The 116,601-nt window shown below is 35.0% G+C and overlaps 10 protein-coding genes across 15 annotated transcripts; 5 read left to right on the forward strand and 5 right to left on the reverse strand.

Annotated features, from left to right (window-relative positions):
• Nucleotides 1-15,364: 15,364 nt before the first annotated feature.
• DIC2 (dicarboxylate carrier 2) lies at nt 15,365-16,766 on the forward strand. The gene has a single exon (XM_022047878.2). It carries the CDS (start codon nt 15,566-15,568, stop codon nt 16,553-16,555), a length of 990 nt encoding a protein of 329 aa, XP_021903570.1. The 5' UTR covers nt 15,365-15,565; the 3' UTR covers nt 16,556-16,766.
• Nucleotides 16,767-17,562: 796 nt separating this feature from the next.
• On the reverse strand, nt 17,563-40,213 carry REN1 (Rho GTPase activation protein (RhoGAP) with PH domain-containing protein). Of its 3 annotated transcripts, none has more exons than XM_088221618.1 (24): nt 39,779-40,213; nt 39,568-39,644; nt 39,340-39,423; nt 38,883-38,919; nt 37,526-37,602; nt 30,789-30,859; nt 30,614-30,692; nt 28,916-29,060; nt 28,389-28,508; nt 27,317-27,394; nt 26,913-26,968; nt 26,753-26,822; nt 26,039-26,123; nt 25,214-25,457; nt 23,997-24,215; nt 22,385-22,657; nt 22,107-22,159; nt 21,282-21,342; nt 21,114-21,197; nt 20,464-20,577; nt 20,227-20,390; nt 19,883-19,949; nt 18,750-18,950; nt 17,563-18,354 (listed from the first exon to the last, which is right to left on the reverse strand). In XM_088221618.1, the coding sequence occupies exons 2-24, from the start codon at nt 39,601-39,603 to the stop codon at nt 17,902-17,904; spliced, it is 2,871 nt and encodes a 956-aa protein (XP_088077744.1). In that variant the 5' UTR covers nt 39,604-39,644; nt 39,779-40,213; the 3' UTR covers nt 17,563-17,901. The 3 variants fall into 3 exon arrangements, with proteins under 3 accessions (XP_088077744.1, XP_088077746.1, XP_088077745.1); XM_088221620.1 differs by having other exon boundaries at nt 18,750-18,947; nt 39,779-40,211; XM_088221619.1 differs by lacking the exon at nt 39,779-40,213 and having other exon boundaries at nt 39,568-39,772.
• A 3,795-nt stretch (nt 40,214-44,008) lies between these two features.
• Nucleotides 44,009-47,598, forward strand: LOC110825978 (RING finger protein). 2 transcript variants are annotated; one of them, XM_022056536.2, is made up of 6 exons: nt 44,009-44,556; nt 45,618-45,708; nt 45,970-46,127; nt 46,895-46,922; nt 47,108-47,216; nt 47,324-47,598. In XM_022056536.2, exons 1-6 carry the CDS (start codon nt 44,311-44,313, stop codon nt 47,403-47,405), a joined length of 714 nt encoding a protein of 237 aa, XP_021912228.1. In that variant the 5' UTR covers nt 44,009-44,310; the 3' UTR covers nt 47,406-47,598. The 2 variants fall into 2 exon arrangements, with proteins under 2 accessions (XP_021912228.1, XP_021912227.1); XM_022056535.2 differs by having other exon boundaries at nt 44,015-44,556; nt 45,967-46,127.
• A 1,455-nt stretch (nt 47,599-49,053) lies between these two features.
• Nucleotides 49,054-61,619, reverse strand: LOC110825972 (pesticidal crystal cry8Ba protein). 2 transcript variants are annotated; one of them, XM_022056529.2, is made up of 23 exons: nt 61,333-61,619; nt 61,097-61,161; nt 60,261-60,866; nt 59,519-59,790; nt 59,300-59,371; nt 59,056-59,190; nt 57,813-57,931; nt 57,424-57,726; nt 56,857-56,944; nt 56,662-56,767; nt 56,468-56,581; nt 55,241-55,404; nt 54,982-55,102; nt 54,300-54,524; nt 54,035-54,225; nt 52,715-52,882; nt 52,535-52,640; nt 52,054-52,191; nt 51,691-51,852; nt 51,406-51,606; nt 50,693-50,887; nt 50,314-50,385; nt 49,054-49,535 (listed from the first exon to the last, which is right to left on the reverse strand). In XM_022056529.2, exons 2-23 carry the CDS (start codon nt 61,136-61,138, stop codon nt 49,383-49,385), a joined length of 3,753 nt encoding a protein of 1,250 aa, XP_021912221.1. In that variant the 5' UTR covers nt 61,139-61,161; nt 61,333-61,619; the 3' UTR covers nt 49,054-49,382. The 2 variants fall into 2 exon arrangements, with proteins under 2 accessions (XP_021912221.1, XP_021912220.1); XM_022056528.2 differs by having other exon boundaries at nt 61,397-61,618.
• A 1,672-nt stretch (nt 61,620-63,291) lies between these two features.
• PGI1 (phosphoglucose isomerase 1) lies at nt 63,292-76,028 on the reverse strand. The gene is made up of 14 exons (XM_022056534.2): nt 75,333-76,028; nt 74,714-74,836; nt 74,108-74,206; nt 73,859-73,942; nt 72,729-72,872; nt 72,587-72,652; nt 66,377-66,445; nt 66,167-66,274; nt 65,417-65,469; nt 65,093-65,231; nt 64,798-64,954; nt 64,565-64,643; nt 63,698-63,764; nt 63,292-63,620 (listed from the first exon to the last, which is right to left on the reverse strand). Exons 1-14 carry the CDS (start codon nt 75,879-75,881, stop codon nt 63,489-63,491), a joined length of 1,869 nt encoding a protein of 622 aa, XP_021912226.1. The 5' UTR covers nt 75,882-76,028; the 3' UTR covers nt 63,292-63,488.
• Nucleotides 76,029-78,139: 2,111 nt separating this feature from the next.
• Nucleotides 78,140-81,717, forward strand: LOC110825970 (Chaperone DnaJ-domain superfamily protein). The gene is made up of 5 exons (XM_022056527.2): nt 78,140-78,497; nt 78,586-78,663; nt 78,776-78,851; nt 81,089-81,162; nt 81,288-81,717. Exons 1-5 carry the CDS (start codon nt 78,393-78,395, stop codon nt 81,357-81,359), a joined length of 405 nt encoding a protein of 134 aa, XP_021912219.1. The 5' UTR covers nt 78,140-78,392; the 3' UTR covers nt 81,360-81,717.
• Nucleotides 81,718-82,007: 290 nt separating this feature from the next.
• LOC110825973 (Pentatricopeptide repeat (PPR) superfamily protein) lies at nt 82,008-84,361 on the reverse strand. The gene is made up of 2 exons (XM_022056530.2): nt 84,223-84,361; nt 82,008-83,640 (listed from the first exon to the last, which is right to left on the reverse strand). The coding sequence occupies exon 2, from the start codon at nt 83,578-83,580 to the stop codon at nt 82,054-82,056; it is 1,527 nt and encodes a 508-aa protein (XP_021912222.1). The 5' UTR covers nt 83,581-83,640; nt 84,223-84,361; the 3' UTR covers nt 82,008-82,053.
• A 397-nt stretch (nt 84,362-84,758) lies between these two features.
• On the forward strand, nt 84,759-87,287 carry LOC110825974 (14-3-3-like protein B). Its single transcript, XM_022056532.2, has 4 exons — nt 84,759-85,335; nt 85,758-85,880; nt 86,809-86,925; nt 87,017-87,287. Exons 1-4 carry the CDS (start codon nt 84,838-84,840, stop codon nt 87,035-87,037), a joined length of 759 nt encoding a protein of 252 aa, XP_021912224.1. The 5' UTR covers nt 84,759-84,837; the 3' UTR covers nt 87,038-87,287.
• A 1,532-nt stretch (nt 87,288-88,819) lies between these two features.
• Nucleotides 88,820-91,224, reverse strand: CUTA (Nitrogen regulatory PII-like, alpha/beta). 2 transcript variants are annotated; one of them, XM_022056533.2, is made up of 6 exons: nt 90,945-91,221; nt 90,732-90,844; nt 90,251-90,313; nt 89,698-89,729; nt 89,437-89,531; nt 88,820-89,143 (listed from the first exon to the last, which is right to left on the reverse strand). In XM_022056533.2, the coding sequence occupies exons 1-6, from the start codon at nt 91,130-91,132 to the stop codon at nt 89,062-89,064; spliced, it is 573 nt and encodes a 190-aa protein (XP_021912225.1). In that variant the 5' UTR covers nt 91,133-91,221; the 3' UTR covers nt 88,820-89,061. The 2 variants fall into 2 exon arrangements, with proteins under 2 accessions (XP_021912225.1, XP_088077747.1); XM_088221621.1 differs by lacking the exon at nt 88,820-89,143 and having other exon boundaries at nt 89,433-89,531; nt 90,945-91,224.
• A 6,542-nt stretch (nt 91,225-97,766) lies between these two features.
• LOC110825979 (cyclin-D4-2-like) lies at nt 97,767-100,926 on the forward strand. Its single transcript, XM_022056537.2, has 6 exons — nt 97,767-98,491; nt 98,931-99,017; nt 99,118-99,216; nt 99,327-99,531; nt 99,836-99,963; nt 100,065-100,926. The coding sequence occupies exons 1-6, from the start codon at nt 98,186-98,188 to the stop codon at nt 100,284-100,286; spliced, it is 1,047 nt and encodes a 348-aa protein (XP_021912229.1). The 5' UTR covers nt 97,767-98,185; the 3' UTR covers nt 100,287-100,926.
• The last annotated feature ends 15,675 nt before the right edge of the window (nt 100,927-116,601 follow it).

The following is a 116,601-nucleotide window of genomic DNA, read 5'->3' on the forward strand; positions in this document are numbered from 1 at the left end:
GATCTTCATGAATGGCTTTTATAAAATTGTCTAAAAATCAATTAAAATTTCAATTTGTTTTATCAAAAGTCATATATGAATTATAAGAATGTACTTATACACCTTGATGATATTTGGAAATAATAATACTTCTTCTTCTTCTTTTTTTTTATTTGTTACTTTATTTTCCTTATGTGGGATCCACTTCAGTAGATTGACGAAATAAATATGTATGCGTGTGTGTACATATCTTATATATATATATATAAATATTATACCTATATGTATTCTCTCGTAATTAATAGTGTGATTATGCACATTATGATCTGTATGTATATATGTATACTAATACTGTCAGTTATCTATTTCCAATTATATATATATATATATATGTCTGTAAATTATATATACGGAGCCCGTTAATTACAACCCAACCCAAATATAAGCCTCATAAAACACAAAACATAGACTACTCCTTACAAAGCCCAAACCCGGCCCAGCCGAACACCATCCCCAAAAATCTAGCTTCACTCTCCTCACGGACGACACCGTTTTTGGGAAGGGAGAAAATCTCTTTTCTGATTGACCTGCCAAATGAAAGGAAGTAGAGAGCTGGAAAAGCTGAAATTGACATAGCAGAAGAGAGGAGAAGGTTACACACATTACATGCATACACTCATTAATTAATTAGTTAATCAATTGCTTAAACCCATCATTAATAATTAATCTAATTACCTGCCAAGGTGGACTTTCTCGACTAACACAACGGCTTCGCACCGCTGCAGTGATGATCATGCAAAGAGGACTGACTGATATTACAAACACCGGTCCCCTCTTCCTGTTTAAAACTCCTTGCAGGTAGTATGCCCTTCCACAGTACACCACCCCCTAAATTATATTATTCACCTTTAATAATTAATTTATGTATGCACACACATATATATATATATATACGTACAATTTTATGACAGAATATATTGTGATAGCTGTACACATATATATATACACACCCACACACACTACTCAACTGAAATGGAATCATTACTTAACAACGCATCAACTTGTTTACGTATACACTTGCTATTATTAGATGCTCGCTTTGGCAAATGCTGTGTGTGTGTGTGTGTGTATTCTTTCGGTCAAACGGTGCCGTTTAACGTTAGGGTTTTAAAAGGGATTGTTTCGGTGTACGCGAAGTGTTGGTGCGCCTCATTTAACCCTCGGTGTAAATTCCTTGTATCTCGTTTTCATTCATAGTAAGAAAAAAAAGAGGCTCTGCACTTAGCGCCTCAAGGATTTCTGCCCTTCTGCTCTCTTCCACGCTTCCCTCCGGTGGGATTTTTCATTCCCCGTCGTTTATTACAAGTTGATTTGCATAAACATAGTTTATATCCGTAGAAAACTTTATGGTGAGTGTCTTGCTGCCCCCGCAACCGCCGCAGGTGGATCCAATCTCCGTAGTCGCCCGCAGGTGAATCCAATCTCCGAGCTGAAGGGGGCGGGCTTTATTCTCCGGCGTCTCCTCACTGTGCTCCGATTGACACTCCACTCCACTACCCGCATTATCTCCGTGACATCCTCAACCAAAAAAGTCCGACCCGAGATCCGGAAACATGTCTTTGACACGCAAGATCGTCGCCGAACTGCTCGCGGGAGGGATCAGAGTGGTCGTTGGAAGCCCCGCGGACGCGGCCATGGTGAGGATGCAAGCTGATGGGTGGCTTCCATCGGCTCAACGGCGCAACTACAGCGCGTGGTCGACGCAATCACGCGCATGTCGAAGGAGGAAGGGATCTCTAGCGTGGGGTTCAAACGACGTCGTTTCCCTTTCTCTTCTGAAAACGCATTAGTTTGTTATTTTTATTTTATTTTTGAGACGACATAGTGTGGTTTATGTGGGTGGCTTTATCTATATAAAGGAGAAAAACTAACAACGGAAACTATTCAAGAAGTTGTGGGCTCTTGTTCTTTACCGAGCTCATCAACAATGGCGACTTATCTCATGAAATTCAGTAGTGGACACTCCCTGATGAACCAATTGACCGAAGTGCAAAAAGCTCTGTTCGCAAACCACTGCTTCTTCGAGTTCTCAATTCTCGAAGCTGTCAGCAGAGACTCCAGCAGTTTCGCCCATGGCCAATTCGTCCTACTAAGACAACCATACGAAACAGAAACACTCCCATTCAACATCATTTACCAAGATTATGCAGAAAGAGACGAACTCATTGCAACCTACCTCATCAACCATCTCCAACTCCAAACTGACGCCTATGGCCATTTCAAGACCGCGGACGGCTTAGGCGTTTTCTTGACACTCGAGGGTCAGCTAGGAGAACAATCCTTCAACGTTGACTCAATTTTAACACTGGTGAATCTTTTCAGGACATACTTATACATTTTGCTTTCACAGTTTCAGAGTATGAAATCCTATCAAAACATTGTGGTGATGTCGATAAGTTGCACTGTGGTGAGGTATTATAACTATGTCGACATGATTGATGCTTCCTTCTGGTGGGCATTGAATCCTATTGGCTTGCATGCAAGAAATCTGGTTGCGACTTATAACATGCAGCCTGGGCGTGACTCTTTATACAGATTGAGGAGACAACACGGATTTGATGCGATGATGAATTGGTACTTGTGTATTGGATGGCCGAGATCTTGTGGTGTTTGCGACCAAGTGATCCGTCTCCTGGACGTTTTTGCTATGCTGCAATGCGCGCATTGTCTTCACGAGGCGTGCTATATTGGGTGGTTCAGGGCAAATCTCTTTTGTCCTGTTTGTAAAGTAGTATATCTTTGATCTTCAATCTCTTCCATTTACTCTTTGGGTTTTCCTAGGACATATTTTGCAGGCTTAATCGTGAAGGTAGATACTATCATTGAAGGTTGGAGTTAAAGAAGATTAAAGACTGGTTTTCTTGAATGATTCCCAGACTACATAGCTATGATTGATTGATTGAATTGTTTAATTTCTTGGATGGATAGCTCTCTGTGGGTTTTGGGTAGAGGAGTAATCACTCACTCAATTTTTTTTTTTCCTCTCCAAAGAAAATTACAAGATTGGTTTTCTTGAATGATTGATTGAATTACAAGATTGATATATTGATGGGTATTTTTTTTTTGGACGAAGATATGAAATTATAGTTGTTGCACTGATCATATATCTTTGTTGAAGTTTTCTGATAATGGGAAAATAAAATTGCTGGGGAATAATGATTTCATATTTTTTATATGCTTGACTTTATAATTTCTTGGTCATGTTTTTTGTCTATGAGGATTTTCATACATGAGAATAATAAGTTTTTTAATTAGGAAATTAAGTTGCATGTTGAGAGATTAGACTGTCTCTCTGCGTGAGTGTCAACCTCAATTCTAGTCAGCATAATGAACTTAAAAACACATGTATGCACGTGTATGTGACCATATGTATACTGCCACACATATATATGAGTAATGTAACACCCACTAAAATTTCTTTTTTTTATATTATATTTTATTAATAAATATAATTTTTTAATTATTTAATTTATTTTATTATATTTTGTTTTATTTTAATTTTATAAAAAAATTAAGTAAATTGATAAAGTATTAAATTAAAAATAATTTTGAAAAAAAAAAGTGAAAATTTGGGTTCTGAGAATATTTTTGAAAGAAAAATCGAAAACCGGAAGTGAAAACGTAATTTTAAAAAATTACACTACGTCAGACGCTCGGTCAGCAGTCCCGACCAACCAGGATGCGCCAAGTGGTAGAGGCACTGACGCAGGAGGCCACGCGGGGGAAGCCACATGGACAATCCGCGTGCGCGTGATCGAACGGCTGAATTTCGTTCCTGCGCGCACGGACGGCCCAGAGTGAATCGCGCACGGATGGCCCAGATTGGATCGCGATGAACGGTATAGATTCACTCCCTATTTAATTGCGATCAGACGGTTCAGATCAAAAGTGATGGATGACCCAAATCAAAAGCAGATGGGTATAAATAACCCTATCCGCACCCAAACCCTAACCCTAGCTGCCAGAATCCCTTGCTGGAGAAGACAACCCAGCTGCAGGAGAGCCGACAGTCGCCACCCGCCACCGCATCAGAACCCTTTCCGACCGACAAAAAAGGTAAAAAAAAATTTTTTGCATGAAATTCAATTTTAAACCCACACATGGCCAAATTGAAGTGAAAAAACCGGCCAATTAGCCGGAAAACACCGCCGAAGCCCGGCGGCACTGCCGCGGGGAATTTCACAAATCGCCTCCAATGAGGCCATTCTCGATTCCCGTTTTGTGTGATTTTTTTACTGTTGTGATCACCGTTTTCCTCTCTATAGGTTGACCGAAGCGAAACACCCAACCGCAACGTGAGTCAGAGGAGCCGCCGCACCAGAGAGCCCCGCCACCGATGAGTTTTGGTTTTTCATATTTTTTCGGCCCACCGAGGTCCTTTAGCGTGTGTGCTCGCAGGAATCAATGTAAAATTGACCGAATTCGTCCGAAAACAGCCACTCGCTGCGTCGTCGCCGGAGCACGACAGAGCCACTATGCCGGATTTCTGAAATTGGCCGAGTAGGCATTGGGACTGATTTTTGGATTTATTGGGACATTTATAGGTACTATAAGCGCGTTTCAGTTCCCGGAGAAAAATTTAAGGAACCCAGGGATCGTCCGTAGGCGCAGTAAACCATTTAGCTTTTCGGCGTCGAATCAAGTAAGGACCTCTCACCATATTTTCTATCATAACATTGAAGTTTGAATAAATAATAATACGGTATTTTGTACAAATTAAATAGATGTGCATAATTAATTACGGATTACTAAAGGGGCCCAAACCGGATATTGTTCTCTGATGATTTCTGTTGATTTATTTTAGAGTCTAAAAGCATGATGGTATCTGGTTTATCTATTTTATGGTTTAAATGCATGTATTACTGCCTTACTTGACCATTGTTTGATTTTGAGATTTGAGACATTATTGCATTACCGGATGCATGTTTATTTGTTTATGTGATTATGTTTGATTTGGTAATGGAGACTAAGAGAAAACAGGAAAGAGGGGAGATCAAATAAACAGATAGAATGACAGCCTTACTAGATATCTTAAGAGATAGGAGACGGGCTGGATACATAGGGAACCTTACCGTGAACGTTGTCTCATACCGAACGGAATATGGAGACTTGGTAATTTGGCGCTCATACCGGACGGGGTATGGAGACCACCCGTTTCACCTTCATACCAGACGGAGTATTGAGGTTTAATGTCTTTGTTGCTTATACCAGACGGAGTATAGGGACGACCCTGTAATTGAGATTGTTAAGGAAAAGGGTTCACGTGTAGTAGGGACACTCCTATAAACCTCCATGGATACTAGTAGGCTGGTGAAATGAGAAATGGTTATGATCTGATTTTTTGTTAATGAATATGAATTTATAATATGTATTATGTTACTGATTATGCATGAAATTATGATCTGTATGGTATTATTGTCTCTATAGGTTGTTTTTATGAATTCTACAACGGTAAGTGAACGGTAAATGATTTTATGATTAATAAACGAATTTGCTAAATTTAGTGCTCATTAGTTGTTTTAGTTTTCTACCAACCTTTATTTCTATGCCGGTGATATAGTGTGATATTCTTACTGGGTTAGTGTAGCTCATCCTTTATTTAACCATTTAAGATCAAGAGAACCTAGTTTAAGAGCTCGATCCGCAAGAAGATTGCGAGTAGATGTTAGAAACTTTATATTTTTCTTTACTTTTCTCATTTCTCGTATTTTTTTTAGAGAATTTATTCCGTAATATTTGTTTAGTACTTTTAAGTTATTGTGTAAGGGATGTAAATCTTAACTTTTTATTTCGCTTCCATACTTAAATTATTATATATTTCCTTTTGGATTTCCGGAGTCATTACAATTGGTATCAAAGTCGCGTTCCTCAGACCCGTTCCTTACACAATAATACTTAGAGAAACACCAAACTAATGTATTATCACTCAACCCTTCCTTGTGAAATGCAGCTACAGAGAGATAAAGAGAGGAAGACCCCCACTAACCCGAACAGCCCGGGATTGTTCGCTTAGGGAAGATGTTGACCGGATATTTGAGATACTGCAGAGACTCATTGCTGCCTAGTAGGGCCGAGAGGAGAGGAGGGAGCTACTTGACCCTCCCCCGCTGCCGCAAGTTGAGCCACCATTGCAGCGAGAGGATCCCGAGCCACCCCGGTACGACCCTGCTCCTCCACAGTACCACCCGGCACCACCGCAGTATGATCCGGTGCCCTAACTATAGTACCACTCGGTACCACCACAGTACAATTCGGTGCCCCCACCGTATCAGCAAGTACCACCACAGGGCCCTCCAGTTTATCCTCAGCCTAGCCTAGTCCCTCTTCCACGATTGACCTAGGCTATATAGAGAGGTACAAGAGACTAAACTCATCTACTTTTGCAGGGGGATCCTTTTTTGAAGATGCTGAGTACTGGTTGACAGAGATAGAGAAGATTTTCTAGACCCTAGGGGTGACTTCTGAGTAAAAGGTCACCCTTGCTACCTACATGCTAGTGGGAGAAGCAGACTGCTGGTGGGAACTCAAGCAGACCACCCTGCCTGCTCCAGTTACTTGGGAACAATTCCTAGCAGCCTTTCATGCAGAGTACCTCCCAGAGAATCTCCGACATCTGAAGAAGATGGAGTTTGTCCAGTTGGTCCAGGAGGACATAACTGTGTCAGAATATACTCGTAAGTTTCTGGAGTTGGACCGATACTCCCTTGAGACATTGTTGGATGAAGGCAGGAAGGCTAGGAGGTTCGAGTGGGGCCTCTGCCCAGAGATTAGACAACATTTGTTTGTGTTGGAGCTCAGGACTTATTCGATCGTTCTAGCCAAGGCACAACTTGTGGAGAGGAGCTTCCGCACTCTCTCTCAAGCAGCAGAGAACCTCAGACCCTCAGCTCCACCCCGCAAACCAGCACCTACTGCGCCTGTTCAATAGAACAAGAGGCCCAGGCTGGTGATCCATGCTCCTCCTCAGGCTCCAGTGGCAGGACGTGGTAAGATTTATCAGGATTGCGGCAGGGATCATGGGAATCGACCCTGCTACCGCCTCAACAACACCTGTCGCATATGCGATAGTGCCCAACATTATGCGAGAGAGTGCCCAAGGAACCAGAATCATGACAGACCTCCTATCTAGGGCAGGGCTTACAATCTCACTTAGCAGGATGCTGAAGCCAACCCGGACGTGGTACAAGATATGTACACTATTTGTAACTATCTTGCTCATGTTTTGATTGACACTAGTGCATCGCATTCATTTATTTCACCTATTTTTGCATCAAAATTTAATATATTACCTGATAAACTTGATTCTATATTATTTGTGTCTACTGCTGGGAGTATGACACTATTGGAATAAGTTGTCTACAGGACTTGTGTCGTAGAGATAGCAGATAAAAAATTGAGTGTAGACTTAATAGAATTAGACATGGGGGATTTTGATGTAATTTTAGGAATAAATTGGCTAACGGCGTATCACGTTACCGTAGATTGTTTTACCAAGAAGGTTGTATTCAATCTTCCTAAGGAACCATTTACAAATTAATAAAATCATTTAGTACTTATTCCTTGATGGTAAATTTTCTTATTCGTCGAGTACTTTAACCCTACTATTTTCTCTAACTAGGCAAACCTAAGAAAGAGAATTGTATTCAAGAGATTCCGGTAGTCTGAGACTTTTTAGATGTGTTTCAGGATGAATTACCTGGACTGCCAGTGGACAGGGAAGTTGAATTCACCATAGACCTACAGCCAAACACCCAGCCTATTTCGGTTGCTCCTTACCGCATGAACTGCGTTGAGATGGAGGAACTGATGAAACAGATCACTGAATTGCAAGACAGTGGCTTTATCATATATAGTGTATCCCTTTGGGGTGCTGGAGTTACTTTTGCCAAAAAGAGAGATGGAACGTTGAGGTTATGTATTAATTATAGAGGGTTGAACAGAGTCACAATCAAGAACAAGTATCCCCTTCCTAGGATTGATGACATCTTCGATCAGTTGCAGGGTGCGCAGGTTTTTTTCCAAAATAGACATACGTTCAGGTTACCATCAGGTGAAAATCAGGACAAAAGACATCCTCAAAACATCATTTCGAATCAAGTACGGACACTATGAGTTCCTACTTATGCCATTTGGGCTAACCAACGCCCCAGCCATCTTCATGGATATAATGAACAAGGTCTTTAGATAATTCTTGGATTAATTTGTTATCGTATTCATCAATGATATCCTATTTTATTCAAAAAGTAGAGAGGAATATGCTCACCATCTAGCTCAGGTTTTGCAGGTTCTTAGAGGAAAGAAGCTGTATGCAAAGTTGAGTAAGTGTGGATTTTAGCTTGAGTAGACCACCTTTATAGGACACATCATATCAAAGGATGGAGTATCAGTGAACCCTGAAAAGGTTGAAGTAGTGCTCGGCTGGGAGAAATTGACATCAGTTAAGGAGATTCGTAGCTTTCTGGGAATGATGGGCTATTACCGCAGGTTTGTGGAAGGATTTTTTAGTCTAGCTGCTCCCCTGACCCGACTCAGAAAGAAGAATGTCAAGTTTGAGTGGAATGAGGATTGTGAAAGAAATTTTTCAAAACTAAAGTAGTGGCTGACTACTGCACCTATGTTGGCATTACCGAGTGGATCGGGAGGATATACAGTTTACAGTGATGCCTCATATCTAGGCCTAAGTTGTGTTTTAATGCAGTATGAGAATGTCATAACCTATGGGTCTAGACAGTTGAAGAGTTATGAGAAAAACTATTCCACCCATGACTTAGAGCTTATCGTAATCATACACGCCTTGAAGACTTGACGCCATTATTTATATAGAGAGACTTTTTAGATCTATACCGATCACAAGAGTTTGAAATACATATTCACTCAAAAAGATCTTAACACGCGTCAGAGAAGTGGATAGAATTTCTTAAGGACTATGATTGTGACATCTCGTATCATCCGGGTAAGGGCAACGTGGTAGCCGATGCACTCAGCAAAAAAAGTGCAGGTACATTAGCTCATTTAATGGTTTCAAAATGTAGGCAGATTGGGGCCACACAACAGGTTCGGCTTCAGGACTTGAGAAGAGTCACATGTTTGGGTCATCTGACCATTCAGCTTGAGTTAATCCACATAATAAGGGAAGCTCAATCCGCCGATTCCGCCCTAGTAGCCCTCAAGAAAGATGCAGAATAGGGAGTTAGCTCAGAATTTCGAGTCTCCGTCAATGGGTTGCTCAGATTTCAGGATAAGGTGTATGTTTCAAGTAACAGTAAGTTAAAGTTTATCATGCATCCGGTAAGCACTAAAATGTACCAAAGTATACATCCCCGATTTTAATAGAACGGGATGAAAAGAGATATAACTGATTTTGTTTCTAAATGTTTGGTATGTCAGCAGGTCAAAACAGAGCATCAGCGCTCAGGCGGACTATTTCAGCCATTACCGATCACATAATGGAAGTGGGAACATATCACCATGGACTTCGTGCCAGGATTATCTAAGGCACGCTTAGGATATGATGTCATCTGGGTGATTGTTGACCGACTTACCAAGTCTTCCCACTTCTTGGCCATCAGAATGACTGATCCCTTGGACAAGTTAGCAAGGATGTATATCTAAAAAATAGTCAGATTGTATGGAGTGTCAGTGACAGTGGTGTTCGACAGGGACCCCAAGTTCACTTTTTGGTTTTGCAGTAGCTTTCAGCAAGCCATGGGAACGAAGTTGTCCCTCAGTACTGCATTTCACCCTCAAACAGATAGACAGTTAGAAAGGACAATCCGTACACTTGAGAATATGCTCCGAGCTTGTGTTTTTTACTCCGGGGACCATTGGGATGACCATCTACCCCTGATAGAGTTTGTCTATAACAACAGCTACCAAGCGAGTATTGGCATGGTTACGTATGAGGCATTATATGGGCGCCTATGCAGATCGCCGATTTGTTGGGAAGAAGTGGGCGATAGAAAACTGTTCGGCCCAGATTTGGTAGAACAAACTACATCCAAAATAGTTAAGATCAGGAAGAACATTCAGACGGCTAAGAGCAGGTAAAAGAGTTATGCGGATGCCCGGATGAGAGATTTAGAATTTGAGGAACGCGACCAGATGTTCCTTAAGGTCACTCTTTTCAAGGGAATCAGTAGGTTCAGCAGGAGGGAGAAACTGAACTCCCGATTTATTGGACTATTTGAAGTCTTAGATAGGATTGGTACCGCCGCCAACAAACTAGTACTGTCTCCAGAACTTTCTAAGGTCCACAATGTATTTCATGTGTCCATACTACGTAAGTACAACCCGGACCCCTCTCATGTCCTGGCCCACGAACCTCTTCCACTCAATGAGGATCTATCCTACGAAAAAGTATCGGTCGGCATTGTGGATCAAAAGAGCATATTACTCCACAACCAGGAAATTTTCTTTGTAAATGTCGTATGGTAGAACCACACACCGAGAAAGGCTATGTAGGAGCTAGAATCAGACTTTAGAGCCTAATATCCCCAACTGTTCGATTGAGAGTGAGAGACAAATTTGAGGGACTAAATTTCTTTTAAGGGTTTGAGAGTTATAACATCCACTTAAAATTTCTTTTTTTATATTTTATTAATAAATATAATTTTTTAATTATTTAATTTATTTTATTATATTTTGTTTTATTTTAATTTAATAAAAAATTGAGTAAATTGATAAAGGATTAAATTGAAAATAATTTTAAGAAAAATGGGTGAAAATTTGGGTTCTGATAGTATTTTTGAGAGAAAAATCGAAAATCGGATGTTAAAACGTAATTTAAAAAAATTGCACCACGTCAGACGTCTGGTCAGTAGTTCCGACCAAGCAGGATGCACCAAGTGGCAGAGGTGCTGACGCGGGAGGCCACGTGAGGGGAGCCACATGGGCGATCCACGTGCGCGTAATCGAATGGCTGAGGTCCGTTTCTACGCGCACGGACGGCCCAGATTGGATCGCGATGAACGGTTCAGATTCACTCCCTATTTAATTACAATCGGACGGTTCAGATCAAAAGCGATGAACGGCTCAGATCAAAAGTGGATGAGTATAAATAACCACATTCGCACCCAAACTCTAACCCTAGCCACCAAAACCCCTTGCTAGAGAGACAACTCAGCTGCTGGAGAGCCGACTGCCGCCACCCGCTGCTGCACCAGAACCCTTTACGACTGTCAAAAAAGGTAAATATTTTCTCTTTTGCACGAAATTCAATTTTAAACCTACCCATAGCTAAATCGGAGTGAAAGAACTAGCCAATTGGTCGGAAAACACCGTCGAAGTCCAGCGCCGCCGCCGCAGAGAATTTCACAAACCACCTCCGATGAGGCCCTTCCCGATTCCCGTTTCGTATAATTTTTCTATCGTTGTGATCATCGTTTTCCTCTCTACAGGTTGACCGAAGTGAAACACCCAACTGCAACGTGAGTCGAAGGAGCCGTCGCACCGGAGAGCCCCACCGCCAGTGAGTTTCAGTTTTTCGTATTTTTTCGGTCCATCGAGACCCTTTAGCGTGTGTGCTCATAGGAATCGATGTAAAATCGACCGAATTTGGCCGAAAATGATCGACTCGAGGCGGACTGCCGCCGCGGGTGGCGACACCGTCGGATTTTTAAAATTGGCCCAGTAGGCTCTGAGACTGATTTTTGGGTTTATCGGGACATTTCTAGGTACCATAAATGCATTTCCGTTTCTAGAGAAAAATTTAAGGAACCTAGGGAACGCCCATAAGCGCAGTAAACCATTTAGCTTTTCGACGTCGACTCAAGTAAAAACTCACCACCCTATTTTCTATCATAGCATTGAAGTTTGAATCAATAATGATACGGTATTTTGTACAAATTAAATAGATTTGCATAATTAATTACGGATTACTAATGGAGCCCGAACTGGACATTATTCTCTGTTGATTTTTGTTGATTTATTTTACTGTCTAAAAGTATGATGATATCTGATTTATCTATTTTATGGTTTAAATGCATGTATTACTGTCTTACTTGATCACTGTTTGATTTTGGAATTTGAGACATGATTGCATTTTCGGATGCATATTTATTTGTTTATATGATTATGTTTGATTTGATAATGGAGACTAAGGAAAAATAGGAAAGGTGGATGATCAAATAAACAGATAGAATGATAACCCTACTGGATATCCTGAGAGATGGTAGACGGGCCGGGTACATAAAAAACCCTATCGTGAATGTTGTCTCATACCAGACGGGGTATGGAGACTTGGTAATTTGGCGCTCATACCGGACGGGGTATAGAGACGGCCCACTTCACCCTCATATCGGACGGGGTATTGAGGTTTAATGTTTTTGCCGCTTATACCGAACAGGGTATGAGGACAGCCATGTAATTAAGATTGTTAAGGAAAAGAGTTCACGTGTAGTAAAGACACCCCATATGAACCCCCATGGATACTAGTAGGCTGGTGAAACGAGAAACGGTTATGATCTGATTTATCGTTAATGAATATGAATTTATGATATGTACTATGTTGCTGATTGTGCATGAAATTATGATCTGTTTGGTATTATTATCTCTATATGTTATTTTCATGAATTTCACAATGGTAAGTGAACGTTAAATGATTTTATTATTAATAAACGAATTTGCTAAATTTAGTGCTCTATTAGTTGTTTTGGTTTTCTACCAACCTTTACTTCTGTGCTGGTGATATACTGTGATATCCTTACTGGGTTAGTGTAGCTCAACCTTTATTTTATCATTTCAGATCAAGAGGATTTGGTTTCAGAGCCCGATTCATAAGAAGATTGCGAGTAGATGCTAAATACTTTTTATTTTCTTTTATTTTTCTCATTTCTCGTGTTTCTTTTAGAGAGTTTATTCTTTAATATTTGTTTAATACTTTTAAGTTATTGTGTAAAGGCTGTAAATCTTAATCTTTTATTTCGCTTCTACATTTAAATTATTATATATTTTCTTTTGAATTTTCGGAGTCGTTACAAGTAATATGTATGTGTAATGTTTATATTCATGCATGCATATTGTACCAGATAACCAACAATATAAAAGCAATATCTCGTCAGCATAATGAACTGAAAATATATGTATGCATATGTATGTGACTATTAATTACATGGCCACATATGTACATGTGAATGATATGTAATGGTATCTCAACTGTATGTGTTGTGTTTGTATTCATGCATGCATATTGTACCAAATAACTAACAATATCAAAGCAATATTTGTTGTTGTGTATTGTTAATCGTTTTACAATAAATGGCATCATTAGTTTGATTCTGTATATATGCACATATATGTAGCTAAACGTATCCAATCCACATCAGTAATATGTAGTGATATTTATTGTCTGTGTAGTGTTTATATTCATGTATGCGTATTGTATACCAGAGAACTAACAAGGACGGAGCAAATTTTGGTTTGGGCAAAGTTTATCTTTTACAAGAAATGGAATCATTTATTAATGTGTTGACCTAATGTCAATGTATTTATTTATATATATATTTTTTATATACATACAAAATATGTATACATATTTAAAGGTAAAATACATATACATGTATGATGTGTGAAGTTCTAGATCCAGCTAGCCTATATATATGTGAGGTGCATTATTTGATTAAATATGTTGGCTAATAAAACGTGAGAAAAAATTAAATCAATTTATATCTAATATAATATATATAATGGTCATTTATTTCATTTAATTTTTTATGTGAAATTTATTTTATATATAATTAATGTATAAAGAATAAAGACCGAACTGTGAGTTATAGGATGCAATCAAATTTTTCACAAACAAGCTAATAGGATTCAATTTCCACTCAGAATGAAGCATCAACTCTGTCAACATAGTTATAATATCTCACAATATAGCAAGTCAATTGGCATTACGGTAATGTTTTGATACAATTCCAATTTATAGAAGTTCAAAATTATAATGTATAAATATATCTTGAAAAGATTCAGTAGAGTTTGACATTGAGTCAACGTTAAGGCATCGATCTCCAAGCTAACCTCTGAGTTTCAGGAAAATGGCGAAGTTGCCAATGGTCTTGAAATGTCCATTTGGAGTTGGGGATGACTGAAGAGGTAGGTTTTGATGGGTTTGTCTTTTTCTAGACAATCTTGGCAAATGAAATCGAGTTGAACTGCTTGTATTCTATACTGGTTAGCAAGAGGAATTTGATTACGAGCAAAGAAGCTTTCAGAATCCTTGTTGAGAAGTTTGAGACTCGGGGGTGCTCAGAAAACATAGTAGTTTTTTGCTATTTGGTCAATTGGTTTATTAGTGAGTGTTCACTGTGAAATTTAATGTTGATGTATTCACTTATATGTATATACATATAAAATATGTACTATATATTGTAAAGGTAAAATAGATCTACATGTATGATATTGTGAAGTTTCTAGAATCAGCTAGTTTACGTGTATGAGGTATATTAACTATGTTGGCTAATAAAACATGAGAGAAAAATTAAATCAGATTATTTCTAATATTATAGTAGATATATATATATATATGTATGTATTAGAAATAATGAATTGACATAGCCATGCAATGCATAAGAGATAAGAGTTACATTGTAAAATTGGACGACGACGTTTTTTCTTATTTTCTTTACGTTGGATTCATCTCCGTGAATTGAAAAAATAAATAAATATATATATATATATGTGCATACCTTATACTAATGTGTGTGTATATAATATATATATATATATGTTCATCCGTAGTTAATACTGTGATTATGCACTTTCTTGTGTGTATATATATATATGTACCTATTTCTAATTATATATATATATTTAAAAAACTAAATGATAAAATACATATTCTCTTGGCAGCCAAAGGATTAATTATTAAAATAACAAAATTATTTTGCATTATCATGTCGAAAACTAACACCACTAAAAGTAATACGCTTATTCAAATAATATTTAAAAAATGCGAATTGTATTCCCTTCAAAATAATTGGAAGAGTAATTTAGTCCATACACATTGGTATGGGAATATTTTTATGGTTAAAAATGAAAAAAATAAGACTAATATATATATTTTTTTATTTCTATTTATTATTTTAGTGAATATAATATTATTTTTATTGAAAACACAAATAAATACGCGGAAAAACAAACTTGTTCCTTGAACGTGGGAGAATTGGTCAATTGAATTGTTCCGACCAAAAGGGAAATAAAAGTCAAAAGTCAAACACAAAAGCGGTGTTGTGTAGTGTTAGGGTGATTAGGAAAGGCGAAACGCGTAAAGATCCAAGTCCTTCCTCCGCACATTCAATCAGGCCCACCATCCCGCAACTTTCCTCTTCTGCTTCAACTTCTTCCTCCCCAGTATATATATACACTAAAGCTTCTGGTCACTACCATAACCAGACGTCAGTCGGAAAAACCCAACACAGGAAGATAACTTCGTATTTCTCTTCTTCCTTAATTTGGTTTCTTATTGAAACCAGAGGAGCTTTTTTTTCTTTGTTTCTTGAATTGAAGCATAACCAGATTCAGATTATCAGACATGGGTGTCAAAGGTTTTGTTGAAGGCGGTATAGCTTCCATTGTAGCTGGCTGCTCAACTCATCCTCTGGATCTCATCAAGGTCCGCATGCAACTCCAAGGCGAGAAACTCACGGCTTCAAACGCCAACCCAGCTCCCACTCTGCGACCGGCTCTTGCTTTTCACTCTGCGAATACAACTGCCACTCTGCTTCCCCATGATTCAATCCGCGTATCGCCGCCGCCGCAACCGCCGCGAGTGGGTCCAATCTCTGTAGGCGTCCGCATAGTCCAAGCTGAAGGCGTCGCCGCTTTGTTCTCCGGCGTCTCCGCTACTGTGCTCCGGCAGACGCTCTACTCCACTACCCGCATGGGTCTCTATGACGTCCTCAAGCAAAAGTGGTCCGACCCGGCATCCGGAAACATGCCCCTGACACGCAAGATCGTCGCCGGCCTAGTCGCTGGAGGAATCGGGGCGGCCGTCGGAAACCCCGCTGACGTGGCTATGGTTAGGATGCAAGCTGATGGACGGCTCCCACCGGCTCAGCGGCGCAACTACAGCGGCGTGGTCGACGCGATCACGCGCATGTCGAAGCAGGAAGGGGTCACTAGCCTGTGGCGCGGGTCAGCCCTTACGGTAAACCGCGCTATGATCGTAACGGCGTCGCAGCTGGCATCTTATGATCAGATCAAGGAGGCGATTCTGGAGAAAGGAATAATGAAGGATGGGCTGGGGACCCACGTGACAGCGAGCTTCGCGGCGGGATTCGTGGCTGCGGTGGCGTCGAATCCGGTGGACGTGATCAAGACACGCGTGATGAACATGAAGGTGGAGCCAGGACAGGCCCCACCTTATAGTGGAGCCATAGATTGCGCGTTGAAGACAGTGAAGGCTGAGGGACCCATGGCTTTGTACAAAGGGTTTATACCAACGATCTCCAGGCAAGGTCCTTTCACTGTTGTGTTGTTCGTGACACTTGAGCAGGTTAGGAAGTTGCTCAAGGAGTTATGAGAAGATCTTAGGGCTGTGTTACAGAGGAAGAAGAAGATGATGACGATAACTATCTAGCTTGATTTGGTTAATGATAAATATTTGTTTGTAGCAAGTCATGAACTGACGACTTTTATTCTTTTTTAATTTTATTTTTATCTGGAATTGATGCTTTTGCTAGAACAAGAATATATTCTGGTGGAATAGAATAAAGAATACGAGTTGTTGTTCATGACTTGAATTTTGTTCAAGTTGTTATTTACGTAGAAACTAATTAATGGTTAAGTTTAAATAAATTAATTTTTATTTCAAAAAATCGTGTCTCAATAATTCAATCTATGGGGGTCAGATTGAAACCCAAAACTTTTTTAACATGGCTAGAACTCAATTCCAAACCATTTCATTTGGAGTGGATAGCTCGAATACAGCAGTTCTTCTACCATCTATGAAATTAATTATAAATTAGTTGTCAAAATTACATCATGAAAAAAAAAAAAACATTATCTGTTTTATAACGACTTCATCGATGACATAAGACATCCTTATAAAAATGAGTTTGAGCCTCTGTGCCGGAGTCAAAAGACACACGACACAACAAACAAATTTGATTTTCGTGGGCGGGCGAGAAAAAGATAGAGGAACTAGCTCTTTATGACATCGAGAGGCTTGTGGCTGATGGACTGGCGGCACCTGGTCAACTTCGACAAACACAATAATACCCTGAAAGTCAATTACGGACTTTTCTAGCCTACCAAAAACTACCTCATCAGCTAACTAATATTGTAGACTATTCATCTGATTGGTTTACCTGGAAGGGGACATGTATAATTTCATTCACGGTCAGTGAATCCAATCACAACATATGGACTTCTTGGATGATCAGTCTTAAAATAAAAGGAAATTTTTGGCGATGCGTGCAGGTTAAAACTATAATTTGCTGGTTGGTCAGGTCAGTTTAAAGTGAAGGCTGCCTTCCTGGTATATGCCTTCATGCATTTAATTGCTACGACACTGGCGCCAAGCAGGCCTCAGCGGAAGTAAAGCAATTGCATTGCCCATAGGGAAAAGGACATGACTAAATTGAGACCACTATACAACCCTTGTGCTCTCTCTAAACCAGCAAAAATGTTCAGTAGCCAAGATTACAAAAAATTCATCTTACTACATCAAGGAGAACATCTATCTGTACATCCTAGACTTGAACTTGATCATCTCCTTCTGGAGATCTGTGCATCGAAATTAAACCTCATTGCATTTCCATCCAACAAGTTTCTTCGAAGCACTACCTGTTGTTCACACTAATGTCCATGACGTAAGTCAACGTCAATTGAAAAGACATCATGTACGAGCTGGTACCATCGAGAGTATCATCTAGAAAAAGTCCTTGGAGTAGAACGAGGATGACTTCCTGATCCCCGGACTTTGTCAGCGTTATAGGATACATGGCCTTCAGATTTTCCTCTATCTAGACTAGGGGCCTGTTGGTCTTCAGATTTTCCTCTATCTACACTTTGGGAATGTTGGCCGTCTGATCTTTTACCTCCATCCGGATCCTGGTGCAATTTGCTGTCTGATTTATTGGTTTTTTCAGAACTTTGAAGTGATTCACCTTCCACACCCACTAACTCTTTGTTTGGGCCCTGACTTGATTGGATACCATCTAATCCTCTACCTTTATCTGAGGTTGGTGCAGCTTGAGCTGAACTTCGGCTGCCTTTATCCATATTTTGTAGTTCATTTGCAATTTGACTACGCCTCTCCTTCAGAAAATGTAGTCTTGTTGTCAACTTTGTCAGTGCAGAAGATGTGGAATTTGTTCCCTGCTTGCATATAGATGAAAAGCGATTAGCACAAAAATTTCCAGAGATTTAAGGATTTATGAGCAATTTGATCTCCTGAACAAAAACCGACATCTGAAGCTGCAGTGTCAGAGCATCATGCCTCAAAAGAGTCCTATACCTAATAAAAAATCTAAATAACAAGAACCTTCTATGGGTTTGGGATAGGTGTTTAGCATCAGAAACAAGAAACTGATACTAGTTATGCAACAAAAATAAGAACCACTCCAGGTTCTCATGAGTCATGGGATGACAAGAAAGCTCCCCGCACTCACTTCAAACACTAGACTTGGTGGCAATAGTGGTGGTTGCTTCAAACTCCATTGGATGAATCATTTGTTAACAGACTTTGGAATCCGCAACCAAAACGAACTTACCTCAACCCTTGTGCCAGATTTCTTCGTGTTGGTTCTAGCAGATGTGTCCATAGCAGAAGAATTAGCAGGCGTCGCAGCAGATCTGGAGTTATTATTGCATGTTGGATTTGGCTGTTGATTTTTAAGATGTTTACTTTGTAAAGGTGTTGATTCCTTCTGCTTCTCATTATCACTTCTGGGTGCACCCAAGTAAGCATCCTGCTACATACAAAAAGCTATATAAGACCCAAATGAATCCTATTAGAAAAAAATTCTAAATTTGGAAATGCTGTCACTTTATAAATCGGGCTCAGCTACAAAATGCTACTTCAGCCTATTCAAGATTTCAATGAATCAATCACAACTTCTTGGTCTCGAGCTAACTGCCTTCAGAGAAATCTCAGCAACGAGAGGAAAGTTGTTATCAGGATAGTTCGGTAGATGATTGCTTAACATGCTACCTTCTTGGAACAGTAAAACTTTCTTCGGTACATAAAAATATTTTCTAAAATTTATGTGTTTGAGCCTACATTTATTCATAGAAGTATCTAAAAGTTGCATACTTATGAAATAATTAAAGCACAAATAGAATAGTTTTCTATGAAAAGATAAAGATAACATTTTAAAATTTTCTAACTTTATCATCATTTTCACTATCACTCTCTTAATTGTTTACTAACTTATATGGTTTGCAATGAAAGTATGTATAAAGCTAGAAAATAAAATTAGAAAATGTTTTTATGGATCAAATAGAGCCCGAGACCCTTAAAGAAACAAACCCTAAAACAATCAAGAATGATAGAAAACCTACCAGAGCAGAAAACATTTATACACCTGCACTTGCAGGAGTCAAGAAAGTGAATGAGAAACTAAGTTACAGGCCAAGTTAGTCAACAGGATCTAGACCCACATTTACACAAACCTATCTTGTACACAATAACTTTGTATCAGCAAAAGAAGATGAACATTGGAAAATGAAAAAGTTCAAGCCAAGCAACTAATATACTAGAACATTGTACACCCAAGGTGGAAGCTGCCAAGTTCAGAATCTAAAACCTTGTACAGGAAATTCCAAAATGTGTCCACTTCACATATGTACTAGAGATTATGTAGAGACTATTCTTCTATAAAATGCCTCCGATTACAATGTTTACCTTGCTCTTTGACCTTTCAAAATCACTAGGCACAGCAGCTGCTTCAGTATCTTTTTGTTTTTCCTCCCTGCACCAGAAACAAAATATGCAAGCAAATTGATTAATAAATTAAAGAGAGGACAATCCCAGTCCACCACATACAAAAATATATTCTGGATAACTCTTAGGGAGTCAAGAGTTAAAATAAACAGAGAACTCTACATGAAGATAGCAAGGTAAGAAAGGTTCTATGAGAGGGAACCATAATAAGTGAAGCAATCCTCACAAAAATATAAGAAAAATACTTGAACAAGCATCTAGGAGTAATCCTCTACATGAGAAAAACCAGGTGAAAAAGAGTTTACAGCTTTGTGTGATCTGAAGTCTGTTGGGGTTCACTGCATGAATCATGCATGGAACTCAAGTTTTCATCCGATTGATCAAGTTTCCCTCCGAGATCATTGATCTTCTGTTCCAACTTGGTGATTTCCACCTCTGTCTTTGCAATTTCCTGAAGTTCTGCCTTTGTCTTTAGAACAAGAAAGTTAGGAACTTGACAGAGAATCATAAATAATATGCCAAGCAAATTAAGGTACACTAACCTCTTCATCAATTGTAAGCGGATAAGATGACATATCCTGTGACATGTTCAGTCCTGCTTCCAATGCTTTCCTCTTATTTCTCTCCCTCTCCAACTGATCCTGTAGTCTTGCCACCTAAGTATAATCAACGTCCAGTGTCAAAACTATAGGAGCTACCATACCCATCATTTCAGGCATGAAATGATAGATAAAGCAAAAACGTGAAGAATATTTCGTTGCTTGTAATTGTAACAAGATACAATGAAATATTTTAGTCAATGGAAAGAAACCAAGTTGTGGTCCACAAAAAGCTCCCCGTGAAGGGCAGGGGTGCACACAACGTGATGATGAATCACTAACTTATCCAACACAGTTTTGTGAGGATTCCTGTGGTCTGGGGCAAAATTTACTATGGGGATATTCTTATAGTTTTGAGATTCTATTCAATTCACTATGTTAAGGGATTATGAGATTTAGTTCCTTAATAGTAAAATTTGGGCGTGACTCAATTGAGTATTTTCTTCATCTCACTTATTCTGCATGTATGATTGGAGTATGTTCACCAGTGATATGTATAGAGAGGCTGCCACAGATAAATTGCAAGGTGTATATTGACTCCATAGATTTGCATGAAGGCTAGCAGTAACTTGAGGAAAGTCAAAGAGGCATACATCCTTTTCAAGAGCTAGTCGTCGCTCATGCAAGGCCTTCTTTCTTCTTTCAAGACTAGCTTGCAAAATTGCATTGCCTTTAACCTATAACACATGCGAAACTTGAATTCAATATTAAGATTTAAGAAGAATTCATAGCAGGCTTCCACAAATAAACATGTTTATTACCTCTTCTACGACTCTGTTTTGCAAGTCACTTTTAGTAGCCTCGAGTCTCAGGATTTCAACTCTGTCAATGAGCCAAAGATCAGATATGTAGGGCACAAAATAAGCCTATGTTACCTAGATCAAACAGCCTTAGGCCCCAGGATTTCTATAACAAGTTATAACATTTTTTCCGCATCTTGGAGCTTTGCCAATAGCCACCATCTTAATAAATCAAAATCTTTTCAAATGATCCTAAGCTTTGCTAATAGCCACCAATATTGGAATTGAAGTGTCACCGTAATCCAAGTACATTGAAGTGTCATCATAAATGGAAAGAATTTTTAGTATGAAATGCAGTTTTTATCCACAAATGTTTTTAAAAAATTAATATCTAATACAACTGAAAAGAGAGAACTGCAATTAAACAAGAGAGAGAGAGAGAGAGAGAGAGGAGAAAGATCCAAATTGTTTCAGAAAGTTCCTAATTTGACTAGCCTGGAAACTAATAAACAGGAAACAACTGCAAACAATTTTTAAAATAGTGAAGTTCATAATCAGTGCTCCCGTATGGAAAAAGGGAAGGCAAGAAAATGGGTTAAAATAATGCAAATAGTTGTTTATATGAAAATGCTGATAGTTTCGTGTATGCAAAATACACTCTTATGACACAATGGTAAATAAGTTCCACATGTATTACATATTGATACCAATTGTAGTTAATTGAAAAGTCAAACACGTGGACTTCCATCAGCATCTAGATAGTAGACAACAATAAAACAACTGCAGTGGATAAAAAGAACAAATAGATATGAGAATTGCTCTAAAGAGATGACATGGAGTACTTACTCATCTTCTTCAATAGGGTAATCGATGGATTCCATTGAAAGATTTTTCTTTGCCTGGAAAATCATGCCAATGAAGAAACACTCCTTAATGTTACGACAAAACTAAGAATATAACACGATAAAGTGGGCCTAAAAATTACATGTGAAAATCCCAAGCCCTGTTGTTGGGAGTTCAAATTAAAACACAATGAAACTTCATCTTGGAGAAAAATAAAAAAATGACCAATAAAGAAATCAAAAAGCATATAGCCAAATAATATCCTTAGAGTATATACTCACAGAGGTACGTCCCCACTGCCTAACATGGTGCCCAGGTCCATTTGATATAGTGGATGATTTTTGAATGGATGATATCGGAGGACTGGTTAATTTATGCTCCGTATTTGTCTCAGCAGAACATTCTGTTGACAGTTGCGCTTCTGAACTAGTCTTTTCAGTTGGAATATTCTCACTTGGTTTTACATCATTATGCCGAGGCACTGAAGTTCGACGTGAACTTGATGATAATGTCTTTCTGACGTTAAGATCATTATTTACTTTAACATCAGAATCCTGCACGAATATTTGGATACAAAACCACAAGTTCTTACATTTATATTAAATAAGAAATTACCAAAAGTTAATAGAAAGTAAATAAGCTGCAGATTGAGAGCACAGTACAACAATAAATTACAGCAGTTAAATAGTGATAAAGGTATATATTAGGAGAGTAGTGTCACAACCTGGGCTCAGGATAAGAAGGATGAGCATGAGGGCAGATTAAACAAAACCTTACTGGTGTATAAACGTGCAAGAGTAATCTGATATGGCTTGTTGTCCAGGTTTGAGAGAGAAATAAAATGATTTGTCTGACACAGAATTTAGTTATGGATTTCCTTCCCTGGTATAACCATTTTATTATGTTGAAATTTTCTAGCCGGAGTTCTGGGTAGAGGAATACATTAGCTATGTAACCTGATTCTCAGGTGATGAATTTTCAGCAGCTCTTGCCAAATTGCCTTCGTCTCTATTCTTCTCAATACCTTCTTTTTTCTCTCTTAACTCCCTTATTTATCTCATTCTAACTCTCACAGCCTAAACTGTTATTGAAGTACATGTCAAAGGCTCCTGACAGAAAACAAAAGGCTGAAATCCTCCGAGACAAGTTTGGGATTGCTTCTTCCAGAATATAATGTGGAAACATTGACCAACAGGAAAATCAAATAGGAGTTGTCTGGTCACTGTGGTCGAACTGCATTTTTTAGACTGAAAAGGATGAATTCCTTGAGAGAACAAACCTTGGAGGCGCAGTGGGGAAGGATTGATAATGGACTTAAACATTCAATATTTTATGGACCAAAGGTTATAAAAGATCATACTCAAAGGACTTCCAACTTTAAAGTAAAAGCACTGACATTGGGAATCAGATGGAAGGTAGAAGTAAAAACAGAAGGTACAAGGGCTTTATCCACACATTATTTCTGCAGTAAAAATAAAAATAAGGTAGGAGTAACTGATATAAAACAGATACTTTATCCCAAACAATAGGTATGCTTTGGAAGAGAATCACCATTTCATGATGCACTGAATTTTATTGCTTCTGAATACCTACTTTGCCTCACGAATATGTTGATTCAAGATTCTGGATACAATTTTGATACGAGATTCAAATATCTGAGACTTTGTAGAGTGAAATCCTTAACTCCTACCAAATAAATTCAAAAACAAGAGCATCTAAATGCAGAATTAAAGCCAGGTCTAACAATCTAGGGTTACCAAGATATCTATCCCGGAAATCAAAAGGACGCGTGCATTAGTAGTGCAAAAGCTATATGACCATATTTGATGTGTATAAAGTACAAGTTTGATAGGCATGAAGTATATGTTCATGCAAAAAAGTACAGGGATGCACCTTATGATAATTCAGATCATCATCCCCAGATTCACCACTTTCACTGCCTGTTTCACTTGATGCATTTTCATGATCATCCTCAGTATATGCCTCAGATTCCTGTGTTCCATCATCATTTTCATCGTCTTCATAGTAGTCATCATCATCAGTTGCCTCTTCACTCTCACTTCCACTCTCTTCTGTGTCTGAGTACAAGTCAGCAGTCAAGGTGGAACCCTCCTGCAGACATGGACCAATTAATGGAGCTCAAAATCAAACAGAATGCACTAGTCCAGGGTGAGGTATACATGGATAAATTAGAGCAAATAAGAAATTTGAAGATTTCCTTGGACATCTGTCTGGCCATGGTCTGATTACAGCCACCACTCTTCAGCCATGCCACAGCCATTGTCTAGCCAGTAAAACCCTTATTTTCTACTTTATTTAATTGGCTTTAATTGTCCTAAAACCTAAATTATGCTGGAGGTTATGTCTGGCACAAATTCCCACATAGAAAATTCTGCACAAACTAAAAGAAAATTCCAGCAAATTTAGATTGCCTATCATTTCAATGGAAAAAACTACTAGAACTAGTCGCAATTGATTCGGACCATTCTAAAAGGAAAAAGAAAAATCGGTCACATTCTCAGCACTGGACTGGAACCAGGAACCTAAACTTTGATGTATGGGATGAGAGGATTCAATGATAACGGTTTGGCTCTGAAACTCAATGACACCAGAGATGAGCAATACTGTAATGTTTTTACCCAATGCGAAAAAATATGAGATTCACTCAAAGAAACTTATTTCAAGATAAAAAATACAGCCCTAATGAATGATCTGATTATAAAAATTTAGTCAGCTAAATGAGATAAATCAGTCACAAAATATGTCAACCTATCAAAAAATTGGTGACAAGAGCTTGATCAATCGAAACTAATGAGTTAATCCAAGAGAAGATGTAACAAGTTAATTCATATCAGGTTCTACACGGTAGATTACATTGTCGGATGAGTCAAATTGTCAAAGAAGAGACAAAGAAGAAGGATCTCTACTTTGCAACAGTTATCAGCATATTAAAGACAGATCTTTTTGTTTTCTTGGTAACACCTTATAAATATTTACTTGATGTCCTGATTAAGAAAAAAACACCTTGCATACAAAGATCCAGAGAATGAGGGATGATAAGAAGCCATTTTAAAAGAAACTCTAGATAAGGAAGAAAAGTTATCAAATACCCCAAATATGCTATCGTACTCCTCCAATAATGTTATAACAATGGCTTGAGCATGATTGGCTGCAGCCGCTGCTTGGAGAAGTTGAACAGAACCATCGCCACCCACATCAAAATCGTTTTCAATCTCACAATCACCAGCTAGGAGAGGACGTAAAAGTAAGGGTGCCATGCAAGCTGCCACAGCTGAAGAGCTCATTCGATTCTCAGCTTTGTGTGAAGCCACAGTTTGCATCATCATAAGAATTCTGAGGAGAAAGAAACAAAAAGAGAAAATATTATAGAAATGGATAAAAGCTAGATCATTGAAAGAAAACAATACTGTAATGAGGGAGAAAATAGAAATCAATGCCCAAAATAATTTCTCAACCAAATAGCTACAACAGACCCTAATAAAAATTTCCTCTTCCTCAGATAAAATAACAGGAAAAAGAAAGTTATAATTAAATTTTCTATCAACAATTTTATCCACTTCAATCCTTTTTTTTCTTTTTGTTTTTCTATTTCTATTCTTTAAAAAAATATTCTCCACTTCCACCAATCTTCTGAGAAGAAAATTTTTATCGAAATTTTTCATACATCCATATAACAAGAATAAGTGAAGTTTTATTACTATTATTATTATTATTTTGAAATAGAATAAGTGAAGTTTTATGAAAATCTAGAGGATAAATGGCATAAAATGGCAGCAACGTTTCCACAGGGAATATAAAAACTGAAGGAGAAGATAACCTAAAAACAAGAGAAGATAAATCTAGTTTCATAATTTACTAGACCCAAAAGAAGTATAAGCACAAGGAAACTAAAGTTTGAGTAACCTAGCAATTACCTTTGCAATAGACGACGATTTGGCTCAGGAAATGTTTCACATATTGCCATACGAATAGCACTGAGTCTACCACTTCGCTCAGTTCCTGATCATTGTGTAATTTTCCAATAAAGGAAAAGGAAAACATGAGAAAGACCAAATTATCTAAGAAGATGATTATCTTACAAGAAGAGAAGCTATAGAGCATTCCCCATTTAGTAGCTTCCACTGCATAAGTAAAGTGAAATACAGACGCAGACTTAAAAAATATCCAAAAATCCAACTTTCATTACTTGAAGGGTAAAATCCCATATAAAGCTCAGAACCGAAAAAGCAGGGCATGTCATTAAATTAGTAAGAAGTTCACTTTGTGTTATATCTTCTAGTTCTTAACAATCCCAACCCACAAACATAATCAAACTGGAAATTCTTTGCCACCTTAAACGCATCAAAGTTAAATTAAAAAGCCAACTCAATTAATTTGCCAGACATCATCAAACCCAGTGCAATATCCTGATACAAAGTAATAAGGCTGTTTATATACCAAACCATAACCTTGGAATGGGCAACAGCAAGATCAGCTGCAAATATAAAATAAATGGTTATATTTCACTCATTTCTATTCAGATATTATTTCCACCAATATACTTAGGTTGTATATGCTAGGCATAGTTGATTCAAAGAGCAGCTCAGAAACAGATGAATATGATAAAAGAACTTCAACAAGAAACTTACTACAAGCTTCAAGAAGTGCCTTGCAGCAAGATGCAGGGACTGGAGATGATGGCAACTCCCGGATGACATACTGGAAAAATCCATTGAAGTATAAAAGATATTGCTTTCAGGACATAACAAAGTTTATGCAAAAATTTGTCTCGTCAGTAACGGAAGATACCTTCACACAATCAGCAATTACATGTGGATCCTCCTCTGGTGAAAATTCCGTTTTTCCTGAATTAGAGAATATCGGTAAAGAACTTTTAGAACATTTTCGGTTGACATTGAAAAGAGTGCTTCTATACTGTAAGAATCATGAAATTTCAGCAACCAAAATTGAAAAGAAAGAATGCTTGATAAATTCCCTTCTTAAACCTAGTTTTCAAAGATGTACAACAATCTTGTAATGACAACAAGAAACATTTTTGTGTTTTTGACAGTTTCCTCAAACTCAGTAGCGACTGAAAATTAATTTTGACTGTCTAAAATATAAATTGTTCCTAGAAGAACCAATAGCCATATGTACCCAGAAAACATAAAACTAAAATTAGTTATTCGAAGATACAGTATATATGAATAAACCTTGCTCATACTCCCGAATTCTGCGTTCAACATCATCAACATCTGCAGCTTGCCTTAAAATTCCTTCTACTTTGATTCCTGTGATATCACTTGCCTTGATCAGACTTCATTAATGAAAGAAATGGAAAATATCTCTGCTATAAACTAGTAATGCCCCTACTGGGAGCTTCATAGAGAAGAGTTGGCTCAGTATCACCCATTAAAGCATCTCTTTAAGCCTAAGAAGCTTAAATGATATACTAAAACAAGTTTGACCATCCACAACTGACAATCATCTTAGTCACACAGCTAGGAAAGCAAAACAAGATGAATGTTACTTTCTTTCTAGTTCTTGTCACAAGAAGGTCTAAGGCCTAGAGCCTACATACAAACAAGACATGCTCTAGCATTTGTCTAAAAAGATTTCTTTGAGAGATCCTGAAAAGATTTTCTTTAAAAGGATAGCTGACACCCAATAATTTAAAGAGAGACTAAAGGCCTTTATCAAGTATTGTTTTCTTTATTGAAACAAACAAACCTAATGGAGACAAAATATGCCTATGATATAGACCTGAAATGCGTAAGTTCAACGTACTGCAGCAACCAAATATATCTGGTTTTCTATATATCACAGACCTACCTCTGATGGGCCTCCTAAGTTCGTGCAATAATTCTTTTCCAGTTTGCCCCCAAAACTAATGAATAAACTGAATAAATGAGAAATATTTCATGGTCTGACATGTCAGCACATTGTTTAGCTAAGAATGTTTACAAAAATCTCCTTGTGATAAATTATATTCTGTTTATCATAGTATCCAACCTTCCACCAAGGTCAGAATGATACTGTAACAGCTTCTAAAGTACCATAACGTTCAGGTACACGTAACATCAGCATTCAGGAATTCTATTGCGAGAATTAGATTAAGATATCTGCAGAAGGAAAATAGAAGATGTCTTTGATAATGTTACTAATCTCGTTTAGTGTTTTTTTTAAAATATAAGTGTGAATGATATATTAATCTTGTTTAGTGGATTAGCTTGTAAAAGTATAGTTGAAATAAGATTGCAGAAGCTAATAGAGAAGAGAACTCACCATGCTCTTCTATAAATCTAAGCGCTTTCTCCAAAAAAGATGGAGCTCCATCAACATCCTCCAAAGCAAGTAAAACCGGCGTGCCAATAATTGTAGCTCTCACAGACACCTTATCAGATGCTAGAAAGAATACAGAATCATATCAATATCTCAACAAATAGAAGATGGAACCAAAGCATCTTAAAATTCCATAAACCAATACCCCAAAAGCTAATCCATTAAGTAACAGTTATAACTAACATACTTAATAAAATAACCCATGATTGACACCAAATACCCAAAAAGAAGATGATGGAATAAGGCAACAAGAGGAATATAACACTATTAGACATGTTACCCAGTCTATAGGCTAGTTTGGACATGTTACATTTAAATGAGACTTTATTTCCCAACATACCAATTCAAAAGCTGTTTAGTGGTTATTGTTATACTTATTCTAGAAACTTAGAGATACAGAGAGTATGCACCATTTCCACAAAATGGAGGAATGAAACAAAAAACATCCCTGAGTGCTAGGAAAAACATACACTTCTCTGAAGAGCCATTAGCTGCATCAGCCTGATCATTCCTTAAGATACCATTCTGACCCATCGCATGGGAAGCACTTGGTGCCTGTGATAAAGCATTCTCAAGAGCAGTTTTCCATTCATATAAATCCTCCAAAGTTTCAGCCTGCAGAACCAGTAGAAATAACCATATTAATAAAGAAAATGCGAGACTAGAATTTTTGGGAAAAAACTAGAAGGTACTAATTTCTGTAACTTTTGAACAAGCTACCACTAACAAGAAAATTATTTCCATATGTGCAGTCTCTTTCCCACAAGCCTCTTTGATGAAAGTAACTGCAGTTTTGCTAATCTCATTCCACTAGGTTCAGACATTATATAATCAAACTAGCATTTTTTGAGGCCAACATACTAAAACTAACTTCATTTGCTTTAAGACTGAATGAATTTCCAAGCTTGGGCATGTTACGGTATAGCTGAGCTTGCTGGTGCTGATTCTGATCTTATTTGCAACAACATTTCTATTTAGTAGGATTCTTAAACTAGTTTTTGATAAATAAAATTGTAGACATAAATCTAAATACCTACTTTATGCAGAACAATAAAATCAGCACTGAGATAAGAAAGGGGAATAATCAAGGAGGGAACTTCAACCATTCATTTAGAAATGCTTTTTGGTTTGAATGCTTCGTATGCCTGCTTACCAACCTATGTAATTAGAAATGCACGACTGAACTTCCATCCTCAGTTTTATACACAATAAGATTTTTGGTCCAGCATTTCTAATTGCTTTTTGTGTAAACAAGCAAACAGAAGATATGGTGCTGCATATAGGTTCCATGGGCTTCAGATAATTTACCCTTAATCATAGTTAATGTTAGTAATCCAAATTTACAGGTTGTTGGAGGATCAAATTATTGCGAAGGACAGGTGCAGAAAACTTATATTATGGGAGCAATTAATGGAGTAGGAGATTATTATCCAGTGATTTATTTCATATGTGAATACTTTTTTTAAGTTATAAATTTCCAATAGAAAACAAACTCAACGAAAACGTAAGTGGCTTCAACCATTTTGTGGTTGATTATTTAACTCTTTCTTCTTGCACAACCATTTTGTGGGGCAAACTAATAATCCAATTAAAAAAACTCCACTCTATGAGATAATTTTTCTTGGCCTACAAAGAAAACTGCCCGCTATTGAAGCTCCTTCCATGATTATAAGTAAATGTAGAAACCGCATAAAATTCTGTGTGTTCTTTCTATTTGTCCCTTTTACTTGGTCGTGTTGCATGAGTATGTTCCCTTCATCCACCTTTCCCAGTCCTTGTTATGACGAGAAGGAATACAGAGAAGGGGGGAGAGAGAGAGTCTGAAAGCATATTCAATTAGGAAAATAGTGAAGAAATTATGAAGCTATTTTGAGATGAGTTTTTCCTCTATTTTCTGCTTACTTTTTCCAGCTCCAAGGGAGCATATTTATACACAAAATGAATAACAACTTTTCTGCAGGAAAGCCAGATTTTGTGGGTTAAGGGAATATTCAGAATTGGTGAAGGTGACACACCACCAATCTGTTATTCTCCTTTCTACGGTACACAAGAAATGACAAAGGAGATGACAACTGTTTTCCTTCTAGAATAACAACTATTTTCTACATTTTTTACAAATAGAATGTGAATGTAGAGCAGGAAAAAGAAAAAGAAGCTGAGGAAGGCACCTTGAGTGTGAAGGCTCGACCATCACGACCATCAGGAAAAAGCACTGTCAAGAGCTTTTTATCTGCCTTGACAACCACACTGGAAATCATCCAAAAATAGTTCAAGATTAGTAAACTCCAAATTCCTTCATGAAACTATGAAAAGAAAGCTATAGCATGCAAAAAGCAAGCCAACCTGCCTGAATTGTTGAGGTCAATACCACCCAGGGTCAAGTTCACTTCATTGCCCTTCTGCGGAATAGCACTCTGAAAAATAAAGCAACAGAAGAATCATTGAAGGAAAATAAAGAGGAGAGGGGAAAACTTCTATCATTATAATAAAAATAAGCACTGTAAATGGATTAAGTACCAGTAACAATCAAGATCTTTGTATTTTCACTTTACCTTATAAATCAGAGTATTCTACAAACACCAAAATCCATGCATCAATAGTGTTACAGCTACTTATTTTTTGTTTTAGTTTGATCACAATTTTCTAAAATAAAGATCCCCTAGAATCATCTTCATTTCTCTTTAGGGAAATTCTTTTTGGTAGTGATAACAGCAGCATTCAACCCTCAACATAAAGCTTCAAGATGGGAGCACATGCCACTATAGCCTCTTTGAAGACATTAAATCAATTACACGTATATTGCTGTGATCTTTTACATTTAAGTTCACTCACTTGAAAGAACAATGAACAAACAAGCAAATCTGTATACATGCTAAATTAGAAGAAAAATAGCTTTCTCAATGCTGATATAAGGGTTAGCAACATTTTTTACACCCAAACTCCCAGGAAAAAGTGAAATTCTACTACGAAATCTTCTCTATTAACCCATAACTACTGCTGGTATATCAAAAATCTCTATTAGATAATAGAAAAGAAAATAGTAAATGGCGAATACAATTACGAAAATGTCAAATGGCTGATGCAATAAGAAACATACAGGATTAGAACTTGTACATTTGCACAAAGAGAAATAGATTTTTGTCCCAACATGATGGTAAGGCAATGTTAACAGAATGACTCCAAGAGCGCAAACCAAACATTCTAAGCATGAAGGAAATATCCATGCTAGTAACACCCTTCTTTCTTTTATCAAGAAAAATAATAATAAAAGATTTGGCTTCCCTCATAGCATCCACTAATGAAAAGATCTTAACTTCCATTCATTTCTCCTCAACATAACTTTAGCAACCATCCAAATCCAAGAAGCAATAAATGAATTAATATTTTAACTTCCCTCATGGTATTCACAGACGAAAAGATCTAAAGTGCCAATCATTTCTCCATCAATATAACTTTTAAATAAAGTCTTCATCAAATATTTACTCATAGCTGGATACTCTTGTAAAAAATCATGAAATGGTAGTTTAGTAATTTTGTGTAAATTTGTTGTGGACAGCTGGAGATACCCGCTACCACAATATTCCGTTTTTTTCTTCATTCTGTAGCATATTTTTTGGATGCCAGGTGCCTATATAATGACACCCTCCTTATTCTGCAATGCAAGGAAAATCAGAGAAAGAATTCTTCTCCTCTCAAAAATCTTCATCTTCCTTCCCTAAAATCTTCATGATATCAGAGCATCTCTTATCCATAAGTTTTAATTAGACTGAGCCGAATCCTCAGATGGCCGCGGATGAGCAAAATTCATCTCCACCCGAAGTACTCTCGGGTGCTTATCTACCTACACCCATCAACACCGGACTGGTGGAACAATCTTCATCGTTCATCACCAACCACAAATTCAACGGCAACAATTATCTGCAATGGTCTTCGTCAGTGCTGTTTTTCATCTGAGGGAAATGACGTGACGAATACTTGACTTGCGAAATCACACCACCACAAGCACACGACCAAAATGCACGAGCCTAGAAGATTGAAAATAGTATGGTCATATCGTGGCTAGTAAACTCCATGATTCCCGAGATTGGAGAGAACTTCTTACTCTATGAGACTGCGCACGAAGTTTGGAAAGCTGCCCGAGAGTTTTACTCCAGTCGGGATAATACATCGGTCATCTTCGAGATTGAATATGCCCTCTATGAGTTGCAACAAGGTGAGATGTCTATCAACCAATATTATAATTCTCTCACTCGTAATTGGCAGCAGCTTGATGTTTAATGGAGTTGTTCGGAAAATGCAAAGAAGTTCAAAACAATTGTTGAACAAAAGAGGATATTCAAGTTTCTAATGGGGCTGAACAAAACTCTGGATGACGTAAGAGGATGAGTGTTAGGCACAAAGCCTTTACTGAGTATTCGAAAAAAAATTTTCTGAGGTCCGCCGCGAGGAGAGTCGGGAAAAGGTGATGATGGGAGAAACTCAGCTCGCTCAACTGAGTGAGAACACCTTGGCACTCACCACCCGTGTCACTAATTTTCGAGGAAAAAGAGGACGACCATGATGTGAATTCTGCAAAAAGCCAAGCCATCTTCGTGAGAAATGCTAGAAGCTTCATGGAAAACTGGGAGAAAAAAACCATCAGACCAGAAATTCATCACGGAAATCTAGCAACCTTAGATGATATATCAAACACTCAACCCGACAGCGTTTCCTTCAGTCCAGAACAGATGGAGGGCCTCCTAAAGATGTTTTCACAAAAGGGCCTTCTCGGTAATGCTTCAATTGCATAAAAAGGTAATTCCATACTTGGTTTATCAGCCTATTCCACAAAAAGACAAATGTGGATTGTGGATTCAAGGGCATTTGATCATATGACAGGAGATTGTTCGATACAGTGAGTTTAAGGAGGTATTTTCTATAAAAATTGATGATGGAACAAGTTCTAGGGTGGCAAGAATTGGCTCAACTGATATATCACCGTGTTTGATACTATATTCAGTTCTCTATGTACCCAATTTGGATTGCAATCTGTTATACGTGAGCAAACTATCTAGGGACCTGAATTGTGTTGCTAAATTTGACACTAATCTTTGTGTTTTTCAGAACTTGGCCTCGGAGAAAATGATTGGTAGTGCTAAGTTGGAGTCAGGGCTATACCTTCTACCAGTTGAAACACCTCTTTCAAATGGGTAAACTTCAAATGCAGTATGTGCTAATTCAATTTTTGTAAGATGTTTAAATGATGACCACTCTATCATGTTATGGCATTACCGACTAGGAAACTTAAACTTTTTGTATTTGAAACAACTGTTTTCTGTTTTGTTCAAAATTAAAAGTCCGCTTTCATTTCAGTGTAAAATATGTCAATTCTCTAAACTTATTCAAAATTCCTTTGCAAGTTTGACATATAAACTCTCAAAACCTTTTGCATTAATCCATTATGGGTAAATAATATTACTGGTATAAAATAGTTTGTATCCTTCATTGATAATCACACTAGAATAACCTGGGTCTTTCTTATGAAAAAAAAAATCTAAAGTCAAATATTTCAGAAATTCAACACTAAGATTCAAAACCAACTTCATACCACAATACATGTGTTGAAAACAGACAATGCATGCGAATATTTTAAATCCACCCTGAAAAAATACCTTACTGATCAAGGCATTATTCACCAAATTTGATGTGTTTACACCCACAGCAAAATGCTACAGCCGAAAGAAAAAATAGATATGTTTTTGAAGTTGCTCGATCACTTATGTTTACTACACAGGTTCCCAAATATTTTTGGGGAGAGACTATCCTCACCGCCATCTACTTGATCAACAGGATGTCTTCCCGTATACTCAAACTTAAAACACCCTACGAAACTCTCCTTCAAGCCTTCCCTAAATCTCCATTATAAACACAGTCCTGTTTAAAGTCTTTAGTTGTTCTGCTTATGTTCAAATCCAGGGAAAAACTAGACCCAAGAGCCCTTAAATGTGTATTTGTTGGATACTCATCAAATCAGAAATGATACAAATATTTTTTCCCAAATACCCGTCAGTTTTACAACACTATGGATGTAACATTATTTGAAAACTAACCCTTTTATCCTACTCTTGATATTCAGGGGGAGAATTTCATTCAGAAATATCAATTGTGCAATATGAACACCTCCTCTACATATCTCTTTGACAAATACACCTTCTTCAATAACTGAATCGGTCCCTGAAACTACAAAAGAGTCAATTGAACCGACTATCCCTGAAACTACAAAAGAGTCTGAATTTGTCGCAGAAACTGATAGCACATTACCTGCAAAAAGTGAGTTACATGTCTATAATAGCAGAAATAAGACTCAAGATGGTAAAGTATATGAACCAACTACGCATTGTCATGAATCAACTCTTGAACCAGGCACTCAGAATACAACAAATAATGAAATCTCTGACTCATCGACTGATATTAATACTAAGTTACCTATTGCTTTACAAAAAGGTGTTCGTTCTTACACCATGCATCTCATACAGGATTATGTCTCATATGATAAATTGTCTTCAATATATCATGCACTTATGAGTAAACTAGACAGCAACACCGTGGAACCAAAAATAATTCATGAAGCACTCAAGTTTCTAGAATCGAAAGCTGCAATCCAAGAGAAAATCAAAGTGCTTGAGAAGAATGGGACATGGGAGTTAACTGAACTGCCTTCAGGGAAAACCTCAGTAGGATGCAAATAGATTTTCACTACAAAGTATAATCCAGATAGAAGTGTGAATCGGTACAAAGCCCGCCTTATTGCTAAAGGTTTTACTCAATCATATGAGATTGATTATCATGAGACATTTACCCCAGTTGCCAAGTACAACATTATCCGGGTACTATTCTCATTAGTCTCAAATCTTGATTGGCCTTTTTATCAACTTGATATGAAGAATGTTTTTCTTAATAGCTATCTAGAAAAAGAGGTGTATATGGAAGTTCCACCAGAACTTGAAATGAACCTGCAAAAGGTATGTAAACTAAAAATGCACTTGACAAATTCACCAGGGCAGTGAAACATAAAGAATATGAATAATGTCAGTCTAATCACACATTATTTGTTAAATACAGTGTCACAGGCGATAGAGTTGTTCTGATTGTGTATGTTAATGATATTATCCTGACTGGTGATCATGTTGAAGAAATTCAGAGACTCATAAAATCGAAAACCTTGGGATACTCAAATATTTTCTTGGAATGGAAATAGCTCGGTTTAAGAAATGAGTTTCTGTATCACAACGGAAATATGTTCGGGATCTCCTGAAAGAGACAGGTATACTTGGTTGTAAACCCGTAGAAACACCTATGGAGTCGAATGCTAAGTTAAGTCTCAAAATTGATAGTAAACCTGTTGATAGAGAAAAGTATCAGAGACTCGTAGGCAAGCTTATCTACTTAACTCACACAAGACCTGACATCAGTTTTACAGTGAATATTTTGAGCCAATTCATGTCTCAACCTACTGAATAATACATGAATACGGTATATCGGATTCTAATATATCTAAAAATGATAACAGGACAGGGATTATTCTTTCAAAAAATAATGAACAGGGACATTGAAATCTTTACTGATGCAGACTGGGCAGGATCAATAATTGATAGGAGATGCACATCTGGTTATTGTACATATGTTTGGGGCAATCTAGTCACTTGGTGTAACAAGAAACAATCTGTTATATTAAGAAGCAGTACTGAAATTGAATTACGATCACTTGCTCATGGAATATGTGAATGAGTGTGGCTGAGAAAGATACTATTTGAACTAAGATTCTCAGTTCCTACCCCTATAAAACTTTGATGTGATAATCAATCAACCATTAACATGGTAAAAAATTATGTGTACCATGATAGAACCAAACATGTTGAGATTGATCGACACTTTATTAGGAAGAAAATTGAAGACCAGGCCATAACACTACTATATATTCCAACCAGTCAACAAAATGCAAACATACTCACAAAGGCACTACTAAAAGGGGCTTTTAATAATATTGTATCCAATATAGGATTGCTCAATATTTGTGTAACCTACATCGAAGGGGAGTGTAGAAAATCATGAAAGGGTAGTTTAGTAATTTTGTGTGAATTTGTTGTAGACAGGTGGGGATGCTCGCTACCACAATATTCCATTTTTTTTCCCATTCTGTTAGGATATTTTTCGAGTGTCAGGTGTCTATATAAAGGCACCCTCCTTATTCTGTAATGCAAGGAAAATCAAAGAAGGAATTCCTCTCCTCTTGAAAATCTTCATCTTCCTTCCCTAAAATCTTCAACTCTCATATCTTCTTTCACAGAATTCAAATTCAGTAAGTTAAACTCAAGATTTTTCCGGTAGTCAATTGCTTTATAAAGCAAAAGTACAATGACCAAAGCCACCAAATACACCAGTTTCTGCAGACGTTTTTATCTGTTTGCATCCTAGTGGAAGGTTGTCCATTTATAAGACCTAAATTAGCACAAGAAAGGATGCAACTAAAACTATAAATCAAAATTGGGGTCTGATTGATCAATAATAGTAGGCTCTCCCTAGTACATGAAACTTTTTTTAGTTTTTCACTTTTCAAATACATACATATTCATACTGACACATAAATGATGGTATACGAATGTGTGTTACTCAACTGTATCTAAAAGCAATTTTATAAAAATCCTGAAGAACAACTTTTCAAACTCATAACAGGCCTTTACTGTTATTTTTCAGACATTGTTTTACTACCATAGATATTTCTATAGAATGTTAGAAACACATAAGAGCATAAAAGACAAGAATTATAACATATTTCTATATGTTAGATGAAGTGTTAAATTCCCATCAGTGGTGTAGAAAAGATAGCAAAATATAAGGAAAGTGAAGAATTATTTTTATAGATATTTCTATAGAAGGTTAGAAACACATAGGATCACAGAAGATAAGAAGTATAAAATATTTCCATATGCCAAATGAAGCCTTAAATTCCCTTAAGTGGTGTAGAAAAAATAGGAAAGTACAAGGAAAGCCAAACACATTCTTCAATTTAAGACACTGTCCATAGGATAACAAGTACTTACAGGATCACTTCTGAAGAAAACCAGCGAAGTGCGTGTTAGAATAAACCACCTTTTTTTCCAAGATGTCCATCCAATTCCTACATTAGAATCGACAAAAAGAAAGAGTAGTAACTTCTGAAGAAGCTATAATCTTTAAAAATTACTAATAACCGATCCATATTAGAACATTGATAGTGCATATTCAGAATCATAAATTTTTATTTAGAAATATTAAATAGGGAAAGAAAGAAACTTTGCAATGAATGAACAAGAGGTCAATTCTGAGAGACAATAGAATTGAACAAGAAAAACAATTAGATAAACAAATATTTTCATAAAGGATTTGCTTTATCATTGAAGTTAATACAAATTTACAAGTGCAGTAAATTATTTATTTTAACACTCTTCACATATTCAATCACAACAGAGTAAATTAATTTGCCAAATCCACACCAATATCCAAAGTATTGAGTTGTTGCTCATATTCATAGAGATTACTGTTTAAAAAAAAGATGGAAACGAAAAAAAAAAAAAATCAAATCTTCGGCAGCTGGCTTCATAAAGTAGGTACATCACCAAACCACAACAAAAACCATCTTTCTTTTTTCTCACTTTTACTTGCATTTAAATGTTTTGCATGGGTATTTTCTTTAGAAAAAAGCACATGATTAAAAACAAAAGAATATATTCTTTGGTGTAGAAATAATCAGTAACCTCACCACCTAGACATTGCGACATTTGGACTTATCTGTCCAATAGTTCTATAGGACATATTTTTTTGAAATAAAACCAATAGTTCTAATAAAACAGTATACTCAACTCAGCTCACCTAAGCTTCAGACAGTCATTAAGAGTTTCAGAATCAAATCCTCTATTCAGTACTTCAATTGATCTACTTCTGATCTGTCTTTAACCTCTTCATATCTTCTATTTATATTGATTGCACATGAATTTACCAGAAAAACCAAGAAAACTGAAAAAGGACCTTCAATCCTGTATTTTCACATGGTAACCGTAATAAATGCTAAAATTATATAACATGTTAAATACATTACATAACAAAATTACTGCTTGCTATTAACCTACAAGTTTTCTCACATTCAGTAGCCCAAATTAGTCACTAGACTTTTTTAAGGATTAATCATTACATTCAAAAGCCCTAATTGGTAATTTGAATTTTTTTCTTTTTAGGATTAGTCATTAGATTGATAAGCACTCATTAGTCATTAATCTTCAGCGAACAGTAGTAACTACTAAAATGGCTACTGGTTAGATAACATCAACACTTGCAACATTGTTCAAAAGATCCATTACAATAGTGCATTTCATACAATGTCCCATTGATCTTTAGTAAAGATGTTAAGTAAATTAAGCACACCTTTGGATGATATAAAAAGCGGCCCACTCTTGAAAACCTGCACGGAAGTTTATTCTTTAATGGGCAGATTTCACAACTTCTATAGATGCATAAAGCTTAAAAACAACAAGACACCAAGAAATATTACAAGCAAAGTCACTCCATGATCTGATAAATAGAAAAAAACAAACAACAATTCCATGAAAATGGCAAACAAAACCAGTTAACAGTTATAAGTTCGATTCAACCAATTTGAAAAAATAATATATTATTGCATAATGCAAATCCTACATAATTCGGCCAGTAAATTTTTAGCAATTCGGCAGGCATGGGTACGCTTAGTAGAGTCAGAAAAAGCTTTTGCTAATCTAATTATCCATGATAATAGCGAAACTGACGACAACAAGGACTTGTGATTACCAGATTTTAAATCAGTAACAAACAAGCATTCTCTATGATAAAAGCATAGAAGAATTACCGAGTTTCCACCACGAGAACGCGTGTGATCGGGCGGACCAGGTGCCTGACCGGCTGGAGGAGGAGGTGGACCGACAACTTCTCCCTGAAACACAACCACGTGAACAATTTTCATCAAACAATCCATCGAAAAACCACAATGTACGTACCTCCAAATAATAAATGCATCCGTCAACATTTTATCTCAAACAAAAAAAGAAATCGTTCCATATTGCAACTGATTTCGTACCTGAGACTGCAAGGGTTCTACGTTTTTGTTTGTCATCCTCAAAATCCAAAATCAAATCACATCACAATCGACAACCTCTGCACCATCCACCACACATTTTATCAAACTTTCAGAGAACATCAAATTCACTTTCTATACAAGAAAACAAATTCCAATTACATAAAATAAAAACGATCAACGAAGAAATTGAAGAATGAAGATTCTTCCGTACCTCGTAAGCAATTGTGAAGTAAAAATAAGAGAATAATACCAATATCATACACTTATAAAAACGGATCTAGAAATGAAACTTAAACAGACGAAGGAGAACGATGAAGAATCGCGAGGATGAACTAGAGAATGAGAGAATGAAACACAGAAAGAGAGAGAGAGAATGAAACACAGAAAGAGAGAGAGAGAGAGAGAGAGAGAGAGAGAGAGAGAGAGAGCTTCGTGTATTTTGGTTTCTGGTTTCCGTTTTCCTTTTTTTTTTTTGTGTGTTGCGGGAGTCTTTTCGCTCAACGGAAACCCGTTGGTCAAGCGAAAATTTATACCCAAATAGACGGGGCCTCCTATCTCGTGCGGGCAGCTGTACACGTCACCCGCTGTTCTCTCTCTCTCTCACTCTCTCTCGGGTTTTATGTTTGTGCTTGGAGGGAAAATCCGGAGAGTTAAAAAGAACGGGAGTGTCTGAAAATTAAAAGTTTCCCGTTGAATTTCTATTCTGTTAAAATGCTTTCTACGGGGTTAATTATAGGGGCTGGGTCTCCTGTGTCTCTATGTCAGACACGTGGTTGTGGTCACCGTCACTTGACGTCCTTTTTTGTTTTTGTCACGTTTAGGTTGATTCGTCGTGTGATAAACGCTGTCGTTTAAATAACCATGGGGGCCCGAGTGCCTTTGGTGATATTATGACTGTCCAAAACAATTTATTTTAAACATTTGATCGGCATTAGATAATTTGTATAGTAATTACTTTATATTATACGTTAGTTTATGAATTATTTTACATATATGAGGTTCTTTATTTTTTATTTATAAATAGTTTTGAACATTTATTTTAAAAATATCAAAATTTAGTATTTTATCTTAGATTTTAAGTTTTTCTTTTCTTTTATCAAATCTAATTACTAAAGTACTCTCACAATATTATATTAAGAATTAACAATATAGACATAGTATCTTCTTCATTATGGCTTATCACTCCTTAAATAGTCTTCTTTATGGATTTACTAATTTTTTTATATTTATTTTAAATATAATGTGATGAGTTTTATTATAAATGTACATTATATAAAAGACTAATTTTTAAAAAATTCGTTTGAATTCGTAGTAGTTTCTTAATTAAAATTTAAGTAGCTCAATTGTTATCTCTAAACATGTTTAAAAAATTAAAAAATACAAAATTTTATAAATTATGAAGATCAATATTTACATGGTGAAAAATATCAATAATTATTAAAATCATAATAACTAATTATAAATAAATCTAAAAACACGCTATATTAATATGAAAAAGTAATAATATGAAGGACAAAACCATGTAGCTTAAACTCGCACCACAAATGCATTATAACAAATCAATAAATACAAAATACATTATATAGTATAAATTATAATTAAATTCAACAAATTACATAAGTTAAAAGTTATATATTTCAATGCTCAAACAAGTACCATTATCAAATAGAAAATAGAAGTTGGAGTAATTGTAATAGATAAGAATAAATACAGAGTTTTTTTTTAATATTTTATCATGTAAGTTCAATTGTTAAAATAAAAATCTTATTAATCAAACTGAAAACTAGATATATGTTACAAGTTTTTAAAAAATAAAATCAATCAAATAATAGATAACTTTTGAATCATTTTTATAAGATTGTGATTTTTTAATATGTTTTATCATCATCTTGTCTCATAAATATTCATCTTTCTCCTAGTATTTCGGATGTATTAAAAAATTTATTTAAAACCATTATAGATGTGATTGTAAAATCGTACAAACAAATTATTTGGGATTTACCAAAATGCCGTGAATATAATTACATAAATTATACCTCTAAATTATGTTATAACACAACATAATTACATCTCATATTTCAATATCATATGACTGACTTACTTATTCTTCACATATTAAGATCCTATGAATCATAAGGACAATAAAATTATTAGTATAGATTCGCATACAATATGACAAGTAAATCAATTTTCAGTGTAAAATTTTGAAGAATATGTGTGCAGTACATTTTGGGGATGCAGGGACCCGATTGATCAAATCATGGACAAATGTGACAAAAGGAAAATCCAAAAATCAGGATTAAAGTAAAGTGTCGTGTAAGAATTATTAAAGACATAAAGTTGCAGAAATGAAAAATCTACTTCACCTTTAACTGCATGTTGCAGCTGTGCATGTTAATCATGTAAAGCTCTTTAAGGAGGAATCTTTTGTTTTTTGTTTTTTTATTTTTTTTAAAAAAAGAGAGATGATGTTTCAACTATTGATTTTGAATTTAATTAAAGCCATTAAAAAAAAAGTATGTGTATGTTTTTATTTGATTATAGTTGATAAAAATTATATGATATAATAAATTGTTCTTAATATATTACATAACTAATATTTATTAAAATGTTGACTAAAATTCAAACCTAATTGAAGATTGATCAAAATTGCAGAACTTAACATTGGAAGGTTTGTTTATTAAATCATTCAAAGAAAAGGACGTGGTTGTCTATGAATTAAGCGGTTTGAAACAAGGGCTGACTCGTTACAGTGCCTTGACATGCGGCACGACTCGGCGCCAAGTTGCAAAGTCGTGCCGCCAAGTTGCAACCAAAGTTCCCATGGAACCCGTCAAAGACAAGGAATCAGAGATGGGATTTTTCTGTTAATTTTTTTTGAAGTATGAGTTTTAATCGGAACAGATTTAGTTTAACAGAGTCTGAGTTTTAGTCAAAGTAGGTTTATGTTAACGGAAAATATAAGACAGATAGAGTAATTCAAATTTGAATTTTTAAAATTCATTTGAAAGTAACTTATTATATATATTTATATCAATAAATATCATATAAATATACTTATATTAAAAATATAATTAATAATTTATATCCCACTTCGCGCGATATTAATTAATTAATTAATTTTGTTAATAAAATATTTTTGAGAAAATATTATATAATTGTTATGATTTACTTTTTAATTTTTGTTTGAGATGGAAAGTTTATTAAAAGGTTCATGACTCCATTGGGAGACAGACAGAAGGTGGGGTACTGGAAATTTGCAGGCACTTTTTCTGTTTTTTGTATCGTCTTCTCAGTGAGAAAATGACCATCGGTTAAAAAGAGAGTCAAGTCATGTTTTACCCATAAATCTGTCAGATGTTGTAAATTGTCACGCATCTACATGCCAAATACAAATATACATATATATATATATATATATATACGTGATGTCCTATATGTTTATGCATTCTTCTTAGAGAATTTCAGTATTTAAAGTTTGATTCAGTTAAATAATAAAAAATATTCAAATTTTACGACTAAATCGTAATTTATTATGAATTTTAGATGAATCTTACTATAGTAAATTGCATAATTTAATTAATTTTAGTGATTTACTTTCATATAATAACAATTAATTACCATAAGATATCTAGGTAATTTATTTTTATTTAACTATAAAACCTAATATTTACAAAATTTAATTTAAAAATAAATAAATATATATTTATTTAGTTACCTATAATATTTGCATAATATTCGAAGAACCCACATGGGAGACATGGATGGATCCGTCTTCTGCTTCGGGCCCCGAAAGCCCAATGGGTTGGTTGATTATCGCTCGCATTAGGGTATAACTGGGCCATATTGGTTTATGGGCCCACATAGCATATTTTGTTTTTTATTTATGTTTTGTAGGGAATTAAATTGTTTTAACACCAATAAGGTATAACTTAAGCATCTATTGATTTCAACAATACAGTAATCTATAAGATTAATACTTGTCTTATTTTTCAAGTAGTCACAAATAAAATATAATGTATTAATTGATTTATTAATAATATAGTGATTTAATAATTGCAATTTTTTTTATTTTTTTAAAAAATCATAAATTCAAATTTTATTGAAATATAAATTAATTATTATGTAATTATATTATAAATTTAAAATAATTAATTTATAATATTTAATTGAGTATAAATAAGTACGGGATTCTATTAAATTTATGTTGTGACCAATCTAATGGAATGTTGTAACGAGATATTGAGTTTGATTCTGACACGCCGGGGAATGATGCATATCCAATTTGTCGTATAAAAAATAATTAATTAATTGTCACCAAACACGTCAATAATATTTTATTTAAAAAAACAAAAACACATGATCTCCAATTCCAGAACAGAATAAACCCAAAGCCCAAACAGGCCGAATTCTCCACGCTGAATGCCTTGTAGCTGAAGCATTTCAACGACGTCTCCTTATATTCGACAGCGCAGAAACCTAAGAGGGAAAGAAAAAAAAAGAAAGGGTTAGCAGAAGAAAAAACATAAAAAAGAAGGCACATGTTGGATTACGCCAATAATTATTTCGTCGTTATCGAGACCCGAGAACCCGAACCCGACAGATTTCTGCAATTACCAGTTATGATGGGACGACGAGAGCTCGATTTCTAGAGTTCGAGAGGAAATTCCCCCCAAACAAAGAGGGATTAGACCTGAATTGTTTATTCGTTTGTTGGATTTGGAATTCTAGGGGGGAGTTGTAATGGAAATTGAGGTCGCGAGTGCAAGTACTGATTTGGAGAGGAAGCGCAAGGAGCTGGAGAATGAGAGTTTTCGGGTGAAGAGAAGGACCTTGCAGGCTGTGCTGGAGCAGTGCCAGAAAGCTCTCGAGTTGCTCAGTCACAGCGAAGACGGCCTTGGAAGTGACGAGGATGAAGATCGGAATATAGGTCAAGGGGCACGCGAGAGGTCGTCATCGGCTGAGCGTGGAGATCAGGAGGCCGAGGAGGTAACTAATCTGTTTTGTTACTGATTTGGTGGGGAAATTTTGAAATCCAGCTTAGAATTACTTGCTTGCTGAGAAAATGAACAACTAGGAAAGAAAATTAAGTCTTAAATATGGCATGCTTTCTGTTTTGATACTAAAGCAAGGTTTTTTTCAGTGAATCCAATGAAGAGATTGGTTTCCGATGCTTTTCTTTTCAGAAACATCGCATGGCATCAAAGAGTTAATGTCCACAACTTTGTCGAATGTTTACCCTGTTAGGAGAGCATCCAGCACCTACATTTATATTCTAGCATTACAATTCATACGCACATCTAACTTGTTTCTGCTCTAAACTCTTCCTTACAAGGATGAAAGATTGGAAGGGTAATAGTCCTGCTATTTAATACAGCTCATACTGAGAACCCAGGTGATCAAATAAAGGAATCCAAAGTACAGAAAGAGCAAGTCTTGGTTCGAGCATTAGATCTTGAATCTTCTACGCTAAGTGATTAAATAAAGGAATACAAAGTACAAAAAGAGCAAAGTCTCGGTTTGAGCTTTAGACTTAAATCCTCTATACCATGCTAATTTAAGGATAGTTGGGTCAACAACCATCCAATAAGCTTAGAAGCCTAATCAGTACCTGGGTTTTTTTATTTTTCTGGCTTTTTCTTTGTGGTCATTCCTTTACTCAAATTGTATTCAGGCCGGTAGTGGGATGTGTAAATTGCTATTAAAAGCACCAAATGATCACTACCTGGAAATGGTAAGTCATAAGGGTGATATTTGTCTTAACTACTATAAAGGCTCAAACTGTTATTCAATAATATTTGCTAATATATACTTCATGAAGGACTTGCTTATTTGTGCAAAACTTTTCTATTCAGAAGAAATGTATGTGTCGGTTAGGACTAAGTTGTGTAGGTTGGGATGTCATAACAAAGAAAATGCATGTGTTATGTATTTGTTATACATGTATTATACACATCAGTAGTAAGTCTAGTGACTCATTCATTCACTTTAAGAGCCCAGAAAATTGTAACTCAGAATTTGCAGCTTATTCATTTTCTGCTTTAATGCAGCTATGTGATCTTCTAAAATCCAGAGTTGAATGTCCCGACTTCCTTGAAAAGCTAGAGTGTGCTCAGGCATCAGTCCCTCATGGCATCGCTGGTATGCATCCAGAGATGGTCAGCTTTAATGTCTTCAGCTGTTACATTAACAATTTTTTGCTAAAACATTCTTTTAGGATATGATTTTGAAATAATTTTTTATTTCTAGCTTGTTATGCTTCCTGGTTATTATCTGGCATCTTGAGATTCACACTTGAAAGAATCATATGCTTAGTTTTAGTTTAATTTTCTAATATTTTATGCTATATTGATTTTGCTTCCCACAAGCTGATGAATTGAAGTTCTTGCGTGGTGCCAGAAGAAGGTAGCTCCTGGGACATGGTTAGTGAAAATGATCTTTGGGAAGGTGAATGTACTGATCCAGATCAAGAAGATTATGTTCTTGTTAGGCAAGAAGATATAGTAGAGGGCATTGCATGTTTCATGGCTGCATACCTATTATCCCTTAAGCAGACAAAGGTATGCAAAGTCTGCCTCTTGATAACTTTGAAATTTCTCTAATCATGTTTTCTTCACTTGTTAGGGTTGAATTGATCATCCAGTAACCGCATGTTGATTCTATATATTGACTTTAATAGTTGAATACCAATTATTTTAGAATTGTCAACAATTGATCATCTATTGTGTTAGTGGTATTATTTTAGAATTGTCAACAATTGATCATCTGTTGTGTTAGTGGTATCTTTGTATTCTGCTAGCTACAATAAAAGATGTGTTTGGTTGCGTAGCGGTTCTTTAATCTTGAAGGATGCACGTAAAGATGTGTATGAGCTGGTAGTCAAGTAATGACTTGGTGGATAATACATCTACACTGTTTCACACAAGTTGTTTTTGCAGTGTATTTTAGAAATAAGGGCATGCATGTGTCGTTCTGGTTTGGTACAAAATAAGGCGGCAAAGAGGTTTTTTTTTATTTTTTTATTTGAGAGACCATTGGATATTATTGTGTCCTTGGTTACTCCATTTAAGAGTACATACTTGATAGGGCAAAAGCTCTACTTGAATTGCCTGAGCAAATAGATTGCTCTAGGTTTGTTTAACTGTCAATTATATGTTACAATTTTCTTGAGAATTCAGATTTCATGCATCTATTAGGTTTCTTGTATAGCTAACGATGTTCAAATTTATAAATGGTGTTTGAGTATTAATTTGTCTGAGAATATTGTATCATAGTACCATCCGAGTGAAAAGTATGAGTTACTTAACAAAATGCTTTATGTTTCCAGGATTTGACGCCTAATCAACTTCAGGATGGTGAGTTTGTTTAAGTTCATCCTAGTAATGCCTTTGCTTTCATTATGAGTTTTTCAACCCATGAACAAATGACCAAGTTTTACCAGTTAGCATTCAGTCATTTTGTTCCAAGTATATTTATCTGCATCTTCATTATTAAGCAAGTTAGCAGAAGGTTAATGATATTCACTGTTGACTTCGTCCAGCACTTAGCAAGACCTTCTCTATGAAGAAGAAGAAGGGAAAGCTTCGAAAAGCATGGGATGGAAGTAAAGTCATCTATAATGTAGCATCATGGGGAGCGACTGCCATTGGGTAGGGCGTATTTCTCAAGCTACTATTCTGTATTTCGAGAAATTTCCTTTCACTGATTTACTATTCTTATATCATTTTAAAAAGTATTTTGTTAAATTTTTTAACAGGATATACCAAAATCCTGTCATTCTGAGGGTTGCCTCGAAAGCCTTCTGGACTTCTTGTCAAGTGATATCAAAGCTTCTGTAAGCTCAGCATTCATTAACCTTTGTGTTTGTGCCTGTGATATGCCGGGGTGGTTCGGTTTCCTTAAGTTGTGTAATATAAATGGCATTCTTTTGGTGCTCTACTGCTGCTACAGATCCATTGATCTGTGGTATAACTGAATCTTGTAAATATCTCTTCTTCTTAAATCATTTCTGAGTGCGATTCAGATTCATTACATGACATCTTGCAATGCTTTTTTTTTTTTTTTTTGGGTTTAAATTTGGATCGCTTTTGTTTCATTCTTAGTAGTTCTTTTCCCCCCTTTTGCTAACTGTTAGTAGTTTAATTGTTTTTAATTTTTTTTTTTAATTTTCTTGGTTGAAATTATTAAGTTACGTAGAAATAGTAATGAACCAAATAGAACCTTAATGTTGCATCCGGATCAATCACCTTAGTTTTATAGTCAATTAAAATTTTATTTTTATATTTAAAAATTTAAATAGATAATTATTATGAATATTATCACTTTAATTTTTATTTTTTTATATATATATATTTATTTAAATTAAATATATAAATAGCAGTAAGCAATTAATTTTTTTAATTAGAATATGTTAAGATTCTTTCATTAACTAAATTTTTTTGTAAATAACTAAAAATAAAATTTTAGTTTTAAAATATATACATGTATATACAGTGTGGCAAATTTTTGATCTTCATATTTTTTTTTATATATATAATAGATTGCTTATTAACCATTGATTTGATACCTTTTTATTTCTGCAATTCATTTAAGTTATTTGCCACGACTGTTTCCTGTCTGCGTTAGCCGACACTAATTGCGTCTGGTATTCAATTTCTGGCTTTTTAATTTGCTGGATTTTCTTAAAATGCGTGGTGGTATAGAATTCCTACATATTTACGAAACCTATTCTATACTTTTGCTTCACACCCGGGAATTTGGTTTAATTGGAAACCCAATGAAGTCCATTTATTTAGTTAAATATTTCAATTAGATTTTTATTATTGTAATTTAAATTTCTTGCTGTAATTTTTAAATTTTTTTTATTTATACTAAAAACTAATACATATTTTTTTGAGGGAGTTGTACTGCTGTGAACGTATTAAGCAAATACTTTAATATTAACTGAATTGTATACTTCTATGTTTTATTTGTAAGTATCTGATTACGTAGAGTTTATCATTTTACTAATAATTAAAAATTTATAATATTTAATTCAGTGAGATCGAATATTTAATTTATTAATATATTAATAAAATTAAAATAATTAAATTAAATTAAATATCAATAAACTTATTATAACTATATTATCTTAACTATAATAATATCAGATTAAAAACCTAATTTAGTTTTTTTTCTTCTTAAGACAAGACACTCTACTTTAGTTCCAAAATGTGAATACCTAGTATATATTTGACTTCAAACCTGAATCTCTTCAAAGTTCAATATCCAGTTTCAGCAACATTTAGGCTGAAAGATACATTTAATTTTTGAAAATTTATTCAGTAATTCATACTTGCTTTAGTTATAAGATCATTTTAATAGTCACTAAAAATGATTAAAATTTGTCTGAGACAATTCTGACAGTATAAGAGATTCACATTCTCTCATATAAAATTTTCAAATAAATTTATAAATAAAATTCTGAGCTATTAGGAACAAAGAAGATAAGTAGATATATCAATTTTATATTTAGCAGATCGAAAATATAATAAATGAATCTCTGCTCTTACAAAATCTACTTATTTGAGGTAAGTAATAAACACATACTTCTCAGGAGACCAGATACGTGAACTAGAAAAGTAAGTTGATGCTGCGCTGACGTTGTTCCTCAGACAAAATTGGTAGCTCTGGCCAGTATTACTCTGTACAGAAGTCCTTCATTTTTGTAGCATGCCACCACCAGGTTTTAAAACGTCCAAGTTTAATTTTTTTCTTTTCCTTTTTTTTCCAGCAAACAGTTATCTCACTCTTTTATGTACAAGAATTTACCACGCCTAGTAATAGTATGTGTTGTCCTTGTGATTGGGACCATCCTTGCAGAGCATTGAACGGACTTCCATAATCGATCTAGGTGGCTCTACGTCTTTCTCTTGTAAGGCATTCCCGATAAGCTGTTGCATTTGTGACGCAAAAGTATCATCTAGAATCTGCAAGTTGACACTAAAGATTAATATGGATGATTAAAAGAGATGAGCAATGGAAGTTAAACTCTGATCTATCTATCTGCTATGGGTAATTTCAGCATCCAAGTAACAGGAATGACAATGGCAGCCCGACAAGAAAAAAAGGTCTGATGCAATAATTCTAAAAGACCAAAATGGATCGGATCTGACTTCACAATACTTTGAAGGAGATTGGTTATGCAAAGCTTCTCCTTTCTGAAAATGTTAGTAAGTTCTTTTAGTTTCAAACGCAAGGTAAAAAAAAGTCTAAAAAAATAATTTCATATTGACTTTTAAGCTTATAAAGTTTAAAGATTGATAAATTGTTTTTACCATCAAATATTCTCATGATTGATAAACTCACTTCCATAAGCTATAAGAAAATACCATAATTCAAATGGCTTTTGGATAGGTCAGTAGCAAAGAGTTACAAGGGTCTCCGCTGACACTGTACTTTGGTTTTCTATCAGTAGGTCCCTAGTATTTAATCTTATTACCTTTTTGTATCAGGTTCCTGGAGTTGATAAGCATTATCACCTTGAATGCAAGTACTTCAGAAAGACAACCAATTTTAATAACCTATATACTTTCAAGTAAGATGGCAATTGAAAAGGATGAAGCCCTATCAGCCTATAAGCTTTCACAGGATGTCCAAAAAAGCCTCAGAGTTTGGATATTAAACTATTTAGCTCGGTCATAGTTTTAGGAGCAAGATTTGAGCTTAAGAACTGAACTCATTTAAAATTGTAAAGCAGTTACTTACTGAAATTGCAATACGTGAACCTTTATACCAGGATCTGTTCTCTTTCCTGTTCTCCAGAAAACTGAGGACATCCTGTAAACAAAAAGCCGTCATGCAAGTAATATTAAACTATTAGCTTTGAGTTTGGTTCAAAGTTAATTTTTTATAAAATAAGAATATGAATACAATACAAATAAGACATAATTTTGCATAAAAATAATATTTCAATTCCAAGTTAATTCCATATTCAATTCAAATTATAGGTACTTTTGTGCTTCCTCACTTGCCAGGTGATAATAAAAATCAATTGTTTTTATGAGAATATGATATATTCAAACCAAAAACAATATTACTGTCAACTCAATGCAAACTTTTTATCGGAACATTGAAACTTAACTACCTGTCCCATTCGATCCCAGTAACCTCGGCAGATTGCTATAAAGACATGAGTCTCACACACAGTGTGAAGGTGACTCATTGTATTTGTTAGCTGATCTTTGAGTGCTTGCATCCTACCCCGTATATCAGATTCCCCTATACTTTCTTTTGAATCTTGAAGAATCTTCTTCAACTTTGTTGAGCTCTGTAACTTAGTCTGAAGCAAGATGAAGAAGCACCCAATCAGCGAAAGAGTTATATTGAAACCCTAGCAAAACTAAAGCTGATACAGCATTTTGTTGGGTTTAATGCACACAGGTAAAGAACCAGAGGTTTAATTCTATACAAAAATACATTGAACTTGTAGTTGGTTGTGTGGGGAAAATTAAAAAAGGACCAATAAGGGTACTGATCAAGAAAATTGGAATAAACAATGCTTGAAATGATGAATCAGCAAGCCAGCTAAGACATGAAATGTAGGGAATTCACAATGGCTGCTCTCTTAAATTCAAGTTCATTTGCACTCCGATACTTTCTTCAAGTGTACATTTATCATGCAGTCAATCCTTTGCTTCCAACAAGAATTCACAAGAAACTGCCATCATCTGAAAGGGATTATTTGCATGAAGGGAGTCCTTTATTTTAGAGGTTTTTATTTTAACTAACGTTAATCAAATGTTAGCCTAGTGAAAGCAAATTAAAGGCACAAAATTTTGCTTCTAAAATCAAACTCACATTTTCCACAAGTTTCTCAATAACAGCTTGCAGGTAATTTCTGAACTTGGCTCTGAGCATTACTGTTACTTCACTGAGACGCTCTCCAGGGACAGGGTTTCTTCCATCAGGAATGCAAGAACCCCAGGATTTGAACCGTGCTTCTATCTTGGGACGCAAGACATCAAGCATCCTCTTCAAAGAATTTAATAGAATTCCCAGCTGAAGAAAAAATAAATAATTCTCAGCCAGAAAAATATTCAAAATGAACTGGAAGAAAAAAGAATTAGGCAAGTGATGGCCCACCTCATCAGGGACTGCATAGGAGGACACAGATCGTTTAGTGAGCTTTTGGACATATTTCAATCCAAATTTCTTTGGTGCCAAATTTTCCTTCAATGGTGACAGGACATCTGCATATTGTTTATCCAGAGCTTCCACGATTGCTTTTTCCACATCTGCTATAGCCTTTGTGTACAAAAACAGCCAAAATGAAATCAAATAATTTCAATAACTCTGTCCTCCATATTAGTAAAGATAGTAAAGAAAACTAGTTACCCTATGGTCATTTTTATATTGCCAAAAAAAGCTCACATTTTACTTCCATTTGCTCTTTTTTCAATCATCAACTTTGCAAATAAGAAACAAAGATGGTTCATTTGGACGTACGTTTTCGAGCACAAATATGTATTCTGGCCATCTGCAAATGATTACTTCATAGTTGTTCAAGGTCTCTCTCAGTCGGTCATACATTTCATCAACAAAAGGAGTTGTAGAATGTTGAGTCCGAACCCCTGACCATTTTACCTGCAAGCAGATAAGTTGTAGATAAGTTTAAAACAACAACATCTTGAGTTCCTTTAATGTGATCCTGAAAATACCGAAAAAAGAAATCCCTCTGTGCATATTGGTAGTATCAGTATCAATATCAATAATTTGTAACTATGTTGAGTCATTCTTCCAGAAGTTAAAAGCAGCTCAATAAGATTTCCATCTCTTTATCAACAAAACTTCAGACTGCAGAATCTGTGAGTTATTTCTTTTCCTTTGAACTTTTAATTTAAGAGACCAATGGGAAGGCATGCAATTGAAAAGATTGTAGTTGCTTTAAGACTACCCTATAAAAGCTGTTGTTGCTTAGAAAACATACCTTATCTAATTTACATGACTCAAGCAAAGAAATGCGTTTATCTTGAATCCATAGCATGATATACAAATGGAACAACTCTTTTGCATCAACACCACCTTTGATAGGACTGGAAATGAATCACCAAATCAGTTGACTCAATTCAAGATCCAAACAACTAACAGAATCACCAGAAGCATGTACCTAATTTTCCAGTTGGCAACTTCCCTCTGAAAATCTGATGTTGCAATAATGAGTTCTACCACAGGAGGGGAAGGACCAGATGGTGGGCATGCAAGAAGGAAAGCGCGCAATCTGCTGCAAAGCTCCGTGCTATATATGGAAGCAGACAAATTTGGGAGGTCTAAAAAACTGCATGAAAAATAAACTCAATAAATGCTTGTACATCATGGATCAGATAATCAATCCAACATGAAAGAAATGGCTAGTGCAGTAGAATCTGATATCATGAAATCATCATGTCATATCCAACATTTGCCAATGAGCTTAGTGGAAAATATCAATGACGTTCTTTAGAGATTGAAACTACGGGAAAACAAAAACACAGATTTTTGTTAGGAGGGAGGAAAAAGATACAAATTAAAGGAGGATAAGCTATCCTCCAAAAAAAGAAAGAAACAAAGTGAAAGCACAACTGATACGTGGCAGCAATCAGATTCCTTTGTAAAGTGAACAAAGAAATTCCCTTTGAGAAACCATGGGGTTTAGCCCAAACAGAAGCCAAAAACACCATCCTGAATGTCATCAAAGGACCAAGACCTTTCTTAATCTCTTTGCATTATCTCCAACCAAATCAGAACTTAACAAAACAGTGCTTCTACTACGCATAAGTAGAGCTGAAATTATCTTGAATCCTTGGTACTTCCAGTATCCTTGGCCTTTGAAGCTAGGGTATTAAACTATTCTTCAGATATTTAGCTTAAGCGGAAATGCATATATTGTCTGTCCGTTGAAACTTAAACCAACCAAATGATTCATATTTTGGAACGCTATAAATTGAAAAGAAAAGAGGGCTGCCGAGTCCAATATTATTAAGGAGAACAAGTTGGAAATTTACAGCCAAGAAAGACCCACACCTATACATTCTAAATTCATGTATCCTCTTTGTGACACTAACGGTAGTCTGCATTGTCAATCTCCTAAAATTCCATGGTAAATCCTGTATTAAGATTTTTCATTCAAGGCCTACATCATATGCCTTTCTTCAGGTCACATTTGATTTCAATAACATAATCAGTGATTTCTATCATCACTCTCCTAAAATCTACATATGCATCCTAAAACTGATACCTGATTTCATGACATGTATTGGTAGTTAAATCATCAGTCTCCAGCTTTACATATGAATGAACTGCTTTGCATGAAAGTGGCATCAAAGCTAAAAGATAGGTGCTTAAGTTGACAACTTTCTCGTCATAATCTCAAATCACATTACAATTGGAAAGAAATTCAATTTTAACAAAGTTCTTAGACATCAAATGCCATCATGAACTGAAAAGGTACCTGGGAAGTATATCTTTGTTATGGATTTCAATGTCAGTCAAAATCTCATTTTTGATATTTGTGCAAAGGGCAGTCATTTTCTGGTAAGCAGTGGATACAGCAACAGGATCCAAGAAATTAGGCTCATTGTTATTGGCAACATATTCATCTGTCTCAGCCAAATGCCGCCTTGATCTTTTTTTGGCTGCAGCCTGAGGTTACATTACTGTTAGGAAAATATGGGTTGCAATGAAAGCAACAAATGGAGATATGTAATATCCAGAACCTGAAAATAATGGGTCAGAGCAGTTTGCGACTCAGGAGACAATATGTCATGAAGGAGAGTATACAGTTTAACAGCAGGAGCTAATGCTGGTGCTGCAACTCCAGTTGCAGGCTTGAAAATTTCCATAATGCCAGTGAACGATGATTCATCAAGTGACTTATAGTTCTCAAAAACTAGAGCAAGAATCTGTTCAATCTGATCTTTGATTTCTCCAAGTATTCGATTCTGTTGAATAAGCCAAAATGTACACATGTATGTTGTGTCAGAAAAATTGGGAGAAGAAATGAAATAAATTTAAAGAATTTCTATTTTAAAGTAAAAATTTAAGAACCAGAAGAAATAAAAGTTACTGAAAGGATATGTTAATATAGATAACAATAACTTTTTTTGGAAATAAAATATTGATAACAATAATAATGATAATATTTTAAATATTTTTTAATTATTTTATATTTTAAATATAATTTAAAAAATATTTATAAGACGGTAAAAATGACATTTTTTAGCACCTCATACATGTGATATGAATTCTGATGGTTTATGAAAATCATATTTGTACTTTAGGTAAATTGGCTAAGTGCCTATGATACAACATTCTCAAGGTAGCTAACTCCAAATACCATAAATAATAAGCACAAGGATAAAATTCTGCACAAAAAAAACCTGATAATTTGAAATTTACCTCTTGATGACTCAATGTACTTTTGCTGTCACCTTTAATAATTACAGGCATTAAGAAGTCATATACCAAAGTGAGGCAGTCAGCCGTAGGTGTGGCGACGTCCATTACATAGGACAGGTACCTGGAAAGAACATTCATCAGAAAAACACAAATCCGGTACTTTAATAGTTAGACAGTGATCTGACCAGGTAAGAATTATTAAAACCCTTAAAAACTGCCGACACTCTTGAGTAGCTGACAAGAAAAGAAATCTAATTACCGTAGCTTGGTGTACACATCAGAAACCCCATAGTACGAGGCAAATTCTGTTAAAAGCCATTTCCACGAGCCATGTAACAGTAAGTTCCTTTGTTGAAAACGTTGAATCTTCATAGCAACCTCTAGAACCAAGTCATATGCAACTGTTTCTGCCACAGAACCACACTAGGCCAAAAAGAAGCTCTTAATATCATAAAGCCTCCAAAAACTATGATATGATTTTTTTTTAAAACAAGACTAAGCCATGATATGCAGTTCATGATATTCATGTCATGAATACGAATAATCAATCATCAAAGATTAAAACTGGATTCAAACTATAGAACCTCTGTTGAATAGAGATAATCAATTGTCACAGAGTGAGACCAAATTAAAACTGTAGAACATTATCCTTTTGCAGAAGTAGTTGTTTGCCAAAAATTGCAATATTTTAATGATGCACTTGAGCTCATGCACACACACATCTGATTTTTGGAGCTAGGTTTTCTTCTTAATTTGAATTCAAGCTCTTACAAGTACAAATCTACATGTGTATATCTAAGCATGCATTCCTTTGCTATAAACTGACATAGTTATCAAGAAATACATATATGGGCCTCTTAATTCTGTCAAACTACGTGAACTTCTATTGTCACAGACCAACTCAGACCTTGCTAAATTGAAAGAGAAGCAAGATGGTTTCTGATCCATTCAAAATATATTCACTTATCAAAGATAAGTGAATAATCAATCATCAAAGATTAAAACTGGATTCAAACTATAGAACCTCTGTTGAATAGAGATAATCAATTGTCACAGAGTGAGACCAAATTAAAACTGTAGAACATTATCCTTTTGCAGAAGTAGTTGTTTGCCAAAAATTGCAATATTTTAATGATGCACTTGAGCTCATGCACACACACATCTGATTTTTGGAGCTAGGTTTTCTTCTTAATTTGAATTCAAGCTCTTACAAGTACAAATCTACATGTGTATATCTAAGCATGCATTCCTTTGCTATAAACTGACATAGTTATCAAGAAATACATATATGGGCCTCTTAATTCTGTCAAACTACGTGAACTTCTATTGTCACAGACCAACTCAGACCTTGCTAAATTGAAAGAGAAGCAAGATGGTTTCTGATCCATTCAAAATATATTCACTTCAAATCGACTAGAAGTCAACAAATTGTAGAAGCTTCTTTTGGACATGAGCCAACAGGCTACAAGAATAAAAAGCAACTGACCTTTAGTTGATTATTATCCTCAGAACTTGTTGAATAGTTTATGTAGAGCTGCAGCTTGCCCACAAGTTCATGCTCTGGCTCACGATAAATGGACCACCATCGAAGCTTATCAGCCTGCATCGAACTTATGTGAGAGTTTTTGACAAAACTATTAAAATAAGCAATATCAAGCAAGTTCTACCAGAAATTTTTACCGGGTCTTCGGAAATGGTAGCCACTTGAGCAAGAACACGGCCAAAATGCTTCCCCTTTGAATCCAGGACTTCAACAATCAGATCATCTCCTAAATTATCAGGAAAGCTGAAAGATTTTTTTTAAGACCTCTCCATTGAAAACTTAGATAATAAGTTAATTAACAAAAGAAGTGGAAATAGAAAAGAAGCACATACAAGACATGGCTTTCACTAGAACCAGGCTGCATCCTTATGGCATCCTCTTCAGCAGAACTTTTCAGTCTTAACAAACAAGAATATGTCTCTGAAAAGAAACATAATAAGAATTTAAGAACAAAAGGAAAAGATGCTGCTGAGCAAAACAAGAAGAGAAGAAAGCAAAAGAAAGTACTACGCAATTCTATGACAGGAAACATCCAGCTATGAAATAAATTGTACCTTTTTTTCAAATGAATCTAACAAATAACACCTAGCAAATAGTATTACCATCTATAGGCTACATATCATTGCTCCAAAGATTTAATAAATGCAACCACCTCATCCACCTATGCATTTGCAAATACCCAAACAAGTGGAACCCCAAAACATATTTTTCAGACAGAATGAAGGAGGCCCAGCAAATAATAATATATGATCAGATATACGATGATGCTATCCACTGTGGTTAGCATAGCTCATCAAAGTCCAATTCTGCAGCTGATTAAAATAAGATGAAATACTTTTTGTAAATCATACTCTGTAAATACCTCCCTACCCAGATCTAGAATTCCCAACTTGGCATACCTTGCACAACATCATATGATGTTGAACTATTGCGTAGACTTGTCACGCCAATTTTGAGAAGCCCTGAAACTTGTTTAATGTAATGAGTGCTTGCATGCACATATGCAAAGCCTTGACGTGAAAAGGAAGCTTTTGCAGGTATACGGGGTGGAGCACGAATTTTTCGCAGAGCTTGCCATCTATAAGATAGTGCCGACTGCAAATTGGATAGGTGATGCTGGATAGCTTCAACCTTAATCACTGGTCTTAAGGATAACATGCTGCAGCCAGTAGGTGGATCCAGGGTTGTCTTCACACGTTTTACTGCATAATCACCAAGGTCTTAGTCTAAGGCAGCACACAAAAAGTACTTGGAAAAAGAAGATGTCACATACAGGATTAAGAGCTACCTTGAACTTTCATCTTTCCAACAATTTTCTTAGGTTTTGTGGCAACACCTTCGTTAGCAACCTCTGAAGAGCGTTTAGCCATTAGTTCTTCCTCCGATTGCAGTAGGACTTGCTGTAACCTATAGTTCAATAATAAAATTTTGGGGAGAGTAGGCAAAAAAGTAGTAGAAAATAAGCATCAGGATACTGATACTGTTATATAGAGTAGCATGTGAATAGTTCCAGAGAAAACATGCTTAAAGAAAGAAGCCAAGAAGAAACTTCTAAATTTTTCTTTTGAAAATGGAAAGCTGACATCTCAACACTTAGGACAGTAGAGTCATCAAAACTCCCAACTTCACTGGCTTTCCACAGACTTCCACCATTTTAGCTTCCACTACAAAGATGGATAGGACAAAAAACAAAATGCATATTTTGGTCCAATTAACTCCGTGTTTCAAATTCTTGACCACAACATAGATATTCTCATTGTGTTTGAGGTTGAAAAAAAAAAGAGCATAAAATGATACGTACTATAAGTGATTTAAACCACCTAGGTGCTAAATAGTAAGTGATTTAAACCACCTAGGTGCTAAATAGTAAGCAATTACATGTTTGGATAAAGATGTTTATTGCAAAATAAATATTTTTCATATTTTGATAAAAAGTGATGACCAAACATAAATAGATAACGGACATATTTTAAAAAAGTAAACACTTTATGCGCATATACAATAGTTAGTGGAGAGGTGCTTTTTTTTCTCCATTTAAATTTTATTATAAGTACATAGTGATTAAATTGCTATTTGCTCAAAAAAAAGAACTTGCTATTTGATTACCAAACGGGTAGAATGGGGTGCTTATTAGTTGCTTTCAAGCAAAACCAAATAATTAATGAATAGTGGGAAAACCGAAGATTATTATATATTAAAAAGAAGAAAATTTTCCAACTTTATATGGAACCAGATGCATAAAATTTACCTCTTCACTATTCTATAGAATGGTTAAATTTTTTGAAAAGTTTTAACAACCGATTCCTATTCTCTAGTTGGCAAATATTATGGTTCGTTACTGCCAGAATTTTTTTGCTTACTATTTTATTCAGTTACTCCCACTTGGAGTTGCACGACATTAACATGTAACTGAATATTATACAGCCTTTCTTATATTGCCTCTGCAACTTTATCTCTACTTGCCTGGCATCACGAACCAGTGCAAATAACTTTAGAATGGCATAACTAGAAAAGGAAGAGATCATAATTACCCAAATGCTTCACGTAATAAAGCACATTCATTTTCCAAAAACATAGGGGCTTCCATGCAACTCCTAGCCCAAGCATGAAGGCAAAGTCGAACACACGCATCATAGGCGATCACAGCATGCCAAGGCCCAAGAGCACTGAATTTGACATGCAAACAGAGCAGACATAATGAAAATGAGTGCCCAATAATAAACATCTAGGATAGATTATAAGAAACATCTACAGTTACGTGCTAGTCTTAGATACCTTGCATGAAATGTTGGGATGCGAGCTGGATGTGAACCTGAAGATGCCCCAGCTTCAGCACCAGTACTAGTTCTGATACAGAATATAGATGCAATGAGCTTGAAAAATTCCCAATCATTGAGTCTAAAAAGGCAGTTAGGAACACAAAATAGTAGGTCTTGTAACTTAATTGAGTTGCTGTGCAGTTTTTGCCACATAGAATCAACAAAGTATATATACCTAACAAACTGACCAGAATTTCTGTTCCCAGCATTATCTTCTACCTTAACATCAGGAGTTGGTTTCTGCGTATTCACATTCACTTTGGTTGCTATGCTCTGTGAGTCCTGGATAACCGTTGTATTACGCACTCCAGATATTGGAATTTGATCAGTTCCTTGTCTAATTTCATGAACAGAACCAGAAAATGGAGGTGCACTTGGAACACCATCATCTTCGTTTTCATCGTCAGAAGAAAACTTTTCACTCTGGAGGTTTCTGAACTGCTGATCCTGCAATAAAGACTGATTCAGAAAACCTTAACATAAAATTAAAATTGACAGGATCCATCAGAGATTTTATGGAAGTAGATACTTAAGCATCAAGGAGATGCATTAGACAAAATGGTTGTCACATCATTGAAACAACTCCTGTGCCTATGAACCACGATAATAAAAACAAAAGGGGTGGAGATAGATAAATTTATGAGAAATGATTTTGAAATCTCTTCATCCCTATACCCTAATTTGACAACCTAGAACCTAAAATATGTGCTCTCAAATGCAATTTATCAGATGGAATAATTAATCATGCACTAGGAAATATTTCAAGGACTTATTGTATGAACCTCCAAAATAGGAAATCAAAATAAGAAATAATTAAATATGAAACCAATGCAACACAATGAGCCGAGAGCAAAACACAACTAACTTCACAATCAAACATGGAAATAATTCAAGTAACATCTGAATTGAACATAAACCTTCTCAGCAGCTCTATCCACAGTGACTCGCGAAGGCACACTTGAAGCATATCCCTCTGAATTATATGCTCTGCTACGAGGCACAGCACCATTGATGCTACCAATTTGTGTCGTAGAAAACTCAGAGCTAGCAGCCGAATCCGATGATTCATCCTCTGTGTAACCACTGAGCCTGGCTTGGTACCTCCCGTTTGCCCGGCCCAACCTCTCCGCCAAATGCCCTTGAGCCCCAACAATCGTTTCCATTGACGAACTAACATCGGAATACGTATAGTCACTGGCATAACGTGGGTGTCTTTGTGCCGGATTTCCATATCTATGAGCTGCACCAGTAGGAACTCTATCATCTTGCGGCGAAGAGTCAAGAGAATGTCTTCTGCCGTAGACCTCCTCTTCGGAATCAGTGGACATGTCATTGTCAGAAGCAGACGCACTGTCGTAGCCATCAATCGGCACAGTTGTAGACACCGGGATCACGTTGGACGGTAAGTGTCCGCTTCTGAATTTTGATGTTGGGGGTAACCCGAACCCTCGGGTACCACTTCGGATATTGGAAATGGGATCAATCCGGGATCTTACATTTGAACTTGAACGCGAAACCTCCTCCTGTTTATCATTGGTTAAGAAATTTTTTTTTTTAAAAAAAAAAGAATAAAAAAAGAAGGGAAGAATTATTTGATTTCACTATTATATTCTCTACTTGGATTTTGAAATCCGAACAATGCAAGCAAAGATCTCAACCTATATCCAACATCCTAATCCGCCATCAACAAGAGAAAATAACTGAAAACGGGAAAAGGAGAAACGAGAAAAGAGATTGGAATGGTGAAGTTCACCTCCCAGCGAACGGCATTATTGCCGAGTCCTTGAGTGAACATGACTGCTAAACCCACTCCTTCACCTGCGCACCATATTCAAACCTCAGTAACTCCTCCACGCTTAAGAGCGTTAGAAGAGAAAAAAAATGATGAAAATAGAAGCTCAGATAAAAAAACAGCAGAACACAATAACCAATGAAGAGCAACCGCAACCCTCACTGACAAGAACTCAAAGATTTCCACAGTTGACCGACCTTGTTAGAGTATTGAGTGAACTTTAAACACAGTAAGAGAGAGAGATTCAGAGAAAAAATCAACCTAGAACACTTGCAACAACAAGTACGAGATTTGACAAGGAAAGCTTTTGCTTCTCTCAAAAGTTTCTTGGCTCAGTTTCAGCTCAAGCAATTCCAGTGTGTCCCTGCAGACTCTTATGAATTTCTTTTTGTTCAACTTTCTATTTTTCTCAAAACGACGACGTACGATAAATAAAACCATTACTGCGTCGTCGTTTGGGATCCCTGGTTTTACTGAGAGAATCCTTAAAGAGTGCGCACGTATAAAAGTGGGGGGTGGAGGAGAAAAAGTAACGGATGAGAGTGAGAAATGACGTGGCAAAGTGGAACTCCGTTTTCTTCTGGGCTTTTACTTAAATAGTCGACCGTTGTAGGTGGGGGACCCATTTACTCTTAATTTAATTTCCCGCTAATTACAATGAATTTAATTAATTAATTACAATAACATCGTTAATGTGAGAAAAATAGAAGGATTCACATGGTTTGGTGGGTCCCACACACGCAACGTGCCCATACCATTGCGGCTTTTTCTTGTCTGCTTTTTCGCTGAACTAAATTTCCCTGGCTGGGTTTTAAATTTAACGGCTGTGATTGAATTGGGATGATAGAGATGATTGTTAATTTGTTAAGTACTGCTATTCATTGACATTTTCGGCTGAAGTGCGGCCGAGAAAGTCGGCATTTAAATAACTCATGTAAACTTTACAAGGTGAAATCTAGATTTTTGAATTGATTAAAATATATATTTATATCTCCAAGTTTGTTTGGGGAAGAGACTTTTAATTTGAAATTTTTTGAAAAAGTGCTACTGTTCCAGAGAGGGGTTTTTCTTGTTTTCTTCATTTTAATTTTTTAAAATGTCTTTTTGTTTTTTTTCAGGTTGTGAATGTTTGGCACTAGGGCTAAAGCCACGGGACATGCATGTCCCAGTTGATGATGAATGAGTGACCCACCCGTCAGATTTCCATTTCACAATCCAATGTATGACCCACTCGGAATCTCAAAAGGGTGAAGTATCTCTACTTGTTATCACAATCACAACAATAAACCACTAACAACTAAAATTGTTAAGCCTAAATAAGGTCTGCCTTTTTTGTGTTAAAAAGATTTAAGTTAAATTTTTTTAACTCCCCATGATTATCTTACAACTAATGAAATATAATTACTAAAGAATATTTTTCTTACCTAAAAACTTAATAGATTCACTCAAATTTAATCCAAATTAATTACTAAAACTCTAAGAATACAGAAATAAAGTCTGATTTGGAAGCACAAATGGGTCAAGATGATATCTCATTTGAAATGCATGAATTCAAAATCTTCAGATACTGCTGCCTTCTATTAGTAAAATATTTGATGTTTTTTCTTTTCAGCGGAATAAAAAAGGCCTCTATAGTTTGGTAAAAATCTGTCACTTCCAAAATTAGGAGATTCACTAGTATGAAAATATATGCAACTGAAATGTTTTGAAGTTAATAAAAATCTATGCACTCAACAAAAATGACAAATAATCCAGCCAAGGCGGCATCATGGCCCGGGAGCTGAAGTCTTCAACAACCGGGACAACCCACCAAGAGCAATAAGCTCTTCTACCTACCCAACAGTGATTGTTAGACGTGAACGGAAGAGAAGTATGATACGTGTGAGGACCGACCCCACTGGAATTACAGGGCAGCAACCGTACCAACCACAAGAACTCTTGTCTCTTGCTTGTGCAGAAACTTGAAAATGTAAGACCAAAATGAGCAAGGGTTCTGCAGTTAGATTCTCTTCGTTGCAGGGCTAAAAGCCTAAAAGCTGTTCAGGATACCTTTTTGACTTTTTTTATCGTGCCCAGAAGAAGCAATCACATGATTTTTGTTCCTTTCTCACCAAGACAATATATAATTCGAATTCAATAGTTTTTGGTACACAACAGAAAGAATTGAAGATATATTATTCTGATAATGTTAACTTCAGCTCATTTCAAATTACCGGGCAACAATGCAACTTTATTGCTAAATATAACTGGCAACGACAAAAGGAGAGGGAAAAACGAGCAAAGAAAAAAAAGAAACCTGGTTTGCTGGAGCTCTTTCCTGTAACAAAAACAACTATGCATCAAATAGAAAATGTTAATACAGTTCATCTACATTACACTCCCCGAGAAAAACTTTGACGCTGCGTGGTGATCCACAACTGCCTTCGGCAATAAGGGCTCTGTCATTTGCAGCCATATGTGCAATTATCTTGTAAATCATTTCAATCTGCAGGGATGTACTAAAGAAGGTTAGCAAAAAAGTTCATTTTTGAAATGGTTTCAAACCGTAGACAGCATACGTACATCTTCAGGAGCATGGCAACGCTCTGCTATTTCATCAAGCGTCAAGGGTTCAACAGGTTCTTTACAGCTGAGCAAGAAAAAACATTAGTGGGAATAATCAGATGAAGCCAAATATTCAAGAATTCAACGAAGAAAAAGGAACACCAAAGAACAGTAAGAATCAGATAGAAATAGCATGGAATTTGCAGTCAGTTAAGTCTCATAACATTATCTCAAAAATCAAGTAAGTAAATCTCACCTCTGAGAACTATTGGTGTCAAATGAAACAGTAAGGCCCACAGAATAATATAGCTCATATTTTCAGATTAAAGGCAAAGGATGTCTATGAGAATTTCAATTCTCAATCAAGGCCATAGATTCTATATAATTAGATACAACTGGCCAGAGTGTCAAAAAAAAAGATTAGTGAGTTTCACACCCAAGAAAAGAATTCCCTTGGATTCAGTAACAAGATAGTCGGGTTTCCAGACATTGAAAATATATTTATTGAGAAGACAAAGACATTATATAAATAAAATATGTATTTTCCCAAATCCTGCATTTACGGCAGTTGAGAATAAATGGTTATGGGTGTTCGGTACATCATATCAGATCTCTCCAGAGGAGGACATTACAATAGCTATAGCCTATAGCCTATGAACACCTCAACTTTTCTATAAATGTGTTGAATTTTCTGCAATGCAATGTCATTGCAGTCGACGGGCTGAATGCCAGAGAAGAAATCAGAAAGTGAAAATAAATACACGGATGAGTACTTAAGCATGTTTTTTAAGCAGGTTGCCAGCTGCCAAGGAAGCTGTCTCTTGTGATATATAACTATACAGGGCATTGTTATACGTTATATGTTGCAAAAATTTGAAATGCTACCTGGCTTCATTTAATACAGCCAATACCCGCTTCTGGAGAGCTAGTACTTCCCCTGCAGCCTTTTTCCCAGCCTCCACACCTGAGATAACAAGCAGACCCCAAAAGAAGGAAGAGAGGCACAAGTAAAAAAAACTAGTTCAAAACACAAGATAAATTTCGTAGTGAGTGCCAAACTCACGTATAAATCTTAATGACAGCAATCATATTTTCCACCAATAGAAAGCATTATTTACCAGGTTGATGGTAAGCATTAATGTTAATAAGAGAGGCATATATGCCAACTGCCCGTTCATAAAGGGCTATAAGAGCCCCAGTGGATCTTGGGGTCACCTCCTGCACAGTGACTGTGACACTCTCTCGATCATTGGCATACAGTGCGGATCTTGTTCCCTGTGTAAACTCAAACCAATTGGAAATATCAATTGAAAGGAATTAATATTAATCATTGAAGCAAAAAATAATTGAATATCATCACCAGATCCAGAACCTTCAAACAATACTTAAAACCTAATTTATTCATGAACTAACCTGTAACATTCCGAACAAGTAATCCCCACAAGTAACACCTGGTTCAAGCTCCCAGTCATGACCAGGAGGTCTATCCCGCAGCACTTCAATGAATGTCGCAAAGAAATTGTGCACACCCTCTCTCAGTTGTTGAATGTAACTATATAAGTCATAAGAGAAAAAAAGGCTTATCAAGTTGAAACCATAGTAAATTAACACGCCTTTAATAGAGAATACAGAAATAGAGTCAGTTCTTCTTCTGCCAACTTAGTCTTTGTTATAATTCATCATCTAACACAATAATTTCAGAAATATAGACTGACATAAAACATATGGGAAACTTACGCATGCTGATCAGTACTCCCTTTATTCCCATAAACTGTAAGTCCTTGATTCACCTGTAAAATTAAGAAGTCGTATCTTCAGGTGAAACTGCAAGTTAATCTTCCCAACAACAAAGCAATTCAGAGAAGAGTATTTGTTCTGATGGTTGAACATTTCTACCATTTCTGGATCCATTTATAACAATATTGATACAATAATGTACTACAAGTTGGTCCATAATATTTTGCTTTAACAATTTTTTTTATAGAAACTATTGACAAAAGTTTCACACATGCACCACAAGGATTACAACAAACAACAAAGTTAAACTAAAAGGTAATATCTTCTGAAAGTTCTTGAATTTATTTGACAATGTTATATTTCTATATTAAATCCATGCCATCAGTAAGGATGACAAAAGGCAATAGATTATATTTCAGCAATGTGACTGCATAACCTGTCGGTAAAACTAGCAACTGACTTAATAGGTCTACGCTTGGCTCATCAATATAATAATGTTATAAGTCAAAAACAATGAAAGAAAATTATAACAGGAAAGCTGATGGCTCAAGACATGTACAGTGGAAAGCATAACACAAGATATTACACAAATTATAAGAGGATATTAGAACCCAGTTGAATGCTACAGTTAATCATTGCAATGCAGAAACTATTAATTGGGAAAAACTTTAATCTTCAATTGAATCGATCCCGAGAAGAACTATAAGGTCGCATAATCTTTAGCTACAGTATGCAAACTGTTGCACGTACCCGGTTACCATCAAGGTCAAATTCTTTTCCAAGTGATTCCATGACTAGCTGCTGCAGATATCTGCTAAATAGTAATAAGCTATCCTTGTAAGGAAGGACAACCATATCCTGCAGAATGCCAACAAGATTAATGTAAATTACAGATAAATGATACTGAAATGACGTGATCAGATAGCTTGCTGATTTTATATCAGTTAAACGAATGTATACCTTGGATCCTACTCCATCAGAAGCCCAATACCAGCATAAAGCTAGCAATGCTGCAGGGTTATCCCTCAGCTGAAGACAGAAAAGCAATGTCAAAAAAAGAGCTGTTGATTGGACAAATGGACAATGGAATCATAGTTGCAGGAAAAAAAAACACAATAAGTGCAAAGCAAAGCAAACAGGTAGACAAGTTATTATCAGTAAATCATGTAATTTTATCTAAGAGAAGCCAGTAATTTACTCAGAGATGGAATTAGTTATAGTTTTTTTAAAATAAAAAATCTTTAAAACATAAAAAACAGTAGTTGATACCATGGCCTCCTTACAACAACCCACATAGTAAGTTGTTAGAAAATGCTGCTACAGAGTCCCTCCTTCACATCAATCGTCCGTCCAAAACCTCACCCTCTCACTTGATCCTATTCTCCATCTAATGCAACCTGAAATTCATCCCACCCTGAATTGATTTTCATCCATACCAAATTTTACTTTGATCATCCTTTGCCATTGGCAACCTTATTCAGAAATAAACCACCAAAGCTGATAGATGCCCAGAAAACACAAGAAGGATTGCAAACGAAAGCTTCTATTTTTGGGATAGAAAAACCACAATTTTCTTGTTAATTAATACTTGCCTTATCCATAATCTGAGGGGCTTTAAATAGGAGGGGAAACAACAACTTCTCCCTGCTATCCAGGGAACACAACGGCTAGTAGCAACTAAATAATCTCAACAAATACCAAATAATCTCAACAAATCAAAAGATAAGATAATGCAGGGAATAAATTAAAAAAACAGAGAATAAGTTGATGCTGAATAGTTAACCGGGTCTTGAGGAAGTTTTGTTTGCTTCAACGATACCGGAATCAGAGATACTTGGGATTCTTGACTGGGATCCTTGCTGATCTTTTGGTTGTATCATTGCCTCCCTCTTTTGCAGAGACCTTGTCCTCAAGGTTCAAGTGGCCAAATTTATCTGTTAGCTCGCTGTTATTTTCCCAGGTAGCTTCTTTTGGGGGGCAAATTCGTTCATTGGACAAGACTTTCTTCGACAAATTTTGCTCCCTTTTTGATCCATCGGGTTTCCAAAATGGTTTGGGGTTGCAACAGTAGGTCCCCATCTTCAGATATTTCAGGCAGATTTTCAGTAGGGGCAATTGCTTCACCAATAGGTTTTTTTAACATGGAGACGTGGAAAACGGGATGGATACGTGACCCTTGTGGAAGTAGAAGCTTGTAAGCAACGGGACCAATATGACGGAGGGTCTGATAAGGCCCATAGTATCGACATGCGAGCTTCTGGAAGGCTCTCTTGAAAACCGTTTGCTGCCGATATGGTCAGAGCCTGAGAAAGACCCAATCGCCCTCCTGAAATTCAACTTCACGTCGATGGGCATTGGCGGTGACTTGCATGCGATTGTTGGCTGCTTGTAAATTAGTTAGAAGTTGTTTGAGGAGAGCATCTCGGTTACAAAGCTATTGGTCAACTTCATTGACAAGGGTTGAGCCATCTTGGTAATGGGGAATGGGCGGCGGCGGTCTCCCATATAAGGCCTGAAAAGGCGTCATCTTGATAGAGGAGTGGTAGGTTGTGTTGTACCAAGATTCGGCCCAAGGAAGGAGAGAACTCCACTTGCGTGGTTGTTGGTGGCTTAAGCACAATAGATATTGTTCCACATTGCGGTTCACAACTTCTTACTGTCCATCTATTTGTGGATAGTAGAAGGAGTTCATTCGGAGTTGGGTGCCAGACAACTTAAAAAACTCTTGACAGAAGTGGCTAGTAAAGACCGGATCCCTGTCACTAATTATGGAGCGAGGCAAACCATGTAATTTTACCACATTGTCCACAAATTTTTCTGCCACGGTCTTAGCGGTGTAAGGGTGAGCCAAAGTGATGAAGTGCTAAGGGTGAGCCAAAGTGATGAAGTGCATACTCTTGCTAAGACGATCAACCACAACCAAGATAGTATTCTTTCCGTTTGAGATAGGTAGTCCTTCAATAAAATCCATGGAAATATCATCCCATATTTGGCAAGGGATTGGCAACGGTTGGAGAAGGCCGGCTGGTGAAAGTGTCTCGACTTTAACTCATTGGCAGGTGTCACATGCTGCTACATATTCTTTAATATCTCGATACATGGCTGACCAATAAAATTGTTGGGCCAATCTTTTGTAAGTTTGTTGGAAACCTGAGTGGTCACCTGTCAAAGATGAGTGGAATTCCTGCAATAATTATTGTGATTTTTTATTTAGGAGGAACAATAATTCGATGCTTAAAATAAATCAACCCGTTCTTGAGTGAAAAGGAACCACATGCTGGGTCAGTGGCTAACTTGCGGGCTGTCTGCATATAGGGATGATCTGCAACTTCCCAGATGGTGTTCCACAAATTATTTTTAGGCATAGAGATAGCGTGTAGAGTGGGGCTATCTTCTCTACGAGATAGACCATCTACGGCAGAGTTTTCTTTTCCTGATTTGTACACGATCTCATATTCGTAGCCAAATAACTTAGAGAGCCACTTTTACTGTTCCAGGGTTGTAATTCGTTGGTCCAGCAAATGCTTCAAACTTTTCTGATCTGTGTGCACATAGAACTTTCTGCGCATCAAATACAGACTCCATAATTTTATGGCAATAACAATGGCAAACATCTCTTTGGCGTATGTCGACCATGACTGCTTGGCAACGCCTAATGCCTGTCTCATGTAAGCTATAGGCTGCCCATGCTGAGTGAGGATGGCCCCAATGCCACAACCATAAGCATCAGTTTCTATGATAAATGGCTCTTCAAAATTCGGGAGCGCCAAGGTAGGAGTTGTGGTCATTGCAACCTTGAGGTTTTGAAAAGTTGATTCTGCTTCCTCAGACCACCTAAATTGTCCCTTTTTTAGGAGATTAGTCAAAAGCCGAGCAAGAATTCTGTACTGCCGAACAAACTTCCGGTAATAGCTTGTCAAACTCAAAAATCCTCTCAGTTCAATGATGTTGTTTAGTCGAGGCCAATCTAATATGACCTTAATTTTAGTTTGATCCACTTTGACCCCTTGCGATGTGACTATGTGCCTCAAGTATTCAAGTTCCTTTTGCCCAAAGACACATTTTTTTAGCTTGATGAAAAATTGATGTTGTCGGAGGATGTCAAAAACCTACTTAACCAGCTCAAGATGCAATTCTCAGCTAGGACTGTACATTAAGATGTCATAAAAAAAACTAGAACAAACTTACGGAGATGCTGGCAAAAGATGTTGTTCATGACTACTTGAAAGGTGGAAAGGGCATTGCAAAGCCCAAATGGCATGACGAGATATTCATAATGACCGTTATGAGAGCGGAAGGCCGTCTTGTGAATATCCAATGGATGTACTCTGACTTGGTGGTAACCCACGGTGAGATCGAGTTTAGTAAAGAAAGCAGCTCCATAGAGTTCATCTAACATGTTATCAACCGTGTGGATGGGAAACCTGTCTTTGATGGTGACTGAATTGAGGGCCCGGTAGTCTGTACAAAACCTCCAAGTTCCATTTTTTTTGCGCACCAATAGCACCAGTGAAGAGAATGGACTGGTGCTTGGCCAAATAAGCCCTGAATCAAGCATTGTATTCACCTGTTTTTCAATTTCACTTTTCTGTAAATAGGCATACCTGTATGGCCTGACATTGACGGGTTCAACCCCTTCCTTCAAACTAATGCGGTGATCAACGTCTCGGCAGGGAGGAATTGATTGTGGATCTTTGAAAAGATCCTGGTACTGATCCAAGAGAGCTTGCATATTTGGATGGAGGTAGATCAGAGAGGTGTTGTTTTCTGTCTGCAGATACACTGCAAACAGAGAGGAGTGTCGAAGCGTGCTTTTGGCAACTTCTTCAGCTGAAGCAATCTGAAGAAGTGAAGCGTCAAGGCCTCATAATTGTCGCAGTCGACCACCCCACTAAAATTCCATGGTCATCCAACCCCAATCACACATAACAGCTCCTAATGCTTCCAGCCACTGAACTCCAAGAACAAGATCGAGACCAGTTAATGGTAAAGCAAAAAAAGTCAAATTGAAGAGGATACCTTGGATGTTAACCGGCACATATTCAAATCGTCCATGACATCTCATCGGACTACCATTCGCAACTTTGACCGAAAAGGCTTGAGTCAGGAGTATTGGTAACTTCAGCAAGCTTGCGACTCGCTCACTGATGAAATTGTGAGTCGAGCCACTGTCGATGAGGATGACGATGCATTGACTGTGGATTGTTGCATCAACATGCATCGTTTTTGTGGTGGACCAACCAATGAAAGCATGAAGGAAAATTTTGGGCTCCTCTTCTTTCGGTTCTTCTTCTTCTTCGATCCCTTCCAAGAGCAGGGCTTGAGCTCGGCGACAGTGGTGGCCTGCGGTAAATTTCTCGTCGCAGTTGAAGTACCCTGCATTCGACAGCATTGCATCTCTTCCCACAAGAGGCGCTTCAGGGCGGAATCTGCAGCTAGGGTTGGGGGCGGGTTGATCGGGGTTACATCCGATCCAATTGAACCTTCTCTGTCGACCCACTTGCTCCTCCTTCATACGGGCCAAACTGATGACCTCTTTCAAAGATTTGGGCCTGAACATCTGAGTACCTTCAGCAATTTCAGACTTCAGTTCGCCAATAAATGTACCCACCAGGGCTTTTTGAGTCCAGCTTCTCACTTTGTTGCCCAATCTCTCAAATTCTTTTTGATAATCTCGTAAGGGCCCGATCTGCCTCACTCTGGATAGGGCTTCGTTGAAGTATTCACATTCGGGTGGCCCAAAGCGAGCCCAGACCTCTTCTTCAAATCCTGTCCATGTCACCACTCTTCCTTCTTCTTGATAAGTCCGGCGAAGCCATTACCACCACCGGTTGGCTTCGCCCTCAAGGTGGAAAGAAGCTAGTTGGACTTTCTACTCTTCGGGAATTCATTGATACTCAAAGAATTGTGCGACACGGTTAAACCATTCGGTTGGGTCATCTCCGGAAAAGATAGGAAATTCCAACTTGACAAGTTTGTAGAAGAATGGCTGTCAGCCACCGCCATTTCGCTCAGCTCCTTCGTCGCGGTTTGGTCGCGTTCCCCCATTTCGATTTGGGGTATTATGGCTGGAGCCTTCATGGTTGGTTAACAGAGTCTCTGTTAATTGTTTGAGGGTATCCTCCATTTGGTGAAGTTTATCGGCGACTCCAAGCTCCATCTGGCTAAAGCTGTCCTGTAGTCCTCGGACACTTTCTTCCAAATGCTTAATTCTTTCCTTGTGAGACATAGCTCTGATACCAAAATGATAGATGCCCAGAAAACACAAGAAAGATTGCAAACGAAAGCTTCTATTTTTAGGATAGAAAAACCACAATTTTCTTATTAATTAATACTTGTCTCGTCCATAATCTAATGGGGCTTTAAGTCAAACAACAACTTCTCCCCGCTATCCAAGGAGCACAACGGCTAGTAGCAACCAAATAATCTTAACAAATCAAAAGATAAGATAATGCTGGAAATAAATTAAAAAAACAAAGGATAAGTTGATGCTGAATAGTTGATCGGGTCTTGAGGAAGTTCTGCTTGCTTCAACGATACCAGAATCAGAGATACTTGGGATTCTTGACTGGGATCCTTGCTGATCTTCTGGTTGTATCAAAAGCCACTAACCAAGATGCACTTGGTTAAGGTCTATCATCACTCAGGTCCCAAGTCTGCCCCCTTGATTCGGAATGTAAACCATATTCCAAGCCACCAAGTGAAATCTTTTCTGCTCTACTCAAGTTCAGCAAGTTCTTTTATCAATACCAGATTACAAGGAAACCAACAATCATTTGAATAGATTTTACATTTTAAATAACATGGCTGGTGCTTTATAAAAAACTAAAAAGTAAATGAATAATGAAAAAGCAACACAGCTATATGCAGCAAAATAGAAAAGAGAGAAGGGATCAAGACATGGTTCTTGCTATGACTAGACATTCTCAATACAGACGCCCACACAAATATTTTCAACCATTGTAAGTGAATTAGGGAAGTTGAGACTAGTAAATCAAATTAAGATTCACCAACTAGAAAGGTTTTTTGCATGAAGGAACAAGAAAATCTATTAATATGATACCAAAGAGGCTGTCAACTATCTACGGGATAAGAAAGAGCAATTATATGATTCAAAAACCTCATATGTCTCACTAAAATAACAATATAAAACCAAAAGGGGATGCTTACCACAGTTGTCCTGTTTGCCTCATCCATTAATGCAGCACCAGCAAGCATTTCTCTGATGTCAATTGACTGCAGTAGAATTACTCATAAATAACCAGGAAAATAAAAGACGAAAGCATCATTTCTTACTTTAGGGCTCACCAACCTGCAATGCTGCTGGAAGTAGACCAACCGCAGACATTTCAGAGGTCCTACCCCCCACCCAATCGAACATAGGAAATCTAGCTAACCAGCCCTCAATTCGCGCAGTATTGTCCAGTAGAGATTTTTCTTGTGTTATAGCAACACCCTGGAGAAAATATATGACACAAGATGTAACAAGTTCATAATTAAAAGAAAAAAAACATTCTTGCAGTGTTGTAGAGAACTAGGATATGCTCATTCAACAATGCACCCATAATACAAATATCAAGATTCGATCAGGTGTCACAGCAGAAAAACCTAATTTATGTGGAATCGACCATTCTATCCAACAATTTTAGACAATCAAGACTCAAGACAGCGGGCAGGCAGAGCCAATTGGATATGGTATTATGATTTAGAATAAAGCTGGACTAATCAAACTGCAATTCTATGGCAGCAAAAGAAATCTAGCCTAGATTACGGTTGTCAATATCAACCAACAATTGAACTGCACAGATTTTTTTCTAATTGGAAGAGAGCCAATAGTTTTCCCTTTTTTCTAGAGAGAGAGAGAGAGAGAGAGAGAGAAAAAATCATAGTAAAGCTAGCCATTTCTATGAAGAAATTTTCCAAGTCTCACTAACATAGGCATTTATCTCGACGCACCATTGGTCATCCTCCAAAATGAGTATGAAATGATAGCAGCAATATTTTAGGTAAAAGAAACTCTAGTTTGTATGAGTAACATGAAGTAATTAATCAAAAAACACCAAGGGGTGCCAAACTAAGGACAAAATCATATTTTTATAAGAAAATAAATTTAAAATTTCACAATGTTCTCCTTTTACATATGATTTCTCATGAAACAAAATGCCCAAGTATGGGATTACCAATCATTTGGACACAAAGAAATTTCTAAAGGAAGTGAGAAGCTCAACAACTACAAAGGAAAAAAAGACCAAAAATCAACAAAGGCATGAATACTTTCATCTTGCCACATAGAAGAGAATCTACATCTGACCAGTGATTGAGGCTCACTATTTCAAACTCCACACCTCTACCTCAATTTTAGTACCATCATGAAGTTTTGTATTTACACTGAAACCCAAAGAAATTTAACAAAAAGCAGAAACAAGGACCTGAGATGAAAACCTGTTTTGCAAAATCCAAGCCAGCTTCACGAAAAGCCTTCTGAACTTCCAACAGACCATTTCTAGTTTCAGGGGTACCACCACTCTGAGCAGAATTGTGCATTAGCAACTTACATTAATATGTAATATTTACTAACACTATATCAAAAAATTGTTAAGAGACTGAGGGGAATGGGCGGAATAATGTCTTGTACCAGGCAATTGTATGCATTTAGCACCAAAAAAGAACAAGAAAAGGACATGTGCAGACCTTTGAAATTACAACGACAAGTGTAGAAGCCAGCTCGGGTCCAAGCTGTGCAATTTGATGATCAATTCCAGCAGGGTCTGTGTTATCAATGAATCTTATCTGCCAATGTTAAAAGAGAATAACTATAGGCCCATTCCATTCAGATTAAAACCCAAAGCATCGTAGGCAATTGGACTTAGCAGCAGTTTTCTTGATCTAAAAAATTTTTGGCCACAGCATTCCCTCGGATAAATGTTGGCAAAAATCTTTCAGTTCTAATAGGGAAACTTTTTATTGGGTAAAGAAGTTGTGATGAGAGAAAGGAACCACCGTCATTGTTGATACAGGAAAAAAATATAGAAACAACTAAAATCGCAACCCAACACCCACCTAACATGTTGTGCAGATTCAAATTCACTTGTATCCTCCATTCACTGCCATACATACAGACAGAGGCATAGAAGACTTAAGTGGAAATTCTGTATAAATATGCAATTGGACGTATACCCACACAATAGTGACAAGTACTTTGCAGTTTATGACTAGAAAATCCAAATAGAATAACATAGGAATAACAAGCAGCACTTTGAAAAGAAGATGTTACTCCATAAAACAGTTATCAGATACCTTTAGTGGAGGATTATCGGGAGCCAATGCTTCCGCTACAAATTGTGGCCCGAGAGCTGAACCTCCAATCCCAACTGAGAGTATTTGAGTAAAGCGACCTTCAGGAGAGGATGGGGGCTTTATCTACATTTGTCAATTCAAATTAAAATAAATGAATGAGAGATTAAGGTCTTACAAGAATAAACACAAAGGCAAGAAAAACAGTTATTGACAATCTTTAGAGGCCTACGGCGGCAGTCTTTATGCTCCCTTGGATGTATCCTTAATAGCAACAGCAGTTCTACGTCCTTCAAATTTCATGTTTCGTACAGTTTCACTGTTAAATACAGTGCTCTAACTTTAAACCGATGTTTCATTTTTATTTCTCAAATTTATTAACACCAATATCATGACTAGATTCCATTATTCATTATAAAGTCAAACGGAACCACAAAAGCGGAAAAGCTTGCTTGTTTCACTTTGATCAACCAATCCTTTAGTTCAGTACGATTCAATTTGAGAATGAGCAGTCTCGGATGAACGCAAAAATATTTCAGTGCGAATATAAACTCTCAATTAAAAATTTCTCATCCATCTGGGACTCATTGCGTAATTAACCGAAGTAGATCCGCATACCGACCTTACCACTGACGACTTCATCGGCGAACTTCCAAACCGCGTCAAGCGTGTTCTCAATCTGCGTCTGCAAGAACGAAGTTGGCGCGAGTTCGGAGTTCCTAAGCCAATAGTGACCAACCATCCTTCCCTCGTCAGGATTTGCGATGGCGCCCTTCTCCAGCTCCTCCATAGCCTTGAAGGCCGCCTGGAATCTCGGCTCCATCTCCTCGACGAACTCATCCGTGAACCCAACCCGGCTAACGTCCAGGTATAATCCCAACTCCTTATGCTGGTAGAGCCAGTCAACGTACCTCCTCCAGAGTGCCCGTGGGTCCTTCTCTAGCCCCTTCTTCGCCATCTTCGGTAATCCATCGTTCGTTTTTGACAAATCAGAGGATATCTCGCGAGCTACCGAGTGAGACTGAACCAAACTCGGTGCCCGGTCCGCGATTTTGGAGCGAGCAGGAAATGAGACAGAATCTGTACGAACTGCTGCCAAAGGATTCGAGATCGAGCTTCTGTTAGGCTTGAGAGACGGCGAAGAAGAACAGATACCTGAGAGAGACGCCATGGAAGAATTGTTTGAGAGCGATGAAAACGAGGGGCGGAGAGAGAAAGAGAGAGAGAGAGAGAGTCAGTCCATAGCTGGTGGTTTTTGGTTTTGATTTTTCTCTTGAGCTGAAAATATTTCCGATTTCTGAAAATGAATATTTTTGTTCTTTTATTCCCACGCTGCGAACATTAGCAACGCCCGTGTGGGTAACAGTTTAGCTGAGTCACACGTTGATTGGTTGGTTTGGTTTCGGAGTTGGCAAACGGGAGAAAGAGATACTTTTGAGATGTTAATTTACGCAAATGCCCTTCTATATTCGACCGGCGTGAAATTGGAAGAGTTGGGTCGGGTCGCTGTCGAACCCGTCATTGCACCATGTGACCGGCTCTTTTAACTTCTTTACTTAAAAAGGGAAGAACAACCATCGGGATTCAGGAGTGACGAAAGTTGTAATAAGTAGCAGCACATATTTTTATTTAAATTTTCTATTTGATATTTGATGTAAATAAAATTTGAAATAATGTCAAATATGAAAAATAATTTTATTTTTATTTTTATTTTTTCCTGTCTCAATTGTCTAAAATCATGTATAAATAAGCCTTTAAAGTCAAGTGACTAAAAAAACATGTATATTTATAATTTATATATTATAGAGCAAAAACAAAATCAGAAAATTTCGAATTTCATGATGGCGTCATGTTTGCAAGTCATCGTCAGTCTATATATGTGAATTTGGCTCCGGTCGTGATTGTATCAATTTGAAATCTAAAAAAAAATCCAGCTGCTCCCCACACCCTTTTTTCTTATTAGAAATTTGGTAATTATGCAGAAAAAAATATATATATTAATTTACGTGTGAAAGTCAAAGACACCGATTATTGACCACAACGGTTGGTGTTCATTATAATAGCCATTTTGTTATAGAATAAGTTATTTATTTTAGGGACAAAAATTTTCAATTGTTATCAGTTTTATTCATCTTTTAAAATCTTCAAATTTTATAAAATATTTATATTATACTGGATAAATTTGTAATTATTTTAAATGTAGGATTAAAATTGTAAATACTCATAATTAATGGTAGCCATAAATTATGCTCTTACTACAAATACTAATGTAAATCTTCATTAATTAATTAATTATATTCTCCTAAAATTTCAAAACTGGATCCTCTCATTTTCTCTTGTTTTTATGGTTTATTTAACTTACTTGTTTTTCATATATTTTTTTCAAAGTTTAGTAGGTTATTTTTAATTAAATATATGTATAGATTCAGAGCACTCAAATTTTTTTTAATTAATTGATAAAAGGTAAACTTTCAATAAATTATAATTTTTTAATTTTGTAAATTTTTATGAATATTTTGTCAATATTAAACCGACTAAAATTTGATGAGTGAATATTATCTACATCTAATTAATACTTTTTATCTTCAACTTACTTTTATGTACCGCTCACATAGATTGTTGACATCATTCGGTGTGTATGACTTTAATTTTTAAAAACAAATTATATTTTATGGATGGATCTCTTCATATATTTAATAAAAGCGATAATTTAAATAATTTAAAATTAGTTTAAAAAGTTAAACATTAATTAAAGTAAAATATAATGTATTTAATAATAAATATAAAATAATAATACTAATATAATTATTTATGACCTAACATTTATGTTTCAAATAGTTAAACTATGATTATTATCTTAAATATTTTTTATTTGAATATTATAAATTTAAGCTACATTAAAGATTAATTTTATTTTCCTTAAAATAATTGAAACTATCCAATACAACATATGATATATGTCACTTAACAATTTTTATATACTCAGTTAACAAATCTTAGTGTCAAAAACTTAAATTAGTCCAACAAATTCAGATAAACTATATACAAACATCAAATATTTTGAATCATAATTTTTAAATTAGTGATTTTCCTATGTTAATTAAAAAAATTTAAATTAATAATACTTAAATTTATTAAATTATTAGCTCTAAACATATTGATTATACACCAAGCATTAATATATAACATATTACCATATCAAATCATAAAAATCTCACATGCTTTATATTAGTTCGACATACTCGCATAATTTTATATTTATTATTCGTACATTTACATAAACATTTTAACACAATAAATTCATACGGATAAATCTAGTAATTGTATAGTAAAATACGTAACATGTGAGTTTGAATTATGTTATATGCAAATAATTTCGAAATTTACATAATGCTTTGATTTATAAAGGAGCTACGACTATGCTTTGTCGACATTTCATACATACAGCAAACGACGTTCATTGCCACTAAAAACGGCAGTGCGCGGCACGCCGATACACACACGTACAGGACCACCGCCTGTCCCTCTCAGCACCAGATTTTATCAAAACGCTCTACGCAGCATCGCCAGTCACCACCATCATCAGCCCAACACTGACCTTCAGAACTGACGCCCTCGACGCCGTTTTCAATATCGTTTACGCTTCTGTTACTCGAGACGGAGAGGGCCAAAGCGAAAGACCATGATGTGGGACGAGTGGGACGACGCTCAGCCCGAAGAAACCCAATCGCCAGACCAGGACTCCTATCTCAATTTCGATTTTCTTTCTCTTCTCTCAAAACCCAAGGTATTCGTGTTTCCCTTCCAAGGAAAACTTAATAGTGGTGTTAGGGTTTTAAGTTAACGATGGTGAATCTGTGGTTCGAAAAATGTAGGATTACTATAAAATTTTGGAAGTGGATTATGATGCTACTGATGATGCAATTCGCTCCAATTATATACGTCTTGCACTGGTTTGTTAATTTTCTTTTCTTATTCACTTTGTTTTGGGTTTTAATTTATTTCCTATTTGAATCCAACATAAACGCCTGTTCGCTTAATTGGTTTTGGTTTTCCTATGTGCAGAAATGGCATCCGGATAAGCACAAAGACGGGGATAGCTCCACTTCTAGATTTCAAGAGATAAACGAGGCTTATCAAGGTCTGTCTGTCTCTCATTTTCTTTTTGAAACGTGAAAATCTTTGACCAGTTTAGTTTTAATATGAATTTCATGTTAGCTTATTTGTCATCTAAAAGGATGGTGATGTTTGATCTCAGGACAATTTGGGTCTCTGACTTGTGTATAATAAATACTCTTTAAGAGACATGGTCATAGTGCTAATATAATCTGAAATTCTGTTTGTGCTATGTATCGGTGAACGTACATTTCTGTAATTTTAGGGGCTTGCATTGGTAGTGTAGTATATTGTGTATAATGCAGCAATAAGGTCTTTTTGGCATTAAGGAATACATGTTTTGCTAGCAGAGCCAGCAGCATAGGTGCTAATTGGGGTATTTGATAGTTATTTGGAGAGGTTGTGGATTGTGATCTTAAATTTCTGACGATTAATCTGTTTGATTCTGGTAATGAAGTGTTTGTTTTACCACCTGACCTTTTTTGTCTAGCTTAAATGTTGGTCTTGTTGAAGTTGATCCAGTCTTGAACAGAATAAAAATTGATGATAGTTATTGTTTCAATGAGAAATAATTTCATCTGTTGGCTTGGTGAAATTGGGTTGCAGAGTCTATCAAAAGACAGGTCTGTTTAGCCTTTCATTCCAGTTCATTTTAGTTTCTAGGACTTGAATAAATTTTGTGGCCACCAATTCATTTTCTACCAGTAAAAGTTTCTGACATTCTTCTGCCTCAAACTTCAGTAACTTTCAGGGCCATATGGTTGGTTCGAACCTTTGTCAATGATTTTGCCCAAATATGTGCATATCTGACTTTCGGTGCTGGATTGAGTTGTTGCAAAGCAAGAACTTATCTGATGATATTTTTAGCTGAATATAACTTTCTGGTGGATGGTGGAGGGTGAGGTCATGGATTTGTTCAATCTCCACAAGTGTTTGAGGTGGAAATGCTTGATTTAATGTTGGGGTCATTTACCTTTCTGGATATTTAGCTGACCTTTCTGAATATTTAGCAGATGTAAGATGTACTGTAATTGATGAGATAACTGAGCCTATTTTAGTATTTGCAACTTATATCAGATAGCCCTAACCATGGCTGCCGGTTTAGGGTTATAGTTAGCTGGAACCATTTGGTGCTCATCTTAAATATCAACTTGGGAATATGTGGTGTTAACCGCTGACTTAGTAAATAGTGCGTGTGTTGCAGAATACATCTTGTATTGGTTCTGCTGAGGTTGGAAGATGAGCTGTTAGGACCTTTTTTTTTGGAAATAAAAATGAGCTGTTAGGACTTAAAACAAGATTTATCTAGCTTGTGTTGGTTTTCATCTTTTGAGGCCTCATATAGTTCAAGAATGTGGCATAGTGCATGATGGTGACTGTATTGGAAGGCTGGAAGGTATCTAAGTGGTAGAAACTTAAGTCCCAGTTCAGTCTATCCAATCAATGAATTTTGCAGTGTTACAGGATACATCTGATATAATCGTTTGTATTGAAATAGTACTTTGTTCTAGAGTTCTAATTGTAGGCGTATTGTTTTACCCCCCTTCCCCTCCCCCACCAAAAACCACACACATACATGGAGAGACAGAATTATCTTGAATTAAGTACTCCATAGAAGATGTTATCCATGTCAGTCCAAGATGTTACCTCTTGCTGCCATGTCTTGGATCAAAATCACTTTATGATGTGATGTGAATACTGTCTAATACATATTTCAGCTTGTGGTCGCATATCTTCTCTGGTGCTATCTGATTGGTATAATTCTTAAAGCTAAGGCCTAGAAGGATAAAGGAATCACTGAAGAGTGACGATGAGTGCTTCCATTAGTAGATTTTGTTACATCCTTTGTTTAACCATTTGTTCACTGTAAAATTATAGTAGGTTCAACCTTCCTAAAAGTGAATTTGTTGAACATATCTTTATATTTATATATAAACATTTTCTTATTGCTTTTGAGCAAGGTTTTGCCATTTTTATTTGTTCCCCCTTGTACATAAAGTAAAAATCTTTTCAAATCCACCAAGATATTTTTCTCAATTACATAGCCGTTGTCTCATCCGTCTTCTCTTCTTTGCTTTTGACACAAACGAGCTTTCTTTGATTGTATAATCATGCTCGTGGTTTTTGAGTTCTTCTATTAGGCCGGGGCTTCTCAAGTGCAAGTTCTACCTAGACTTCCTTTATTCACATCATCAATCTATCAGAGAGCATCATACATCTTCTTTTATCTAACAGTTGGTCGTTGAATTTTTATTTGAGCAGTTTTGAGTGATCCTGTCCAAAGGCGAGAATATGACAAGAAGGGGATGCTGCATTTTTATGACTATAATATCATTGTAAGATTCCTTTGCTTTAGTGTTAACATGTGTTTTATACTTCAGTGTTAAAATGTGTTTTTTTTTTTAATGCTTTTTTGCTCTTTACAAGATTGAGATTTCAAATTTTCGTTAATTGGTTGCAGGATTATCTTAACCGATACAAGGGCCTCATATTAACTTGCAATGGCTTGGGAATCAAGCATTCAATTTGGTAAAAGCAGAAGGAGGACAGTTTTTCCTTTATCTTGTACATCTGTCTTGGAGATATTAACCGTGAATATGTACAAAATAAAACAAGAAAATATCCACTCCTTTCTGCAGCTCACGCTTGTCCAATTTGTGCTAGGTAAAAATTGTATGCATCAGTTGTAGAGATCGGAGAGTAGTGGAAAATCTCAAAACTTTTAAGGTTCAACTAAATGCGGGGGTATGTTAAAATGTATTCAATCTCCTATATTAATTAAAATATACGAGTGTGTGTAGTAAAATTGTGAGTAGATGCCTGCTTGATAATGGTTTAGGCAAACAAAACTGTGCTTATAGCTTTCTATGATTTTATTGTTGTTTACTTCATGGTGTGTTGTCTGTCTGAATTACCCCCATAGTAGATTCATAGATTGGAGGATTTTTTCTGAACATGAATCAATTCAATAGTTGCTTTATTGTCATTTTACAAAATGCAACAAATGCAATTAAGAGCCGGGTATGATATAGTAAGAATCTAATTTATGAAAAATAAATTATTTTTAGATAGACTTCAAATATTTTTAATAAAACAAAGTCACCATTGAGCATACAAAATTAAATAAAAATTTGATTTCAACGAACACAAATTAACTCCAAAAGACTCACGGTTAAAAGACTAGACCAAAAAATAACATCCCACATATATTTGGAAGTATAAATTTATTAGGAAAGTAACTCATCTAACAATTCAACCACATACAACAATTTTCTTTCTCTACAAACCATTTCAATCAAAATAGCCCATGAATCAGGCTCTGGTTTAAATCTCATTTCCATCAATCCAAACAATATAGCAGCTGCATCCTCTATCTTCCCAGCTCTAACAAGGCGAACCAGCAAGTCATTTGAAGTTGCAAAATGCGGTAAAAACCCTCTATCAAGCATTAAACCCAGCAGTTCAGTGGCTTTTTCCAGCTCATTCTTTTGGCACAAGAAGTTCATTACAATCCTATAGCTTGCTTTGTTCAGATAAACACCCTCACAAGGTAGTTCCTCAAGCATTTTAAGAGCCTCTTCGAACCTATCCCCTCTGCATAATCCCCCGATGAACACATTAAAAGTTACAGTATCGGCTTTGCAGCCTCTCTCTTTCATTTCTTGAAGCAATTTTGTTGCTTCATCAATTCTCCCAGCTCTGCAGAGGCTATTAAGTAGTATAGTATAACCAACTGTGTCAGGCTTCATACCGAGACTATTCATTTCATCAAACACTTCCTTGGCCTCCTGCAACCTTCCCTCTTTACAAAATCCACTCATCAAGGCTGAGTAGTTGAATATATTTGGACTGGATCCATTCTTCTTCATAAACTCTATAATTTTCTTGGCTCGATCAACTTTCCCTTCACGGCAGAAGCCATTTATCAGAACATTGTAAGTTAAGGCATCAGGTAAGATTTGATCCTCCGAGACCATTTTCTCAAATAGATCAACTGCTTCTTTGAGTCTTCCACTTGAACAAAGGCCATCCATCAGAGTAGAGTAAGTGATCAAATTGGGGTAAGAAATCCTGGATTTCTTCATCTCCTTTACAACTTCAAAGGCAGATTCAAGATCTCCACTTCTACAATGATACTTAACCAAGATGTTGAAAATGCAGGCATTAGGCTTCAATCTGAGATGATCCTTGGAACGCAAGAGAAACTTACAAGCCAAATCAATTTGATTTGATTCAATCAGCAGGTTGAGACAAGTACTAACAGCATTGAGAGAAGGCTTTTGGCGAACAATTGGTTGAATTGCATCAAACATCTCGAGCACTCTTTCATGCAGAGAGGATTTTGCAAAATGCTTCATGAGATTAAGGAAGATACCCTCATGAAATTTGCAAGTTTCATAGGTCATTTGATGGATAATTGCATCAATAGCTTGAAACTTCTTACAACGAGCAAGCTTACTTAGGATCGTTGCATAGGTTGCATTGTTGTGATTAAAACCCTTGTGCTCTGCTACCTTGTTAAATATATCCAAAGCACGTTGCGGGTCTTTCTCACGTTTGATCAAGTTGACAGCTGACTCATGAGAAATATATTTCGGTTTTCTTTGAACTTCCACAAGAGCATTTACAGTTTCTGTTGAGGGATCTGGTTTGCTTAACATTGGTTTTGAAAGATGAATAGGAGAGATCCATGGAAGGGAAGCTGATGGAAAGGAAGAGGAAGAAAAAAAACGTATCCAGAAACTCCCTCTCATAAATTACCTAAAACTTTGCTGCTGGTTTTACTGGGTCTAGTGATTTTAAAGAGATTAAATCTGTCAAAAACAGAACTTAGAACATTATATTGATTATATAGTTAAAGGACATTAAACTAAAACTAGACAATTGAATCAACAGTAAGTCCATACCCAGTTCAAAATTGCTTATTCTATACAATAGTCATGGGAATCCAGTAGATATAAGATAAGCTAGAAATGAGATTGCGTAAATGCTTCAAAATGAAGTTTTAGTTCAATCAAGCAAAAAATAAATGTATAGATTCAGGGTATGTTTGGAAGAAAAACCTACTACTTGAGAATTGATTGGAAACTGGAAACACATTCTAAAATCTACATGGAAGAATACAAGAGCATGAAAGCCTGACCTGACTAACCCCAAACTCTAAAAGTAATCAAGCACCGAAATGTCAGCAACAAAACCTAGTAGAATAATGCAAGAACAGAAAGACACTAAAGGAGAAAACACCAATGCTTAAGGGCAAACAACGGCGAACGGAGAGCAAATTCTACGGGTATCATGAGGTTCAGTCACCGTGTGAGCTGCCGAAAAAGTTTTGAAACTTGAAGGAAAAAAAAAAAGAAAAGGAAGAAAATGGCTTTAGAATATGATAAACTCACCACAATGGAGACGTTATCGATGCAGAGCCACAAGCCTGCATCTTTCCCTAATTGAATTTGCTTGCAGAAACAGGCGAGTAAATGAATAGCAAGCCCACGATTAAACTATAACTCTGGAGCCAAATTATTACTTTCAGAGAAAAGGTTTTGACAGGTGCAGTTAGACGACGACGTGGACGAGTATGTAAACAGTGAAGGAAATTGTAATGGCGTTTTAGTGGAATTGCAGGGATTTTGGTGCAGAATTGGGGGGCAAAGAGGAGAGTGACTGATTACTTTCGGAGAGACGAGGCAGTTACGACGTCGTTTATGTCATCGGTAGAAAACCGAGATAATTGTAAAACGCACCGTTTCGAAAACGTGAGAATAAGATCGTGAGAGCTTTTAGGCCGAAAAGAAGAGATTCTAACAGATAAGCATGAACGACCAAAAATGATTTTTAAAAATTTCAATTATTGGATTAATAGCATCTTATCCCAGGTAAATTACAAAAGTACCCCTACAGCACGAGCATTTTGGTCCTTCAAAGTCACAAAAGGATCTTCCCTTTTTCTTCAACCGAAAAACAAACGCACCGCAGACACGAAGAAAAAACGCTGAGCTCTGATTTTGACGATGGCGACTGGGGTCCCAGACAACCTGACCAGAGACCAATACGTGTACCTGGCTAAGCTATCGGAGCAAGCCGAGCGCTATGAGGAGATGGTCCAGTTCATGCAGAAGCTTGTGGTCGGCTCGACGCCGGCCGGTGAGCTCACCGTTGAGGAGCGGAACCTGCTCTCCGTTGCCTACAAAAACGTGATCGGCTCGCTTCGGGCGGCTTGGCGTATCGTCAGTTCGATCGAACAGAAGGAGGAAGGTAGGAAGAACGATGAACACGTGGTGCTCGTCAAGGAATACAGATCGAAGATCGAGAGCGAGCTCTCCGAGGTATGTGCTAGCATCTTGAGGTTGCTGGACTCGAATCTGGTACCTTCTGCTACAGCGAGTGAATCCAAGGTATTCTACTTGAAGATGAAGGGGGATTACCACAGGTACTTGGCCGAGTTTAAGGTTGGTGATGAAAGGAAAGCCGCCGCTGAGGATACTATGCTTTCTTACAAGGCTGCTCAGGTTCCTTTTTTTTCATTCTTTTCTGTTGCTTAGTGTGTTTTTCTTAACTGGATTTGCATAGTGCTGATTGGCTGTTTAGAAGGGTAGGAAAATTGGGAGGGCAAATTGAAGGTATTGAAACACAAGATCTTGGGTTATTGGCTTAGGAATTTTGATGTCTGGTTGCTTTACGGGAGAGGGCGGGGAAGGAAGTGAAATCGAGGAAATTTAAACACATTTTTGCCTTTTATGGGCAAAGGAACAGAGAATTTGGATATTTTCTTGTCTATCAAATGGAGAATTATTTGGGTTTCAAAGTTATTTTGACGAAGTTAGAGCTATGATTAGGCCAATGGTTTCAAAGAAATTAGGATTCTGGTAAATTTTGAGAAGTTTTAACTATTTGATTTGCTTATTTTTATGGTTGTTTTCATGTGTGGTAGGACATTGCTCTTGCCGATCTCGCATCAACACATCCGATAAGGTTGGGGCTAGCACTAAATTTCTCGGTATTCTACTATGAGATTCTCAATCAGTCTGATAAAGCATGTAGCATGGCCAAGCAGGTATGCTCTGTCCCTGATTTCTTACCCATCCTTTTGTGGGATTAGTTGTTTTCTCGTTTGTTGCTGGAGGCTGGAGCGAACCATCAGTTATATAGTTTCAGTCTTAGATATATTCAGTTGAGGCAATTCTTCTAAGATAGTTTAGGTTAAGCTCAGTTTTGAGACTATCCAGATCCAAGGTTGAAAGTTTCTTTGCTTCTCTTCAATTTTATGAAATTGACTTTGGTCTGAGTTAGCCTCTGTGGACTTTGATAAGAGAATTAAGATGTGGTTTGCAGTTCATTGTCTTCATTTTTGAGTCTTTGACTTTTTACTCGATTGCAGGACTTGGTCAGGAGGAAACTAAAATAAGTTTTCACGGCATTTCTGGAATTTTACCATGGACTCCATTCTCCCAAGTACTATAAAGTAGATGTACACCAGCGGTTGATAATTTGAGAATAAATGTTTGTGACTGTTGATCAGGGAGGAAAGATTTGTTAACATGAAAATATACTCCCCCAGTTTTTCTTTTCTCCCCAATTAATTATTGAGAAGGGACCTCATATCATTCGGGCATGGTAGAATTTCCCTTATGGTTGTTGCTTATTGATCCGTAGTTATACTTGCCAATTCTATAAGAATGAAGTTTAAAGATTATCTTGGCCTGTTGGACAAGGCTATAACTTGCAGTGACTTTAAGAATAAAGTTACGATGTATACTTGCTAATGCTTATAAGAATAAAATTGATGATATTCCACAGAAAATGTGCAAAATTAAATCTTATTAAAGTCATTTCTTGGTATGTTGCTAGAGCCATCCGATTTGCATCCTTTCCCAATTGCATCTATTATGTTTATCAAGGCTATAATAGAAGTTCAGATTTACTTTATTACTGTGTCATGTACCAGAGATGCCTTAACCCACTTTCACTGTACTTCGTGTTAGGCATTTGAAGAAGCTATTGCTGAGCTCGACACCTTGGGAGAAGAATCCTACAAGGACAGCACCCTTATCATGCAACTCTTGAGGGACAACCTCACTCTGTGGACATCTGATGTCCAGGTCAATGCAGAACTTTTCTCTCTCTGAAACATTTTCAGCTTTTGATGTCTGAGTAGAATCTGACATGGGTTTGATATGTGATTTTGTGCAGGACCAATTAGATGAGCCATAGAAGAACCTGTAAGCTTGATCCCGTCCCTATTCTTCTTTTGGAGGAGGTGGGCTTTGAATGTCATTTGTTTTGTGCCGATTAAAAGTGTGTTCATTTAAAAAAAATTTTAAAAAAAGAAAGAATATAGGCATATGGCCATGACGATGACCATGATGTTTTTATATTGAAGACTCAAAACATGTCGTGCAATTTGCTAAATGATTTGAATAGGTAGCATTTTGGAGCCAATATCATCTGGCTACATTTTTAATTGTTCATGTTAGTTTGTGTAATGGCCTTTATTAATTATTTAAAGAGCAATGTCTTTTAGACACAATCTAGACCGATAAGAGAACAAGCAGCTTAAGGAGGCACAAAATCACAGAATTGGCTTTTGAATGCACTGGGATTCCGGAAGTGAAAGTTCTTGTTTGTTCAGATTTAAGTTTTTTTCAATTCCGTCTCCTGATCTTATATAAAATATGAACTTGGTCGCTTACTGTCAGATTATATTTATACTTCTTTTAGCAATAAAAGTATTCTCATGAAATTTTTTACAGAATTTGGATCATTTTGAGAAAATATTCTCATACGGGCTTTAATTTATGTATTTGTAATTTTAATTCCAGAGTACTATCAACAAAAACTGAACCCGGTAATCAAAACAGAGGACCTACCTTCTTATCAATACAAGCTACACTTGTCGACTCTGTCTATAATTATATTATTATAATGGGAAGAAAGGAAAGATGAAGGGGAAAAATAAACAGAGACCCACAGCCAGAGGCCTAGCAGTTGTGAGTCCCAGTTCTCAGTGTCTTGCCCTTCGAAATATATATTATATATATGCACGTACCGTGGTTTTTAGGCTAAAAGTATATTTTTTTTCCAGATATGTTGACTTACTGGTATAAACTTTAAACTTGCTATTGTAGCTTTATCAAATTCACCATTAAACTAACTTATAGACCCTTTAAGATAATTTGAATTGAGGGAACAATAAAAACATATGAATTGGTAAAATCCAGGTAAGAAGGCATATAAGATGTGTTGACTTTTTTAGTTTATGTATCTATGTATATATAATTATGCAATTTTGTGGAATATCTAGAAAACTATATTTATACATTTTGTCTAATTAATTATATAATATGTAACTTATTGGCAGCTCGTTGCGTGGAGATGAGCTGGGTCTTGTCCCTTCTCCATAAATAATAATTGATTTGTAGGCCAAAAAACGTCACTCATTGAAAAATCAATTATAATGTCACATTGTGACTCCAACTATCTAGGCTATGTTGCACTAATTGATTAATATTATTCACATCTTTATTGTTTATAATCATATCTCCCAGTGAACAAAATATACACAAAATAATTTAGAACACGAGCGGAATAGTTTCATTGAAAAATACTCAAAATAATACGAGCAGAATATTATTATTATTATTATCATTTTTTTAATTAACTAACTTATATAATTTTAAAAAAAATGAAAAATGAAAAGTAAGAACTATTTCCTTGGAAGTTAGATTTTTTTATTAAAGGTGTTTGATTTCACTTTTTTTGGAGTTAAATCAGTTTATAAGCAGTGATTTCTTCGAATGCTGCTTATTTTGCTTTTCATACTTCTTGCTAAAATTTCCCTATTAAAATTTACAAAATTCTTAATCCCGTGTATTTTTTTTAATCATTTTATCAAAATTTTAAATTATAAATATTATTTTCCCAAAAACTCCGGATGTTTATAGAGAGCTTATAAATCATCTTACGAACAAAGATGAAGCAAATATAACAACAGACTGCAAATAAGAAAAGCATCTCCCATTAACTTCAATGCAGGTCTATATCTTACAACTTCACCCATCACAGAAAACTCAAAGCAGCTTCTTAATTAAATACTAGATTTCTGTTCCTAATTGACAAATCACAAACATCCCATACTCAGCTTTATTCATGGTAAGAGGAAGCCGTCTGCATGGATAATGAAACAACCAATGCTTGGCCAAAGATACATCGTTTATGCACTAAAGATCCTTGAGAACTCACCCCTTTGTGTTGTTTTTGACCCATTCAAGATACTGGAGACTACCTCCAAGAATTGGCAAGGCTATCACTTCTGGTACGCTGCAAAAAAAAAAAAAAAAAAAGGAAAGGCAAAGGGATTAAACACAAGCAGACCTCATTGCAAGACAATATTATTATTCCCTGATTTCTCCACCCGAAAGTGTGACCCAATATTAGCTTGTGAAAAATGCAGGTTGATTGAACTTTGTCAAGTTGATTGATTACAGTGCTTCGTGCGAGTGATGATAAAGCACTAGACTTACCTAATCGCGTAAATTACCATAACATTTCATAGCTGTAACTTTACTACTCTAGCTTATTGTTTAGAATTGATTCTAGAGCACAACGCTTACTCATATTCATGATTTGCCTTGACATGTTCTGTCAGAGCGTCCAAGAGGGATTGCCTGGTCTTGATTATGAGCAGTTCCTCAGAATCTGTTTGGACCTGCAGCCAAATAACTTTGTGAATCAAGTTGCGAAGAAAATAAAAGAAATTATTTAAATCAGCAAGCAAAGATCGCCTATTAACACCAAAAAAATGGACAAGCAAGGGATTTTATTTTTTACACTGTCAAAATTGTTAGCTTATCTAAGGGATTTAAAATCTGTACCTTTCCTTCCCACTCATATACTGACTCAATGCCTGCATTCAAAATAAGTATAGAGGCAGTCAAAATAGTTTCGAGCAGTTATAGATCATAGCTCTGGGATACTTATGCAAGGTAAAACAAAAACAAAGAAACAGTGATCACATTGGCAATAATGTACTAGCAACTATCACTTTTTGAAGCTGATCTCAAAGTTGAAACACTCTTCATGAAAACAAGCCAGCAACTAAACAAGATATTTTCCCTCAAAAAGCAATTAAAAACATAGAAAGACATTTTTTCAGAAACAACAAGACCACAGAACGCTTTCCCCACCCAACTCATGTTTCTTTCTTTCCTTGAGGACGGATTTATGTAATAACTGCTAGAAAAAAAAATTTCTACCAAGCCCTACAGTCTGAAAACCCTCTTTAACTTTCTAAGTATGATTCTAGCAATGAGTGCTGAAAGGCCAAAATATGTGAGATTTAATCTAAGGAAAGAAACCTCCTCAGGGTTAAAACAGATTAGAAGGGAACACAATACACAGCATGAAGTAGAAGAATGATGGACATGCCTGGCACTATGTTCACACATGCTGCAAGTTTCTCTCTTACTATGCTGTCAGCTAACTTCTTCCCTGCATGAATGTTGCCAGCAATAAAATTAATTATTTTTAAGTCTGCAATTTGAGGCTTCCAAAAAATAAGATTAACTTTTAACAGCATATTACATTTAAACAAAATTAATTATTTCAAGATTTATAATCACATCAGAAAATGATTAATAATGTTGAAAACAATTAACCAGAAATCAATGCGGGAAAAGGGGGCTAAAGTACTAAAAGAACTTTAGTAATAAGCAAATTCCATAATGCTAAATGCAATCCAAGATTCTACAGCTCAGGGATAATTCAGAAGGAAACCAAATTCACAATCCTGATTAAGCCATAAAGCTAGTCAATCGAGAGTCCAATCAAGATTAATCCTCTAATCAAACCCTCGCCAAAAAAATTCCACTTTATAGCTAAAAAAAAGAATAGGTACTCAACACAGTACCTGCTTCTCTATTAGGCACAGTAACGTAAACAACAATGCTCGGGACAGTGTTACTGCTCCCTTCCATTCTGATCGTACCAGTAGTCTTGACCGATGAAGCACCAAATTTTGATCTGAAAACCACAATTCTATTCACATGAACAAGAAAAAAGCTAGAAGCAGTGACTAATCGATCAAATGACGAATTTAACAGGAGAAGAGAGGGTCAGGTACCGTAAGAGAGGAGGGAAGGGGAGAGAGTGAGCAGAACCCGTTTTGGAGGAAGACGAAGAGAGAGAAGGATAGAGATTGGAGAGACCGAAGCTAAGCATGCAAAACGCTCCAACGAGGGGCAAACGTCGTCGTATCGTGGAGGAAGTGACGCAGGCCGATACTCTGCCAAGGAGAGTGGAAGAAGCCATTGTTTTGGTATTAAGCCCTCCTTTTATAGTACGCAAAGAATAGCAGCTTCGCCAAGCTTCTGATATGTGTTTGCTTGATACTCTCTCGTCCTCGAATCAAAGCAAATCCAAATCAACAACTGTAAGCTACTACTGGGCCCTTATGATTTTGCCACGTGTAAATTGAAAAGAGTATTTTGGGCCATCAATTGGGCTTTTAATGTTCACACTTGAGAACCCATATTAAGTCCAACGTATACGGAATCTGTGGGCTCGTATTCGGCCCATTGGGTCCAGTTTTAATACTATATATTTAAATTTTATTTATTTTTGAAGAACTTGGGTTTCCAAGAGAAAGTCTCGCCTGCTGCCGTGGTGACGCCATAAAAGATGGAATGTACATGTATTAATGTCTGGTGAGAGTGAAAAATAATACATTTGTGTATTGCCTGGTTAGATTATCCAACAGGATGATAATATGTATGCAACACTTGCATCTCATTTTTGTTATATTTCCAAAAACCCTTACATACTATATTATTAAAAAATACTTATTATAATTTCATTTTTTATATTTTTTTCCTATCATTATTCAATTATGGTCAATGATATTTTTTTATTTGTAAATTCTTCTAATTTTTAATTAAACAAAGTTAGAATAATTAGATCATAATTGAATACGTTAAAAATTAATTAAAAAATGAGTTTGAATTAATTAATAAAAATAAAAATAAGTTTAATATTATTATTATTAATTTAATTAACTAATTAAAATCACTATTTTAAGCCGATAAAGTAAATATTTAAATATGATATAATTATTTTAATTTTTTTGTTAAAAAATATAAATAATTTGATCGTTCAAAACAGATTAGAAAGTTTTAGAAATTAAATTTTAATAAAAAAATATATTAATTTTTAATAACTTTGTATTACCACAATTATTTTTCAACTAAAGCTCTTTAGATTATTATTTTTTAATATATAAATTTGACATCTACCAGTAAATTGGTAACACGTATATATATATATTATTGGATACGTTGGACAATTGACTCGAGAGGGATGAGAATGCACTAAAATAATGGACTCCAAATCTTAATCAGAGTTTTAAATTTTGTATTTATATATCCAGAAAATAAAATCAAACAGTCTATTGAAGTAAAAAGGCAATGAAAAATTAGTTTTTTTTAATAAACAAAGAAATAATTTATGTTAACACCCCCTCTCTCTCTCTCTCTCTCTCTATATATATATATATATATAGATATATCTTGTATAGTATTTAGCTTATCATGTTGATTTCTCCACAAAGCAGAATAAGAAATCAAATGCCAGGTTGGTTGGCATGCCATTTTCCTGATCACTAGTGCTTTAGACTCTATTTAATATGTACACATGCATCTATATATATAAATGTGTGAATTAATTAAAGACTAGTTCATATTGACTGGTTATAATCATTAATTAAACCTAATTATTACATAATTTAATTAATCAACCACTTAAATTACATGTATAAAGGGACAAGGGTCGCATTTAAAAAGAATAGTTTTGGACCAATAATCAGCAAATTGCTTGCTGTTCACTCCCTTCTCCACAGGCATATGGTCCCGGCCCAGAAGCTCGTGTTGCAGAATCCCAAAGGCATGCACTACCCCATATATATATATATATATATATATATTTATATATGTAGCCAGTTTACCATTTTCATATACATACACGTTGATTCAATTTACTTTTTGTCAAAGATAACCAGAAAATCGAATGCAGATACAAATGATTTTGCCAGCTATATATATATATATATATATACATACTACCATAAATACATACATATATATATATGAATAAAAAAAAAGTAGTTTAATTCTTTTAATTCGTTCTGATTATTTTAATTCAAAAAATTTAATTATCGGAAAATATAATATTTAAATTTTTAATGCAGCAATTATTTATGTTATATATTTAAATTTTCATTATAAGATATCCGGATTACATTGAATTAAAAGAAAAATTAAATTAGAAATCCGCATTTAAAACGACATGGCAACAACACGATGACTATGAATAGACAAAACCGGTGGGCCCCAATTCCTATCCACGTGGAATATTTAATCATAGTATTTTTTACGGTGTGTGTTGTCGAAGAGATATTATGCTTTCTTAGTGGAGACACTGGAGATACGGCGGATGTTCTGGGCGTTTTGACGGCCAACCACGGCGTTGTGGCACTTTAACTCACATGCCTCCACCTGTTTTACAATAAAAAAAAATATAATCCTTAATTAGCAATATATATATATTCATATATACTTTCTATCGGTTTATATATATATATATATGTATTCATATATATATTGAATACATATACATTCACTGTGAATAATCAATTTAAATAATGCTCTAATTTTGCTTTAAAAAAAGAACGAAAAAAAAAAACTCTTGATTACTTTTGAACTACGTAACAAGTGGTGCTAATTTTATATTAAGTTGGTGAATCTCAAGAAAATTTATTTGATTTTAATAATTAGCATTATATATGGAATACATATATGTAGATACATATATAGTTAAAAAAATATATGGTAAATTAAAATATACAAGAATTATATATATATTTTAAATTATTTGTAATTAAAATATACTATACATTATACATATAAAAATTTTGTGCATCTCTGCATCTATGACTATATATTTATACTTATGATCGTATTATATGTTTATAGAGGTTATTTTACGTGAGCAAACATGCATGAATAGAGTATATACACACACATACACATTTTATCAAAGCTCACAAAATCCAGAAAAGAATCTAAAGAGAGAGGTCTGGCAGTCAAATGGCACATGATTAAGTTGGTAATCTATATATATATTCACTCATATGCCTAACATATTTATATATATGTGTGTATATATGCATCCATGGCCTAATCTTTTGCCTTGTAGACATTGAAAGATATAGATAATATTAACTATTTTTAAATCGGGTTTGACGGGTGAAAGAAAAAAAAAAAAAAAGTTGAGAACGATATTTTAGGGTTTTACCGGGTCGGATCTGACATGGACTGGTTTGGAATGAGTCGACTCACTTGTAATGGTGTGTGTGTGTATGTGTATTAACGGGTCGGATCGGGCATGGGTTTGTTTCGAATGGGTCGACTCATTTACCATTGCAAGTGGTAATGGGGTGCGTGTATATATATATATATATATATAAGAAAGTTGGTTTGATAAAATGGAATATTGTTTTGATCAGAACTTAAATCTGACATATGACCAATGAAAGTCTTGGATTGTTAATCGTCTGGTTTAGTTCTGCCAAAAGGAGATGAACAAAAAAAAATTTGAAAAGTAAAAAATTAAAGGGAGAATAATAAATAAAAATTCAAAGCAGAGAGAGGGAAAATTAAAAAGATTATTATTATTATTATTTTATATATATATAAAAAAAAAAAAAAAGGAATCAAGAAAAAAGGGTTAGAAATTTGTGTCCAGAAAAAGTCTCTTTTTAAGGTAAAAACAAATTAATATTTAAGCAACGAGTGGAAGAACCAGTTAAGGATCCAAAGTGAAAATAAGAAATAAACCCTAAAAATTAACTCATATGATCTGTACTCCAGTCTTGGGTTTTTACCGTTGATCGTCTTCTTTGCTGATCGTTATAATAATGATTGTTTGTTCCTTTTTTTTTTTTTTTTTTTTTTTTTTTTTTTTTTCTCTTAAGAACAAATTTTTAACATGTGCTTTGTTATTCACCAAATTACTTATGTATTATATTAGTTTGTTAATTATATATAGATATATAATTTCTATAGTATATATGTGTGTGTATTAATATTACTCAGAGAAAGTAAAACATCGGCTGTACAAATGTTTTCATGGTATAAATTATTTAATTAGTTTCTGAAACTTCTTACAATTTGTTTTATTTATTTATTAAAATTTGACGATTAACATAACTAATTTCTTTCTATTTTCTGATGGTAAAAATTAAAATAATTATATAGTATTTGAATGACTTAAAAATAAGTTCAAAACTAATAATTTGTTGTTATTAATTTTAATTAATTAGTCAAATATAAAAAGTGGTTAACTAAATTATAATAAATATCATCAACCTTGGACACTAATTTGATAATTTACCACAAGATTTATACAAGTTATGCAGTTACACGCGTGCGTAGACGTAATATATGTTTTTGAAGTTAAAGGGAGTTTTGGCGGTAAGGTAAGATGAAAGGAAGAATTAAAGACATAGTCGAGGAGGATCTGAGGAAGGGGGAGGAAGGAGACTCGAAGAATTAATTCACCAACGAAGAGAGACCGGATCATGTTTTCTTGGTCTCTAAAGTTACCTCTCTTGACTTCCAAAATCTCTTTGTGCTTCAACCAAAGTCCTTTTTTTTATAATTTTTTAAACATATATATATATATATATATTCCACACCATTACCAAGATAAAATCATACAAACGTTTTATCAAAGACTTGTTGGGGAGAAGAGTCTCCTTATGATAATATTGAAAACCCATCTTAGAGATTACCATTTAAGTATTTAACACCTAATTAATATTAATTAACATGTGCACTCAACAACCACCAAGTAGATTTAAATCAACATGTCCATTTTGTTGAGATTAATGAATTTGACTAATTAATTTCATTTTAACTAATTTAGTATTAAGTAAATAAAATTAGAGATGTAAAATACCATCGTGATTACTGCTTATAATCCTAATTAACCATAAATAACTAAACCAAACAATTAAGCAGTCATTTGCTGAAGATTATGAGACACGACAGACAATTTGTACTTTTTGATTTTACATTTCATTCTTTTTAAGAAAGAAAGCAAAAGAACATCTCTCTTTTTGGGATTCTTTAGGTCACTAAAAAGACAAGCCTTTTATCTCCAACAACTTTTATTTTATTTTATTTTATTTTTTTTGGGTTGATTTTGAGAATGTCTTCATCTTTAACTTCAACCTCTTTCCCCGGTCACCGGTAAAATGACTTCCGTTCCTATTAAATGTATAATATCCCATATTCATATTAAAATATCAAAAGTTTCTTTACATTAACAAATTAAATTACTAAAATATTGATAAATTTTTATGATTTCAGTATAATTAAAATTAATATTTTAATAAAATAAGTTTAGTGAAGTTTTGATGGATAAATAATATCCTAGTTGTTCATTGTCCTTGTTTTTTCTACCTATTTATGATTGAATTTAATAAAAAAATAATAATACGAACTAAATATAAAACTAAAATGCCCATATATTTTAATAAAAAATTATTATATTATTACAATTCATAATAACAAAAAAAAAATACAAATTTTTAAATTCTATTAAATCAAGTCTTTTTATTTTATTTAACTATCCTTTTATATCATTGATATTTTTATTATTATTAATTAGTATAATAATAAATAATAATTAAAAGAACGAGATGTCGTTGTTGATATATTTAAATAAGTAGAAATGTATAAAATTAATTAATTAATTAATTAAAATTAAATGATTTAAGAAAAAAAAGTTTTTTATATTTATACTCAATTATAATAAATAATAATGTAAAAAATAAAATTTAAAATTTAATAAATTGATGTAAAAGTTAAAACAATTTTACCGAACCAAAAGATTTTATTTTAATTTACGGATACAAAAATAAGCAAGAAATTTAAAAAAAAAAAAAACAAAAAAAACAAAGAAAAATGATAACCGAAAGTGCATATGAAGCGGAAAAATACGTTTGTTTTTATTTGTATATTTTTTATTTTTTATTTTTTAAAAAGTAAATAAGAAAGGCGGAAGACTGAGATAAAGTGGAGACATAATTGTAAATTGAGAGAAACCGATGATTCCCAGTCCAATAGCTGGTAAATATCAGGACACGTGTCAACACGGGAGGAAAAAGACAGAATCGCTGTTCATTGGTCCTTTCAACAAAACCCTTAATTTACATATTTACCCTCCTTTTCAGGTGGAAATTACTTGCCCAGACATGTCATTTTACCATTCCCCCCTTGTCTCGGGAGTACAACTGTAAAAAAACACTTGTTCAATTTTTTTAACTGTCAGTAGATTACATTCCTTACGGTCGGAAATTTACAGCTGTAATAGACATTATATGAACTGTTGGTGAGGAAAACGAAATGTTTATAAAAAAATAATTTTTTGAACTTTAAATATTTTTAATTAGATAAAAATCGAATTTAAAGTTTCTAATTTAGTAGGGACAAAAAAAATATCATCTAAACTAAAAGTCAATTAAAAAATAAAATAAAATAAAATTTTGACAATCATATTACTAATAAACGAAATACGTATTTAAATATATCTAATAGTTGACTAAAATACGAAAATCGTAACTTATAACAAAAACACGAAAATCGTAATTTATTGCAAATACGAAACCGACTTAAAATTTCTCTAATTAGCATTAAAAAGCACCAATTTTGGGTTGGAATATAGCATTTTGGTTGATAATTTTCCTAAACCAAAAACAGGAAGAACATTTATACCAAGCAAAAAGAAAAGCAGAGTATCAATGTACCCAGGGTAGGAATAAATCACAGTTATGCAAAGTAAATAAAATAAAAGTGGAAAAGAAGATTACCCGCACCTTGCACACACGTATTGCACATCAATGGCCGCTTAAGACAATAACCCTTTATTTTTAGATGCACAATCATGTAAAATCCATACTTTGCCCTTCTTCTCTCTCCACCTTTGCCCTAGAAAAAGGCACTTCCTTCCCTTCATAACTCCTCCGCGGCAGTCTTTTCAGCCTCCAAGCTTGCGAGAGAGAGAAGAGAGAGGGAGAGGGACTGATTTACTATATAGTTTTTTTGTTCTTATATTTCAATCTTCCTCTGTTCTTCTTTTTTTTTTTTCTCTTCCGTGAAATCTGTTTATTGATCATATTCTTTTCTATAAATCGATCTGATAAGAACCCATTTGCTATCGGAATATTTATATCTGTGATTTGATTGAATTTGTTGGGTTATAAAACTTGTTTGGAGACTAAATAGAGAGCTCTCGTTTTGTCTGGCAATGGCGCCGAGTTTTGACAGTGCTGTTTCGAGTCTTATCTGCACAGAAGATAACAGCATTTTCGATGATAACGAGAACTATGGGAGTGTAGTGGGGGGGTTTGACGATCGTAGGAGTTATCGAACCCTTTATCATTACCGGGGCTCCGATTGTGACGTCGGGTTGCCGTTGCAGAGTGAGGAGTGTTTGGCTATGATGATTGAGAAGGAAACCCAACATTTGCCTGCTTCTGATTACTTGAAGAAGCTGCGAAATGGGGATTTTGACTTAAACGCTAGAAAAGAGGCTGTTGATTGGATTGGCAAGGTGGGTTATTTCGGTTTCCATTGTTGATTGATCAGAATAAGAAATTCATATATTTTTTTAGTTTCAATACTATTTGATGGGTACTCATAAATTTTGCAGATTTGAATTGGGTTTCTTTTGAATTTGATTAATACGAAACTTTTTCATTGAATTGATTGTGCTCTGTTCCCCCTTTTTGTATTGGTTTTACGAACGGAGTCTTTTGATTTTTGATTGAATTTTCTTTTTGTTTCCATCTTTACATAGCTGTGGACCTAATGTGAAATGGGATTGGTGGGTTCTTTCTTTTCGTGTTGGGTCCAGCCCTTACAAAGAATTAAAATATTTATTCCCCTGTTCTTCTATTTTCTTTGTTTTTCTCTGGGTTAAACCTTGTTTGGAAGTACTTTTATGGGTTGTGATTAGTTGACGATTAAAATGATGGTTTTGATCCAAACAGGTTCATGCCCATTTTGGCTTTGGTCCTCTTTGTGCGTATTTGTCAATAAACTACCTGGATAGATTCCTCTCTGTCTATGAATTACCTGTAAGTTGAGGGCTGAATAAAATTGTTGTTTCTGTTCTTTTTTTTTTTTTTTATATTTATTTAACTCATGAGTACGTTTCAACCGCTTAATGATTTACAGAAGGGCATTGTCTGGATGATGCAATTGTTGGCTGTAGCTTGTTTGTCTCTTGCTGCTAAAATGGAGGAAACTGAGGTTCCTGTATCTCTAGATCTACAGGTTAGCACTTCATTATTAACAAAAACAATTTGTTTGATCCAAACATGCCTTTAATTTTTTAATACTAATTTTTCATGGGTTTGTTTTAATGGGTATTTGGTTGTTTATAGGTGGGTGAATCAAAATTTGTATTTGAAGCCACAACCATACAAAGAATGGAACTTCTTGTGCTAGGCACTTTGAATTGGAGAATGCAAGCTGTTACTCCTTTCTCCTTCTTGGATTATTTTCTTCACAAGATCAATGGTGATCAACCTCAGCTCAATGCCACAACAATGTCGAGATCAATTCAACTCATCTCGAGCTCGATAAAAGGTTCATTACATTCATACACATATGTCACTAACTTCATAACCCTTCCTAATAATCTCAGTGTATGAATCCAAATCCACTCAAATTAAGTTGCGTTAAAAATTGTCCATCCGATTATACAAATTTCGTCTTGATACGAATTGAGTTCATGTCGAAAAACAGAATTTTCTCTCTATTGTTAATAATTTCATAATCAAATTATGTTAGTTGATGATGATAAAATCAAAGGGTAGTACTATGAGAAATGATAAAGACAATGGCGGGAAGTGGGGGACTGATTTTTGGTGGGTGTATTTATTTATGGCAGGGATTGACTTGCTGGAATTCAGGCCTTCTGAGATTGCAGCTGCTGTAGCAATTTCTGCTTTACTGGAGAACCAAACACTAGACTTAGAGAGTGCAATTTCTCATCTTGCTCCTTACATTGTTCAAAAGGTAAAAAAAAAAAAAAAATCACCCAAAAGTTTAAAAAAAAACAAAAAAAGTTTTTACTGGCTGTATTATTTTTACTAATTTTTTTTTAAAAATAATTTCAGGAGAGAATGTTGAAGTGCATGGAATTGATGAAAGACGGGTCTGGGTGTATTAAGGCTGGAATTGGCTCAGTCTCGTCAGTCCCTCAGAGCCCAATTGGCGTCTTGGACGCCGCATGTTTGAGCTGTGACTCAACTCTCGGCTCATGTGCGAATTCCTCACAGACCACCCCACCCACCAAACGAAGAAAGCTAAACAACAGACCTTGTCAAGTGGAGAGATAAAAAATTACATATGCCTGCCTTCCTGCCTTTTTGCTTTGCCGTTTTGTTATATAATAGTAGATTTTTTTGTGTGTTTTATTAGGGGCACCTCCTATAAATTTAGACCCAAATCAGAGAAAAGAGAAGTGGAAGATGGAGAAAGATAATGAGATCCCAAGAGAAAAACCCTACAATAATTGGAGTTAGGAAGGTTACTAGGGTTTGACGTTTTGGATGAGTCGACAAGATATTTTCGGATTAGCTCATGTATATTTCGATATTTTGGACAAGTCGGGGAAGTATGATGGGTCGGCTTGTGCTTATTTTGATATATCTCGATTGAGTTAGATCGGAACTGAAAATTGGGGATTTTTTTTTTTTTTTTTTTTTTTTTTTTTTTTGAGTAAGTTGGGTCATGGTTGAAGGTTGGAGATGGATTTTGATTTTTCATGTTGTTGGCATGAAAAGTAGGAGGGTCACCAGCTGTTAAATATTAGACTTCTTAACAGCTAGAGACAGAAGAAGAAGAAGAAGAAAGAGGGAGAAAAAAGAAAAAAGAAAATGGTTTTTTCTATTTGTTAATTTATTTTTCTGATGAGATAGAGTTTGTTCTATTGAATATTTTAATTTATAAAAGATAGTAAATGCTAGATTTGTTCTACTTCAATTTCCTTTTCTAAAAGAAAATAGTTATTTTAAATAAATTTAAATCACAAAATTAATTCACTCCTGTTTTTTAACATATATATATATACACACACACTTGTTATAATATAGATGACACCCATAACTATATTATTGTAACAAAATCTAATCTACATATATACATATATATATGTATATCACATGTTATTAGATCCCATGTGAGTCCATGTCACCTAATAAAAGCCATACATTGGATTACTTCTGGTTCACCACCATATGCATTATATATTATATTTATATATGTATGTGAGCGTAGACTGATGCCCTAAAAAGATTCAAGTTTCAACTTGAGACTACTTTGGATGCCTAGAAACTGTAAGATCGAAATGCATTGAAGCTAGCCTCTTTTATTTTATTTTATTTTTAAATTTTTTAAAAAAATATTTTAATTAATTGGATGAATCAAAAACTAAATTATATATTATTAAATTTGAGATTAAATTAATGATAAATTATAAGAATATTGTTATCGTTTAACTAAACTTACTCAAATAAAATTTAAAAAAAAATTAAAAAATCAGTCAAATTAATAAGAAATATATTAACTTTACTAATCCCAATTTTATTTTTTAAATTCCTTTATTTATGAGTAATAGTTATTATTCAAATCGATTATAATTATAAGGTCCGTCATAGTGGATATTTTTTTACAAAACTATAAGCTTAAAATCGTATTAAAAATTTTAATTTAAAAAATAATTTAATTGTCTTAAAAAGCATAATAAGATGCTTGAGTTTTTTACCAAGAAAAATATTTGGTTGAGAGTCACAAAATGACAGCTTTTCGCGGGAAAACCACGAGATACGCTGGAAAATCCTGCCATATGTATACAAACTTTGGAATATTTTTTTAAAACAATGTATGGATTTAAATTATGTATTTATATATTTATATTATATTATAATTTGTTATAATTTAAAATAATAAATTAATTATTTGGTGCTTATTAATGTCAGTGTGTGATAATATTTAATAAAGTAAGAATGGGAGTCTTTTTTTTTTAATATATATATATATATATTTGAAAAAAATAATAATTAATATAATTCTGACAAATAAATGAAAACACAAAACAACAGCCTTGAAACTGCAAACCCACCATGCTTTTTCCGCACTTCAGAATTTTGTCAGTTTGAATATGAATAGTTAGTTACTTAGTTCCATTCCAGCTTCATATGCCAGACCTCATTATATAAATACATATATATTATTATATAAATGTATATACAGACACAAAGATACATCCATACGTGCATGTCTTTTGTGTGTGCCATTTATCATTTTGGCCAGCAAAGCTTTGAGTTTAGTTCATTCCGTAATTACACACAATATAATTTAAATGAAGCTACACAAATATTTGAGAAAATGACCAACTTAGTCTCCAGAATTTGATAGTTGTTTACAATTGGTACCTTTTAAGTTTTGGTTTATAATATTTCTTTCCTTACAATTTAGTCTTAATATTTTATATATGTTTTAAAAGTTTAGTGTTTATTTATTTTTTAATTAAAAAATTAGATAGAAGTGTATAGTTTAGATTTTCTTTTTTATATATAAATAAAAGAATTAGGTAAAAAAATTTTATTTGTTGTAAGTGTAACAACCCGTTTTTTTTTTTTTTTTTTTAATGGCACAGTTTAATACAATTTTATGATCAATTACAAAAGTCTCATTCCAAATCAATCACACACATAAAAACCTTTCCGCAATTCATTATTCAAAATCAAGATAAATATGCAATCCTATATATATATCACAGAGTAATACAATCTCATACACTTCCAGCATATATTATCCGTACTACTATTAATTTTTACACACTCCATTCTGCCCACAAAAAGAATCCCTTATCTTGTTGCGCTATATACTAGGCTCGAAAACCAGCAATTCTGATCCCGACTCCATCTCTACCTCATCTATTAATGATAAAAGTGAGTACACATAACTCAATACGGTAAAAATTAAGTTACAAGTACCATATGCAATAACAGAAAATTCAGTATTTTTATATGCACTCTATCTACACAACCTAAGCCATACTTTAGTATCACCCTAGGACTATACAACATTAACTTATCCCAAAAATCTAATTATGGTTACAAGTAGTACATGCAACAACAAAAAACCCAGTATTCCTATATATACCCTATCTATAAAACCTAAGTCTTACTTTAGTACCACCCTGGGACTTAACACAGAATTAACCTATCCCGGTAATTTAGTTATATTGCATGTCAAATGTGACCACCTTTTGAAGTCACTCCATGAGTACAATTGTTCTCACTCGTCACCAATATCGGCAACCAACACTCAACCTTCTATCTCTCGACCCCTAACAGGCCACACACACACACACACAGATACCATTATCTCCCATCACCAATATCAGCGACCCAACCCCTTGCCGGTCGGGGTCTCCCGACCATCACCACTATCGACGATCAACTTACTCTTTCTAGGTAATGACCACCAATATCGGTGTCCCCCAATGCTACCAACTCAAGAACCATACCATCTCGTACTCGCTTCACCATGTTGTCCTGAAGCTCTCCTATACCTTTAACTGGTATACCGAACCTACACACATCTCCCCATAGGACACACACTAACATTTCCTACAAACGCCAGTAATGTTCCCTCGCCAACCACTAAATTTACAGCAGCTCTACCAACCTATATACAACCCACACCCACCTCTATCCCAATACCTTAAACTATGCCTTACTGGCCTCTTTTTTCTTCTCCTAAATTTCCAGCATATACACTCTCCTCCCCTTCTATATCTACCTCTCCCTACAGCCATACCGCACTTCTCCTCTTACACGAACCTCTTCGCACACCGAACTCCTCCTTCTCCCTCCTTCCGCAGCCTACTCTAAGGACCCCATGCACAATCATGAACTCTTCTCTCTCTCACAGACCTCACACACCGCTTTTCTTCTTCTTCTACCTCCCACGACCTATTCAAAGTAGCACAACTCACACTCATACAATCACGAACTCTCATCTCTCTCACAGGACACTCACCCACCTCATTCTTCTTTCTCTCTCCTCCCGCGGCCTCCTTTATGCACCTCGCTTGCACACTCATTTTACACAAAATATCCTCACTCTCTCACGGACCTCTCCCACTCTCCAACATCTTCATTCTCTCTCTTTCCGCAGTCTACTCCGTGAACACCTCCACGATTCCACCTGCCATCCACACTCGCATGTCCCTACATCGTAGTTCTATTGCTCTATATACTAAACAGAACCTAGATTTCTCAACCTAAAATCACTAATTCGAAATCACACCACACCTATACAAGAACTCAAAATTTACCGTACCCCCCATCTACATCTTCCTTCCTCCCGTGGCTCGCACCGTCACGATCCTCCTTCCTGTTCTCTCTCTCTTCTTGTTTCTCTCCAATCCGGCTCCTCTCTCTCTCTCTCTCTCACCTTCTCTTCCCGCCCCTGATCTCTCTCTTCTCTGTTTTCTTTCTTTTTTTACCTCATTCTCTTTTTTTTTCTTTCCCTTCTCCTATTTATACCCCACCAGCCTCTTATCCTGCCCGTCCATCTCACCTCATCCCAACCCTCCACTCTCTCCTTCTCCAAACGACGTCGTTTCTTTCAAATGACGTCGTTTTCCTCCTCCTCTTCTCCAAACGACGTCGTTTTCTCCCCCTTTTCACCAAATGACGCTGTTTCACCTCTGAAATCCTCACTCTACATATACATCTATACATACATACCAATTTTCTTTTTTTTTTCCCCAGTTATTACAGTAAGTATTTTACTAAACAAATTTTATTGTTATGAAAAGTTATTTTTATCAAAATATGTAATAAGTTTGCTGATAATTAATGTAATTTGTTCATTACAATCTTATTAATGTATTAATGAGTTAAGTTATCGATTTTATTTGTAACAGTACGAAATTTGAAAGAAAAAATGTAAATTAAAAAAATAAACAAAAAATAAATAATTGTGCATCCTATGACAACCTTCACTAGGTTTTGAAGGAGCTGAGGTGCTGAACTATTCACAACTTTCTTGGTAATTGAGATATAGATATTGATCATTTTGATATGAAATAGCTAATGAAGGAATGAGGTACATTACCTCAGTAAAAATGTCACACTACTCACTGATACAGAAACTGAATGTTTGTAAAAATCATAAAAATAATAAATGAAGCTCTTAATTTAAGTAAATTCATTTATCATAAGTAAAACTATTTATTGCATACTTACCATTAGAAAATTTTTAAAACTGACCTATAAAGGCAATAACTCAATAACATCATAATCTCATATTCAAGTAAGCAAGAATAATAACTTTCCCTTTTTATTTGTCTATTCATATCCATAGGGATGTTCCACTACGCATGAACCATTATTCAATATTGTTAACTAATTGGCCATTCCCATACCCCGTCTGGTATGAGTGCTAAGAATATCATCTCTCAATATTCTGTCTGGTGTGAGGGTGAAATGGGTCGTCCACATACTCCGTACGGTATGAGCGCCAAAAATACCAATCCTTGATATCCCGTTCGATACGAGGCAACGTTCACAGTAGAGTTTTCTATGTACCCAGCCCATCCACCATCTCTCAAGATATCCATTAAGGGTACCATTCATTAATTCATATGACCAATCAATTTTTTATTTGCATATTAATTATCAATTTCACAAATTAACTGTAATTCACGTAAAACAAGCAATATACATATCAACGAAGCACAATTAAATCAATTAACCATTCTAGTATATCATCATGTATTTAAAGGTGTAAATTCAATTATAAGTTAAACAAGACAAGAAATAACTGACTAACCAGTTTTCGGCTCCATTGGTAACCTGTAATTATTCTCAAAATTTTCTAAATTATACAAAATATCATATTACTGATTATTAAGTTTTAATTCCATAAAAAGAAATAAGATAAGTGATTCTTATCCGAATCGATGTTCAAAATACTAAACTTTCAGCTGCGCCTACTGGCGTTCCCTTGGTTTTCTAAATATTTCTGTAGAGATTGAAACACGTTTCACATAAATAAAAATACTCCAAAAAATCCAAAATTGATGTTAAAAATCGTTTCCGGCCAATTTAAGAATTCTAGCACGGTGGCACCACCGTGCTTCGGCTACGGCACTGCAGTCTGCAATGGCGATTTGTCTCGAACTGGCCATTTTCTGCCAGTTTTGCTCAATTTTGACCGGTTTTATTTTTCTCCATATGAGAAAATAGATTGGAGGGCCTCGGTTGGCCGAAAAAAGTCAGAAAATAAAAAGTTACTGGAGGCAGAATGTACCACCCAACATTATTTTTTTTATTTTTATAAATATAATTGTTTATTTATTTAATTTATTTTATTTTATTTTATTTTAATTTAATCAAAAAAGGGGTAAAAAAATTTTAAGAATTAAACTGAAAATAAGTTTGGAAAAAAAGAGGTTAAAATTTGAGTTCTAGGGGTATTTTTGAAAGAAAAATCGAAAATCGGTGGTCAAAATACGGTTTAAAAAAATTGCACCACGTCAGACGCACAGTCAGCAACCTCGACCTACCAGGACGCGCCAAGTGGCAGAGGCGCTGACGCGGGAGGCCACGCGGGGGAGAGCCACGCGGGCGATCCGCGTGCACGCGATCAAACGGCTGAGGTCCGTTCTCGCATGTACTAACGGCCCATATTAAGTCGCGATGAACGGCTCAAATTCACTCTCTTTTTAATCAAGATTGGACGGTTCAGATCAAAAGCGATGGACGGCCTAGATCAAAAGCGAATGGGTATAAGTAACTCTATCCGCATCTAAACCCTAATCCTAGCCGCAAGAGCCCCTCGACGGATAAGACAATCTAGCCGCCGGATAGCTGATCCCCATCACCTGCCGTCGCACCGGAACCTTTTTCGACCGTCAAAAAAGGTAAAAAAAATTTTTTTTGCACGAAATTCAATTTTAAACCCATGCATGATCAAATCAGAGTAAAAGAACCGGCCAATTAGCCGAAAAATACTGCCGAAGCCCGGCGGCGTTGCCGCATGGAATTTCACAAATTGCCTTCGATGAGCCCCTTTCCAATTTTCGTTTCGTGTAATTTTTTCACCGTTGTGATCACAGTTTTCTTCTCTACAAGTTGACCGAAGAGAAACACCCAATAGCAACATGAGCTGGAGGAGCCACCGCACCGGAGAGCTCCACTGCCGATGAATCTAGGTTTTTCGTATTTTTTTGGCCCACCGAGGCCCTTTAGCATGTGTGCTCACAAGAATCGATGTAAAATCAATCGAATTTAGCCACAAACGGCCGACCCGAGGTGGACCGCCGCTGGAGCACGACGGAGTCACCTTGTCGGATTTCTGAAATTGGCCGAGTAGGCCCTGGAACTTATTTTTGGGTTTATTTTGGACATTTGTAGGTACCATAAGTACGTTTCAATCCCAGAAAAAAAATTCAGGAAACCGAGGGACCACTTGTAGGTGCAGTAAACCATTTAGCTTTTCAGCGTTAAATCAAGTAAGGACTCCTCACCCTATTTTCTATAATAGATTTGAAGTTTGAATAAATAATAATACAGTCTTTTGTATAAATGAATAGATGTGCATAATTAATTACGGATTGCTAATGGAGCCCGAACCGGACATTGTTCTCTGTTTATTTCTGTTGATTTATTTTACAGTCTAAAAGTATGAAGGTATCTGATTCATCTATTTTCTAGTTTAAATGCATGTATTATTGTCTTACTTGACTACTGTTTGATTTTGGGATTTAAGATATGATTGCATTACCATATGCATGTTTATTTGTTTATGTGATTATGTTTGATTTGGTAACGGAGACAAAGGAAAAACAGGAAATGGGTGTGATCAAATAAACAGATAAGATGACAGTCTCACTGGATATCCTAGGAGATGGTGAACGGACCGGGTTCATAGGGAACCCTACCGTGAACGTTGTCTCATACCGGACGGAGTGTGGAGACTTGGTAATTTGTCGCTTATACCGGACGGGGTATGAGGACGGCCTGCTTCACTCTCATACCGAACGGGGTATTGAGATTTAATGTCTTGGGACTCATACCGGACGGGGTATGGGGACGGCCCTATAATTGAGATTGTTAAGGGAAAGCGTTCACGTGTAGCAGGAACACCCCTATAGATCCCCATAGATACTAGTAGGCTGGTGAAAAGAGAAATAGTTATGATTTAGTTTATTATTAATAAATATGAATTTATGACATATTCTATGTTATTGATTGTGTATGAACCTATGATCTGTATGATATTATTGTCTATATAGGTTGTTTTCATAAATTCCACAATGGTAAGTGAACAGTAAATGATTTTACAATTGATAAACGAATTTGCTAAATTTAGTGCTCCATTAGTTGTTTTGATTTTCTACCAACCTTTATTTCTGTGCCGGTGATATAGTGTGATGTCTTTACTGTATTAGTGTAGCTCATCCTTTATTTAACCATTTCAGATCAGGAGAACATGTTCCCGAGTCTGATCCACAAGAAGATTGCAAGTAGATGCTAAATACTTTATATTTTCTTTTACTTTTCTCATTTCTCGTATTTTTTTCAAAGAATTCATTACGTGATGTTTGTATAGTACTTTTAAGTTATTGTGTAAGGGATGTAAACCTTAACCTTATATTTTGCTTCTGCACTTAAATTATTATATATTTTATTTTGGATTTTCGGGGTCATTACACAGAATTTTTCGACGCAACGGCTCTGTCGACTCACCTTCGTGGCTAGGCATTTTTTCTCTGTCAACATTTTTTGGCGATCGGAGGTAGTTCCGGCGCGGCGGCGGGTGGTGGGCGGTGGTTGACTCTCTTCTCCGGCGAATAGTTCTTCTTCTCCGGCGAGAGGTTGACGGCTAGAGTTTGGGTTCGATGTGATAAGAGATATTTATATCTATCTCTCTTAAATATAAATTGTTTATCGTGTTTGATCTTGATCGTCCGATCGCGTTTAAAGAGGGAATAAATTTGGACTATTCATCGTAATTTGATCTCGACCATACGATCGCATTTAAAGTTGGAACGAATCTGAATCGTTCATCATATTTAATCACGACTGTCCGATCGCGAATGAAGAGGGAATGGATCCGTACTGTCCAAGCCCGCGAGAATGCATCCAGGTCGTCCTATCGCGGGCACGTTAATTACCAGTGTGGCCTCCCGCGTGACACCGAATTAGCATGTCTTGCCACGCGGTGTGCTTCGATTCGTCGGGACTGCTGACTGGGCGATCCTGCGTGACATAATTTTCTTTAATTATATTTTAACCCCCAGTTTCATATTTATTTTTCAAAAATAATCTCTGAACTCAAATTTTTACTCTTTTTTTCCAAAATTGTTTTCAGTTTTATCATCAACCTATTTTTTTCTTAATTTCATAGTAAATAAAAATTTATAAATTTCAAAATTATATATATATATATATATATTTAATTTTTAAATTAATCCCGGACCAAATTTTAGTCCCAAGTATTACATTGTTAGATTAAATATTATAAGTCGACTACTGTTAGTTTACAATATATTTATAAAATTACTGAGTTATACAAATTCTTAATGAGATTAAGACTCATGATTTTTAATTAAAATATGTTGTTAATGGACATAGTAAGAGTTTATTTTCAATTTGGCATTGCTGACTCTTAATTGAGTCGGTGGGTTCGGTCCACAATGTGCTTTTGGACAAGTCTTATTTTGGTCGGTGCCAAATAAATGGGCTGAACCCAAAATAAGTATTCAAAGACTGAATCAACTGATTTCTTTTTTTTTTTTTTAATTAAAAATTTTTATGTGTAGACATATCTAAATCACTCTTTTATGTAAAAAATGAAAAGAAAATTCGAATAATACATACATTATTTTAAGTTATATATTTATTATTATGATTTATAGAAAAAAGAAAAACTCACTGTTAATCATGTAGTAGTAGTAAAGGAAAAAAAAAAAAACAAGAGTCCGATGAGGTGCAAATTATGAATGGAAACGGAGCAGGTTGAGGACAGTTTTTTTTTTATCAAATATGAACTCTGACGGAGTAAATTCAAACTAGTTCTGAATTCCATACGGATTTAAATCTCTTTAATTTTTTTGGGTTTATTCAACTCAAAATTTGACAATATTCTTTTAACATATATTGATATAAAATAATATATACTAAATGTATAATAATCATAATTTTTAAATATATATACACACACACACATAGTAGGCCAAATCCATACCCGATCCAAACTTACATTTTAACAAAAGAATAATATGGGATTAAATTTAGACAGATCAGTTAAGCATACTTTATAAGTAGAAAATGTTATCCTCTGTGCAAAGTGGCCCAATTACAAAAGGGCCTCCTACATACATATATACACTAATAGACATAAACCCATATTAATAAAACACAAATAAAAATTTTATGAAGATTAAAATCAAAAAATTTGAAGTTACAAGCTATCTTAATATTTTCGACGATGTGTCAAAGAATATAATTGATTAAAGAAAAAAAAAATGTTAAATTAATAAAATTACTGAAAAGAAATCAATTTAAACCCAACAAAAAATATATATAATCCAAGAGGAATCTAAATATTTGTAGTTGAAAATCCAATCCCCATGACGATTTAATATTTGGGCTGATAGTGTTCGTACTTGCACCCACAGATAAAATTGCCATTAATTGGGTACGTTAGGAATGGTACTTCCAGTACTACACGAGTAGGCCCCACCGCCATCTTATTTGAAAAATAGATAATTTAATTATTGATAGAAAACTATAAAATATAATATATAATTAATTAAGAAAATACATAAAAATTGAGGGGTATAATTACAAATTTAGAATTTCGAAAAGTGAGAGCGACTGAAGAGGGGTGGAAATGCAAATATGCAAAGCACGAAGCACTACTAACCCCAAAAATTCACTGCCAAGGACGCGATAAAAGCTTACTCTCTCTCTCTCTCTCTTTTTTTTTTAAAAAAAATTTCGAAACGAAAATCCAACTCCCAGTTAAAAATCACGCTAAGAAGCACGCCACTGGCGGCGACGCTTCCGCGATAGGCGCTGCTGATTACGGGCCCACTGTACTCTCAACTGCTTCTACTCGAGACGGTGATAATGTTAGATGCACTTATTAACCTCCAGTTTGAATTTCATATCATATTTAAATTATAATTTAATAGAAATATAATAAAATTATAATGATTAAATCAAATTTTATTTATGTAAATTATTACAATTTCGACTAAAAAGTTAAATTTTTTTTTTTAATTAAGATAATTATAATGATCAAAGAGCAAATATTTTTATTACAATTTTAATCTAAAACTGTATAATGTAAATAAATGAATGAATAAAATAAGTGGACACGTGTCGCCAATCCAGATGACACCAGTAGCTGTCCATCCAAGCCTCGCGTGCATGGTAGGCCGGCCATTTAACTATAGTTTGACCAAGAAAAACTCTTCCCAAATATTTATTTTCAGTAAATAAAATTTATTTACTTAAATAATAAATAAATAAATAAAATCTCTCTTTGGCGTATTGAACACCGAGCCAAAGCGTGCACAAATGCATGCGTTCTACAAGATCCCGACGGTGATTTGATGCGCGCATTGTTAGTAGTACCCTCTTTTCACGCTCATCATTTGTACTCTTTCCTTTTTCTTTTTTTTTTTTTCTTATCACCCCCCGCCCGTCATCCACCTCGCACCCCATTTTACAGCCACGTCTCGAGTTGAATTGATCGTACGGTAAAGGCTTGGGTAGAACGTACGCAGCTGGAAAAGACCCGCTCGCGGCAGTTGGATTTCTTTTAAAACAAAAATAAATAAAAATAAACACAAAAGGCGCTTAATTAAAAGTTTGTGAGTCGCGTGGGAGAGTTTCCCTTTTTTTTAAAAAAAAAAAAATATTAAAATCTGCTCTTTTCTTTACTGTACCGGAGATTTGGTGGTCGGGATTGCAAGATTTTCTTCCACTTCTTTTTTAATTTATTTATTTTTAATTATTTTACCTCCGTATTTTAAGAATAAATTATTATTTAATTTTTAAAATATTTAAATCATATTTTATAACCTTATAAAATTGTTCCAATTTGCGATATTTTATCTGGAATTTTAAAAATTAAATAATATAATTTACTTATTTCTTGTTTTTTATAGAGTTTAAAATTTTGTAAATAACGGTAATATATATTACAAATCCTCCGTATATTTTGTTTTCCTAATTGCTTATTTAAGTTTTCAATAAGACTATTATTATTATTATAGTAGTAATCGACATCTCATGACAAAATGACACTTTTGCCCTCCGTATGTGTGCGTGTGCGTGTGTGTGTGTATATATATATATATATGCACGCACATTATCGTATGTGTGTGTATGTAGAGAGAGAGAGAGAGAGAGAGAGATGAACATGGTTTCTGAGTGTTTGACTACAGACATTTGCCTAAATTAATCTTCGTGTTTAAAAAAATCTAAGCAAGTCTTTGACATCTTTTGTCCGAACCAGTTGGAACAAACAGCAGTACACTTACACCAAACATGTCTTAGTACGATGTGTGTGTGTGTGTGTGTGTGTGTGTATAGTATTTATATATTTGTCTGCCTGCAAACCCATTTTTTCAACGGCAATCTGATGAATTAGGTGGCTTTTATAATTTTATAATATTAAAAAATTAGCCATAAATACTTTACATAATTAAAATAAGGAGCATTGAACTATGATTCTGATTAAATGAATTAAATTTTTTGGGGGTAAAATAAATTCATATTATTTATTTTCTTATATTACCACATTTTCAATTGTTTTATAAAGACTATTTATCTCAAATTTGTGTATGCATATGTGATCCTCGCGCTCACCTTTTGGCCTGGACCATTGCAAGATATATAGATTCAAACATATTGGCTAAATAGTTTATTTATATATCTATCTTCAATTTAATGTTATTTGTATTATATGTATATATATCATTTAATAAATATATATTCTATACTTAAAAAATAAATAAAATTACATGGCAGCTCATATGGTACATAATTTAAAAAAATTAATCGTTATTTAGTTAAATTATCAGTATGTTTATTTCTTTATATAAGATAATAAATTCAAATTGTACTATATTGTTACGTATATATTTAATTTAAAATTATTAGTGTACATATGTTACTTGTATTAACTGTATATATATTTTACTTTGATAAACAAAAAATTAAATAAAAAAAAGAAGGTTAACTTTTCAAACTTGAGAATGAACGGCCAAATTTCATTTGCTATCCACTTGATCATAACAAAAAAAATTTATTACTTTCTTTGGTGCTTTTAAACGTCCATTCCTTTCAAAGCCCACAAAGACATTATATTTAAAATAAATAAATAATTTATATATTTTAATTATAAATAAATTGTATGCATATAAAGTATTAATGACTTAAATATAATATTTTATTATATTTATAAAGTATTAATTTAATTTATTCGGGATATGATTTAAATTGAAAGTTTTATGATGTAATGAAACTCAATATTATATATTTAAAAAATATTTATGTTTAAACTTTATAAACTATTTAAATCATAAAAAAATAATAAAATTTTACACTTGTTGTGGGGGGTAAAGAAAAAAAAAAGGTTAATCAACGCGATTAGTTTACCTAATGCACCTAAACAAACCAAAGAAATGAAACGAATTGATGAACTAATGGCCAAAAAAAAAAAGCAATCCTCTTGAGGGGGGCATGGCACCAAATCTCATAATTAATTATTGGGTTGGAATGGAGAATTAGGCATTATTCTCCTCAATGTAATATATAGATACTACTTTTAAAAGTCAATTACGATAATTACTTTACTGTTTATGGGTGCATTTGCTTGACTTGTTAATTCAAATTAAGCATCGAGTTATGCCATCTTTTCAAATTTGTAATGAGAGCCCTCACTCCCTAATTCAAGTAATTTAAAGATTAATAATTAAATATTGTTTTTCTTCCCATAATTAAACTCTCCTTTTTCTTTCTTGTCAAAAGTTTTTATTTATTTATTTATTTAAAAAAAAAAGAAAATTCTATTGATTGTACTAAATAAATATTATGTTTTTAAAAATTAAATTAAAATTTGGGTATGAATAGATTTTCATGGATGCAACAATATCTACGTGCAAATTAATTTCTTTGAATATTTATATAATAACTAATACGTGAAGAAATGGATTTAAATTGAATTATCACATTGGACTTCTTTTTAAAATAATATATTATTGCTTCATTAAAATATATATATATATATAATATTATAAATTTTATAAAGGTTTAATAATGGGTTAAGCGTTTCATAATAATTAATGCAATTAATTTTATTTTTTTATTAAAAAAAAATTAAAAAAGAAAAGGAGAAACAACTTTAAACATACATGAAGTGTAATGAAGGAGCTGATTGTGGGATTACAAATAGTGCTTATATAATTACTTCGAAATAATTGACGCACGGGGCAACACAACTCATGAACCTTCTTTTTTCTATTGTTTTAATTTAATTTAATTATTTATAAAAATAATTCCTCCTTTTCCCCCTCATTAGGGCTTTTAAGTTAATTATATTTAATTAATTAAATCTAATTTTTGTTTTGGAAGCCACATTGACATTTCTTACGCACACACCCACCCTAATCGAAATTGCTTTGTCACAAGTAACTCCTAAATTTTAAAGTTTAATTCGGATTTTAAAAAAGAAAAAAAAATATATCACAATGTTTGATTGTAGGGAGTGACGTGAGAAATTAATTTTAACATGATATTTGGAACAAAATTTTAAAGATAATGCAAAATAAATTGAGAACATATATTTAATTTGACTATGGAAATTTACTAATTGTATTATGACAACAATAAAAATTAAAAAATATATATATGTTTGTGTAATTAAAAAAATAGAGAAATTTGAAATGCATCGTTTCAATATTCCCATATGAATTTTCATATAATTGATCAATTAACCAATCAAAATTTGTCATTGTTTTTGTTTAGAATTTATTTTTATTGAAGATAAAACTTTGATTGGTTGACTTATATATAATGTAACAATTGTATTAATATATATGTGTGTGTGGTTTCTCAGTGTTTCAATTCTTTGGTGTTGGATTCACATGAGCAAACCATTCACCAAAACAGAATGGGATGATTTTATTTTGTTTCGAAATAGTCCAGTTCAATGGATATGATTGCCCAATTCATGTTTGGAGAGAGAGAAAGCAAAGGAAAATAAAAGAAAAGAAAAGAAAAGGAAATAGAAATTGGAAGACAAAGGGATTCTGTTCATAACTTGCTATGCAAGAGACATGAACGTGCAACAACTTATAAACCCACTAGTTTCTTTGAACTCCAAAAGGCACACACACATATATATATATATATGTATGTATTTAAATTTTCATATTAATACCCATAAAAAATTAACCGAGTACAACCCTCTCTCTCTCTATCTCTCTTTTTTTTTTTTTTTCTTTTTACATGTGCAAATATAAATATATAAAAATATATATCAGTTTAAGAATAATACCCATGAAATGTGAAGACCATTATGGTAGGATAATGGATTATAAATCAGTATAGAAATCATAAGCATGCCCATTACACGTGTTTGATGATGAAATTCAATCTTAAACCTATATAAACACCCTACTCAATATATATATATATATATATATATCACCTTCCAATCTTTATAGCCACTAATTTTAGAGAGAAAAAAAATTAAAATAACTTAAAATCTCAAATACCTAAAAATAAATCTTAGATATATAGTCTTGATAAATCTTACAAAATATAAATTATTTTTTTAAAATTTTTATTTAAAATATATCAATCATATTTATTACTAAATTTAATGATTATTGACCTAATAAATTTTCATAAAATAGTTAAAAAATAAAAATTGACCCTTAATTCAGAGGAGTAAGATGTCATTATTTCTATGAAATTCAAAATATAAATTAAAAATTACCAACTAAAAGTCTAAGAAAGTGGTGTATTATACGTGTATATATACATGTAATACTGTTGTAGATATATAGAAATACGAGAGAGGAGGGAGACATGGATTCCCCTCTCCTTTTGTCTTTGGCTTTTTGTGTGTATTTTTATAATTCGTATCACATATTTTTAGTGCGGCCTTTGGAATGGTGGTGTCTGTGTGTGTATATATATATATATAATATATATATGTGGGTATATATGTATGTATATGTATATAGCTTTCCACGCGTGGATGTTTTTGTTGGAGAATCCACAACCAAATGGCTCCATGGTTTCATGTCCCACGCTACCCCCACCAAAATTCATTCACCTTCACTCGCATCCCACAAGTTTACATGGTCCCTCCAAAAAGTAAACTCCTTTTTCTCCTCTCCCATTTAATACATTTACATTAAAGTATATATAATAATAATAATCTTATAATATTAATTTTTAAATAATTAATTATTAAAGGTATATATCAAATAATTTTAAAAATAAAAAAAAATTATAAATGCAAACAATTAATTTTCAAATATATATATAAAAAGTCACACAAACATAATTCTATAGGTTGTTTATTTTATAAAATTGATTT

This window comes from Carica papaya, chromosome 1 (genome assembly GCF_054855325.1).
Source record: "Carica papaya isolate Zhongbai chromosome 1, ASM5485532v1, whole genome shotgun sequence".
Classification (NCBI taxonomy): domain Eukaryota; kingdom Viridiplantae; phylum Streptophyta; class Magnoliopsida; order Brassicales; family Caricaceae; genus Carica; species Carica papaya.

What these genes read in the sequence shown, in the direction of transcription:
- PGI1 (XM_022056534.2), bottom strand. Translation starts at nt 75,881, where the DNA reads ATGGCGTCTCTCTCAGGTATCTGTTCTTCTTCGCCGTCTCTCAAGCCT. An exon ending in TTGTCGTTGTAATTTCAAAG is followed by an intron (nt 73,943 to 74,107) that starts GTCTGCACATGT and finishes AATTCTGCTCAG; the next exon opens with AGTGGTGGTACCCCTGAAAC. An exon ending in GGGAGTACTGATCAGCATGC is followed by an intron (nt 65,232 to 65,416) that starts GTAAGTTTCCCA and finishes TGACTTATATAG; the next exon opens with TTACATTCAACAACTGAGAG.
- LOC110825979 (XM_022056537.2), top strand. Translation starts at nt 98,186, where the DNA reads ATGGCGCCGAGTTTTGACAGTGCTGTTTCGAGTCTTATCTGCACAGAA. An exon ending in TCTCTGTCTATGAATTACCT is followed by an intron (nt 99,018 to 99,117) that starts GTAAGTTGAGGG and finishes AATGATTTACAG; the next exon opens with AAGGGCATTGTCTGGATGAT. An exon ending in CTGTATCTCTAGATCTACAG is followed by an intron (nt 99,217 to 99,326) that starts GTTAGCACTTCA and finishes GGTTGTTTATAG; the next exon opens with GTGGGTGAATCAAAATTTGT.
- CUTA (XM_022056533.2), bottom strand. Translation starts at nt 91,132, where the DNA reads ATGGCTTCTTCCACTCTCCTTGGCAGAGTATCGGCCTGCGTCACTTCC. An exon ending in ATGTGTGAACATAGTGCCAG is followed by an intron (nt 89,730 to 90,250) that starts GCATGTCCATCA and finishes TTTTGAATGCAG; the next exon opens with GCATTGAGTCAGTATATGAG. An exon ending in AAGGCAAATCATGAATATGA is followed by an intron (nt 89,144 to 89,436) that starts GTAAGCGTTGTG and finishes TTTTTTTTGCAG; the next exon opens with CGTACCAGAAGTGATAGCCT.
- LOC110825970 (XM_022056527.2), top strand. Translation starts at nt 78,393, where the DNA reads ATGATGTGGGACGAGTGGGACGACGCTCAGCCCGAAGAAACCCAATCG. An exon ending in CTCTTCTCTCAAAACCCAAG is followed by an intron (nt 78,498 to 78,585) that starts GTATTCGTGTTT and finishes CGAAAAATGTAG; the next exon opens with GATTACTATAAAATTTTGGA. An exon ending in TTTATGACTATAATATCATT is followed by an intron (nt 81,163 to 81,287) that starts GTAAGATTCCTT and finishes AATTGGTTGCAG; the next exon opens with GATTATCTTAACCGATACAA.
- LOC110825972 (XM_022056529.2), bottom strand. Translation starts at nt 61,138, where the DNA reads ATGTTCACTCAAGGACTCGGCAATAATGCCGTTCGCTGGGAG. An exon ending in TGGATAGAGCTGCTGAGAAG is followed by an intron (nt 59,791 to 60,260) that starts GTTTATGTTCAA and finishes TCTTTATTGCAG; the next exon opens with GATCAGCAGTTCAGAAACCT. An exon ending in TTGAGAAACTTGTGGAAAAT is followed by an intron (nt 50,888 to 51,405) that starts GTGAGTTTGATT and finishes ATCTTGCTTCAG; the next exon opens with ACTAAGTTACAGAGCTCAAC.
- LOC110825978 (XM_022056535.2), top strand. Translation starts at nt 44,311, where the DNA reads ATGGAAATTGAGGTCGCGAGTGCAAGTACTGATTTGGAGAGGAAGCGC. An exon ending in TATCCCTTAAGCAGACAAAG is followed by an intron (nt 46,128 to 46,894) that starts GTATGCAAAGTC and finishes TTATGTTTCCAG; the next exon opens with GATTTGACGCCTAATCAACT. An exon ending in TGGGGAGCGACTGCCATTGG is followed by an intron (nt 47,217 to 47,323) that starts GTAGGGCGTATT and finishes ATTTTTTAACAG; the next exon opens with GATATACCAAAATCCTGTCA.
- REN1 (XM_088221618.1), bottom strand. Translation starts at nt 39,603, where the DNA reads ATGACAAACAAAAACGTAGAACCCTTGCAGTCTCAG. An exon ending in AGTACGATAGCATATTTGGG is followed by an intron (nt 24,216 to 25,213) that starts GTATTTGATAAC and finishes CCATGTCTGCAG; the next exon opens with GAGGGTTCCACCTTGACTGC. An exon ending in GGCAGTGGGGACGTACCTCT is followed by an intron (nt 22,160 to 22,384) that starts GTGAGTATATAC and finishes ATGATTTTCCAG; the next exon opens with GCAAAGAAAAATCTTTCAAT.
- LOC110825974 (XM_022056532.2), top strand. Translation starts at nt 84,838, where the DNA reads ATGGCGACTGGGGTCCCAGACAACCTGACCAGAGACCAATACGTGTAC. An exon ending in CATGTAGCATGGCCAAGCAG is followed by an intron (nt 85,881 to 86,808) that starts GTATGCTCTGTC and finishes ACTTCGTGTTAG; the next exon opens with GCATTTGAAGAAGCTATTGC. An exon ending in TGTGGACATCTGATGTCCAG is followed by an intron (nt 86,926 to 87,016) that starts GTCAATGCAGAA and finishes GATTTTGTGCAG; the next exon opens with GACCAATTAGATGAGCCATA.
- LOC110825973 (XM_022056530.2), bottom strand. Translation starts at nt 83,580, where the DNA reads ATGAGAGGGAGTTTCTGGATACGTTTTTTTTCTTCCTCTTCCTTTCCA.
- DIC2 (XM_022047878.2), top strand. Translation starts at nt 15,566, where the DNA reads ATGGGTGTCAAAGGTTTTGTTGAAGGCGGTATAGCTTCCATTGTAGCT.